This window comes from Mangifera indica, chromosome 3, assembly GCF_011075055.1.
Source record: "Mangifera indica cultivar Alphonso chromosome 3, CATAS_Mindica_2.1, whole genome shotgun sequence".
Lineage (NCBI taxonomy): Eukaryota > Viridiplantae > Streptophyta > Magnoliopsida > Sapindales > Anacardiaceae > Mangifera > Mangifera indica.
Genome location: NC_058139.1, coordinates 21,415,684 through 21,527,907, shown reverse-complemented (window position 1 = coordinate 21,527,907; position 112,224 = coordinate 21,415,684). Strand labels below are relative to the sequence as shown.

The 112,224-nt window shown below is 32.7% G+C and overlaps 11 protein-coding genes and 1 pseudogene across 26 annotated transcripts; 5 read left to right on the top strand and 7 right to left on the bottom strand.

The window, feature by feature from the left end:
- Positions 1–506: 506 nt before the first annotated feature.
- On the top strand, positions 507–8,259 carry LOC123209911 (DExH-box ATP-dependent RNA helicase DExH16, mitochondrial). 5 transcript variants are annotated; one of them, XM_044628002.1, is made up of 17 exons: positions 513–608; positions 687–770; positions 1,405–1,522; positions 1,999–2,120; positions 2,249–2,439; positions 2,795–2,935; positions 3,297–3,419; positions 3,822–3,899; positions 4,295–4,463; positions 5,371–5,483; positions 5,663–5,743; positions 6,354–6,419; positions 6,509–6,573; positions 6,812–6,857; positions 6,938–7,054; positions 7,443–7,534; positions 7,799–8,259. In XM_044628002.1, exons 2-17 carry the CDS (start codon positions 707–709, stop codon positions 7,914–7,916), a joined length of 1,704 nt encoding a protein of 567 aa, XP_044483937.1. In that variant the 5' UTR covers positions 513–608; positions 687–706; the 3' UTR covers positions 7,917–8,259. The 5 variants fall into 5 exon arrangements, with proteins under 5 accessions (XP_044483936.1, XP_044483937.1, XP_044483938.1 ...); XM_044628003.1 differs by having other exon boundaries at positions 549–591; XM_044628000.1 differs by having other exon boundaries at positions 573–591; positions 697–770.
- A 1,474-nt stretch (positions 8,260–9,733) lies between these two features.
- Positions 9,734–11,577, top strand: LOC123210726 (protein RDM1-like). The gene is made up of 3 exons (XM_044629201.1): positions 9,734–9,938; positions 10,567–10,719; positions 10,935–11,577. The coding sequence occupies exons 2-3, from the start codon at positions 10,581–10,583 to the stop codon at positions 11,300–11,302; spliced, it is 507 nt and encodes a 168-aa protein (XP_044485136.1). The 5' UTR covers positions 9,734–9,938; positions 10,567–10,580; the 3' UTR covers positions 11,303–11,577.
- A 1,111-nt stretch (positions 11,578–12,688) lies between these two features.
- Positions 12,689–18,965, bottom strand: LOC123211328 (serine/threonine-protein kinase STY13-like). Of its 2 annotated transcripts, none has more exons than XM_044629980.1 (6): positions 17,382–18,959; positions 15,442–15,563; positions 14,666–14,874; positions 14,402–14,576; positions 13,782–13,916; positions 12,689–13,115 (listed from the first exon to the last, which is right to left on the bottom strand). In XM_044629980.1, exons 1-6 carry the CDS (start codon positions 17,707–17,709, stop codon positions 12,909–12,911), a joined length of 1,176 nt encoding a protein of 391 aa, XP_044485915.1. In that variant the 5' UTR covers positions 17,710–18,959; the 3' UTR covers positions 12,689–12,908. The 2 variants fall into 2 exon arrangements, with proteins under 2 accessions (XP_044485915.1, XP_044485916.1); XM_044629981.1 differs by having other exon boundaries at positions 12,977–13,115; positions 13,706–13,916; positions 17,382–18,965.
- Positions 18,966–26,622: 7,657 nt separating this feature from the next.
- On the top strand, positions 26,623–31,487 carry LOC123211327 (protein tesmin/TSO1-like CXC 3). Of its 5 annotated transcripts, none has more exons than XM_044629977.1 (10): positions 26,623–27,139; positions 27,793–27,953; positions 28,048–28,795; positions 29,017–29,498; positions 29,613–29,687; positions 29,810–29,990; positions 30,072–30,170; positions 30,252–30,318; positions 30,521–30,680; positions 30,759–31,487. In XM_044629977.1, the coding sequence occupies exons 1-10, from the start codon at positions 27,086–27,088 to the stop codon at positions 31,084–31,086; spliced, it is 2,355 nt and encodes a 784-aa protein (XP_044485912.1). In that variant the 5' UTR covers positions 26,623–27,085; the 3' UTR covers positions 31,087–31,487. The 5 variants fall into 5 exon arrangements, with proteins under 5 accessions (XP_044485912.1, XP_044485914.1, XP_044485913.1 ...); XM_044629979.1 differs by having other exon boundaries at positions 28,048–28,825; positions 29,810–29,957; positions 30,075–30,170; XM_044629978.1 differs by having other exon boundaries at positions 28,048–28,825; positions 29,810–29,957.
- Positions 31,488–41,467: 9,980 nt separating this feature from the next.
- LOC123212387 (protein NETWORKED 1A-like) lies at positions 41,468–49,160 on the top strand. 6 transcript variants are annotated; one of them, XM_044631503.1, is made up of 7 exons: positions 41,468–41,756; positions 41,853–41,905; positions 42,007–42,052; positions 42,377–42,452; positions 42,550–42,851; positions 43,582–47,699; positions 47,835–49,160. In XM_044631503.1, the coding sequence occupies exons 5-7, from the start codon at positions 42,749–42,751 to the stop codon at positions 49,029–49,031; spliced, it is 5,418 nt and encodes a 1,805-aa protein (XP_044487438.1). In that variant the 5' UTR covers positions 41,468–41,756; positions 41,853–41,905; positions 42,007–42,052; positions 42,377–42,452; positions 42,550–42,748; the 3' UTR covers positions 49,032–49,160. The 6 variants fall into 6 exon arrangements, with proteins under 6 accessions (XP_044487438.1, XP_044487441.1, XP_044487439.1 ...); XM_044631506.1 differs by lacking the exon at positions 42,007–42,052 and having other exon boundaries at positions 41,858–41,905; XM_044631504.1 differs by lacking the exon at positions 42,007–42,052.
- Positions 49,161–49,694: 534 nt separating this feature from the next.
- On the bottom strand, positions 49,695–52,174 carry LOC123212389 (40S ribosomal protein S3a-like). Its single transcript, XM_044631507.1, has 7 exons — positions 52,022–52,174; positions 51,872–51,919; positions 51,665–51,770; positions 50,968–51,105; positions 50,681–50,866; positions 50,311–50,511; positions 49,695–50,035 (listed from the first exon to the last, which is right to left on the bottom strand). Exons 1-7 carry the CDS (start codon positions 52,030–52,032, stop codon positions 49,940–49,942), a joined length of 786 nt encoding a protein of 261 aa, XP_044487442.1. The 5' UTR covers positions 52,033–52,174; the 3' UTR covers positions 49,695–49,939.
- Positions 52,175–56,926: 4,752 nt separating this feature from the next.
- Positions 56,927–58,528, bottom strand: LOC123210644 (leucine-rich repeat extensin-like protein 6). Its single transcript, XM_044629117.1, has one exon. The coding sequence runs from the start codon at positions 58,435–58,437 to the stop codon at positions 57,055–57,057; it is 1,383 nt and encodes a 460-aa protein (XP_044485052.1). The 5' UTR covers positions 58,438–58,528; the 3' UTR covers positions 56,927–57,054.
- A 6,934-nt stretch (positions 58,529–65,462) lies between these two features.
- Positions 65,463–67,131, bottom strand: LOC123210643 (annotated as a pseudogene).
- Positions 67,132–73,419: 6,288 nt separating this feature from the next.
- Positions 73,420–77,143, bottom strand: LOC123210542 (VAN3-binding protein-like). Of its 2 annotated transcripts, none has more exons than XM_044628962.1 (7): positions 76,766–77,143; positions 76,220–76,345; positions 75,245–75,698; positions 74,920–75,162; positions 74,619–74,668; positions 74,321–74,378; positions 73,420–74,129 (listed from the first exon to the last, which is right to left on the bottom strand). In XM_044628962.1, exons 1-7 carry the CDS (start codon positions 77,069–77,071, stop codon positions 73,921–73,923), a joined length of 1,446 nt encoding a protein of 481 aa, XP_044484897.1. In that variant the 5' UTR covers positions 77,072–77,143; the 3' UTR covers positions 73,420–73,920. The 2 variants fall into 2 exon arrangements, with proteins under 2 accessions (XP_044484897.1, XP_044484898.1); XM_044628963.1 differs by having other exon boundaries at positions 76,220–76,342.
- A 10,003-nt stretch (positions 77,144–87,146) lies between these two features.
- Positions 87,147–89,871, bottom strand: LOC123210977. The gene is made up of 6 exons (XM_044629475.1): positions 89,689–89,871; positions 89,441–89,596; positions 88,139–88,216; positions 87,924–88,049; positions 87,716–87,811; positions 87,147–87,458 (listed from the first exon to the last, which is right to left on the bottom strand). The coding sequence occupies exons 1-6, from the start codon at positions 89,840–89,842 to the stop codon at positions 87,391–87,393; spliced, it is 678 nt and encodes a 225-aa protein (XP_044485410.1). The 5' UTR covers positions 89,843–89,871; the 3' UTR covers positions 87,147–87,390.
- A 9,485-nt stretch (positions 89,872–99,356) lies between these two features.
- LOC123210596 (E3 ubiquitin-protein ligase RNF181-like) lies at positions 99,357–100,619 on the bottom strand. Its single transcript, XM_044629055.1, has 2 exons — positions 100,238–100,619; positions 99,357–99,804 (listed from the first exon to the last, which is right to left on the bottom strand). The coding sequence occupies exons 1-2, from the start codon at positions 100,444–100,446 to the stop codon at positions 99,522–99,524; spliced, it is 492 nt and encodes a 163-aa protein (XP_044484990.1). The 5' UTR covers positions 100,447–100,619; the 3' UTR covers positions 99,357–99,521.
- Positions 100,620–105,709: 5,090 nt separating this feature from the next.
- On the top strand, positions 105,710–108,091 carry LOC123210892 (protein IQ-DOMAIN 19-like). The gene is made up of 3 exons (XM_044629383.1): positions 105,710–106,525; positions 106,601–106,837; positions 106,921–108,091. The coding sequence occupies exons 1-3, from the start codon at positions 106,112–106,114 to the stop codon at positions 107,611–107,613; spliced, it is 1,344 nt and encodes a 447-aa protein (XP_044485318.1). The 5' UTR covers positions 105,710–106,111; the 3' UTR covers positions 107,614–108,091.
- Positions 108,092–112,224: the final 4,133 nt, after the last annotated feature.

The window sequence follows — 112,224 nt, the reverse complement described above, 5'->3', positions numbered from 1 at the left end:
ATATATATATCTTAAAATTTTATTTGTTTATTTTAAATATATAAAATAATTGATAAATATATAAGTTATAAATTTAATTAATAATTTAAAATTTATGAGATAAAAAATTAATTATATATAAATTAATAAAAAAAATGTTTGTTTGATTTATTTTGTTTCAGTACATATAATGAGTAATAATTTAGATATTAATAATGATATTATCATATAATTAAATATTATTTTATTAATATTTAAACTCAATCAATTATATCGTGATATTTTATTACGTAAATTAAATATTCATTAGTATACATAATTTTATTGAGTATATAAATTAAACCGTTAACAAGCAGAGTGACACATTGGGCCACGGCCCATAGACACACTTGGGCCACGGCCCATAGACACACTTGGGCCAATCCAGTTTGCCCTGTTTAGAGCCTACTGAATTATAAACTTGGGCTCGAAGCAGCCCACGTTTCGCAAGTCACGTGGTTGAAGCAAAGTCTTATGTTGTTCAGACCCGAAGGAAGCGTTGGCACCAACTTCCCGAACGAGTTTCGCCCAAGAAACTCGCGATTCTTTGACTCACCGCATGTTCTCCTTCGAGTTCGTGGTCCTATAATGTCAATCTTCTTTTCTCTTCCTTTTTGATTCTTTTTATTTTCACACATAATATTCTGTTTTTCTATCAATTTATTCAGCACTTACAAGGTTAAAAATTATGGCTGTTTCACTACTTCGACACCGAAAGGCTTCAGCTTCGGGAATGTCTTCCATACTTCGAGGTGGGAATTTATTTTCATTGAGTAGAAATTATTATTTTCTGCTTATGATTTTATTATTTAATTTGGAAAAGTGAGTTTGAATTGAAATATTTTATCATATGAGTAGCAGTTGAATTGTTTTAGAATGATTTTGTTGTTTTATTATTGTCTTTCCCTGTAAATTTTAGTATTTAGATTATTTTCTTAGCTGGAGGGAGGTGGTTTCTTCCTTTGTTTAGTTACTGAGATTTTTTTTATATGGTTAATGGAGCCTAGTATAGTTAGAAAGCATAGTTGACTACAAACAGACTGACTTTTCATCATGCAGTTGGGTTATCTAATTGTTTACTTTATCTTTAATTTAAAATCACAATCATCTAATAATATGTCAGTTCGATTGTAACAGTTAGTACCTAGCTAAACATTTTTAAATTGGCCTTGCAAAATAGATGTTTGCGAATTATATATGCTAGTTATAATCTTGATTATTAGAATTACTGTTTAACCAAAATTTCTGTCAATTAGGCCAAGGAGTTGAAGTAGAGAGTAATCTATGTTTTATGTTACAATAAACATGCTGTCATGTCTTTTTGAGAAGGTGGTTGTGCTTTCTGGTTTTTAATCATGCTTTTTTCTTTTGTGCAAACTTTGGCAGGTAATGTGGAGTCCTTTAGCCAGAATTCGGAAACAAAGTTTGGAGTTAATGTTGGTGTTATGATAAAGAAGTACAGCAGCTGCAGCAGTACCACTAAGTTTGATTTTACAGACCTGACGTAAGAAATGTGTTTCACACTTGAAATTATTTTTGCCAGTTAGAAATTTGTTTTGTGCTCCATAGAATTTTTAAAAAATTGACAATTTCGGTAAAATGATATCACTTCTCTGGTATTATGAGCATATAGTTGTGTCTTCCTAAATTTGACATATTCCGACATCCTGACCTATTCTTTCCAATAGATTTGTCTATTTTTAAGAATTTAAGTTGTGCTGCAATTTGAATCGTGTGAATTTTTTATACTTAGAACTATGCAATATCTTTTTTTTTTTTTTTCATAAAACTCGTATTTAGATATAATTTTACTATCTCTCTAGCTCTATATGATGAAATATCAGTCACCTCTGTTCTCTGCTCAATATGTTTACTCACAAAAATTACTCTTGAAGTCTTAATGCTATATAATTGTCTATTGATTCTTGTTCATAGTTCTTTGAGCATAATCCTCGTTATTGCATTTTCTTGTAATGCTAGTCGGCCTCATACATGGTACCCACGTGCTCGCAACAAGATTCGTAAAGTTTTTCTACATGTGGGACCTACAAACAGTGGTAAAACACACCGGGCTCTAAAGCGGCTTGAATTGAGTTCTACTGGTATAACTTGAAGGCTATTAAACCATACATCAGACAAGTTAGTTATATAATCTATTAGTTAATATTAGGTGGTAAAATAGCTATTGAAAGTCGGCCTACCAGTTGCATTAGTTTTGCTCTATATGCAGGCATTTATTGTGGACCATTGAGATTGTTGGCATGGGAGGTGGCAAAACGGTTGAACAGGGCAAATGTTCCTTGTGATCTGATTACTGGACAGGAGAGAGAGGAAGTTGATGGTGCAAAACACAAGGCTGTGACAGTTGAGATGGCTGATGTTACTACTGATTATGATTGTGCTGTAATTGACGAAATTCAGGCATGTTATCGGTTTAACTGAGAGTTTTTTTAATTTATTCCTTTTTTTTACTTCCCGTTGGAGTTATGTGCAATTATTAGAGCTGGGCCTTTCCTGAATAAGACCAACCAAGGCGAAGCCAATTCTTTTTCCTGTTGTCAGTTATAATATTGTTATTGTATGATCTGATTTGTTCAGCATAGGATTACACCAAGTATAATGATAAAAATGCTTGATCTGGACATGGTTATATGGTTTTTTAGCATTGTTACTTAGATAACAGAATACGTGGGCTTAGATTCTATTGAAAAATAATTTTAGTTAATCCCGAAGTCATTTTAGTATGTCTCATGTCTTTGTGTACTTCTCCTCCCAGATGTTGGGGTGTAGGACCAGGGGTTTTTCCTTTACCCGTGCTCTATTGGGGCTTTCTGCTGATGAACTTCACCTTTGTGGGGATGCAGCTGCTGTTCCTCTGATCCAGGAAATACTTAAAGTAGCTGGTGATGATGTGAAAGTATGTAATTGCTTGTGGTTACTATTGCTCGTGTTATTATCTTGTTTTTGTTCTGGAGGCAGTATTTATGCCACTGTTCTTCTCTGAAAAAAAAAAAAACATAAAAATCTTTTAATCCAATAGATACAGACTATTAAAATGGGTATGTTATGTTAGATATCAATGGTACTGCACATGTTCACAGTGCCAGAGGAAAGAAACGAGGAAAAATAAGAACCTTACAAAAAATCAAGAATTATTTTTTTGTTGATAATTGGTGGTTTCTTTAATCCTGTCAGTATGTGCTCTGTTTATTATGGTCATATTATATTGTTTCCTTTTTATTCCTAGCATAAACATTTTCTTCATTTGATGTTTCTAGGTTCAATCCCATGAAAGACTTTCACCACTAGTTCCATTGAACGTTCCTCTTGGAACTTTTTCTAACGTACGAACAGGTGACTGCATTGTAACTTTTTCACGTCGTGATATATACAGATTAAAGGTTTGTAATCCCTTGTTGCTCCTTTTTTGGTCTGTTTACTATACTGATTTTTAATATATCATGTTTTCTCAACCACGGCACTGAATTCTTTCTCCTTTCAAATTTATTGTCTTACGATGTGTTGGGTAAAATTGAGCTTAACTGAATTCACATGTCCTTATATCTTATGATACTTTGCCTAAAGTATAAAAGAAAATTTTCATTTAAACTTTAACTATTCATATTCTACAGTTCCAGTTAATAGATAGATAATAAAGCTTATACTGTTGGGCTTGTCATAGAGCATGAGGGATTGATCAGCTCCATTTTGAATACTGCTTATACCTGCATGTGATGCAATATAACTTCTATTTGGTAGACTGACTTGTCCAAATGGATCTGTGTATACTTTACCATTTTCAGAAAAAGATTGAAAGTTCGGGAAAGCATCTTTGTTCTGTTGTTTATGGTTCACTGCCACCAGAGACTCGATCAAGACAGGTACTATATCTCTGATGCTTTTGAGAAACTCTATTTATCCTCTTGAGAATATATCTGGCTTCCATAAATGTGTTTTTTTTTCCCCAATTTTCTGACTATGGATATGCTTTATATGTCCTTTCTTTCCTTAATCCACATAATGAAGTGCTTTCATATTAATTCCATGAAGTTTGTTTTTCCTGTTCACCACTTCTTATGATTGTTATCTTTTCTTATTGCTTCACAAGTTTTTATCTCTTACAAAATAAATAAATTTCTTCCATGAGATATATGAAGCCATGGTTCCTTCCAAACGGTATCATTAAGCTTCCACTTTGAGCATATTTTGCAGTTAAGCCTATTATTGCTATACATAAAAGGGGATTGGCCAAGTTGATAGGTTCCTACGATTGCAGGCAACCATGTTTAATGATGCAAGCAGTGAACTTGATGTTCTTGTGGCAAGTGATGCTATTGGAATGGGTCTTAATCTGAACATTTCTAGGATTATATTTTCAACAATGGAAAAATTTGATGGTGTGGAGATGCGAGAGCTCACTGTTCCTGAGGTCAAACAAATCGCAGGTACCTTGTTGTCTGTGTAGTTGAAGTTTGGCATTATGTTGCTTTAAAATTCCATTTAGACTCTTAGCTTAATCAGGGATATATAAATTAGGCAGTTACATATGGAAATAAGGTTAGTTGCTATTTATCTGTTGATGATTTTGCAACTCTTTGGCATCGGTTTAGAGTTTGTCTTTTTATCCTCCTGTGTGAACGTACCAATTGCAATAGCTATTCAACTAGAATTCTATCTTAAAGAAGTCCTCTTACTTCATGAGGGGGTTGAAATGGATGGACCTTTTAAATTATTGGTGGTCTTAGGACACACTAATTTTATTTTTTTTACTCTTAAGTGTGTGTAATTTTGATACGAACCTTAGGAGAACCACACTTCAAAAGCTAGCTATTGAGATGGGAGAGCCCAAGGTCATATAAACCCCACACTAGTTGTTCATACTTTCTAATGTGGGATCCAAGTCTCATACCTTGCATTTAAGATCCTAACATACCACCACGCTCTGCAGCCTCGGCGCCCACGCTGGCTGACTGCACGCTAGCTCCCTGCTAGCCCCGGGCGAACACTGCAATGCCAGGGACACCACCCGCGCCGCACGATTGTAACTGAGAGACATGGTGATAACTCTGATACCAAATGATACGAATCTTAAGAGAATCATACCTCAAAAGCTAGCTATTGAGATGGGAGAGCCTAAGACCATATAAACCCCACACTAGTTGCCTATACTTTCCAATGTGGGATCCAAGTCTCATACATTGCATTTAGGATCCTAACAAATTTTATGTTAGGTTGTAATTTAAATTTCAAAAGTAGTCTTGAAGTAATTTGGAAATGTTTGTTTATCATTTATTCCGTCCAATAAATTAGACTATTTATTGATGTTTTATATGGCTTATTGTTTTGCTGCAGGGAGAGCTGGCAGGTATGGGTCAAAGTTTCCAGTTGGTGAAGTGACCTGTTTAGATTCAGAGGATCTACCTTTGCTTCATTCATCTCTGGATTCTGCATCACCAACACTAGAGGTGAATGTGCTATTACTGAAGTTGCCATTACACAAAGTTTCTGCTCAAAATCTTTGAAGTCATAGTATCGTAATGGAGTTTGTCAACAAAATAATATGAACTTTTAGATTCTAAAATGTCTTTAACATCACAAACTAATGTTACTTCTTTATTAAATCATAATAACTTGTCCTTTGCAGTGTGCTGGACTATTTCCAACATTTGATCTCATTTACATGTATTCGCGTTTACATCCAAAAAGTGGCCTTCATGAAATATTGGTAGGTTATTTTGTTACTGTATATATTTGCTTTATGTTGTCTGTATCTTCTGTTTATTTATATAGATGTCTTGTTAATCCTTATTTTCTTTGATTATTTTTGTGTACTTGAGCATTTCTAAGAATGATAAACATTACAGTGTGGGTGTGTACCTGAGAGAATGAACCGGTGATCTAAACTAATCCTTTTGACAATTGATCTGTCATGTTTTTTTCCCTGTTAAAAAAAATTTTAATGGTTAACAGTAAATCATGCATGTAATGCAAAAAATGCAAAGTAAATAAAGTCATGTTGTGCAAAGTGTAATCTTGTAGGGTATTATGAAAACTAATCGTTTGCCCTTTTTGCACTCAGACTAATGATATATCTCATATAGTGATGTCTAGAGTAATATAAGTCAGTTACATTTATATTCTCCTTCTATGGTTTTTCCTTTTTTTAATTGAACCTCTTATCCTTTCTGAATATGAAATCTGTTTATTTCCAGAACTTCTGGCAGAATAGTGCTGAGCTTTTTAACTCATTTCTTGAAATGGTCTAAGAAGTGTATCTGGTTGAATCTTAAATATTTTTCTTACATTTAATTTGGTGTGTCTTTTTGTGTTTGCAGGAGCATTTCCTTGAGAATGCAAAATTATCTGAAAACTATTTTATTGCCAATTTTGAAGAAGTTTTGGTATATTATTGTGTTTTTTGCAACTATAGAACTCCTAGCTTAAGGTTCTTACTTGTATTATTGTTGCTAATTATAGTTTTTGATATCAGAAAGTTGCTGCAGTTATTGATGAATTGCCCCTTGGTTTGCATGATAAATACCTGTTTTGTATCAGGTAACAATATTTATTTTCAAAAAGAAAATTATTAAAATTAACGACTTCAAGCTTTGGTTTTTAGAAAATGGTATCTTCTTAGCTTGGTGCATGGTCTCCAATGCCGAGAACTTGGTTCTTATTATTTCATTACTATTATCACTACTGCCGTTTTTGTTGTTCCTGGTGTTAATTTTTTAATCATTATGAATTCACTGACTAGTTGGGTCTCAGATTGATTAATATTTGTGTTATGCAGTCCAGTTGACATGAATGATGACATTTCATCTCAGGGTCTCACACAGGTATCTGTAGTTCCTGATAAATTAAGATGTTACTTTCTGAATGAGATAATTAACCCAAATAAGACATTTTGATGGATCAGTTTGCGACGACCTATGCAAAGAAAGGCATTGTCCGACTTCGAGAAATATTTACACCTGGTACGCTTACAGTGCCAAAAACAGAAACTGCACTCAAGGAACTTGAATCCATTTACAAGGTTAGGCCTTTTATTAGCATCATCTATACTCTTGGAAACACTCTGCGCAAATTTTAAGATTTTGGCTTGTAACTGGTTTGAAAATTTTTAGCTGGCTAGAGAAACCCCTAAAAATGTGAAGTTGAAAATTTCTTGAATTGACAGCATAAATGAAATGATTCTGATTACTTGGAAATAGGAATTTACTAATTTTCAGATGCCAGTAATAATTTGGAAGAACTCTGAAATCTTTTTATACCAGGTAAAATTTGGAAAGTAGACTGAGACATAGTCCCCATTGGCTGGCTAAAAAGCTTTTCTTGATACTTATTATTTATTTGATTCCATTTTTAATCTGGAATATTAACAGCTAAAAAATGTTTATTTTTTCTTGTTGCTGCAATGGAAGGTCTTGGATCTCTATGTGTGGTTAAGTTTCCGATTGGAGGACTCATTTCCAGACCGCGAACTTGCGTCTTCACAGAAGGCTATCTGCAGCCAGTAAGTACATCTGTGGCTGCTTTCTTCTGTTGGCTTTTATTTAGAAGTTATATTATATATACAAACAACAGATACTAACTAACAAGTGCAAACAAATTAACATGTCATCATATAATTGAATGATCTAATTATTTATTTTATATTTAATTTAAAATTATTCAATTACGTAATACAACATAAGCTGTACCCGTTAGTATCCAATTATTTGTGCACAAAGCATTATTGTTTATTCAAGTTACAAAATTGTTGTTCTATTATGATTAGGTTAATTGAGGAGTTCCTCGAAAGACTAGGGTGGCAGAAGCCAAAGGCAAAACGAGTGATGCCACGCCTTGGGACTGCTTCAAGTTCTCTATTCTCTCGAAACAAACAGTATCTGTGAGATCTCCCTCACTATTTGATTGTTTTGTTCTTTATTTTTCTCCATTTCTGCTGCAAGTGTTTGCAGAGCTTGTAGAATAACACCATAGGAGATTTAGAATAACCAGTCTATTGTTAAAGGCAGTGCAAGTTTCAGGTTTTCGCCATTTGATTTTCTGTTTCAGCAATTTTCACAGAGCATGAAGCTCATTTCTAATGTAATTTTGTAACATTATTACACTTTACAGACCTGGATTAGACATTGCCCTGGTGATTGGTTGGATCAAGGTCAATTAATAGTTGGACCAGTGTACTATAAAAATGTATATTAAAAATATAATTTTAAAATATTTTTATTTATTTAATTATTGATCATTAAAAAATCTGGAATAAATTTAACTAAACTCAAATTCAATTAGGATCGATTGTCAACAACGGTAAAATTTCAAATGTATTGGTGTCCCAACTCTCTCAACATTCTCTAAATTTTTCATGTTAACATTTTAGATTTCGATATTCCTCTAATTTGTTGCGTTGACACAAGTGAATGAGTCAAACTAGATCAACCAACTGGTTCGGTTTTTAAACCATTGCTTGGAAGATCACTTAAAACATCATGTTAGTAATTTTTCAAAATTAATTTAGGAAAGCTCCTGGTTAGTAGGAATGGATTAAATTTAAGCTGTTTGAATACGAATTCGAATTTAGATCAAACATGTTGAGTTCAAACTAAAGATTTAATTCATTTTTAAATATCGATTGAGTTTTATCTGATCTAAATATTCAAATTTGAATTGACTTAGATTAAATTAAAAAAATGCCAAACGATTTATTTTCATCCAAGTTTTGATATGTTTCTAAAATCATACTCATGGGATTTAAAAAATTTAAAGTTTTACATATAAATCAACTACTGTTAAAATTTTCTGTTAGATGTAAAGGTAAAATCATTATTTTACTAATAATATTAAAAAATATAAAATTCATCATTTTTCCCTCTTAAGTTTTAAGAACTAACAATTTCATTTCTATTTAAAGTTTTCTAACTTTGAAAAGTCACATTTTTTCTCTCAAACCTATGGGCTTTTTTCTTCACCCCTCTGGCCCCAATGACCTCTTCTCTTCACCCTAAATTGTTGGTCAGCACACAGGAAGAGATATGGAGACACCTATGACTAGAGATGTCTTCTTTGACAAAGAGATCGATTCTAATGAAGAGATCTTCAAATCTCTTCCTCTTATGAGATCTTTAGTCATCAGTGTCTTCAGATCTCTTCTCGTGTGCTAGTCAAAGGTTTAGGCTGGAGAAAGGAGGTCGTCGACGTCGAAGATGATGGGTTGAGGGGTGAAAAAAAAACCCAAGGTTTGAGGAAGAAATGTTAGAAAACTTTAAGGGTGAAGTTGTTAGTAGTTTTTAAAAATTAGGAAAAAAATATAATAAATTATATATTTTTCTAATATTATTAATAAAATAACAATTTTACTTCTATTTCTAATGTAAAATTCTAACGATAGTTAACTTATGAGTGAGAATTTAGATTTTTCAGACCTCTTAAGTATAACTTTAAAAATGTATCGAAACTTAGGTGGGAAATAGTCTTTTGGCCTTAAAAAAACTATTTTTTTACTTATTCCAATCCACTCATATCAAACCAAAAGAAAATTTCTTTTGAGTCCAATTAAAACTTTAATTCTTTGATTTTGAGTTGACTTTTTTAAATTTGAATTAATTTTGTATTGAAAATTATTTAGAATTGGTCATAATCCAGTCCAACCTCATTGGTTTGTTGCTGCTTAAGGCTTAAACGATTTGGCTTCCATCCTTGTAGTTGTAGAGTAAGACCCAGCGGGTCAGAGTCCGGGTCCATTAAGTGGGTAATGGATCTACCCGCGAGTACTGGGAATCTGGTTGAAGACTGGAAGAAAAAACTCTGCACTTAACATGATACAAATTCAATCCCTAACTCTTTCTCTCTCTCTCTCTCTTTCTTTACAAGCAGACTCTTGCAAAATATCAAACCAACTCCAATAATTCTCCTTCCATGTAAGTCCCTTTCTTCTCTCTTTTTATCCCCTTCTCTGCATTTCATTTTAAACAAAGTTTTAACACCCATTCGGCTTTTTTTTTTTTTTTCCGATTTTAATGGTTAGTTACTGCTGTTACTGTTTGTCTTATAATTGTCTCAAATGGACTTCAAGGGTTAAGTTTTGTTGGCGTTTCGATTGTGGGTTTTTCTTCTGTACTCTTAAATGGATAATCTTTTCATCCAACCTGGTTTAGTGTCTAAGTTTTGGCTTGGAATTGTGTAGAATATTGCCATGATCAATTCCTGCTTCATTTCTTTTAAATTATAAATAAACAAAAATACCCCTTTGGCTAGTTTGATAGTGTGGCTACTCATTTGCAGGACTTGCATTTCTTTTTGTTTACTTTAGAAATGAAACTATGCTAAAAATCGGTACTAATTTGTGTAGATAAAGAGAACTTATTGGTGTAAATGGGTATTATTTTTGTATACTAAGGTACATGATGGGGGTGATTTTGAGTCATAAATAAAATAATATCTAGTCATGTAATCCGTAGTATACAAATTATTACTATTCTTAGTACATATATTTCAGGCCTTAATATGTTGGCTTACTTGGCAAGGATATTTGCTTTTGCTTTCCAGTCATTAACTTGGCCATGAAGCGGGCAATCCCATGGACTGAGCATGTTGATGTTATATCATCCGATGAATCATCTTCATCAGATACAGATGATGGATATGGTTGTCAGCAGTCAAGCATCGATACTACTGTTATAGAGAATTTGACATCTGAAGGTATTTATATTGGGATGTTGGATCTAATTTTTCCTATACTTCGGATGAGCTTTGTCCATTAATAGGAAAACTGTCTATATGTTCCCATTGTTTGAGCTTATTCTTTGTGCTTTTGGTCCCAATAGTAAGTTCTTTGCTTTAGGGGAGATGTTTTCTTTATTTGTTGAAACTATGCATGCTTACAGAAGCCATTATCATGATATGTTTTCTTATAGCTGCACTGTTCAAAAAGGCGGAATTGTATCAGGAATACATGAAACAGATTCCGATCCCTACACACCGTGGTTCTATTATACCATTTACCTCATGGGTGGGACTAGGCAATTCGATTAAGCACTTATATCAGCAACCCTTGCATTACCTCACTAATATACTCTTAAAGCAGTGGGACAAATCAAGGTATGACTCTGAAGATGAATTTAAGCCCCTGGATACAGTCATTCATCCTTCTAAAGCTGAAGCCACCATTTGGCTCATCGAAGAAGTCCATCGCTGCACCTCTTCTCATCATCATCTAGCTAAACTCTGGCTTTCTGATCCAATGCACAACACCTTCCTTGATTCCATATTCCCAAATTCATGAACCCCATATGGAAGACCTGTCTGTTTTCACAATTTTGTGTTGACTGTGTAATAGATGTTCTTTCACAAATTTTTGTTGACTGTGTAATAGATGTCCTCTAATTTCTTCATGTGGTGTGGATCTGTACAATATGAACTTGAAACTAGATGCATTCATCGGTTCTTTGTTTCATTCTCATAAATTGATGTGGCATCAGCTCTTTAATAGATCAATTTCCTGGGCAAGAGCATCAGCTAGTTGGTTGATACTTGTGCTCAGGATGTTTATTGATTTTATATCTTTTGTTCTCATGGATTGAAGGCCAATTTTTGTAGGATTTTTTTTATATATATAAAAATTACCAATTGTAATAGATTGGTCTCAAAAAGTTTTAAATCTTACACTTGCATTATTAAAATTTTATTATTTTAATTTTAAATATATGAATAATTGATTAATATACAAGTTATAGGGTTAAAGAATTTTTTTTTTCAAAATTAAAGAATTAAAATAATTTTAACTAACTATTTCCGTTTCAAGCTAGAGCTTGAGCTGAGATTTTATCAACTCAATGAGGATGAGCTTGAACTGAGATTTTACTGGTTTGGCAAACTCGAACTTCCAATCCATTTTGTCCAATTAAGGAGCCACTCATTGTCAAGATTAGCCAGGAGATTTCACGCTGACCAAAATTAGACTAAAGAGAATGCAAGGCCATCAGAATAAGTGAAGAAGACCAGTGGAGAAGACTGATGTAGCATAGATGAAGAAAGGGACAAATATTACGTGATTCTAAGTTGAAACTTGCTTGGAGTTCTATTGTGAATTGCTTCCATTTGGCCACAATTTCAACATCCCATTCAAAGAATTTCCCCATCTATAAATTATTTGCAGGTTTGCAATATGCTGATGCATAAGTGCTTGCCTGTGGATGGGTTACCTGGTGGGAAAATGTTTGGTTTAGCCTTCAGGGAAAGAAATAGGACCACCAAAAAAATTATATACACAAACAATAATATATTACCATATGATTAGATAATTTTAAATTAAAAATATAATAACATCCAATCACATGATGATATATCATCATTTATGCATAAATTTACGTTTATTGTTTGTATACATAATGCTACTACTCATAGGACCACCCAAATCCACACTGTTGAGTTCAGGAATGAACTGGACTTTTCACCTAACTGCTCTTGTTCTGTATGTGAGCTTAGAACCAGGAAAAGAAGGGGAATGGAGATACTTGGTTACTTGCTCTCATTTCAACGATACAAAGGACAGAAAGGAAAATTTAAGAGACCCATCAGACCTCTTCTCATCGTTTCTAAGACTGATGAGCTCCGAATAACTGTCAGTAATCATAACTGGTTTTGCAAGATGTGTGTGCATCAACACATATGTATAAATTGGTGCAGTAACTTCAAAGATAAATTTAGGTTGTAAAAGTTTTCATTTGGAACAAAGAGTATAAGTTAAAATCATAAACTGTTTCCCCTAATCATGTACACTGCTGTGCTGAAATATGTTTGAAAGTTCTCGGCTGGACAACCAGAAAGCAATAAACCAGCAGTTCCTGCATCTTTGGCTTCTCCTACACGTATAAGCTGGGAGAAAAGCATTAGGGACCACGAACAGGGGCAAAACAGAAACAACCCCGAGACTGGTCTTCAGGTATCATCCCACCTCCCTTGCTTGTATCAATTGCTTCCAACATTCTCACCACCTCATCCATTTCTGGACGTCTTTCCGGATTTCCATCCCAGCATTTTCGCATGACATTGGCCAAAGAATTTGGACAACATCTAGGAATATCTGGCCGCAAATTCTGCAAGGAACCCACATAAGAAACTCCCAACATCAATCATGCAACGATTACAATACTTCATTATAAGGATAAAAAAACCTTCAATTTTTAGTTCCAAAGAACTTTCCTTTTTTTTTTTTTTAAATTTTTCCTCTTAGTCTAAGCTGTTTAAGAAATTTCATACCCGCTTCTGGAGGATTGTCACATCTTAAGCATAACCACTACGTTCTGATGTAAAAGATGTAAAAAGATTTTTGCTTTCCTATATAAGAACTGCATACACATTCATAGATGCATAAACAAATTTCTAGATGCTAGATAAAACCAGTCTGCTAGTTATATAATTAGAAAGGAAAAAAACTGAAAGATTTTTACTTTTTATTCATATAATTATATTGCAAAAATTATTTCAAATGGCCAGACAACAACCAATTTAAGCTTTCCACTCGTGAAGAAACTAATAACTTCTGTATTCACATGATGGCTAAGCCGGACTGATGATGAAAAAAGTGATCATTTCTAGTAGCAAAAAAATGCATGAATCAAACCATCAGAATGGTGACAAAAAAAGAAAAATATCGTTAAAAAGAAAGTGACAATCAGTTTATTACACTTGACTTCCTTCAATGATCTGGAACATGCAAGAGCACGGCAAATTAAGTACATTGCTGAAGCATAAGAGCTAACCTGTCGAACAACAGCAGCTGACACATCAGCAAAACTAAGATCTGGATAGGGCATATCACAGCAATAAATTTCCCACAAGCATATTCCAAAACTGTAGACATCACATCTTCTATTATAAGGCTTGCCCTGGAGAACCTACATTAAGCATCTTGTAAATTAGTCAACACTGTCACAAAAGCAAACAGGATCTTACAAGAGAGAGAGATTGTCGATTTATGCTGCTTGTGATACATCCTAAAAAATAACAAGGTGTTTCAGTTCTGCATCAATTTGTCACTCATTTGCTGAACACTCATGGAAATACAAATGTTTTCTTGCTTGTGTATAATTGTATGCGTTCATAAATTTACCAGTAAATATGATAGATCACCTCTTCTGAGAAGGTTACAATTTTGAAGGTCCAAATCCAACCACCCAACCCTCAAGAAAAAATATTTTTAACTACATGGATGAAATAAAATTCAAAGCATATCATTCAAATTTAAAAAAAAAAAAAATCCCTTTTAGATCCTCTGTAAAGTCTTTCAACTCACTTATGTGAACAAGGTCATAACATAAAAGTTCAGTTTCCAAATTATTCTGCCCAACAAAACAATCAAAGTTTAAGAAGAGATGAATACCTCGGGGGCCATGTACCCAAGGGTACCAGTTTCACCAGTCATGTCTTGTGGATTTTGAGCTTCAACACGAGCAACACCAAAATCAGCGATTTTGAGATTTCTGTGTGCATCCAGTAACATGTTCTCTGTTTTGACATCACGATGCACAATTTTCTTTGAATGCAAATAGCTAAGACTGCATATAAGAATTTCAAAAAATGATAATCGATAAGAGAAACTATTTATACTGTATTTTTGCCAAGAATACCAAAGAACTAGACTTACCCTCTAGCGAGGTCCAAGGCAAGTTGAATCACAACCTTGAAAGCAAGTTTCTTTCGCCTATTCCTTATCAAATATTGTTTTAGTGTCCCACCAGGAAGATATTCCACAACCACACAACAAGCTTGAGGAGGAAGGGTATTGTCAGCATTACTTGATGGGTTTTTTGCAGGAATCTTAAGATTTGAGGTTCCCATTGAAGCTCCGACAAACTGTATCAAAATTTGGGAAAAGATCATTACCAAAGAGACATAAAAAAATATACAATTACAACTTTAATAACAATTTACCATGTTCAGAAGTTTAAGGCCCATTTCATATAGAAGTTTAATGCAAACCTTTAACTTCAAAAACAAGGGATATATAAAGACTTTTGCAAATTATAAAAGAAAAATATGTATAGTGAAATGTTTCCAAAAAAATAGGTCTCATTCTCAGAAACTATTATAAAATCTGAAAATTAAAAAAAAAAATTTTTAATGTTTACATTTCAACAGTTCTTTAACTCTAACAACAGCTTCAAGATAATAAAAATATTTTTTTTATAACACAACAAAGATTTTTGTATCACATCCTAGTCTTAGAAAATTGTTTCGAACAACCCCTTATAAAAAACATATGGTATGCAAGAGGTAGACACTAGAAAACTAGGCAAGCCAAGTGAAGATTTTGTTGTTAATCTCTCACGAGTTACACAAAAGAATTCCAAATTTTAGATTATAATATTGCCACTTGTCAAGTGTATATTCAGAAAATGAATAACAAGTAAGAATTTGTACTTTTGTAACATTAGGATGGTTCAATTTCTGCCATACAGCGACCTCCTGACGAAATGACGAACGCAGGGCAGTAATCTCGGCAGTGGTGGCAATACTATCATCCCCCCAGTCAAGCAGCTTCACTATAACTCAACACAAAATTACGGTGAAATTTTGATATCAACAAGGTGCTCAAGGCATATTAAGATCTCTAAAGGATAAGTATTTGAACCAACATATCTAAGCTTAAGTTTCATAAATGTGTTGTAAGCTAAGGATAATTCAGTAAGACCTCAAGCCAAGCAATGCAAAGGATTATTGACAAAATCTTCTGAATGTTCAAATGTTCTTCAATTACACAACATATTCATGAAGAATGCAGAAATCCTAACATCATTAAACAAAATTCAAACTATTAAATATGACTGTCAGTGCAAAATTAAAGGACAAATACCTTAATTATCATGACAGTAAAACTTTAGACATGGATAAAACAGGGGTTTCCTTTGTTGACCAGCAACCTTCCCACATAGCCTAAAGAAGAGCAAAATCTTATCATCCCTTCATTACCAGACTGAAAACCTAACTAGTTTGTCTAATATATTTCTGAACCCAAAATACTCCTATTTGAACTACAACTTTAACTTCAAAGTTAGGCTAAGGTTATTCTGGTAACCAGTAACTAATCTGTCATATATATGAAATAATAACATCCTCAAATAACTATGAAAACAGCTAAGCACTCTAAGTAACTCAAATAAGAGTACAGTTGAAATATAATTAGAGTTGATTCACCTACAATTTAACCCATCTATCCTGGTCGATATACCGTTTCTATCCATTCATTTGATACAACTAGAACTGGAGAATTCTGAAACATATGTGATCAAAGTTAGGATCCGTTTGCCAGCCATGTATACATATCCACAAATAAGAGATGATCAGAAATAAGATTGTCCCTACCCAAATAATTATGAGTCAACATCCGATAAAAGATTTCAAAGATTCATAACAGAACAACTGTGGTATGGGTGTAAAATCAGATAGAACAAAATCAATACAAAAAAACATATATATGGGGAATGTCTTTGCTAAGAGCCAATCGGTTGCATTGGTTTTCATAAGAATAGCTTTTAGTTTTCATCACTTCCCTATTAAAGGTAAAAAGAAAATTTAATGCATTCTTTAAAAAGGAAATGTAATGCATTCTTTAAACCAATCAACTAATCTCAACAACAACACTAAATGAATGCTATAACTATTGATAATGAGTTACTCCAGTAATTTAAATCAGAAAAGCAAATGGAGATTTTGATGAATCCACAACCTTTCAAAGAGCCCACAAGATAACATCTATCAATCAAATAAATAACAAGCAACATATCGATCAAAGCAATAACAAACAACAAATATTTCATACTTTCCAGTTTTTTATAAATAAATAAATAAATATATATATATATATATATATATATATATATATATATGAATAGAATCCCACAACTAAAACCAATTAAGTTTAGTTCATATGATCAATATCAAATCTGACCATGAAAAACTATGTTTAGTTCATATGATCAATATCAAATTTGACCATGAAAAACTAGTGTAGCCATGTACTGCAAAATGACTTGGAGTTTTCATTCAGATAAAATCCTTCTGTCTGAACTAGACAATTCAAACATTCAAAATTTTCTTCCTAATTTTATTGTTGTCTATCCTCATTGAATACCCAAAAGTACCAGGAAGGATTCAGTAACATAGATTTTACAGATAGCAATTTGACAACTATTTTCTCTTCATAGTTCCACACACCATTTCACATATTTGTATATACTCATGGGAAAACTAAATGACAGATAAGCATCGATTTCAGAAAAAACACTCAAAGCACGAGTTTTAAGCACAATCAAACATTTATATCTACTTGAAAAGATAAACAAATAAAAGAAGGTTAATACCTGCAACATCTTGATTGTCATAAACACCACGGAAAACAGTCCCATAGGTCCCTTGAGCTATGGCATTCCTTATTTCCAGTTTAGACAAATCAATCTCCCACTCTTCTTTAGTCCTTTGGGTTTCAGAATTTCTAGACCATAGCCAGCTCAAGCCCTTCTCCAGCTTCATGTCCAAGCTTTTTAGATCAACTTTATCGGCTCTCACAAGCATGTCCTTGCTACTACTAGTGCCTGTACCCTTCATTTTTGAATTCACACTTCCCTCCTGGTTATCAAATTTCTTTGGAGATATGGCAATTCTGGGTCCATCTTTTGTATTCAAATCCATATTCAGACACCAAACAAACTCAACAACACAACTGAACAAACTCTTGAACAACAAAGAATACTTTGAATTCAAGAATGGAAAAAAAGATATAAGCCAGATGCAATTTATCTATTTCTTGTCTTGATAAAAATAATAATCACAGACATATGGTCAACGACCTTGAATCAAACACTAAAAAAAAATTACTACCTCTTTAACTATGAATATTCAACAACAGAACAGTATGCTCAAATTAAAAAATGATGAATACAATAGAGAAAATTATACCAAACAGAGAACTTGTTTCACCAACCACAGTTCCTATTCAAGTTCCCTCCAAGACTGACTTTATAACCCAGGAAAAAAATAATACCCAAAAAAAAAAAGTTCTGACTGTAAAAAGCGAACAAAAAGTATATCAAATAGTGACTCGCCTTCTTATACTCTCTTGAAAGATTGGCCCCTGGTAGTTCAATTTAAAACCACAATTTCCCCATCACCAACCATTTTTTTTTTTAAAATCTTCTAAATGTAAAGAATAAATCAAACACAAGAGAACAAAAGTAAACCCTAAGAAAGCGACCCAATTCCCACCAATATCAGACCAATAACAATGACTCAGAAACTTAAAAAGAAAAATTTTAAATCAAATAAATAAAAGAAATAAACTTTTTGAATAAAAACGAAAGTTAAAAAAAAAAAAAAAACTACAGCAAAAACCCAGCAATCCAAAAGATAGCAAACAAATAACGAGCGAGAGACGAGAAAGTTGACTTTGAAAACTATTAAAACTCGAAAATTGAACAGAGTCAGTGATAGTGGTTCAGCCCTTTATTATAAAAGAGTCAAAGCTTTCTCATGACATCCCCATCATCATGATCACAATCACCACCACCGCCTCTGCATAAAACACATACACTAATTAACAGGAAGAAGAGGATTCTGATGCTGATTCCGGGTTGATCTCAAAAATGAAAATTTTCGGCTCTTTTGAGAGTGTGTGTGTGCTGGGGTTGTCGAAATGGGAATCGGAGGAAGGTGAAGAATGAAACAAAAAAATGGTAGTTTGAGAGAGAGAAAAGCGCGGGGATGCTACATAAGGCTTCCTGTGCAGACGCGTTCAAAATTTAAAGGATGGATCAGAAACAGAAGAGCGTATCTGGTTGAAAAGTACAGTATATCCACTCAACGTAGTTACTGTTTGATGCAAATATTCGCATCAATGAAAAGTACAACAGATCGTAACATGGTTTCACCTGTTCATCAGAAATATCCGTCCATAGAATATTTTGATATTGTAATTTAATGATGGCCAAAATAGTGGTCCCCACCCAAGGTGTGGAGAAAACACAAACTCATATCCATAAGGTTCTAAGAACTCAAACACTAACTCCTGTTCCAAAATTTCTGTAAGATTTTTTTTTGTTAAATGTAAAAATACACCCGTTATTTTAATAATATTATTAAAAAATATAATTTTATCTTATTTATTCTCTTAATTTTTTAAAATTAATAATTTTATTATTATCTAAAGTTTTCAATTTTTGAAAAATCACATTTTCTTTTCAAATCTAAATTTTTTTTCATCTCTTCGACCATCAGTGGCCTCCTATTTCCACACCAAACTCCACCACTATCTCTGTTATTATCTCTTTTTTCTCCTATCATCACCATCGAATGTAAATAAAAGGACAACGAAAGACGTCCAGATCTGGATGATGCAAATCACCATCCTTTCGTAGGATTTTTAGCAATGCTCCTTTCATTGAATCAAAAGACGTAATCCGTTTGCCAGATTAGTTGGCCAAACCCTATAAGGTAAATGATAAATTTTCAAAACTTAATTTAAAGAGAAAATTATTAGTTTTTCAAACTAAAGGGGGAAAATGATATAAACTTTTAAGGTTTTAGAATTTAGTGATAAAATAACGGTTTTACTCTTATTTTAACTGAAAAATCTAATATAACTTTAAGGATGGATGGGTGTTTGGGTTTTTAAAACCTCGCATGTTTGAGTTTGTCTTTGCACTAAACCTTAAGTGAGAATAAGTCTTTTGGGCTTTAACAAAACTATATGTATTCATTTTAAGTATATAAATAAATACATATTTGATGTATATTATCATGTAATTTGATGATTTTAAATTAAAAATAAAATAATATTCAATTATAGGATGACGCATATAAGTGTATATTTATTTGTATATTTAAAATAGATATCTATAATAGTTTTCATTGTAATTTGGCAATGTAACAATATAATGTTAAAAGTGGCATCCTTTGATTTTATACAATCTTTTGGTATTAAAAGTATAAGAATAATGAAATAATTAGTAATTAAACTATGCTAAGATACTTTTGATACATAATTTGGGTGTATAAATAATGTATCATTATGTGACTAGATGATTTTAAATTATCCGTAAAATAACACTCAATCACATGATGACACATAATCTGTATACTCAAATTATGTGTTAAATATATGTACATATACCATTACTCAATAATTAGATTTAATAATCATGTTGTTATAAAAAGTGAATGATCGTATGTCTTAATTTAATTGCATTCCAATCGTAGTTAGAGATATTATGAATAGTGATTACACGATAATAGGAAATTATAATTGCATGTTAATGAGATCACGAGAAATTATTGTAACTATCACAAGTTATATTTCTAGTTTCCCGATAGAAGGTTTTTTTGTTTGTATTGTGTCATGAACTACTTGGTAAATGATGAGGCTATTCACTACATGTAATTTGTAAAGTTATCGATATGTGCTTATTAGTCACCTCCTCATCGTTGTTTTTGTAAATTTGACCTATAAAGAGTATGAGTATATGACAAATGCAAATACATGTATAAACACAAAAGTGTCCTCGTATGAGTAGATGTAATTTTACGTATAATTTAAAATTAATCAATCATATAACAATACATCAATGTTTATATTCGTATTTACAATATTATTAGTTCATGAAGTATTATTGCTATTGGAATTAAACACTCGTAACCAAACATTCCCCTAAAGTGATCTAGCATATCACTTGTAATTCAACTAGATTTTGTCTGAAAGAGTCATTGTTGACGAAGATGTAAACAATGTGCAAAATATAGTCACACAAACACAAAGCAAAAGCAATAGCAAAAAACTGTTCACACAAAAGTTACTGTCTATGGTGAATTTTTCATAAACAGTGAATCCGAGTGACTTTTGTTTCGGTTTTTAACATTAGGGGAAAAAATTGATGAAAACTATCTCGTTTGCTTAGAAAAGTAATACTAAACTTATTCATTACAATTATTTATATAGAATTGCACCTTACAATTTAGTATACTTCCGTATCGTTTCGACGAAATTTTTAGGGTCAATAAATAGTTGTTAAGAATAGTTTACGGTACAAGTCACTAGTGTCATAGTCTTCTTGAATTGGTCATGCAAGTAAAATCTATTAATTCTTCGATACTTTTGATTCTGCATTGAGCCAGCGATTAAAACAAAGCAGGCGTCAAGTATTACAAGCCAAAATAACATGAAAAAGTTTTGATCAAGAATCGTCAAATACAACAATTTTAAGTGTCTTTCTTAAGAAGAGCGTTCACCAAGAAAGATACCCCCGTTTGTTCTCAGGACTACACAGAAATCGGCAGTCAAAGTGAGCATTGTAAACGATGTAGAAGTACTTAAGTAATAGAGAATAAAACCAGGTGAAATCGAGGCAAAATAAATTTTATTAGGAAATAGTTATTAGTATCTTATGATACATAATATATATTATATGATATGATATAATATATGAGAAAAATAATATGTATCATAAGAAGTATCAAATTAATATGATACAATAGACATATTGTATAATACGATAATTTAATTGATATATATATTAATATATCATTTTAGAGAAAATGATGATGTAGTAGGAATATATATGATAAATTTTAAATATTTGTAGGTGTTTATGATATTTTTTAAAATGATGATGTATTAATTTATAATTTTTTATTATTTTATCAATACTTTATTATTTAAAATTTATATCATATGATACTCAATATACAATACAGAAAATTAAGTTTTTAATACATTACACTGATATGTGATTTAACGGCCATGTTAGGGATGTATTCTATCCAAGTAAAGTATAAACAAGATCTAATTTGATATTAGTTTAAAGGGCCAAAGGACTATTTGCCACCCAAATTTTGGTGAAATTACAATATACACCTGCAGCAAATCAAAAACTCAAATACCCACTCAAGTTTTAATCTGTTAAGACACACCTACACATTTTTTGTTAGAATTAAAGGTAAAATAATTATTTTACCAATAATATTAAAATAATTAAAATTATATCTCATTCCCCCTTTGGTTTGGAAAACAAACATTTCCTCTCTAGATTAAATTTTGAAAAATTCACTCTTTCCCCCTAGGATACCAAACATGAAATCCGACCACTTTCTTTGCCAAACGGCAAACTAACAGTGGAGGAACAAAACAAAGTTGTCTAGAAGATGACGATAGTCATCTAGATTTAAACAACGTTTTGTCATCTAGATCTTTAAACGATAGAGCGTCATCCATCCATCATCCATTTTGGATGACGAGCATCATTTAGAGAATGGATGACGCTCCATTGTCCAATGAAGGATGATGAACATCATTTAGATTTGGATAATGTTTGTCATCCAATAATATGTTGTATCGGTCACTGGTGAGAGGATGAGGGGTGAAGAAAAAATTTAGGAATTTGGGAGAAAAAAGTCACTTGTCAAAGTTCAAGCATGCGGTGAAATTTTAATTTTCAAAACTTGAGGGAGAAAATGAGAAAAAATTATATATTTTTTAATATTATTGTTAAATCATAATTTTACCCTTAATTTAACGTCAATTTAGGGATGGGTGAGTTTTTGAGTTTTTTATTTGTCTGGGTATATTTTTGATAGTAAGTTAAAACTTAGGTAGAAAATAGTCATTTGCCCTAGTTTAAATCTTAAAAAAAGTCATTCAGGATTCATGAATTGAGACTTAAACTTACTCAAAAATAATTTAACTATGATTCAATCCCAATCGACTAGCATATTATGAGATGTTTCATATACCATTTAGTTTTTAAAACAATATTATGTGCATCTAATTACTTAAATAATATATCATGATATGATTAAATATTATTTTATATTTAATTTAAAATTAATTAATTATATGATAATATATTATTGAACTAGTCACTTAATTACTAAAAACCGTATACATATAATTTTATTATAGTTTATATTATGTTTGTCGTAGAGCGTCTTAATGGGTAAATATTAATTGACCCATTTATAAATTTTAATAGTGAATCAATTTGCAACGGCTTAACACATTATCATTCTTAGTAGTCAAATTGTACATCATATTGTATATAAAAAAAAAAAAAACTTAATTTTTTTATTATATATCTTATAAAAAATAATACCAAAATAATAAAAAAAATCTAATTATCACATCGTTGTCTTAGAAAACATCACCAACACATGAAATTTAAAATTTTCTCACATATACCTCTATTATGTCATTAGTTTTCTAAAAATTTGTATCAGTATTAATAATATATATCATATTGTATATTCATTGTATTATACTAATTTTTGATATATTTTAGAATATGTATACTTTTCTATTCATATCATATGAAAAATACATCAATAAAATTATGTGAACTCACTTTAAGTATATAAATATATACACATTTATATGTGTCATCATATAATTGAATGATTTTAAATTAAAGATAAAATAATATCTAATCATATGATGACACATATAAATATATATACAATTATATACAAAAAATAAATATATATAGTATTACTCAATATACATTGAAAAACAATCTACAATCAATAATTGATCACTCAACGATTGAATTTTTGCCTCGTCGGTTAAGATTCATTAACATTATAGCACGGCCCAATTGAACATGGTAAAGCCCATTAACACAATATTTTCGCATAATTGGGCCCCAATATATCCTTGTGGCCCATATTATAATTAATTTTTGGTGGTTGTTATTCATATACCTCATTAAAGGTAAATTCAAATTGAATTAAATTTAAATAAAAGTCAAATAATTCAAATCGAATTTATCTTTGTGTGTAATCCTTCGGTTTCAATTAGGAAATCGGTGAATCAACTTTTAAAATTTGTAATGTAAATAATTCAATGCATTGGATTTTTATTTTGTAACAAAAAATCTCACCTGAATTGGATTGCATTTTCAATGTCAAATCGAGTCTGTCAAATATGAGAAATCTCAAGTGTAATGATCAAATTCATAATCATTGAATCAGATAATTTAAAATTTTAATTTTAATATATTATTAGATAAGACTTAAATTTATAATTTTTTATACATAAAATCTCGTATTTTATAACTTAAAGTACCCATAGGGGATAAGGCATCGGACTTACATGAATGAAAGTGAACTAGGAAGGTCCTAGGAACATGGAATATTTATAAAATGTGCAACAAAGTACAAACAAAAGCTGTTTGTTTTGAATAAAGAATGAACGAATCACCAGGTAGAAGTCAACTGAAGCCTGTCAATCGGATTCAATCACGTGACATGATGAAGAAAGCAGGCGTCTAGTCGGTACTATGATTTTGGCATCAGAGAACGTGTGCAGAACCAACGGCCATGATTCGAGTCTGCTATTAAATTTAACCTGCGTTTTCACGTGAAAACTGCTCTTTTTTATTTATTAATTTGGGAAAATGTTTGAGTTGAAAAATATTTTAATTGAAGATAAGATTATTTTTATATAAAAAATTAAATTATAATTATTTTGATAATATTTTAAAATTTTAAATGGAGATTATAATTATATTATTTTTTATATTATTATTGATAATAAAAGATTATTAAAATTTTTTATTATTTATAAATCAAATAAAATAACATAAATAATTAAAAATAAATTATCACAATAATTTTTAAACTCTCCAATTAAATGACTAAAGCAAAATGATAAAATTGCATGTGGTTAATAAAACTTAATATTATTAAAAAATTTATTATTATAAAGATAAAATTATTAAATTGTATAATAATATATTATTTAAATAATTAATAAACGAATCATGCTTAATTGTTATTATAAAAATAAAAAAAAGTCAAAATACTTCTTTCCACCCAAGGTTAAATATAATCTAAATTTTTGTCCTTCAACTTTAAAAAATTTAAAGTCTCACTCATAAGTAAAATTCTACTAAAATTATTAGTTAAAATTAAAGATAAAATAGTTATTTAACAAAATAATTTTAAACGCTAAAGTTTTATCATATTTTTCTTCTCTCAATTTGAAAATCTAATATTTTCCTCATTTAAAGTTTAAAAAGTATCAATTTTAGCCCTTGGGCTTTGAAATTATTGTCGAAGACAACAAACTATTGACTTGTTCTCACCAATCGATTAAAGTAATTAACTTTGACAAAAATGATTTCATCTTTGTTAGAGGATATTATCATCATCAATGAGTGGGAACTAATCGACAAGAGGAGATAAGTCAAGGAGGAGAGTTAATGTGGTTGGAGACAATAAACTTTATCATCTCTGACAATAATTTTAAAACTCTAGTAGTAAAATTGTTATTTTTCAAACTTTGAATGAAAGGAAATTATTAAACTTTTAAATTAAAAAGAAAAAATTTAATAAAATTTTAGTTTTTTAATTTTTTATTAAATAATGATTTTATCTTATATTAACTGAATTTTTTAATAAGTATTATTTATAAATAAAATTTTGAATTTTTAAAAATTATAAGGGATAAATTTGAGATTTTACTTAACCTTGAGTTTTTGGTTATTTTGTGACGTGGACCCCTCACGTGAAAGGCCGACAACATACGGACGTAGAGTCCCTTTATTCATGTCCACTTCGGTCCAAGAAAATTATTTATATTTTAATTAACATTCATTGTGAATGGAAACACAAGGCATAGATTTGAGCTCCAATCTTCGAAATTTCCATGTGTCCCCACGTTGATTTGGTGATCTTTGCGGAAGTCACGGGAGGGTCCATGGTCAGTGAGGGTCATGCTACATACCATATAAGCAGCCTTTTTGAAAATTTTGTGCGCCAATTTTCTTTTGCGCCGGACCGCACAAGACATTCTCCTAATTGGTCCAATATTATTATAAATTAAAATATAATTACTCTATAGCAAATATTATTAAAGGTTATAAAAGTAAATTTAACTTTGTTCACGGGTCTTCGGTGATTGTCAAGACATTGAAACTTTAAAAATTAATAAATGAATGATGGTCCAAAGTAACTAACTACTCACCCCATGCCTAATAATTGACCCTAACGGGTGTGTGGATGGATTCAACTCCGGCGGAGAAAACTATTACGGGTAGTTTGAATGGTAAAATTTTTTTTATTAAAAATAAATTTAATTTTATGATATAATTATATATATATAATTTTATATATAAATAATAATATAATACTTTATAATTATATATTAATTTATTTTTAATTATTTAACTTTATAATAATATATTATTATTTTTTTATAAAATTGTGAATATAATTTTTTTTTTTAAATGTAAAACCGAAACTATTTGGTCAAAAAGGGAAAAAAAAATATTGGCATTAGAGAAATTCTATTGGTAAAGCTACGTGCATTGAACTAAAATAAATGATCAATAATGGTTAAATGATTCTTTAATTGACACGTGTAAATAGTATTAGACAATAATTCTCCCTGTAATCTTGTTTGTTTATATGTTAACTAGGGTTATAATTGTAAATTCGGCTCTTCACTGTCTCTGTCTGTCTGCACATACAGAAAATCTACAGTATCAGTAACTAATACTTCCATGAAAAGACAAAACAGAACCAACTTATTGCACCAATAAATACTAGTAATAATCAGTCTTGCTTTGAGCGAAAATCCAAGCTGAGTGAGTAAAGAGGAAGAGGAAGATGAAGATCCAGCGTTACTTTTTGAAAAGGTAAAGAATGACGTTAGTTTTTATAGAAAAAATATAAGAAAGAGGAAAGAAAATAGAGCCAGCTGTTGCAGATTCAGATTCAGATAGAGAGAAGAGAGGTGGGGTTTGGTTTGGTTTGGTGTTAGTAGGGCTATTCTTATGTGGGTTGTATGAGAAATTCCACACTTAACTGACTCACTCACTGACTTATTGAGACAGAAAGTAAGCCAACCCAACAGAACGTACGCCAACCCAACAGAACGTACTGGATAATATTTCTTACAACATTGTGTCAACATTGTGTCAACAGAGAGAAAAGATAATGTCTTTACAAGGAATGGACTATAACTGAGTTTGAGGGTTTTGTAAGAGATTATGTGGGGGTGTTGGTGGTGATAAAGAGTAAAATGGACACTCCTGAGAAGACTAACCAGATCGTCACTCCACTCTCTAAGTTTGAGGTGATTTCTTGTCTTTTATTTTTATGGTGTTTAAATCTTGTTCTGTTTTGTGGGTTTTTGTTTTGGGGGAGAATTATTGTGCTTTGTGTGTTTTTGTTATTGTGTTTTGTGGTTGCAAATTCCAGAAAGTTGGCTTTTTTTGTGTGTGAATTGTTGAATTTCAGTGAATTGTGAAGTAGATCTTCGGGTTTAAGTTCTGGTTTTAGCTTTTTATGCAGTCATTTTTTCTGCTTCATGGCTTGTGGTTCTGTGGGTGGTGTAGTTTGTCGTCTTTGACTTTGCTTCTTAATTTCTACAAAAATACCTTACTATACTTCACGTAAGGTTCATCAACAAGATTCTTCCATAGAAGTCAAGAACTTATGCATACATCCTGGGTCAAAGCATTGTTAGTGTTTGTTTTAACTGTACTGAGAATAATACATGTAATTCATGAATCTGCTTTCTTTTTCCTTTTTACTCTCTCTTTTCTTGTTTTTTTTTTTTTCGTTTTATTTTCACTTGCATTGATCTATGTATATGATTCAGATTCAGAGTCAAGTGTCAGATTTTCAAGTGTGTAGACATGTTTATTTACAGTGTGTCTATAGAGCTCTTTATGATTTCTTCTTTCTTCAAGAAACTAAGAAGGAATATTTTCTCCCTGGATGCAGGATTCTCCTGTCTTTAACTATATAAATAGTCTTTCTCCAATCAAGCCAGTTAAGTCTAAACCCGTAACTCAGACATTCAACTCACTGAATTTTGCTTCTATCCCATCAATTTTCACTTCACCTCATGTCAGCTCTCACAAGGAAACTAGATTCCTCAGAAGGTAATTGATGACATTTATTGACCTTTTTGCAGATTCCAAGTATTGTTATCAAGCTTTACACTTCACTTGTATCTTATGTTTTCTTTCTTTGCAGGAATAACTGTTCGGATCCATCAAAACCAGGGCTTTCTTCTGAAAATGGTAATAAGGTGTGTACTAATGTTGGGGTTGCAACAGATGGATCTCAGGTGTATGATAACTCAGCTCAACGTGGGGAAAGTTTTGATCCTGGGGTTTCATTTGAAGAAGTATCTGTTGAGGCTTCCAGTGATTCAAAGTTTGCTATTGAACTTCCACGAGCCTTAAAGTATGATTGTGGGAGCCCTGGTTGTGACCCAACACCTTGTGGTATTGAGACAAATTCTGTTTCAGAAATGACTCATGCATCTGTGCCTATTGTTCAATTTGCTGAAAAGGCCTCTGAAAATGTTTCATCTGAAGTTGAAGTACATTTGAGTGGGACATCCCACGGCGAGCACAAAAAGGAAGCTGCGGGATGTGATTGGGAGAGTTTGATGTCTGATGCTGCAGACCTATTAATTTTTAACTTCCATGATCAGCCAGAGGCTTATAAGGGCCTAATGCATAAATCAATGGACCCTGGAGCAAGATTTGGTACTTCTGTGATGCCACAATTCCCCCAAAACAACATTAGTGGAGAGCCGTATATGCGAATCGTTGATCTGGTTGGTTCTTGTCAGCAATATGAAACAGAAGATCAATCTACTCAACCTGGAGAAATCAATGAGCTGCAACAAATAAACCAGATGCACAATGGCGATGCTAGTGATGATATGGATAGGTGCTTAACAGATGATCCGAGTGAGAAAGAAGGTGATAAGGTGGGAATGAATATTCCAGTTGCTTTTGAGGTAGAAGTTGCAACTCTTGTATGATCAATTTCTTCTTCACAAACTGGTTACTTAACACATTGCATATATTAATTCTTTTGGTTGTTTGTTAAATATTGGTTTCTCTCAACATTTGTTCCTTTAACAATTACATATTATGAACAAATTGGATGCTCTGCAAGCACTTAAACCAGTTTTTCTTTTGTCTACAGGCCATCCCTAGTTTGCACAGTGGTATGCTAAGGCGTTGTTTAGATTTTGAAATGGTAGCTCGCAGGAAGAACTTAAATTATGGTTCTAATTGTAGCTCTTCTGCGCTGTTGCAATCTGATGAGAGGTTTGCTTCTAAAGATACACAGGTGGTGCCATTTAAGCCTTCCAATGATTCTCCTCAGCGCATTTTGCCTGGGATTGGTTTGCATTTAAATGCTTTAGCAATAAGTTTAAAGGATAACAAGTACACCAAGCATGAAAATTTTTCTTCTGGAAGACAATTAAGTTTGCCTGGCTCTACTTCCTCCATTCACTCCCCTAAAAGTAGTCAAGATCCTCAGCATGAATTTTTGACTTCAGCCTCTACTGACAAAGACATGATTGCTGTTGGCAATGGAGTTCCACTGGCAGAAAATTCTTCTCAGACATCTGGATATTTAGTGTCTGAAGAGTTTAATCAGAATAGCCCCAAAAAGAAGAGGTATGTGCACCTGACAAGATGATATGTATATAACATTGTTGCATTTAATACTATAATTTTACCATCTAATTTTTGTATCTTTATTCTTACATGATGGTTTTAAATTGGTTTTAGGCGTATGTTGGAAAATGTAGGAGAAACTGAGCCTTGCAAGCGTTGTAATTGCAAGAAATCAAAGTGTTTGAAACTGTAAGTTCTGACTTCTTAATCATTCAATAGAGGAATTAGTGTTTTAGGTCCTAATTCTCGATGACAGGTTTCAATTTTTTATGTTTTACACTTATCATTCTTACTCTCTCTAAACCATGTAGTTACTGTGAATGCTTTGCTGCTGGTGTCTACTGCATAGAACCATGCTCATGCCAAGATTGCTTCAACAAGCCTATTCATGAAGATACAGTTCTTGCGACTCGCAAACAAATTGAGTCGCGGAACCCACTTGCATTTGCTCCTAAAGTGGTTAGGAGCTCTGATTCTTTACCTGAACCCGGGGTTAGATTATAAGCCTGGCCTTAACCTCTGCTTAACACAAATTCAAGTTGGTAGATAACCTGATTGTTTTTGCATTTGCAGCAGGATGAACCTAGCAAAACACCATCTTCAGCAAGACATAAAAGAGGCTGCAACTGCAAGAAATCTAGTTGCCTAAAGAAATACTGCGAATGCTATCAGGTATGATTTCTTGGTACATTTGGTATTGTTTTGATGCTTCATATAAAATGGTTAAAATAGAACGGGTTTTTTTCTTCTTAGGGTGGTGTTGGATGCTCAGTCAACTGCAGATGTGAAGGGTGCAAGAATGTATTTGGCAGAAAGGATGGTGAGTGTGCCCTTATGCTTACATGCCCTTTTTTGATATTGGCTTTAAGAAGCCTCATGAAAAAAAAAAAAAAAAAATCTTAAAACTGCTCTTTTAGTATATTATTCCTATCAGCTTTTTCTATCTAGACATACAAATTGACATGTTGATATTATGTTTGAGCCGATGTTTCTTATGCCAGTTGTTTACTTTTGAAACTCAGGTTCTATATTGATGGAAACCGAAGGTGAACCAGAAGAAGATGAAATGGAGACATGCGAAAAGAGTGCAGTTGACAAAAAATTGCAGAAAACTGAAATCCCCAAAAATGAAGAGCAGAATCCAGGCTCTGCTCTGCCCACAACACCATTGCAGTTTTCCAGGTTTGATATTTGACCCATCTGTTTTCCACTGAAGTTACATTTATTGTCTTTAGATTTTAAATGTTATTTGTAATCCAGATCGTTGGTTCAGCTGCCATTTTTGACCAAGTGCAAACCATCGAGGTCTTTACTTACTATCGGATCCTCCTCCGGGTTTTACGCTGGCAACAAGTATGGAAAGCCCAATATTCTCCGTTCTCAGAAGATGAAGTGCCCTGAAGACGACATGCCCGAGATTCTTCAAAGCAACTGCTCTCCCAAGGGTGGTATTAAGACTGCTTCTCCCAACAGTAAGAGGGTCTCTCCACCAAACACTGGCTTAGGGTCATCTCCTAGTCGGAGAAGCGGGCGGAAGCTGATATTACAATCAATACCTTTGTTTCCATCGCTCACTCCACAGCACTGAAAATGAAGTTGGGACAAGATGAAATTCTTTGAATCCTTGTTCAGAGAGGCATGTTTTCTAAGCAGCACGAGCCAGGCTTCTGCATTTGTACAATAATATGGTATCTGCCAATCTAGGTTCCATAACTTTAGCTACTTTCATTGTATAATAGGGTGTTTCTTTAATCCAGGCAAAAAAGTTACACATTTTATTAGTGGAGATGTGCTCTTCCTAGGAGCACTGTTAGAAAAATTATATATTCTTATTCATAAGAATAGAACCTAAGTTTGATTAAATTGTATACCAACTGTGAATATCATTCAATTCTGAGCTTCTGTGGGAATGATAATTAGAGTTGAGAAATCTTGAGATGTGGTGTAAATCCTGGTACTGAGCATGAGATACTAAAAAGCATTTTCATATGGGACTTGTTAATTTGTTTGTGGTAGGAACTTGTAATAAGAGCCCAACTTTAGTAAGAACCACCCACAATACTTATAACTTAACCTATGGGTGGGTCTGAGTTGAATCAGTTCGGATTCAACCCAAACAAGTTGAAATTGAGCCATGATAGCCTTCGCTTGACTCGAGCAAGTTGCTAGAAACTCGTCAACTAATTTATCTTCTTTGATAACTTTTCATTTTTTTTAACTATTTTTCTTCTTTAACAAATCTTTTTTCCTATGATGTTTTTTGAAAGCTTCTCCAATTGCCAAGCTTGAATATGGACTGATTTAAGTTCAGCTTAAAATTTAAATCTTAAATTTTCAATTCAAACTCAAACTTGTTTGAACTGATCGAAAATATCATCAAAGATCATTATCGAAATAAAGTATTTATTGATAAAATAAATAGTATTGCTAATAGAACCAAACCCACATACAGACTAACTTAAATTTGATTTCAATCCTAAATGACCAACTTGAACTCAAACTTGGTTGAATTGGTTGGAGATTTGATCAAAGGTCAATGATAAAATAGATAGTGTTATCAATAAGATCGATAATATTACTAACAAAATAAACAATATTAGTAAAGAAAGATTCTAGTAAAAATAGTTTCAACGCGTGAAACACCAAATTGGGTCTTGCTGACTGTGGTACAAATCCAGCCCAATCTAAGCTATCAATTCTATTCATCAAGAATTGAATGGTCAAGTGTATGGCAGTAACCGGATAGATTTTTCACAATATTAGGTGTGTTACGAAAAGTTTTAGGGGGTTTTTGGAAATTCAAAAAAGTTTGAGAGGTTTCCAAAACTTTTAAAATTCTTAATATGCTTTTTTTAAAAAATAATAGTTGCACCCCCAAATAACTAATCAGAATGAAATAATTTAACGGTATAAATATTATATTATAAGTATCATATCCATAATAATATTTTCGAAATATATAAAGGTTTAAAAAAATTTCAGGGATTGATTCATGAGTATTTAAAATTTTCAACAACTAAATTGTCATTTTTAAATGTTATTGGTAATTGTTTTATTCTTTTTTTTTTAAATTACATTATGATAAATTACTATTTTACCCTTTTTAACTGAATTTGATTTTAGGTGAGCAAATGTTATTTCTACATGAAAAAATGTTTTCAAGTTAAATATTGGATTAAAAAAAATACTATTTATCCTTAGAAATATAATTGATTTTATTATCCTTAACAATATTTTTGTGAAATTATTATATAATCTCTTGCCGCAATCATTATGCGATTTATTAATTTGTAAACATAATTAGGGAAAATTAGAAATACTACAAATTTTATTTGATATAAATTAATTTTCTTAATGAATTCTCAAAAATAATATAAAAATAATCATTTATTTATAATATAAAATACAATAAAATTATATGTATCTATTTTAGGTATGTGTGTGTATATATATATATATATATATATATATATATATCCAAAATAGATACACATAATATTGCTCTGGAAAATAATGCATGAGCTGAAGTAGAGCAACATTCATGTGACCAAAACAATAGTCATTTAATACATATGTTGGGTGACTAAATGTTGGTTTCTTTCTATTTAACTTGCCCCTATTACTAACTTTGATTTCATCTCCTCAATTGCCCAAAGGTTCTCCAAAGTCATAAAACCTAAACTTATATAGTTTTGGAATAAATTGCATTCATTCCAAAATGCAATTTACCCATAAAATAATCAATTTTGATTATAATTTAGATGATGGGTATTTAAGATATGGGAGGAAAATTAAAAAATTTTGAAGTATTATGATGATTAAACTCGCCCAAAAAATAATTTTAAAATATATATAGTTTTTATATATGCTCTCCTTTCAAATATTATCTCAAATTTGTTTGATTTGAAATGGAGTCTCAAATTTGTTCGATTTGAAATGGAGTTTTATTTGGAGAGGAAATCAAATTAGTCTATGTATAGAAGGAATGTGGCAGGGTGAAACAAGGATTATAAAAAATTAGATCTTTTTCATGCCTATGCATCTTTAATTGTGCCATTTTATTTTTGTGACATGTTAATGTTTACTTAATAATATTAATTATCAGTTTAAGGGAATAAAAAAGTACTTTTTATTTTATTATTGTCTATTTAAAATTTTTGAATATTTAAAAAATTAAATTGTATATATTAAAAATTAAATGTTAAATGTATAAAAAATCTGAAAAATTAAATTGATAATATTAATTATCAATTTACCATCTTTGACATTAATGTTCATCTCTCGATGTTATAATTTAACAACATGAACGAGCTCAAGCTAGATATTTTGGATTCAATTCAAGCTTTAACTGGTTTTTATTCGGGTTCGGTTTGGCTTAAATTTACCCTTAACTTTATTTGTACTTCATTTTCTTTTTGAGCTGTAAAACCTTCCAAATATAATTCCAATTGCCAATACCCATCCAGTGCAAAATAAGAGAATCCATGACAAATAAATAACAAAGGCAAGCTCATTTAATACAAGAAGCAAATACAAATAACTTACCATGGATTAGGGTTGGACTCGAATCGAGTCAGTTTGAGCTCGACTCAAATGAGCAAACCCTAGTCGAGTTCGAACTATTTATCAAATTTTCTAATTAAAAATTTTAACACAAAACAACGTCGTTTTAATAACGAAAAACTAGTCAAACTAAATTAGAGCTAAATTCAAGTCAAGTTTGAACTTGGTTTGAACAAGCTCAACAAACTCGAGCTCAATTATATGTGAAAGCTCGGCTCGGCTTGAATTTGTTAACTTTATGGAGTTTAACAGTTACACCATCCATTTAAGACATACTATAAAATGAAAATGTCCTTGAATCTTCTTTGAATCATGGAATAATGCAGAAACTTGCATTCACAATTTACAACCTTAACCCTCATCATCTAAAACCAGAAGAAAATAACTCAAAAATTGAAAAAGAAAAGTTTCAAAGAACTCACCAAAGATTCAAGAATGCTAATTGAATACACAGTTGTGCATTTTACATGCACAGGTAATCATTGTGTTATGTGTATTCCTTGTGAAAAGTCTAGAACATGTGATGTGATGAGATTTTATCTATGTACGGGTATGCATTGGTCTTAAACGATCATGAGTCAAATGTTGACTTTTCACCTTATTGACTTGAACAATCAATGGATAGATCAACCATGAACAACACTCCTTACTCTTTAATGTCTTATGAATTGTGAAAGGTCGTGCATGAATCATTCATAGAATGTAAACCATTTCTTGCATTGACTCTTTGAAAAGCTAACAACTTGATCTCGAATGACACCTTGCTTGTGCATGATCTCATGTAAGTTATGCACGGTTTTTTATTGTGTTATGCAAGGTGTAATCGATAAAGTAAATTATTATTTTTCACCCAAATTTTGAAAAAATTATATATTTTCACTCTTTGAATTTTTAAATTATAAATTTTCACTTAACATTTTTATAGAAAAGAGTCATAACATGGTGTCAAAATTAGAAATATAAATGATAATATGATTCTTAACAAGATTTTTGTGAAATTACTATATTGTCCCTAACGATAATTATTATAGAATTTGTTAGTCTGGAAACATTATTAGGGCAAGAATGCTAATTTTTTTCAAAAATGTTGATGACTTTTGATTTTTAAAAATTGGAAAAACTATAAATTTTATGAACATATGTTTGATATAAATGAATTTAAATAATTGTAATTATTTTGGATGAAAAAAAAAAAAAATAATAATGCATGAGCTTAAGTAAAGCAACATTTATGTGACCAAGGCAATAGTCATGTAATATATATGTTAAGTTACTAAATGTTGGTTTCTTCCTATTTATTTGCCCTGTAAACAACTTTGGTTTCATCTCCTTGTCTGCCCAAAGGGTTCTCCAAATTCATAAACCCAAACTTATGTAGCCATGTATTCCAAAATGCAATTTACCCTTAAAACAATTACTTGTGATTATTATTTAGATGATGAATATTTAAGATATGGGAGGAAAATTAAAAATGTTTCAAGTATTGTGATAATTGAACTCACACAAAAAAATACTTTCAAAAAAATATAGTTTTTATATAGACATTCCTCTCAAATGTTATCCATGTTTATCGAGATTTATTTTTTAATATGTATCTAGTTTTGATACTCAGATAATATGTTATTATATGATTGACTTTTATATATACCCAATTGGATAATCAAAATTAAATATACATAGTTTTATCATTAAACTAATTGAGTAATGTTAGATATACATCTTTTCGTCACACCATTTATCGTTGCACCAAGAGAATGAGGAGGTCGAAGAAGACGTCGAAAGGGATGTCGGAAGTTGAAATTGAAGAGTGGGGTGAAACTGTTATTTTTGAAAGTTATGAGTGAGAGTTTAAGTTTTTCAACTATCACAGATGCGTGTGACTTTAACTTTCAGCTAAAACTTGGGTGGAAAATAGTCATTTTCCCTAAACTAATTGAGCAATGTTATGTGCATCTAATTTTGGGTATCAATTGCTGTAAGTAAATTATGTGTTATCATGTGATTAACTATTATTTTATTTTTAACTTAAAATTATTTAATCACATGATAACATATTATTTGAATATTTAATTAAATACTCAAACTGAATACATATAATTTTATCAAAAAACTAAATCTATGAATAACATAACATATTCCTGTTATAACATTTCGTTTTGAAAATGTGTAAGATAAAACAATAATAAAACTATACATATAAATAAATTAAACAAACTTATCTGTACAAATTGAGATAATAACTTATAATTAAGTAATATAATTAATTATTTTTTAACTTATAATTGAGCCATAGAAATAGCCCAATTAGCTCTCTTTTATGGTTTGATTAGGTTAGCTGATGAAGACTATCACTGTCTAAAGATGAATTTGAATCGAGACAAACTCAAATAAAGGTCTGTTTAAACTGACAAGATGTTTATCAAAGAATACATCACAAACCTACCAGAGAAGAAAGAGAAAGACCATCAAAAGTGGTAAGAGAAAATTAATTTGTAGGTGACTAGATTGAGTTGAGGTTACCTTTACTTGATCTTTGCTTGTTCAAACCGAATACCGAACTGAGTCCGAGCAGGCTTAGCTTTGATCCACACTTACCACTGACCTTAAAAAATTGGATTAAATTTAAAATTGATTTTCAAGAATTTCATAATCACTTTATATGACCTTCTTTCATGAAATTCAGTTGGTTATAGGGATGGGTTACACAAAAAAATTCTAACTCTCTTACACCTGAAATTGAATTGGGCCAGTGGGCTTTCCACTCAGAGAAATCAGTATGGCCGAGTGAGGTCTGAGACATATTCAAGTTCAGAAAGCTTAGTGTTCATTTAAGCTTGACTTCGCTCGGACAAGTGTATAGTTTTACTAGAAGGATCATCAAAGGGGTGAATAATATTGTAGTGAATAATATTATCAAATAATTACGAGTCAATTTTAAACAAAATTGTTGAGTTGGAGTTTTAATTTGAAATTGATTTTTTCAAATTGAAATACAGATTCGATCCAAACTAGTTTGAATCAGATACATCTTTTCTCACTCTAAATGACATTTGGTCCATCTCTTGTGGTGAAGAAAAAGCATATGAAGTTAAGAGAGTAGGACCCCAAAGGCTTAAAAAGACAACAACATTCTCGGCAACACACAGTCACCTCCATTAATGGGACAATAAGAGGTGAATTGGACGCACATGGAAGAGGTGTAGATTGTTTTATATATTTATGATAAGGAATTCATTTCCCTCTATAAAGTACTTATCGGAGGGTAATAATTAAATACATATTTATATATGTTATTATATAATTATATATTATTTTATTTTTAATTTAAAATTATTTAATTATATAATAATATATTTCAAATATATATATATTTAAATAAATTTACGTAATTTAAATGTTCGTAAGAAATAGAGCTAAATTCAAAGCAAACTCATTTAAGCTCTATTCAAATGAGTCTGAAATGGGTTAAGCTTAAACCTGAAATTTCAATATTTTTAAACTCGAGTTTTGAAGTGTTTAGATCGTTAAGCTCGTGAGCTAAAAATTTTGATATAAAATGATGTCATTTTACTCGATATATATTAAAACAATGTTTATTTTAATAACGAACTAGTTAAAAACTCAAATTTGAATCAAGTTTAAGCTAAACTTGAGCTTAACTCTTTTGAAATGAGTTAAACTCGAGTTTAATTTTATATAAATCAAACTGGGCTTAAATTCAAACAAATTTAAATTCGATTTAGTTTGAACCCAACCTCCTGGAAAGGACAAAAATGGTTACTTTTGATAAACTTTCCAGAATCTCTAGAAGGGGAGTATGGGTTGGCATGGCTAAGCTGGCTCCGCCACTAAAAAACACCAACAAAATCTGGAATTTTCTTCTCACTGGGGGCCCATCTAAACAATTTTCTCTCCCCACGTTTCTTTGTTTTTTTCCGCAGGTTTTACAAGAAATTTCTAATTCAGGGTTGGTGGGGGTGTTGAAAAAAAAAAAGTTGAGGTGATGTGCACTAAGAGGGACAAAACATTATTACAATAAACAATCCCTTCATATATTGGTCTCCTACTTTTGGAAAAGAAGATGAGCCATGAAATTGATTTGGGGCCCAAGTGTTATTAATAAGGGTAATATTATGTCTATTCAATTTTACGTATTTAATTAAATATTTAGATAAAATATCATCATATAAATGAATATTACTTTATGTTAAATTTAAATTCATTTGCGACCCAAGTGTGAATGGACATAGATAGATTTATTATATCATTACTGAAGATTAATTAACATATTCCCACCAAGGGTTTGTTTGAAAATACTTGTTTCATCCACTAAATACAGAAATTGCACGTTTTCTACCCAATCGCTCATGTTGTTAACAAAATATAAAACTCTCAAGATTGTGCAAGGACTGCAATGACCATATTTAGGTTGAATGGTAAAAGGCAATGATATTCAAGTATAAGCATGAATCGATACCAAGCAAGCTTCGACTCAAATCTAATCCACCCTGAGTTAAACCCAAAAACAAATTAGGGTTGCAGTTCGCTAAGACTCGAGAGAAAGATTCATTCACATAAGAGAAATGGTTTATATTGAGTTTGTGGCACCAATAATTGAGAGAAAAAGTAGAGAAGGGTAGGGTTTCAACTTCACACTGTCGGTGATATATAATTATGTTACAGTGTGTTTAAAGCATGGTTCATGTATTTGGTAAGTAGTTTAAATCAATAGAAATTGGTCGCCACGCCATTTAAATTAGGGGCTTCCTCTTTTGTTTGATGTGACCACTTTGGGAGATAGCTTGTAACCTGTCACTACAGCAACGTCCCAGCTTTATATATTCGATAAAATTATGTATACTTATTTTTTTATATAAATAAATATATATTTATGTGTATCATCATATAATTAAGTGATTTTGAATTAAAAAAGTAATACCCAACCATATAATTATATACATAACTGTGTATAAATTTATATATAAAAAATGAATACATATAATATTGTTGCTCTTACAGATTTTAGCATTAGGGTTACAGATTAAATTTAAGTAATACCCAACCATATAATATATATAAAAAATGAATACATACAATAAATATCATGATTATTATGATAAATTTAAGTTTAGTGATAAATTTGATTTAAATTGTGTACCACAGGATCCAATCATGCTGTTGACAAATCTAATTGGCTTTACTTTCTTGTTATAATTATGAATTTTGACTTAGAGTAATATAATATCAACACAGACATATAATTATGTATACAAATAATATATTATTATGTGATTAAATATTATTTTATTTTTAATTAAAATCACTTAGTCAAATAATGACATATCCTTTGTATATTCAATTATGTACTCATAAGTATGTGCATATAATTTTATTGTTTTAATCGTATTGATGGTTAGAATAAAACTATGTAGTTATATTTTTTATACATAAATATGTATACAAATATATGTTTCATAACGTAATTGACTGATTTTGAATTAATGATGAAGTAACAATTAATCATATGATGACATATCTATATGTGTACCGAAATATATATATACGTAGTATTGTTTTAACGATTATTCTTTTTGAAAATGTCACTTGTAGGGATGAATTCTATTTGAACTATTTGAGATTAAACTTGAATTCAGATTTAATTCAAGTTAAAGATTGAGTTTGTTTTTATTAAATATTTGAATTTGAGTCAATTTATATTAAATTTAAAATTAAATTATTTTTTTACCGAATTCAAACTTTAACTCATTAATTTCAAATTTAAGTTAGAATTTTTCATATTAAAATAAATTTTCAAATTTGTCCTTGTTCGAACTTAACTTATATCAAATCTAACCCTATTGACCTACCTAGCCTAGGCTTGCGTGGTTAGTCTTCCTCTTGTCCGCAAAAAAATAAAAGCTAGAAGAGGGAGGAGCTAGGATTTGAAAAAGCCTTCTAGATTTTAAGGTAAGGGTAATATTACTTGTATTTATAATAAGTATTAATAATAATATAATAAAATTAAATATTATTTTAATTTAATTTTAAATTCATCTAATTATACGATATATTATTGTTGGTATTAAAATTGATAATCATTATGATTTTTATATCTCGAGATCTATTTTTTTGAAAATCAAATTAGCTAATTTGATCAGTTTGATTGGAAACCAACTGTAAGCCCAATTCTAGCTTGCCTCCAAATCGAATTTAACTTTCCAATCAAGCTGAATTGTGGTAAAACTATTGAAACTATTCTAATTCATAGTTTAATCGATAATTAACCTCAATTAAACACATATATTGGTTATTGTTCACAATTCATTCTAACGTAAGGATTATTGTAATATTTTGAATCTCAATATTTGACAAATTCAACCTAATTTATATTATAATATTAAGATAAAATGATATATATATATACACAATTTGTCAAACGTTGGATGGGAAATAGTCATCACAAAAAGTGTTTTGTTCTGTAATTTTTCTTCAACCCAAAAAGGCCCACACTTGAAAAGGAAAATCAACCACTGACCTTTAAGACAAGGACTGATTTTACAACAATCCAAAATCTAAATCCCAATTCACATTTCAATAATATTGCCCTAATCTGTAATATTATTATTATTATAAATAATGATATAATGTTCCCATTTAGACCTTCCTCTTGACTTATGGGTCCTTTGAGCTGAAATTTATATTTGATTCGAATAAAAAAAAAAATTTAATTAAAGTTTTAATTTTACAATTTAACCCAAATTTAATGGCTTATTAACGATTTTTCATTAAAGTGTTCTTTTTATGGTGACTTTTTTATTTTTTATTTTTACGACTAATCATTTTGTTATATATTATTATTAAAATTAACTCGAATTTAATATAGTTTTGTTACTGATATCCTCACTAGGGTGTTAAATATAATCATCTTTAGTTCATGATTTTGCATGAAAAGTTCAATAGATGGCCCGTGTGTATTCAAATCAATTTTAAATAATGAAATATGATTAGTTGTTGAGTTGCTAATTATCAAGACAATTTTTATATTATTGTCAAGAGCGAAATTCTAGCTCCAAGAAAGAACATTTTTCAGATCTTAAGCAAGGGTAGATTAGTCATCTCATAAAATTCAAGTCCTGTAAACCATCCGCAGTCCGCATTGAAAGAAACGACAGAAGACAGCAAGAGCTACAACTGTCCTGTTTTTTTTGTTCTTTTTCATTAGGGAAGAATAACGTTATATTCAAATCGAGTCTGTTCAAACTCAAATTTAAACTCGAGTTATTTGTCAAATTTGCCATGCCACTCAGATAATATATGTGCACCGATTTTGAGTATTAACTTATTGAATATTACTTATCTTTTGAATCAAAATAATCTAATATAATTTTATCAGAATATTTATTCGAATTTTTAAAGCTTGATGTAACATGTTTTGTTTTTGTTGCCAATGGAGCCACCCCGGTCTTCACTATATGTATTTCGTGCGTTCCATCTGTGTGGTTTCTACAGTTTAATTTTACAGTTGAGTGCACTGAGTCTGAGAGTATATTGCACGGAAGAATTCATGGGACAGAGAGAGTGTGTGTTTGTGTGGATGAGTTAGAGAGAGAAAATGGGGTGACTAAGACGACATGCAGCTGGAGCAGAAGTATCACAGCTGCTGAGAATATCCCATCAACGTTTTTCACTCTTATGGTGTGTACTTGATCCAGGCACTTGTACATGATTCAGTTTTCGCAGTTCATTTCAGGCCATTTTGGCTGAATTTCGTGTTTCTCTGTTATTATGAAGTATAGTTGTTGCTGCTATCCGATCTGAACCCATTTCCAAGTTTTTGTCATTTTGTAAGTTTTTTGCTCTTGCTGGTTTAAAAAAAGGGCCTAGTTGCTGTCTTTTGAAGATTTTATGCTTAAAATTCAATCCTTTTGTGCTTCTGTTAATGTAGATTTGGTTGCTGATCAGGGGGTATCACCATTTCTTTTACATTTTTTGTATGTTCTTTAATATTTTTTTTTTTCATTCTATTTTTATAGTTCTCTGTTGAGACCATTTTCATGAAGATCATAATTAGCTCTTCTATGAGTGGATCAGTCATGAGTAACTTTTCTTTTGTTAACTTTGTTGAACAAGTGTCTAAAATGTTGCAAATTACTGGCTTTCTACATCCTGCATTTCTAGAAATGAGACAATGCACACATTACATTATTTTGATTCAAAGTATGAATGCTTGATGGTGTTGACCTTAGTTTTCAAGTGCCTTTTTTACCTTTGGAATTTAAGACCTGTCTCAACTTCTTTATTCGTTTTTGGATCAGCTTGCATCTGATTTTCTGTTCTGAAGGATACCCAAATAAGGAATTGCATTTGTGAGAGCGGTGCTGAATTGGGCAGGTAATTTCCCTTATGGTTGAAGAGCTGACAATCTTTTCAGTCTATAATATAAAGAAGCTCACACGAGCTGTCGCTCAACATCTCTTAATGTTTACAGTGTAGCTTTATTAACTTGGCCAGTGGTCAAGGACTGAGGCATGCTGAACTTGAAGGCTGTTTTAGGATAATCGGATGGTGAAACTATGTTGAATTGTTCTTCTGGCCAGGGCAAATTCCCTTAGATTTTATTGCCGGGGTATAACAACCAGGCTTTTGCAACATCCAAACCAGTAGTGTTGTAGTTCTTTTCTGAGGTCATGGCAACCTTGTTACACCAGGAGTCCAGGCGCATGTATTCTTGGTGGTGGGACAGTCACATTAGCCCAAAGAATTCGAAATGGCTTCAGGAAAATCTTACAGGTATGCACTTTGTCCTTAAGTTTCGATGGGAAACTGTGTAAAAATAATAAACACTCACTAATCATGAATATTAACATATTATGTACATATGTAAATTTTGCGTACAAGAAGTCATCTAATGCTTTGAAAATTTAACAATCAGGTGCATTTTTTCTAGTTCTCTAGAACAAAAGCAAAAATCCATCCGTTTTCTTCCTTGTTAAAAGAATTTCTTGGCTAACATCCCAACAAAAATGGAAAACCTCACATGAATTAATATGGGAATGCATATGGACGTGCATTATAGCATTTGCTTTCATTCTCATAATGCTCGTAATTTTCCAGAATTCTTATAGTTTCTTGTTTCAGCTGGTGTTGCTATATCTACTCTTAATTAATGCTTCTTTCAACGGGCAGCGATGATTTTTCATTACCAATTTACCATATCATAGATTGAAACCAATTTATACAAACATGTTTAATCTATGTCCTCTTTTGCTTATATATATATGTACAAACTCTAGATACTTTAACAACCATTCCTCTTTAGTCTTTACCCTTTAGCTGACATTACAATATTAAAACACATGTGGAGACCCAATAATGTTATTGTTATCTAATGCATGATAATAATCATAGATGATAGATTCATAGCCCTGGATCTAAATGTCAAGGTTTTTTAAGTCATAGCTGAGTACAAGTTCCCAGATTTTGGGCCATGAGTTACCTGAGTTTGATTCCGTTGTAACAGATATGGATGCCAAAGTCAAAGCAATGATCAAGCTCATTGAAGAAGATGCAGATTCTTTTGCGAGGAGAGCAGAAATGTACTATAAGAAACGTCCAGAGCTCATGAAATTGGTTGAGGAATTTTACCGAGCTTATCGTGCTTTAGCAGAGAGATATGATTATGCAACTGTTGAGCTCCGTCAGGCCCATCGAACCATGGTGGAAGCATTTCCCAACCAAGTACCCTATGCTCTACCTGATGGTTCACCATCTGGGCCAACGGGCCCCGGGGCTGAGCCTCATACACCAGAAATGACACATCCCATACGTGCATTGCTTGATCCTGACGACTTGCAGAAAGATGCCTTGGGACTCTCTTCAGCCAACTTACATGATTTGAAAGGGAATGGAGGGTATTCAGAAGAATCATATTCTGGAATAACCAAAAGAGGTTTATTTCATTTTTCAGCCGACAACCATAATCTTGCAGATAAAACTGACAGTGAAGTTGAAACCTTAAAGAAAACACTTGCTGAGATTCAAGATGAGAAGGAATCCATTCTTCTTCAGTACCAACAGAGTTTGCAGAAGTTTTCTAGCCTGGAGAAAGAACTTAATCATGCACAAGAAGATGCTGGAGGGCTTGATGAAAGAGCTAGCAAAGCAGACATTGAAATTAAAGTGTTGAAGGAATCACTCATCAGATTAGAAGCTGAAAGGGATGCCAGACTTCTTCAGTGCAATGATTGTTTGGGAAAAATATCTAATCTAGAGACTCTGATCTCCAAAACCCAAGAGGACTCGAAAGGACTTAATGAGCGTGCTTCTAAGGTGGAAATAGAAGCTCAAAATCTCAAGCAAGAACTCTCTAGATTAGAGGCTGAAAAGGACGCTTGCCTTCTTCAGTACAAGCAATGTCTTCAGATGATAAATGCACTGGAGAAAAAGATTTCACTTGCCGAGGAAAATGTCAGAATGCTTAATGAACAAACTGAAAGATCAGAAGCTGAAATTGAAGCACTGAAGCAAGCCCTTTCCAGACTGAATGAAGAAAAAGAAGCCACAGCTTTCCAGTACGAGCGGTGTTTGGAGAAGATGGCTAAGATGGAGAATGAAATTTTTCATGCCCAAGAAGATGTGAAACGAATGAACTATGAAATTCTATTGGGAGTTTCAAAACTAAATATCATGGAGCAACAGTATGACTTGTTGCAGAGATCAAATCAGTCTCTACGGGTAGAGGCAGAAAGTCTGGCCCAGAAAATAGCAGTGAAGGATCAAGAACTTTCTGAGAAGCAAATAGAGCTGGAGAAACTTCAGGCTTTAATGCAGGATGAACACTCACGTTTTGTCCAAGTTGAAGCCACTCTTAAGGCTCTGCAGAGGGTGCAGTCTGAATCTCAAGAGAAGCAGAAAGCTCTTAAATTGGAGCTTCAAAATAAACTTCAAATGCTCATGGAATTGGAGATATGCAATCGTGATTTGGAGGAAGACATCCAGAAGGTTAAAACAGAAAATCAGAACCTGATTGAATTGAACAATTCTTCTAATAATTCAATAAACAATCTACAGAATGAAATTCTTAGCTTGAAGGAGATGAAAAAGAAACTTGAAGAAGAGACTGTACTCCAAGTGGACAAAAGTAATGCCCTCCAGCTGGAGATTCACCATTTGAAGGAGGAAATCATCGCCTTAAATGGGAGATACCAGGCTTTAGTGGAGCAAGTCCTCTCAGTAGGTTTGGATCCTGAATTCCTTGCATTATCGGTGAAGGAGTTGCAAGTTGAGAACTCAAAGCTGAAAGAATTCTGCCAACAGCACAGAGATGAGAAAGAGGCTCTATATGAGAAGTTGAAGAACATGGATAATCTTTTGGAGAAGAATGCTGCTCTCCAGATTTCACTCTCAGAATTAAGTGTCAAGTTTGAATGGTCAAGAGAGAAGGTCAAGGAATTAAGGGAGTCCTGCCAGTTTCTCCGGGAGGATAAATCCTCTCTTGTTGCTGAGAAAACTACCTTGCTTTCTCAGTTTCAAATTTTGAGTGAGAATATGCAGAAGCTCTTGGAAAAAGATGTGTTGCTGGAAAAATCACTTGCTGGTGCAAATGTTGAGCTTGAAGGTTTGAGGGCAAAGTCAAAGAGCTTAGAAGAATTCTGCCAGTTGCTCAAAAATGAGAAATCAAATCTCCAAAAGGAAAGAAGCACCTTAGTCTCTCAGCTTGAAAATGTTGAAAAGAGACTTGGTAAGCTGGAAAACAGGTTTACAAGATTAGAGGAAAAATATGCTGATCTTGAGAAGGAGAAAGAATCCACACTTTGTCAAGTAGAAGAACTACGAGGCTCTCTAACTGTGGAGCAACAAGAGCGTGAATGTTATGTAAATACATATGAGTCCAGAATGGCAGACCTGGAAAACCATGTGCGTCTACTGCAAGAAGAAACTAGACTGACAAAGAAAGAATTTGAAGAAGAACTGGATAAAGCTGTAAATGCTCAGGTCGAGATCTTCATTTTGCAGAAGTTTATAGAAGACCTGGAACAAAAGAATCTATCTCTGTTAATAGAATGTCAGAGACATATTGAGGCCTCCAAATTATCAGATAAACTGATTTCCGAGTTGGAGTGTGAAAATCTTGAGCAGCAGGTGGAAACAGAATTCTTGTTGGATGAGATTGAAAAGCTGAGATTCGGAATTTATCAATTGTTTAGGGCTCTCCAATCTGATCCCGTTAACTATCATGAATATAAGATTGAAAAGGGGCAAATCCCTATCCTGCATATTTTGGATGATATTGAGGATTTGAAAAGTTCACTTTTGAGTAGTGAGGATGTGAAGCAGCAACTAGTAGTTGAGAACTCAGTGCTTTTAACTTTGCTCGGACAACTGAGATTAGAGGGAGCTGAACTTGAGTCAGAGAAGACAATCTTTGAGCAGGAGGTTGTAACAATGTCTCAGCAACATGATATGCTGCAAAAAGATAAGGATGAGCTCCTTGAGATGAACAGGCAGTTAATTTTGGAAGTGAGCAAGGGAGAGCTACGACAGGACACATTAAAAGCTGAATTGGAAAATCAGGGTATAAAGCTGATGACTCTGCAAGAGGCTTACCTGGCATTGCAACAAGAAAATTCCAAGCTGAGTGAGGAAAATCGACTCTTGCTTGAGAAATTTTTGGTCCTGAAAGATGAGATGTGTGTGCTTAAAGAGGAAAATAGTGTGATGCTGCAGGAAGCATTGGATCTCAGCAACCTCTCTTTGGTTTTCAAGAGTTTCGGAATTGAGAAAGCTGAGGAAGTTAAAGCACTTTCTGAAGATCTCAACTGTCTCAATATGATTAACGGTGACTTCAAGGAGAAGATTGAATTGCTGGGGGACAAACTGGAAATGAAAGAAGCAGAAGGTCTACTACTAAATGAAACAGTTGACAAGTTGAACATGGAGCTGGATGAAGTCAAAGACCTCAATGAGCAGTTGAAGAATCAAACATTTGCTGGACAGGATTCTCTGAGAAAGAAGGCTACAGAGCTTTTAGAAGCAGAACAGAAACTTAAGGCTGCACATAACTTGAATATGGAATTGTGCAAAACTGTTGAAGAACTGAAGGAGGAGTGTGAAGACTTAAAACTTATTAGAAAAGACGTACAGAAACACGTTCTTGAGATATCTGAATATTGCACAAGACAAAAATTGGAAATTGAATCCCTTTCTGAAGTAAATAGATTTTTGGAGTCTGAAGTGGATATGTTACGTGAGGAGGTTGAAGAACAAAGGATTAGAGAGGTGTACTTGAGCACTGAATTGCAGGAGAGAAGCAATGAGTTTGGACTTTGTGAGGCTGAGGCTGCGTCTTTTTATTTTGATCTGCAAATTTCTTCCACCCGCGAAGTTCTACTTGAAAATAAAGTGCATGAGCTTACCAAAGTTTGTGAGAGTCTGGAAGATGAAAGTGCTACAAAAAGTACAGAGATGCAGCAGATGAAAGAAAGAGTTAGATTCCTGGAAAGTGAAATCGGAGAATTGAAGTCCCAGCTGTCTTCATATGTTCCTCTAATAGCTTCCCTGAAAGAAAATATGGCGTCTTTGGAACACAATGTTTTTCGTCAGAAAAAGAATTGTCTGGCAAGCAATGAAGAACAAATGGTAATGTGCTTTTTCTCCTCTAGAAAACATTACTTTTTTATGCAAATGAACATCTAGAATAAAAGTAGGAAGATTTTTTTTTAAATTCCAGAGTTTTTTTGTTGGCCTAACAAGTATCTAAATTGCTATTATTAGAGTTCAGAATTGGCTGGTCAGCTTCATCAAATGAACAGTCAAGAACTCAAAGATATTCAATGCATTATGATTCCTGATGGAATTTCAGAATTGAAGGAGATCCAGACTAGAATAAAAGCAGTTGAGAAGGCGATATTTGAAGAAATGGAAAAGTCTGAAATACAGGAAAGTGTAAAAATTGGGTTCAATGTTGAAGATGAAATAACAGAGACTGAAGATTTTACTTTAAGAAGCACCTTCACATATCAGGAAAAAGAATTTGAGAAAACAATGGAAATTGAGGACGAGTTCATTGATGATCCAAAGTTGCAGAAGGGTAAACTTGAAACTTCTGAGATTCCGAGTAAAACATCAATGAAAGATATTCCACTTGATCAAGTCTCAGACTTTTCTTTCTATGGAAGAAACAGGAGACAGAATGGCGGGGCCAATGATGGGACGCTCGAGTTATGGGAATGTGCTGAGCAAGATAGTAGTATTGAGTCAATGTTCAATAGCAAACAAAAAAGAGTTGCCGCACCAGTGGCAAATATCCCCAAACATCATCAGTCCAAGAATCTGGATCAGCATAATCCCTCTTCAGAATCACAATTTGAGAAGGAATTGGCTGTTGACAAGCTAGAGGCATCTGAATGCGATCAAGAGCCTAATAAAGGACAGAGCCAGAAAAAGATTTTGGAGAGACTTTCTTCCGATGCTCAGAAATTGACAAATCTTCAAACAACTGTGCAAGATTTGAAAAAGAAAATGGAGATAAACAAGAAGAGCAAGAAGGGCAATGATCCTGAGTATGACATAGTGAAAGAACAACTCCTAGAAGTTGAGGAAGCTATTCTTCAGCTGGTGGAGATGAACGTTCAGTTGTCAAATGATACTGAAGAGAGCCCCAAAACTTCAGGGGGCATGTCCTCAGCAGAATCAGAAGAAACTAGAGATGTCTGCAGAAACAAAGTGACAGAAGAGGCCTGCAAAGGGTCTGAAAAGATTGGCCGATTGCAGCTAGAAGTTCAAACCATCCAGTATATATTGCTGAAACTGGAGGATGTCAATAAAACAAAAGGAAAATACAAGTTTTCAGAAAGTAAAACAGGTGCACTCCTGAAGGACTTCATTTCCCATGGTGGGAGAAGTAGTGGACAGAGGAAGAAGGTGTGTTGTTTATGTGGGTGTGTGAGACCTTCAACAACTAAAGAATGAAAGGTTCAGAGGAAAAATATTTCAACTTTAACTTGGAAAGAAATGTAAGAAGTAGACCTGATGTAATCATAATAAGCTGCTTGAGCAATTTTTATAAGTAGTCTCCTACGAAATTGTATCAATGCACAACCACCGTGTGTGTATATTTATATTTTTATATATATATATATATATATATATATATATGTTCAGAAGTTACTGCATAGTATGCCATCGATTAATGATGGGTCTATTGTGAATCGAAGTTCTGATTTTCCAAGTGTTCTTCCGATGGGATGAATATTGTTATTTTTCAAGCTGAACATATACCAAGTTATTGCACTAAAATTTCAGTTTGAATTCAATTCGAACCGAGTTGAATTTCAATTCGAACAGAACTCTAAAGCAACTGGTACCATCTCTTTCAATACTGATCTCTTTTTTACGCCCTCACTAATTCTTTATGTTTCTCCCTTTTTAGGGTTCCATTTAAAGTAGTATATTCTGATTTCTGAACCCTTGCCCACCGTTTCTCGATATTTTAGATTGATTACTAATTCTAAAAAATCATTGATCTCACCCTTAGGATCACTAATTCTGAACCCTGGCAGCTCAGTCATTTACAACCTTAGGATCACCAATGCATAGAAGGGATTGAGATGTGGGCACTTCAAATCATCAGAATACTTGGCAAAGGATCTTATGATATTCAATAGAAAAATAAGGCTAAAACTTCTTGTTCATTGAATCGAGGTTTGGACCAAAAATTATCTCCTACACTAATACATAAATGCATGTAATAACATAAACATTGTAAAAATCTCTGCTAGAACAAATGCGCAACTTAAACATACTCAGGTTCTAAAACAAAAATGCTCAAAAAATCTTTAAACTGGAACATAGATAAAAGACAAGAAAAAACTCTTCACTTAAGCTCCAATTACTTCAGTAGCACCTTCAGCCATTGTCTCATCAGCAGGCCTCTCCATCTTCACGCCAACATCCTCTGAATAATCACCGTGAACCTATAATGAACAGACATTGGCTTACATCATAATCAAGATTATAACTGATCCCAAGAAAAAAACAAGGGTCCTTTCTGTAAAGAAATTGTCAGCAATTGATATAAATGGTGACAATGCAATAGGATTATTTAGAATAATTTCATTACTTTGGATCCAATAAGTCTAAGTAACAATCTTTAAAACTAATTAACTTCAATCTAGTTGACCTTGAAGCATAAAAAGAATGGTCCCAAGTGTAGGACATGCAGCAAGACAGAACCAGCAAGATACATTACCTCCATCAACTTTCCAAGATCAAACTTGGGAGCTTTTAGGATCTTCACTTTGCGGATGTAAACATTTTGCAAGGGGTAAATGCTTGAAGTTGCCTTCTCAATCTCTCTCCCAATCATTTCAGGAATGAACTTTTGGACAAGATCCTTAAGATCACAAGATGTTGCTTGCGCTATCATGATCTCCCTCATCTTGCGGCGAATCTGAAAAGACAGGATTAGCAGTCAACATTGATCACATAAATTCAACACATTCATACAAAATCAGCAGCTAAACAATACTTTGACTCTTTGAGCCCCTCCATAATCGTAACATTTACTATCAATAGACACAACACTTTTGTACAGATGATAGTAAGACTTTGACAATTACCTGTCTAATTTGGCTGGATTGTGCATAGCATGTCCTCTTAACCTGGTTTGGACGTCTTTTGGTGAATCCAATACAGAACATCCTCAAAGTGTAGTTGTCAGTTGTTTTGACATCCACATAAGCTTCAATCAAAGTTTGCCACTTCCTCACCAAGGACCTTAACTTGTCAGTAGTGAAGTCCATCCCCTGAATATATATATATAGAGAAAAAAGAAAAAAAGATAACTTCATCAGAAACAATTGTATTAATTAAGCCATTGCAACATTTAAAAAAAAAAAAACCATACCCAGAAATTGGTGAGGACATTTTTTCCTTGAATATCTTCAGCTCTCAATCTGATCTTTCTGTAAGCATGCTCCTCATCACCCTGAAGATCACCAAGTGATATCTCAAACACTCTATGCTTGAGTCCTTCTGATGCAATCTGTCAAAGTGTTGAGATGTTACATTCGAGAACTAGGTAGTTAATTTATGGCAATACACAAACATCAGCGCGTGTTAAAAACATTGCACAGCATGCATTTCCAAAATCAGATGAAAGATGGGTATATTCTTTAGCATGTTACAGCATTATAACTAAAATCTTCATAGAAGACCATGTGTAAAAACTAAAAACTATACAAAGTTATAAAGACTTATAAAAAACTTAAGACCGCCTATTAACAAAAAAGCATATAATGTATTGTATTTAGATGATAGGACTCTATACAAAAACATAATTTTATTTCACTCAAAATCAATTTTAGATAAAACTTCTAAAAAGAGATAAATAACACATAAAACAAAGACAACAGAATCGACATTAACTCTACTAAATTAAAGAAGGATCTCAAAACCCTAAGTGCAATAAGCAATCAACATTAAAACCCGTTAGTCATTAAACCCTAAAAACGAATACTATCACACAAAACACTTTGTGCTAAGCCCAAAACCCGTAATGAAAAACTGCTAATAAAATCTATATCAATAAGGAACAAAATTACCTTGGTACCCTGAGTACGGGTAACAAGAGTCTTGCCAACGTTTCTGTTGTTGAAGACAGATGGAGCTTTGATGTCATACCAGTCCTTCTTGGCAAATGGATCCGCCCTGGTACAATAACAAAGAATAAAAAACCAGCATCACAAAAACGACGACAGATCTGAAGGAGGAGAAAGTAAATTAATCTAAATGTACTAAGCAACACTCACGCCTTCTTCTTTCCTCCCTTCTTTCCCTTGGAAATCCTCTTGTTCTTTCTGCAAAAAACCAAAACAACGAAGAAAAAATCAGCAATTCAAAAATTGCTTCCAAGTATTCGTGTCGAGAAACAGATGAAAGGCGAGCTTCAGCTAGTTTACCCGACGGCCATGGTTGGGTGGATGCAGCAGAAAGGCGCGCTTAGGGTTTTCTGCAGCAGCTGCTGGGAGGCGACAACTCTGGCTCTCTGAGTGTGTTTTAAAGCTCCAAAACCCTATTCTGCGCTAAGGATTTATATCAGTCTCAGATAACGCTTTTTGGGTTGTACCTTGGGAAGCCTATTTCTGCTTTACATTGTTGTACGTGCTAAATATTTAAGTATTGCTTGTATTTGATCATATTTATGAAAATTTACGAAAATCATATTATATGTGCAAATGAATTTCATTATATTTTTATTATTTATATAAATTGATATAATAATATATTATTAAATAATTTTAAAATAATATAAAAAAATAAATAATCTCGTCGTTTAATTATGTGTTACCATATAAATTTATATATATAAAGTTATAATTTTGTTCGTTGATTTTGTTTTATTTATCTTATAAGCAAGTAACTTCGTTACAATTTATGACAACTAGGCTTGTCAATATAGTTTATTAAATCAAGTTTAACTTATTCAAATTCGGGTTGGTAAAAAAATTTCGCACTTTAGGCTTTAGGCATATCCATTTGGGTCGTAGATTGTTTGTTCAAACCCGATTTTTTAAAATTCTTCAATTTTAAGTTGTTTCTAGTTTATCCCTATTAATTTAAAAACTTTAAAAACACCCCTTCAATCTCATGCAGGAATTTGACATACACACTCCTGCCACAATAAATTTTTGGGCCCTATTAGGTTTCGAACTTAAAATGTATATTTCTTCTTACTTAATATAACGCTTGCTCGAAGACTCGCTACCAAGACTCCCCTTTCCTTAAACAAGAGCTTTGGCTTAAGCAGTTGTTCATGTCGAAGCTAAAATTGTAGGATTTATTGTAGACGAAGGAGCTTGTCTCGTTCACTACTATCTCTTTGATGATCTATGTTGGTTACAATTTGCCTTTTTACATTCCATTAATATAGGCTTGCTCCAGTTCGCTATTCTTGTGATTTCGAATGCTAGCTAGTGGGCTTTCAAAGGTATGGGATGATCAAGATGGCATGGTAGACAATTTTTTTTGTCTTGACTTGGTCAAAGCCCTATCGTGTTCAATCAAAAACTAAATTTTTAGACTTAATAATCAGACATAAGAATTACCCGATCCAATTGACATGTGTAGTGACAACTTTGAGGTTGATGCATTTATATGTACATATTTACTAATCAAAATTGACAAATTAAAAAAATTGGTATTTGGATATTAATATCACAACACGAGTCAATTGAATAATAGAGGTTATGGTCTATCATGTTTGATGAATATGATATTGCATCTTATAGATTGGTTAGTAGTAAGGTTGAATTCGTCCAATCAAAGATAAATTTGAGCCGAAAAGATTCGACCAAAGATTGGTTTAAAATTGATAAACTAAGATTCGAATTCAATTGAAAATAAAATTACTCTGAAATAAATTCAAGTTAACTCAAATTCATATGTTCAGGTCAATTCGAATTTAATTTATTTTATAAAAATGGCTTTTATCTTTGTCTGGAACTTAGGTAAACTCCATCCCTAATTAGCAATGTGGTTACAAAGATAACATTCTAGGTTTCTTCACACATTAAAATTTGGCTAAAGGACTGCTTTCCACCTAAGGTTTGTTGAAATGACAATATTTACACTTTAAGTTTCAAAAAGCTAAATTTCCACCTATCATCCACTTTTATTAGTGAATTTTTTAAAGTAAAAAGGTATAAATGTTATTTCACATATATCTTTATATTTTTTCTTATTATTTCTATTTTCCTTTTTCCTATTATTTTTATTTTTTCTTTTATTTTTAAAATATTAAAAGTGTTAATAAAATTTTTATAAAGATTTTTTTTAATTTGAAAAAACTTTAGAGGCATTTTTTAAATTTTAAAAATTTTAATATACCTTTTAATAATTTCAAAATTAACATTTATACTTCTAAATAACTGACCAAAACGTAACATTTTTAAGTTGGTTAGAGTTTTAATATTTTTAAATAATTTAAGTGATAAATTTTTAAAAATATATTGATAATATGATATTTATATTAATTGTTAATGATAATTCTGTAACTTTAATAAAATAATCATTCATAAAAAAATCAAACAAATTCACTATAAAAAATTAATGGTAGAGACTTCTTACAACTTAAGGGGTGGGCGTTTGTCATTTAACAAACCTTGGGTGGGAAATGCACTTGGTTAAAAAATTTCATAATCGCAAAAATGAAATCTAAACGAGCAAAGATAGGTTAGCCTAAAACTAATGTTTTTAGAACCAAATTAGATATTATTCTGATAGAGAGCATAGTCGGGTTTAATCAGTGGTTATAATAGTTAATCGATTGTTAAACTGGTTAATTGTTTAAAAATAATATTTAAAAATTTTTTATATAAGTTATCATTAATTATATAATTTGACTTATTTAATATTAAAATAAGATTTATTGATCAAATATGATAAATAAGGTCTTAGATAATGACTTTTTGAAAAAAATAATTTTTATATATTAACTTAATCAAACCCGATTTTATATCATGTCCAATCAAATAGTTTGAACGGTATTTAGTTTAATTTAATTTAATTAGCAGTTGATGATTTAATTATCAAATCGTTGAGGTTGATTTAGTTTTTAAAACTATGCCCCGAACCCATCTAAAGGAGGACGGGTTTCTCCACCCCTATCAAAGTCTAGAATGGGCCACTACATCATTGCTCCACCATGTCAATACCCCTAATCCCGGTCAGTGTCACCGTTAATCCAAATTAATTAATTATTATTATCAATAATCATACGGTGCAGTTGAAACACAATCACCGTCATAATTTTTCAACAAAAATTTTCAATCGAAAAATTAAAGTCAGATTATGATGGAAACATGAAAGTGAAAGCGATTCAACATCTCCGCGCCCTTGGAAATGCGAGGGAAGGAATAAACATCCATTTCATTAAGGTACACCTTCCTTCTCTTCTTTACACAACCAACCAACACACCAACTATCCCACCATACCATTATTTGGAGCCATTATGCACAGGTGGATTGGATCCGTGTTGATCGAGCTCAGGTTGAAGTCAAAATTAGTATTGAATCTGAACTGAACTAGTTCAATTTTAAAAATTAGTTCGATTTAACTTGCAAGTTAGATAAATAAGTTAACTTGGTTCGTAATTGATTTATAGCTCGATTCATATCAAATAATTGTCAAAACAATATCGTTTTATCTATTATTGATAAAACAATATCGTTTTTTCAATGAGTTGCAAACTTGAACTACTAATACAAACCATAAACTCGAGCTGAGCTTTAAATATATATTTAACTTAGAGATCGAGTTGAACTTGAGTTACCATTAACTTTAGCTTAACAAACTTGAACTAAGAGATGTTTAGAGTTGGTTCGATTTGTATTACCTCTAGCTAAAATACTTAGCTCGAACATGAATTCAAGCTGATGTACAATATCACTAAAGAATCGTACGTCAATGGGATGGATGATATTGTTAAAGAGGTGAATTGCTTCATCGACGGGATGAACAAAGTTACTCTATGAAAAAATAAGTTGATCTTGAACTGATCAACAACTAAGATGAAGCTTCAGTCTAAAATCGACTTGTTTGAACCGATTCGTATAGTTATCAGTATCCTATGATATATAATATATATCTTACGATATAATACGATACAAATATAAAAAATATGTATTATAAGATGTATCAAATTAATACGATATAGTAAATATATCGTACAATATAATATATATCAGATGATACGATACATATATCAATACAAATTGATACATTTTTTAAAGAAAATGATAATATAGTAGATGTGTATATAAAAAATTTTAAATTTTAAATGTGTTTTTGATATTTTTCAAAATAATGACGTATCAACTAGATTTTTTAATCTTTTAAAAGGTATATCATATGATATTTGATATATGATAAAAACAAAATTTTGATATAGATATGATACACAATTCGACTATCATGATGATTCGTGTATTTCAAACAATAGCATCCACCCTTATCATTATCCAACAATCACTTTTGGCATAAGCCACTTCAACAATACAAAAACGGACGTCACTTCAACAATTATTGTTAGCTCGAGTTTGAATGCTAACTTGGTTCGAACAATAAAAAAAGGAACTTAATTTAGATGAGTTCAAGCTGAAAATTGAGAGTTTTATATTATTGAACTTTTAAACTTAAGTTCGAGTTTCCAGGGTATTTGATTTATCAAGTTTACGAGCCTAAAAAAGTTAAATTTGAAATAATTAAAACATTGTGTTTTTTTATTAATACACATCAAAATGACATCGTTTTAATCAATTTTAACTCAATTATAGTATCGATTTTATAGTTGAATTCAAATTTGACTTTCTTTTAACTGAGATAAGTTTAAATTATAGTTTGAGAGAGATTTATTAAACTCAAATTTAACTCTTTTAAATTGAATCAAACTTGAACTAACTCAAACTTAAGTTCAATTTAATTTAAATCTCCTTTAAATAAAAATAAGTTGAATTACTTTATCTTAAAATTAAGTTAACTGAGCTAAATCATGAAGTCGATCAGATGGCATCCACCCCTACCATTACACAACAATTATTTTCGTCGTAAGCCACTCAACAGTATAAAGGGGGACGTCACTTCGAAAGGGATATATTCAGTGTCTTTATAAATAATGCATCAGAAGACGACATACTTTCATGTTTAACCAATGGTTAGCAGCAGCAGCAAAAGTTCATTGGTAAATAACGCAGCATCCAGGAGAGTTGTATTTAAGACTAATTTTATATAATTGATATTCAATCCGTGACTGAATATGATATACGTGAGTAGGTATAACTGACATGACCATAATCTAAAAACAATATTCAACAACTAGTCATCATTTCTTCTACAAACCCAGAATTATACAGAAATTACAGACTGGTTATTCAATCTCATTTCGGAGCAATAAATTGACTGAAAACAGAACTATATATGTATTTGTGTGTTTGATCATGGATAATGTTTCACTGGAGGGGGTGGAGGTGAACACTTCTCTGGCGGAGGAGGTGGAGGTGGAGGGGGTGGTGGTGGTGGTGGTGAACACTTCTCTGGCGGAGGAGGTGGTGGTGGTGAACACTTCTCTGGCGGAGGAGGTGGTGGCGGAGGTGGAGGTGGGGGTGGAGGAGGAGGTGGTGGCGGAGGTGGAGGTGGGGGTGGAGGAGGAGGTGGTGGCGGAGGAGGAGGTGGGGGTGGAGGAGGAGGTGGTGGCGGAGGAGGAGGCGGAGGTGGAGGTGGGCTTCTGTATGAGCAACCAAAGGCGCTACAACTGACAGGATAGGCATAGAACAACTTGCATTCGTGGGGTGATCTTTGATGCGGTCTGTCAGGAATGCAATTCTTCCTGTCATCTTTAGCTGACAAGTTGAGGCACGTTGATTCACCGCAGAAATAGTTGTAGGAGTAAGTGAAATTCTCCAAGCTCGGCAGTGAGCAAATACTCTCAGGAATTTGACCGGAAAATTTGTTATGAGCCACATTTAGCTGCTGCAAATTCTTCATATCTCCAATGGACACTGGCAGCGAACCAACTAGCCTGTTGAAGCTTACATCAAAGACTGTCACTTCCTTCAACAATCCGATATCTTCCGGCAAACAGCCAGTCAATCCCATGTTAATCAACAGGATCTGTTGAAGGGTCTCCCCCATTTTTGTCAAACCGGAAGGTATGCAGCCGCTGAAGTTATTATTTGCCAGGACAATAACGGAAACGGGGGAATTTCCAATGTTTTTCGGGATGGTTCCTCGGAAGTTGTTGTTGTTGATAAACAAGGCATCAAGTTTTAAATCAAAGAGTTTTGAAGGGACATCGCCCTGGAATTGGTTGAATCGGATGTCGAGAAACCTGAGAGAAGGTAAACAAAGAAGAACCGGAGGAAACTGACCGGAGAATTGGTTGTTGCTGATATCAAGCTCATACAGAAGCTTCATATTTCGGAAGGAATCAGGAACTGAGCCACAAAAGCGATTGGAGTTTAAATGGAAGAGAGCGAGGTCCGTAAGGAGGCCAAGCTCATCAGGCAAATAGCCTGAAATATTGGCATGGTTCAGGTCAATTCCGGCCACCGTAATGGTGGCCGGATCATCCGGGGCAGGTGCACAATACACACCAGTGTAGTTGCAAACCTCAGGGCCGCACCAGTTTGCAGTGAAGTTTAAAGGGTCGGAGAAAATGGCATGTTTCCAAGCCTGGAGGGCTCTGTAAGCGTTGGAGAGTCGAGAATTTTGTGTGGATGGAGGAGAATTTGAAGCTTGGGAAGAAGATACAGAGAGCAGGAAGAAGATGGTGATGATATTGATGCTCCAAAGAGCAGAAGTCGGTCGAGGAAAAGCCATCTAAGAAATTCAAATGGGCGTAATTGGTTGACAATGGAGATATGAATCAAGGATTTATACATGGGTTGTCGGCTACATATCTCTTGAATTAAAGACCAATTCTACTTGGAGCAATACTATTCACCCACATTGTGTACCCATAGAGTAGATATATACCTATTTATATATTCAAAATAGATACATATAATTTTATAAGTAATATCATATATATTTATTTTCGATACACAATTAATATATACAGATGATTTCTTATTATGTGATCGGATATTATTTTATCTTTAATTTAAAATTATTCAATCACACGATAATATATCATCTGTATATACAAATTATATACCAAAAATAGATATACATAATTTTATCGTAGTTTTATTGTTCTATGTGCACCCCTTTTTTCAAAGAGTAATATTACGTGTATAAATAGATTGTACAAACTTATGTAATAGTATTTGATTAAGTGATTTTGAAGTGAGAGAAAAAATAAACAATCATATCACTCAATCGCAAGCTATCACCTTAGTTTGTATAGAAAAGTTTGTATTAATAGTTCTTTTTTTTAAATACCCAATTGAATATTTAGATGACGTATTATTATATAATTAGATATTACTTTAATATTAATTAATAATTACTCAATTATATATAACACATAATCTAAATCTTTAATTAAGTAGTTAAAATTATGTGTATATAATTTTATAATAAAACTATATACACCTACCTTAAATAATTATTTGAATTAATGTTAATGGGATTATTCAAAACTTTACTGTAAATTAAATAAGGTTAAATGTTGCAATCGGTGACTTCATGGCATACTAATTCAAGGGTTAGGGACTTGACAATATAATAATAATTTTATCATATAATTTTCAAGAAATGGAGGCAATAGTGGCGGATTATGGAGGGATATTACTTGGTCTTTGAATTTGACTTCCTTGATCAAGAACGTTACAGGAATGTTACTTCCTCTTTCTTGTTTGTGTACACACCAATAGGTTTTTATTTTTTAGGTCTAGAGTTTTAAATTCGGGGTTGAACCAGTGTAAGGTCCGAACCAAATTTTTATCGGTCTAATTGATTCAACTAATTAGTCGAATCCATGTTTGATGAAATAGTATATGCCAATCAACCAATCGCAAAAATTATAAAATTTTGATAGTGATGTCATTGAAATGGTTTAACCAAATACGATTTGTCCAATTCATCTTATTCGCTTACAAGTCAATCAAGTCTAATAACTTCAATCAATTTAAACTTGACCCATTTGTGTAGTCTAGTAGTATGGTGCATGTATTCTCAGTTGTTCTCAATAATTGCAAAATTTTATATCGACATTATCAAAATGATTTGACTTGGCAAGATTTTGTCCAATTCAATTGTGGGCAAATTTGATTTAATAGCTTATATCAATTTAAAACTTGACCCGATCGGATTGATCACCACATCTTGATCACAGTAGGTGAATTGAGCAATTTTTTCGGAGTTTCAAAACCACAATAAACATTATATACATATAAGGGTGAATATGAATTGAATCGAGCTCAAATACTCTTAAATGAGTTTGACTCAAATGAAAAATGATTTAACTTGATTTGACAAGATTCGATAACTCAAATTTATAGTTCAGATTTGTTATTCAAATTTGCGGCTCAAGTTCACAGTTCATTAACAAAACGACGTCGTTTTACCTAGTAATGAGTGAAAAAATATTGTTTGATATAATTCAAATTGAGTCACAAGTTAAATTTGAATTAAATCAAATCATCTTATTTATTGTGAGTTAGACCAAATTAAACTTCTTTTATTTTAATTTTAGTTCGATTTAGTGAATGAACTAACCCTTTTGACTTGAACCAGACTGAAATACGAGCTATAAAAATTCAATCTGAATCGAATCAAATCAAATCGGTTTTTGCAACTGAATCTGTTCAGTTTGGGTGCAACCCTACATACATATACAATTTTTAAGTGGTTAAATTGCATGAGAGAGAAGGGTGATGTTGGGTTAAATTCGGATACATGGCAATCTCTGTTTGGTGTAGAGTTGGAAGGAAACCGATGCGCCGCTCAACAAAAACGCGGAGTTTTATTGGCCGTACGCTTCACATACAAAAATAATTGTGAGCCAAAGTAGAAAAAATAATATGAGAAACTATGTCATTAAATTTGTTTTATTTCTCTTTTTGTTATTAAAAAATTAGCAAGTGTGACATTTTATTTATTTATTAATGGACATACAGGCAATATAATATATGAGAATTTCATATAGACACGTCAATTGGACCGAGCCAAATAGAGGTTTGGCCCGAAGTACGAAAAAAAACTCGAGCACGATAAAACCTGGCTCGATACTGTAGAGTATTGGGCCGAACCCATAGGCCTACCGGGTTGGGATTACGACTTTAATATTAGGCCCATGGACTGACCCGATCCGACCCAATACTATTTATAAAATAATATTTTTTTTGGGTGACATAAGCAAAACAAAAGGCAGCAGAAGCAGATTTATGTTTCTGTCAGGCAAAAGCCTCTGCATAATTTAAAAAAAAAATTTAAATAAATCTATTTTATTTTCCTTTATTTTCACTTTTATTTATAAATCTTTCGATTACTCAATTTCAATTATTTAATTATATTTTCAATCTCATTAACTCTCTTTCAAAAAATATCTAAATTTGTGAATAATAATTCTTTATATTTACAATTTCATTTTTATTTTAATTTTATAATTACAAAATATTATAAAATATCTAAATTCACAAATAATAATTATTTATTTTTGAAGAATTCAAAGATTTAAATATAGAATATGAGTAGATAAATATTATATAGTAGATATATTTTATTTATGTTTTGTAATTTATACCGTATGTAAATTAATTTATTTATACTATGTTATCAATTTATAATATTTTTCATCATATAACTACGGTATTCCTCCGCCACAAGTGAGAGATTATAAATAAAATATTCGGGATACTGTTATCGGTTTTAATAATTGAAAAAAATTTATGTTAAAAAGTTTTAATTAAAAATTTTTTAAAAAAATTAATTAAATGGGTCGGGCCGGCCCGATTAAAGCCCAACCCGGCCCCATTAAGACCCGTTATTATATGGGTCGGGCCTTGGGCCTTTATATTTCAATGGGCCAGACCTTGAGCCTTTATATTTCAATGGGTCGACCCGGCCCAAAGGCTTGTTACTGTTTGGCCCTTAGGCTTGGCCTGACCCATTAGCCCAATGCGCCAGCCAGAACTGGCCCAGTCCGACGCATTGACATCTCTAATTTCAGATAACAAAGCCCTTCGGGGTTCTCGGATTTCAAACAACAAATTCAATTTTAATTAGGAGTAGATCCCATCCAAGTTTATTTGATTCGAATTCATTACTCGATTCATTTGTTTATCTAAAGATATTGATCATCTTATCAATGATAATATTTATCTATTTGATGATATTATTTATCTTATCGATAACTTTTTAGTGAAACTATACACCCGTTAGAGCTAACTTTAGTTAGGTATAATGTTTTCAAAATCATGTTAAACTGATCGGTTTAATAGGGAAACAATCCTAAATCTAGTCTGGTTTTTATTTAATTATTGATTAACTAAAAGGTTGGTCAAATCCAATGAAAACTAGTTAACGTAAAAATTTGTTTAACTTAATAGTTTACACACTATTTTATTCAATATTAAAATTAAAAATTAAAACTTAAAACTTAATATTCTGAATGTAGAAAGGTTAATACTAGTAAAATTTAGAGTTAAGATTTCATGATGAATCAAATACAGTTTATATAAATTATTTGTACTCTAATATTGTATATCGTATTATCAATATAAATAAACAAATTTAAAGCCGTACTAATCTTTTATAATGATAAACTTGGGAATGTTTGATAAATAACATTCATATTAACTATTCGAATAATTGTATAATAATATAAAGTGTTAATTTAACTCTTTATGATCATTCATTCATTTATAGTGGTTTATATCGAAACTGACCGATTAAATCGATTAAATAATAAACTAGTAAGTAACTTGTTCAATTTTAAAAACATTGGTTAGGTATTATTGATTTGATTTGAATTCGAGCTAATATTTAAACTTGACTCTATTTGGATAGAATCCACCATTAATTACAACTTTAGGCTTTAGTTTTTATACCAAAGACTCAACCATTTTGCCCTCGTCATGGATAAAAGTCGAGCTGAGTCCAAAAACACCTTGGAGTGAGTTTGATTTGAATAAAAAGATGTCACCTCAAGTTCAGTGGTAGCTTTAGTTCAACTTAGTCTCAAGGGTTGAAGTTCAAAGCTATAATCGAATTCTCAGCTTGGATTTGCGATTTGGAATAACAGTTCATTAACAAAACAACATCGTTTACCCAATAATAAGCAAAAGAAAGTTGTTTTAATAATTGTTTAAGAGGAATTGAATCAAGCTATTAGCTAAACTCAAACTGATTTAAGTCATTCATTTAACTCATGAGTAAGATTAAATCAAACTTCCTTTAATTTGAGTTTATCTTAATTTTATAAATAAGTTGATTGTCCTAATTCGAATTTAATTTAAATAATTCGATTCAAACTGAATCAAATCAACTTTTGGGCTCAAACTAGCTATATTGAAGTCTAGCCCTGTTTCGCCTCAAGTTTCAATTGGAATTATTGATAACAGTCATAATTTTTTTAAGATTTTATTTGTTATAATATAATAACTAATTATTACAAAAAGTAATACATATTATAAAGCCTAGACGAAAGACGGGTTTTTGGGTTTTTTAAAGGTCCAACTCCGATTTGGGGGTATGGGCATAGTCAATTCTCGGTTGGGCCTTTTTGCCATCTCCTTAACCAATAATAAATTTATGTATTATATAGTCGAAAACACACTTAACCCCTTAAATTTGAATTAATAACAAAAATACCATTGATGTGGTTGAGACAAGGAAATTTCTTTCTGGTAACCAAGGAATTCCATCCGAATTAGTTAGACCGATAAACTTTGGATACAATTATTGAACCTATAATTATTATATCAGATAAATTAGAATTTTACAAACATAGTAGAGCTACAAACCCAAGTATTCTCTTTGAAAGTTTTAGTGTTTCACTAGTTTTGCTAACCTCTGGGATAAATTAATTAAATTTCTTTTAGAGTATTTAATTAAAATAATCTATTTTTAAGGGGTGGATATAAATTAATTAATAATTTAGGGGCTATAGCTAACACATTAAGGTTTGACAAAAGTATTCTCGTATAAACAATGTTATGTGTATCAAATTTAAGTATTCAATTAGATATCTAAATAATGTATTATCGTATGGTTGAACGTTATTTGATTTTTAATTTAAAATTGGACCACCTCACTCTTCATTCGAAAATTGATTCATTCTCTTCGTCGTCGTCTTTTTTGCAGTCATTGTTCACGGCGGGTGCGGCCGTGATGACCAAATGGGTCTTGAAGATTTGAAGTGATTTCAATGCTCCAAATGAGATAAAAAAGTTGGTACAAATAGCTTCTTCCATATACAGTACATATATGAGTCCACTAGATAAATAACTTGACTCTATAATTTTTTTCTTTTAACGACATATCAAAATCAAAATTTTGATTTATTAGGATTGATCACTAGACCTAAAGTTCATCTTATTTTTAGTTTCAACTTAATGTAATGATCTAATTTAAATAAAATTTTTTATTACAAAAAAAAAAAACTTTATAAACTCAATTGACATGATTCGATCTATTTATAACTTAAAAACATGTTTAAAGAGTTAAATTTATATGTAAAAGCATGGTTTATATAAAAAAAATATATGTTTAAAAACCTAATTAGGTCAGTCAATTTGATCGGTTCAACCATCACTATTAAGAAAAACTATTATAGTTTGTTTGAAAACTATTTTTATAGTTAAACTTGATTGAATTAAATGGTTCGAATGGCTAGATTGAAAAAAAAATTCAAATATAAGTTGATCAAAGAAAAAAATATCTTCTTCTAAAAAATTCATTAGGAGGACTTAAACACAAAAACTTTATTATCAAACTAAATTTATTTTTATATTATATGTAATTATTTTAAATATTATTTTTTAAAAATTAATCGATGTGATTAATAATCGAACGATATAATTATCGGTTAAACTGGATCACTTTTTCATCAGATCTTCATGGGCTTGATTTCAAAAACATTCATGAAAAGTAATCATAAATGACATTATTGACTACATAAACCAATAAAATTATGTATTTCAGAATTTGGAAACTATGAATTCACACAAATCATATTAAAGTTCATAAAATAAAAAATAATATAAACATGCATTGACGTTAATGATGGATCATTTTTTTTTTCTCTATAGACTTCACAAGTCGTTTGTAAAACTTCATCTCTTTCATGGTTTCACACACAGCCAGCAGAAGAATTTTCAAATAAATATTTGAAATGCTAAAAATGATACTTTTGAGATTTGCAACGTGATGCTTTTGAGCTTTTTTCACAGAGGTCGTGGGTCCAATCGATGATCTCCCTCACTTCCTTATAAGGTAAAACCCTAAACTCTTCCATACTAGCATATTCTATTCGACGGAATTCATATCCGTGGAAATTTTATGATCAAAACTGTTTGGGATTGCATTTTGAATCTTGTTATACATTACTTATTTGAGAGAAGTTATAAAGCGTTTTTAGAAGAGCCGTAAAAGGGTTTTTTCCCCTTATAAATAAGTTGTTTTATTTTAGATGGGATAATCTCGAATGACATGAGACTATGATAGATTACTGAGAGATTGTTAACAGGTGTAATGAAACTTTTTTTTGATAGTTTAAAAGATTTTTTGTGAGTTTTTTTTGAAAGTCTTTACAGTTGTAATGATCGATCGATTAATCAATTGAATTTGGAGTAATTCACTTTGTCATTTGTGACCCCTAAACCCCTAACATGAGACTAAATGTTGACTACCAAATTGGTCCGATCGAGTTTTTAAAACCATGTTAACATCTATAATCACTCTTGGAAACGGGAGAGGTAATGCATAGACAGTGCTTAAAACATTTGTAGCATGTACTATATTTTTTGTTTCAAATTAGTAAATTAATACATCAGCATACAAAAGCAAGAATATTGTTCCCCAGCAGCTGCCCTCTTACCCTTATGTTCATCGTGCAAGATGTGAATGATGCTTTGGTGGCTTTGCTGGCGGTGCATGATGTGAATGATGCTTAATTTGGTGGCTCTGGTGTAAGTAGAGGAGGAAGAGGAGGAGGTAGAGGACAAGAAGGAGGTGGAGGTGGAGGAGGAGGAGGTGGAGGAGGAGGAGGAGGAGGAGGAGGAGGTAGAGGACGGAGGAGGAGGTGGAGGTGGAGGAGGAGGAGGAGGTAGAGGACTAGGAGGAGGTGGAGGAGGAGGAGGAGGACGAGGAGGAGGTGGAGGTGGAGGTGGAGGAGGTGGAGGTGGAGGTGGAGGAGGATGAGGTGGAGTTGGAGGAGGAGAAGGTGGAGGAGGAGGAGGAGGAGGAGTTGCTGAGCAACCAGTTGAAGCACAATCAATAGACAAGGAATAGAAATATTTACATTCATCAATTGTTCTCTGATTTGGTCTATCAATAATGCAGTTCTTCTTGTCTTCTTCATCCTGTAATCTCAAGCATGATGGTGGGGCGCCATAGAAGTAATTGTAAGAGTATGTGAAATTTTTCAACTCCGGCAACAAGCAAATGCTCTCTGGAATGTAACCAGAAAGCTTATTGTGAGCCACATTTAGCTGCTCCAATTCATTCATTTCTCCAATGGATTCCGGCAGCGACCCAACCAAATTATTAAAGCTAACATCAAAGACTGTCACTTCTGTCAACAAACCCAAATCTTGTGGCAGACAACCCGTCAGACTCATATTCATGAGGATGATTTCCTCAAGGGTTCCTGCCATTTTTGTCAAACTCGAAGGTATGCAACCGGTGAAGTTATTATTTGCCAAGACCAACACTGATACAGTAGAGTTCCCGAGGTTCTCCGGTAGAGATGACTGAAAGTTGTTGTTGTTGATGAACAATGCATCAAGTGTTAAATCGAAAACGGCTGAGGGGACGTCACCGGTGAATTGATTAAATCTGATATCGAGAAATCTCAGTGAAGGTAAAGAAAGAACAACAGAAGGAAACTCACCACTGAAATTATTGTTGCTAATATCAAGCTCGTAAAGATGCTCCATGTTTATGAAGGTTTCAGGTACACTACCGCTGAAAAGATTTGAGTTTATGTGGAAGAGAGCAAGGTCTCCGAGAAGGCCGAGCTCTTCTGGCAAGTAACCGGAGATGTTGCCGTGGTTTAAGTCTATTCCGGCGACTGTTAAGGTGCTGTTGTCATAGGGTGTTGGTGCACAGTAAACGCCGGTGTAGCTGCAGACGGCAGGGCCAAGCCAGTCTGCGGTGAAGTTGTTGGGGTCAGAGGTGATGGCCTGTTTCCAAGCTTGGAGGGCTAAGAAAGCTGCAAAGAGTCTAGGGTTTGGTGCGGGAAGAGGAAGAGGACGAGGTCGTGTGGGAAGAGGAGGACAAAGGGGTTCATGGTGCTGAGAGGATTTGGAGAAGAGGAAAATGGCCGTGAGAAAGCCCCAAAGGGCTAGACTGAGACATGGGTTCTTCATTCTGAGGAACGTTACGCCACCACCGATGTTTAATCAAAGTGTGATTTATATGGTTGATCAAGGAGATAATCATCAAGATGTATATACGGAATAAACACAACCCTTGAAGGAGACTGGACGGTGGAAATATACAGTGGCAGTCATCGAGGGATCAAGACGGTCAGTTGACTTATTATTTTGAAAAGGCCAAAAGACTAGTTCGCACCAAGGTATGTTTTTTTTTCAAATTCCTCCCCTCATATATTTAAAATTTTATTTACTTACCTATACACTATTAAAAAAAATAATTTCAAAGATAAAATCATTATTTTATTAGTAATATTAAAAATAAATTTATATTTTATTTTATTTTTTTTCCCTAAACCCTAAAAACTTACAATTTTTTCCTAACCCAAATTTTCAAAATTAATATTCTCCCCCCTAGGGTTTCCAAACTTTCAAATTAAATTTTTCGATAATAATCGACGATCTCCAAGTGACGTCTCTTCTTCCCCGATGTCTCCTCTTTCTGACCGTGCGATGTCTTCCCCTTTTAGGCATCGTCTTCATTTAGAGATGAAGATGACGTCTTTGTCAACGATGAAGAGTCTTCGTCATCGAGGAAGACGTCTTCTTCATCTCTGAACGAAATGATTTGTATTTATCTCGATAAAAATGTGTCGTCTTCGTCAATAACGATGTCATTCGGCATCAAAAAGATGTACGACCAAAAGGAGGGTTTGTCGGAGAGAGAGAGTAGGTGTTTGAGATTATTGGTTGTTGCTAAAAAAATTAGATCAGAAGGTTTGAAAACTTTAGGAGGAAAATATAGTTTTTGAAAACTTGGATTGGAGGAAAATTATTAGTTTCTAGGGTTTACGGGGGGAAAATAATATGACTAACAAACTCAGTTAATTTTAACGGCTTATGGGTTGGTAAATAAAATTTTCAAAGTTAATGGGGAAAATTTAGAAAAAAAAATCATACCTTGGGTGGGAAATAGTCCTTTGGCCTTTTGAAAAATTTTTAATTTAATATACCAAATTTTAATATAACCATAATTTTATATTGAACTATTTTATATTTCATTATTTTATTTATAGACTCTTTTATATTTATTTTTATTCAATTATGGCCCTCAAAAGCTTCAGTGTTAAGCAGTAATTTAAAAAATATAACGTCATCGAAACTATAGTTATAAATATTATATAATATATTATATGTATTTTATGATATAATACGATGCAAAAGAAAAATAATACGTATTATGAGGTATATCAAATTAATATAATAAAATAGATATATTGTACAATATGATAAGTATCCTACGATAGATATATTTTATCGATACACCTTTTTAAAGAAAATAATAATGTAGTAGGAATGTATATGAGAAAATTTTAATTTTCATGAGTATTTATGATATTTTTTAAAATGATAATGTGTTAATTATAATTTTTTATTATTTTATTAATATTTTAATATTTTATTTTTTAACAGTTGAATCATACGATATGATATAATACTCGATATATAATACGAAATATGATTCGAATACCATACATGAAACATTTACTTTTAACACATTCACTATTTGTTTGTTAATATTGGTAGATAAGGGTGAAGTTTTAATCGTTATTTTGACTTCTTTGATAAGAACTTGCACTCTTAGGTAAAATGATAACAAGTTGTAATCAGCCAAATAATCAAGTTTTCAAATATGATTGTTGAATTATGTATTGTACCGTAAATTAAATATCTAATTTTTGTATATTATGTATTATATATAATAAAATATTTTAATTATCACGGGATCATCTTGTATTATATTATACGATAGTTATCGTGTAAATATAATACGTCGATATAATAAAACTTTGTATACCTATTTTGAATATATAAATATATACACATTTATATATATTATCACAATATTAAATAATTATAAATTAAAGATAAAGTAACACTAAATTATATGATGACACAGATAAATATATATTATATATTTATATATTTAAAATAAATACGTATAATATTGTTCAATACGGATAACTATGTTTAAGTTCTTGGAATAGGGTGGTCGACAAAAACGCAGGGTTATATACATGCCCTTTATCCTTGCTTATTAAATTATAAGATGAGACTGTAGAATGGAGCTATTTTACATTGCAGGGCTAAGTGTTGTGGATGAAGTCCTAATAGCAAGAGCAAAACGATGAAAAAGGTCATCGTTTTTTAAGTCCAAAGACACCTCGGGAGAATGGTTTGGTTGAACGTAAATATTATGTATATCCAATTTAAGTATATAAAATATATATATTTATATGTATTATTATATAATTAGGTATTATTTTATTTCTAATTCAAAATTACTCAATCATAAGATGATACATATCAAATATGTATCTATTTACGTATTCAAAATAGATATACATAGTTTTAGTAATTATCTCTCTTGTAGCTTAGTCATGTTCATTTTATAGTTTTCTTTTGCACGTTTTGCTTGATTAATTAGATTGTGAGATATGATTTTAGACTCTTTAAGGGATTTTAAGACGAGTGGTTGAAGGGGTGTCAACTTTGAAGCTTTAAGAGAACTCAAAGCATTTCGAGTGAGACGTTTTGGTGCATTTCAAATTTGGTAACAAGCTACTATCTCCTTCTCTTTCTTTTTTCTTTCACGACATGCCCTTTGTTAGCCAAATAAAGGTTTCATTTGGATTCAATAAAATTTTTGTCGTTTGTTGGAAAAGAGTGTTGAAGGGAGAGAAAATGTTAAAAAGGGGAAAGCAGTTGTCGTTTACCAAAAAAATTTGAAACCCTATAAGGAAAAGTGTAACGTTTCAAAACTTAATATTAAAAGAAATTGTTAATTTTTCAAAGTAAATAAGAAAAATAATATAAAATTTTATAATTTTTAATATCACTAATTAAATGATAATTTCATCGCTAAAATAAATAGGTTTTTCAATGTTAGAAGAGTTTGCCGACGTGGACTGCTCTTATGGCTTGATGTGTTAGTGGCAACACCATATTTTGGATCTAGTTGTCTCGTTATTTAGCCTCAAACATTGTCTTAATCTACTTGTTTTTAATATTTTTCAAAGAAGAATGTAATAGTCGAACCATGTAGAATTAGGTTTACTAGATATGAATGATTTGATCTCAAAAATGATTATTCAACATAGATAGGTTCTTCGTTGCCAAAAATGAGAAATTTTATTTGAGCTAAACCACTTCATTAGAACAAAATCAATTATATCAAACAAAATAAATTTTAGATCTAGTGATCAATCTCATAATTATTAAATTAAATAAATTTTAATTTTAATTTTGATATATTATTAAAAGAGACTTAAACGTATAATCTCTTATACATAAAATTTTTTCATTTTTCGTTTAAACTATTTTTGGGGTTGATTTATATATTTAGTAGGCTTAAATTGTGCTCCCCAAAACATTCTCTACTTAAGCCTGAAGACCCAGGCCATGTGGCCAGAAAAAAGCCCATGATCCATATATTTTATGGTCATGAATGGGAAAGTCACATCCCACTATCTCGCAATTAAAAACTTCGGTATTTGGATGGTTTCAACTTTACCGAAATAATAAATTTATGTGTATATATTTTAAATATATAAATAAATATATATTTAATATATATTATTAAGTAATTGAGTGATTTTAAATTAAAAATAAAATAATACTCAATCATATAATAACAAATCATGTGTATTTATTAGTGCTATCAAATGAGTATATATAATATCGCCTTTAACAGAAATGGAAAAATTATGATTACAAGTTCGCTTTATACTTAGCCTAATCTCAAATTTACGTATCATTATGATAAGGACATTATAGTGGATTCAAAGACAAAATATTCAAACTCAAGCAATGTTATATAAGCTCATAATTTAGTATAATCTATTATCATGTGAGTTTTCAATACAATATTCAAATAATGTGTTATCATTAGATCAATCACTTAATAAAATATCGTATAAATATTCAATTAAATATTTAAAACTAAGTGTATGTAATTTTATTATTCAAACCAAGGTTTTTAAAACCGGATTGGGATAAAAACTATTTTAAGTACTAGTTTCGGTCGGACCGGTTAAACCGAAATTATAGTTTAGTCATAAAATCTGCATGTGTACATTATTGCTTTGCTTACTGCTTCCCATACAAATACTCTTTAATTCTTATACGTATTAATAATAAATCTATTAATATTTTCAAATTGAGTTCACTTCACTGTTCACTTTACTACTGTGCAACATAAACTCATAACATGCAACTTTAAATTTGAAACTTTCAAAAGTTTTCACAGCCTTAAGTAATTGATCCAAAGAGTTTTCAAAGCTTTACAAAACACCAGCTTCCCGTCGTTGCTTGAGAAGTCGTCAGTCACAACAGCAACGAAAACTCGTCGTCGTCAGCCACCGTCTGAGCCAAGAAGTCGCCGTGAAACTGCTGCCTTGTGAGCCTGCAAACCAACACCCCTCGGCGGCAGCGTTGTCATCGGCAAGAAACAGGAAATTCATCCGTTGCAGCAACTCAGGATTGCGTTTGCGTGCACTGCAAGGAATAGGGAAAAAAAAGAAAACAGTGTTTTATATGCAGCCTTGAACCGGGATCTGATTGGACCGGATTGGACCGCGGTGCAGGCGAGAACTGGGGGTTCAACCGTGGTCCAATTCGATTTCAACCCCAAAATGGGTTTCCCTTCATCTGCACTCGGTTACAGTGTTGGTTCATGGACCAACCGGTTCAATCAGTCGCTCCAGTTCGGTTTTGAAAACCTTGATTCAAACTTTTCCTCCTGTAGATGACTTGACCCACTCTGTTTGTGTTTGCATTCATGCTCTCGTTCTATTGTTTGTTTTACCTTTCTTATCTTCTATTATTTGTTTTACCTTATCTAAATTAGATTGAGAGGGTGTTTGGTTTGGATAATATTTTATTACCAAAGTAGAGAAATTATCTTGAAGATAGACTATTGAGAAAATTATTGGGTATAAATGATTACTACGTTTGATAAAAATTAATGGTATAAATAATTAATATATTTGGTTAACGGTAATAAAAGAATACTAGTAAATTATTTTACCTAAATGCTCTTGAATATGATTATTTTTAAATATTTTTTATATTATTTATTATATTAATTAAAAATAAATTTATATTTATCTTAAAAAATTAATAAATAATAATATAATTATAATAAAATCAAGATTACTTTAGTAATTTTTTAATACTTAGGAGGCGTTTGGTTTGGGTAATGTTTGATTACTAAAATAGATAGATTACTTAAAAGATTACTGAGTATAAATGATTACTATGTTTGATAAAATTTGATAAGTATAAATAATTATTGTGTTTGGTTAAAGGTAATAAAAGATTACTAGTAAAATATTTTACTTAAATGCCCTTGGATATAATTATTTTTAAATATTTTTTATATTATTTGTCATATTAATTAAAAATAAATTTATTTTTATCTCAAAAAATTAATAAATAATATTTTTTCTATAATAAACTTAAGATTACCCCAGTAATCTTTAAATACCTAAGGTGAAGATGGTAATCAGATTACCACCTATATTACTTGTCACGTCAGCATTGGTAATAGAAGATTACTGTAATCTTTTATTACTGACAAACCAAACAAAGGAGTAAAAGATAGATTACCAAAGTAATCTTAAAAACCTTTAACCAAACGCACCCTTAAGATAAATGTGATAATCAGATTATCACCTATATTATCTATCACGTCAGCATAAGTAATAGAAGATTACTGTAATATTTTATTATTAACAAACCAAACAAAGTAATGTAAATAATAAAATATAGACTACCAAAATAATCTTTAAAACATTCCAATCAAATAGCCCTCGAATATCATCAGTTACAATGCATGATCCAACGTTTTTAAAACAGTTTGAACGTTTCAATCAGAAACTATGAACTAATCATGCTTGATTAAGTTATAAACTCAATTTGGGTTTCTAATCAGAATAAATGATTTTCGATTTATCCCATAGTTTACCTCAATCAATCAAATCCATACCCACCAATTCACGGTTCAACTACCGATTTATCCCAATCATACATTTATAAAATTTATACGTACTAAAACTCTAACTCGACTTAAGAGTGTAAGGCCTGGACTATTCGGATAAATGTAATCTTTTATTTAAATATTTGTGCAGAAAGAGTTTTTTGGACCAAATCCAATTTTTGATCAAATTTGATTTAAATCATTCAAAATTTTAAAATATTATTTTTAATATTTATTTAATAAAATATTAATAGATAAATCAAGAGAATCCAAACAATCTTGAAGTCACCAGACCAGCTCTTCATCACTTAAATTCAAACAAAACTAATATAAAAAGTGGAAGATTACCCAAAAAATATAAAGACAATCATTGGTTCCACCAAATTTTAAAGCCTAAAACTAGGAGACAAAATAATAAATAGAGGACAAAAATCCAGATAAATTAAAAATAAAAAATAAAAGGACTAAGAATCTGGGCCTGCCTTTGTCTTCAATATTATTTATATTCCTTTCCTCAAAATCAGATTCCTTTCTTCTCTTTTTGACCATCTCAGTCCAAGATACTCCATTTCATTCCACAACACAGGAACACCAATGGCCAGTTTCACATGGTTTACCCTCTTTCCTCTCCATTCAAAATCACTTTAATCTTTCCACTTCAAAATACCCACAAAAGCTCAAGAAATTATCCCCCCAGAATTTAAAGCACAGGGACCCCATTTGGACAACTCTTTAATATTTCAACTTTTTACAATAGAAAACCAAAACAACCCATTAAGCTCAATGTCTATTGCCTCTTTCTGAAGCAATAGTGAGGAGCCTTGACACACCCTGAGTCCATATATCATACTCTCTCTGGTTCTTGCATTCGAATTCGACAACCCCACGCATAACTGTCTTCAACCCGAAGTATCGCCGGTTGTTGCCTCCCTCAAGCAAGTGGCGGCCTGGCCACGAGGGAATATCTGTGATCACCTCCAACACAACATCTGTGAAATTCAAAAGATTAGAGATTAACCCTTTTGATCCTGAAATTCAATAGAGATCAATTAAAGCTAAACCCTTTTGATCTTTTCTACTTTGGTGCCATTCAGCTTTCTCAAATCCCCAAATGGAAGAAGAAGAGCCCACCTCCAATTCTGTTTCACATTATTAGAGAAAGACAAAAGTAATCACTTACTCTTTTTCTTTTTTGTGATGGTCCCAGCAACATGCCTACTCTTCATCTTCAACATAACCTACACATAAAGAAGATACAACAGATCAGAGATAAATAAAGGAGAAAAAGAAAACCACAGAACCATTTATTCCATCATGGTCAGATTTTTAAACTTTTGCTGAGATACTTTACACCACAAGGTTCACAGTTCACACTACTAACACTAAAGTTCTATTAATGACCAAATAATTGCCTGATGATATCTTTCGGATAAAAAATCAATGAACATGGTTTTTGTAATTAACAAGCACCTCCATACCTGCTTCGATTTGTTAATATAAACAGAAACAATTTTCCAGTGAAGATCACCTGCAATGAACAAAGAGATCGACATGATCAAATCCCATAGACGATCATATCTATAATAGCCTCAATCATTTCTAGCAATACAGCTGCTCCATTCAGTGATAAAATTCAGTCATTTAGTTGAAAAACTGAATTTGCAAATGACGAAACATTAAAATGAAAAATGCTCAAACATAGGATCAAATTCAATGAACAACTTATCCCTAAAGAACTTTATAATCACGAAATTAAGAGAAAGGGTTAATATTAATTACCTTTCCGGGTACGCTTTAGTAGCTCACAACCCCTAGCAAGCAATTCTCTACTGCAAATACCTAAGAAATTCTCTTCAGGAACAATCTCACCGCTGAAACTACCGTTGGAACTACCATTGTTACTACCACCCCCATTGTTGTTACTTCCACCCCCACCCATTCCTTTCTCCACTGGAATCACTGCCGCTACATTCCACACTTCCTTCAATGCCCGTGCCTTCAACGTGGCTGCCCCTCTCAACGCTACACAATGCCACAAATGCAAAATTTTCAGCAAATTCACATAATTAAAATTAAATATAATTTTTCAAAAAAATAATCATACCCGTGGCTGCTCCAGCGGTTAAGGTCATTATATCACCGGCTGATCTGACGTTGACAGCAGAGCTCACAACAGAAGCCAAATGTTCACGTTCAGCACCCATGGCTTCAGCAGCCTCTACGCATTGAGCAGCAACAAGCGTGGCAGCAGAAGCCACAGCCATATCTGTCTTAGCCATTTGCTCATCTTTTCCGGAGCCAGATGAAGCAGCGGTGGCTGCAGCAATGGCAGCCACAGCAGCAGCAACACCAGCAACCGAAACCGCAGCATGCAGTTGCGCATTGTATACACGGGTTTCCTCCTTTTTCTTCTCCTTCCTATCTTTCAGCCACCGTCCCACAGTCTTCCCACCGCCTGATGTCGCAACCGGAGCTGCAGAAGCACGGAACACAGAGCTGGTATTAAACTGAAGATGGTGGAGGTTGTTGCCGGAGGCATTGTTATTGGGTCGACAAAGCTGCACAGAGTGAGCATATAACCTGAGGTTAATTGAATTCACTTAATTTTGGACATTCACATTTATTTTCTAATTATTTTGCATGCACCATAAAAAATAAGAAATTCAAAATTCTTTTTTCAGGAAACAAAATCAAATAATCATCAAAATCAATAAATTACTAAAAAAATAAATTCAGAATTTGCAAACGCACCGTATTAGTGTCAAGGTTAAACTAATTTCATGGTAATATTGTAAATTAAACTAAAATTGAGGCTAATTAGGAATGGAAAAAACATATATAGTTAGTAGTCTGTTTCCTTCGGAAAAGGGCATTCTCTTAATGCGACCTTTATCATCATTGAAGAATGGGAAACAGAGAAAAACAAGCTGCCATTTTGTTGTTGTAATTAAAGGAGGCTTTGGGTGTAGTGAAAGCCTGAGACATGTTTATTCTGACTCAGTAACTCAGTGGTTTTGTACCCAAAAAGAGAATTCATTAATAAGCTACCCTCAGTGAAGCAAAAAGCTTCAGAACAAACCTTGATATCGTCGATTTCGGAGGGAGAAACGGGAGGACTATCGGTCAGGGAGCCGCAGCTCTGAGTTCCGTTAAGAGGGCCGCTGCTGTGTGAGAGCCTTCCTGATGTGCGTGGAGACACCTCCTGCTGTAAAAACACAAAATCATTAAGTGTTATTTGACTGAGTCCTCATCATCAAGAATGACGACTCTGTGTTTTGTGTCTTTCAAGATACACAAAAAGTTAAAAAAATAATTAAAATTATCTAAGTTCAGTAAAAGATGTTGCTAGATGACAGCGTCTCAAACATTCTTCAACTCCCGAAGGAGTAGCTTTGAGTGGAGAAAAAAAGCTCCCTATACAAGAGCGCATGGTTCAAGTCTGCTCTGCCGATATTTAAAGATCAAGCTCTTAGTGGTTATGGACCCGTTCCTAATGTGTATTATATATAATAAAACCCAGAAGAGTTGAAGGAAACAAAAGAGATGATGAAAACAGCCAGAAAAACCCATAATTTAATCTGTCTACACATGGTCATGGTTGTGCTTTTCAACTTGTAACGCTTACCGACTGTGACATGATACGCTCCATGATCATCTGGGAAGTTTCAGAGGAAGCAAAAGAGAACGGGTTTCCTGAAACGGCGCCATTTTGGTCCTCCAGCTCGCCAGCTAAATCTTCCAGTATCACACTGCTTGATGTCTTTGTGAGAATCATTTGCGGGTGCTGTGGGACTAGAGCTTTAGACACTTCTGAAGCTGCTAGGCTCCATGAGCGTGAGAGGAACTCCATCGGCTCACGTGGCGTCTCCGGTGGCCGGAATAGTACTGGGTCGGGTCGCCAAGGTTCTGTTATTGGCAGAGGCTTGTCCATTTTTAAGTGAGGAATTAAAAGGTGTTTGGAAGTGTGACGGGGTGCGTAGGATAAGAGCAGGGGAATTACAGAGTGAGATGTTGGCGCTTTATAGAGAAGCCGAAAATGTATGTCTTGTTAAGATTCGGATATAAAATAATAAAAAAATAAAAATCGGCGTGGGGTAAAATTGGAAAAACAAATTACGTTCAGTTACATATTTGGGGCTGAATCACTCTTTCCCACCCAAATTTTGATGAAATGACAACATTCTATTTTAAGTTTAAAAAGTTCATTTGTCTACCTATTATTTGTTTTCCTAAATGAAAATAGTTACGTAGAAGAACGTGATGGTTATTTCACACATACCTTAAAAAATGGCATCCAAATACTTCCTTCTCACAATATCTTCCTCTTTTCAATCGTCACGCTGACCCAAACACTTCTTTTTTCTCACCGTTTTACTCACCTTTATTGGATTCTTTAAGCAAGTTGGTGATGGTTAGGATTAGCTCTACTCATCAATCATGATGACTTGAGCTTTGTAGCCCCATGGTACCATTTTCATAAATTTCCTTTATAATTCTGGACTTCCAACTCGACAATTTTTTATGAATTTCCTTCATAGGCCCAATCCAGTCTTTGAAGATCCATCAACAATTGCTTCCATGTGTCATAGCCAAGTTTCTCGTCAATCTGAAGCTTAGTGACAACAATGGTGCCCCAAAACAAATAGGTCGTGCCAACATTTTTTTTTTGGTTATGCGTTTGATTGCAATTTTGAAAGGGGGGAGATAATGGGTTTGGTTGCGAAGTTGAGAATGAGTTTAATTGTTGTTGTGACAAATATGAGATTTAAGTGTGTTATATTTTGAGATGGTGAATCAGTTTTAACTGATTGTTTGATTTTACACTGACTTTAAAGATGATAGTAGTGAAAATTTATAGGAAATGTGAGTTAATAGCTATTGATGGATGATTACTAGTAAGGAAGGAGAGGTGCGATAACTTAACGACTTATCATAGTAGGTGATGGAGGAGCAAAAGGGAGATGGAGCAAAACTATACATCTCATATTGATAAGATCAAAAAGATCCAATCAAGCCACAATCGATCACAAACTAGTAAATCATAGCAAAAACATTACCTATATAACTCAACTTATTTTTTATCTATATCTATTTTACTCATACTTAATCAATCTGGCCCAATGATGGGTGAGTTAAAAATTTTGCAAAACTAATGGGTGGGATTTATTTCAACAAAGTTTGGAGGGAACATAGTGATTCGGCCTATTTATGGTACGATCCGTGATCGTACGGTGGGATTTGATTATAATTGAGCACCGAGGGTACAGATTCAACAAAACGCATGCGGTTAAGGAGTAAGGAGGAAAATTTGAAAAAAATTTGTAGGGAAGACCAGTGGTTACTTTTGGTCGTTGGGTTGTTTTAATTAATTAATGAAAGATGCTGTCTGTCCGCTGTCAATGAAATTACTTCAAAGTCCTTTTTTCTTTAAGAGGATAATGACATTGGATACCTCACTGTCTAGCCCTTTTCTAATTGAAGTCTAAAGAAATTCACAAATTTAGATTTTATTTTTAGTACATAAATAATATATTATTATATATTTAAATAATTTTAAATTAAAAATAAAATAATATTTGATCATATAATAATATATTATTTATATATTTAAATTATATAAAAAATATATATATATAATTTTTTTTTATAATTATATTTGTCAGATGACTTTATAAATGAAAGTCGACGTTTTTTAGCACATTAATAATTCTTGTTTAATTCTTACGAGTTTGTCATTGATTGAAAGTTTAAACAGAGATATTTAAACCAAATCAAATCTAAATAAGGATAAATTCAAATTTAAAACAACTTGTTTGAGTTTAAATTTGAATCTAACTTGAGTTTAAATAGTAAAATTGAGGAGAAAAAAAAGAAAAATCGTTGGACAATAAGAAAAATTACGAGGGAAAAACAGTTCTAGTGTAGTGATGTCAATGAATACTAGATCATCGCTTGACAAAGTCCAACCACCCTGTTAAGAGCTTAACCACTAAACTGATAAACTTAAAAGAAACTAACTCGATAGCTTACTGTTAAAAATAATTTAATAGAATAGAGCAAGATTAAAAATAATGTGAGGGTTAAAATTAAAAACAAAAGGAAAAAGAAGTTGGCAAGAATGAATAATGGAAAAATGAATTTTAAAAAAAAATTAAAATAATATCATTTTAATACCTAAATCTAAAGTACGAAAATATCCCCTTTGATTTTTAATTAATTATCATAATACTGACAAAAAAACCCATTTTGTTTTAAATCTCTAACCTCTTCATTCAGGTTCATAATCCTAACAACCAAAAAAAAAAAATTTCATATAATTTTTTTACATCATATTAATGTGTTTTTTTTTGTCAAGTTCAACTCTTCATCTTCGTTATTCTTGGAAAAAGTTTTTTCCTTTACTTGTTTATAACTTTATCGTATTTGTAATTTCTTTAATGTTTAATATATGAATTGATTTGAGATATCGATCATTCATTAATCTTGTTATATATTTACTTGGTGGTATAATTATTGAATATGATGTATTATGTTATATTAGTTTTAATAGTCAATTAAATACTTTATATTTAAATTATTATATTTATTTTAACCAGGGATTATATAAAATATGCTAAAATTATTATTTATATAGTCATACTTTTATAAATATATTATTGACAATGTATCATATTAAATTCGTATATAAATATTTCAAATTTTTCTCGTATCCAACTTTTACGACTATTTTTTTACAAATTTATTTTTCACCTTTCCCCATATCATACTCATATAATTCTTGCACTTTTTTTTCCCTATATCGGCATTTACTAACTAAGATTTGATCACAAATACCTTGTGAATGAGATAAAGCTAATAAGCAATCAAATGGATGACAATCCTCAACTCAATCATTGACACACACAACTTCCACAATCAATACCAATATTTTCGTAAACGGTTCGACCTAGGTTTTATCCAATCAAACCACAAACCAAGATGGTTTGAATGGTTGGACTGTAGTCCAATTCAATCTAACTTTTAAAATGATTTTTCGGATTCAATTTTTCTTTCGAATGATTATTCATAATTCTAAAGATTATAGATGCCCTTCTAATAAAATTATATACTAACTTAAATAAAATAGTGTTCAAAATCAGTATCATAGCATAGTTACGGGGCTTAGATCAAATTCCACTGCTTTTGGTTCAGGCTCAGTGTACTTCTGTTTTTAGGTGTGTAATTTGGGCGGTGGGACTCGGAGGCGTGACTGGCTACGTCGTCATCTTCCTCTCTTCTCTCTGTGTCAGAATTCAGAAACATAACTACAAAAGGCTAAACGTTGCAGGCTTTTGGCTCTTCTTTTTCTTCCCTTGTTTTTAAACTCTTGTGTTTCTTCTTCATGAATCTTAGCAGTCGTACTACAAAGTGTTCCCCGAATTCACTACCGAAAATGGTCAAATAAATAGGGCTACGACCGTGAACGAATGAGAATGCCATCACAAAACCCAATATCAAAATGAGATTTTTCTCGATGGCCAAGAGACTTATTCCACTTAAATGACAAAATTTCACGCCTTAAATCTGAAAAAATTTAAAAACTCGTCTGTCAATTAAAATTTTCTAATAAGATTAATAGTGAAAATATTATAAAAATAAAACTTTTATTATATTTTATCTCTTAATTTACAAATTTAATAATTTTTTTATTTAATATTTAAAAAATAATCAGTCCACCTTATTATTTTTTTCTCTTGCATTATGATAATTATCTCCTTTCTGATTGTCAGAGTTTTCTCTCCCTCTTAGTCTTTCTCATTGCCCTCTCCTAGTATCTTTGTCAGAAAAACGAAGATAATTTGTCATCTTTGTCTTTAAATAAAATGACTAGGAAAGAAACCAAGAGGGAGAGACTAGTCGAGAGTGAGAGAGAATGTGGTCGAAGATGACAAACTTCATTGTCTTTAATGACTTTAAAAAATCTTAAAGAGAAAATAATCACTTTTTAAAATTTGAATAGGAGAAAATTATTATATTTTTAAATTAAGAAGAAAAATGTGATAAATTTTTAGTTTTTTTTAATATTTTCAACTAAATAATATTTTTACCCTTAATCTAAATAGTAAATTTTAACCAAATAGTAGGATTTTAGGTTTTTTAAAGTTAACGGATGAAACTTGTTTCTTCAGCAAACATTGGGTGGGAATAAGAATTTTGGCCTTTCTTAATACTAAAACAAGTCCATAGAAGGTTGTGTCAAGTTAATCATAGATTCATAACCCACCGCAGTCTTGGCAGATTAATTTGAAATTTACATCTTGAAATGATGAACACAAGTTGCCCTACTCGAGCTCAAGAACCTCAACTCCACAGCACACGTTATTAATTATGATGTGAAACAGTGGACTAATTTCAAGCTTATATCAGAAAACCCTGCAATGGGTAAGGCCAGGTGCTTCATTTATTATTTTGTCAATTCAATGGACAGTCCCTTACCTGGCCATGCCGAAATACTCAATGAGGTCGGTCCCAAACTTTTTATGCTTCAACTGGGTTCACTTGTTCTCATAACGAATGATTTCATTTAGGCCACAGGATTTATGCCCACCCAAGGTTTGATGTAATTATTCTTTTACCCTTCAATTTTCAAAAACTTAAAATTCTATCTATATACTATTAAAATTAACTAAATCTATTAGTTATAGAGGTATTTAACAAGTAATTTTTAAAAAATAAAAAAAATTTATATAATTTTTACCCCTAAACCCTTAAAGGGTCTTTATCGATTTTAGATATGCATTGAGGGTTTGTTAGAGTAGAGAGGAGGTACATTACCAACTGGGATTGAGACGTTGGAGCTAACCGATCGCTAGAAAAGTGTATTTGAAAATTAAAAACTCTAAGGGAAAAAATTTAACTTTTTAAAGTTTAATCTTTTGATAAAATTGTTATTTTTTAGGATTTAAAAGTGAAAAATTATATAAATTTTTATAATTAATGGATTTTATTAACTTTAAGAATTGGTTGGTGAGATTTTAGATTTTTTAAAATTAATAGATAAAAATTTGAAATTACATCAAAGCTTGGGTGGAAGTACTCTCTTTTGGCCTTTCATTTATAATATTAGTGGGGAAGCAGGATTTTAGGATTCAGGTAGTGTCTTTTATATGGTGATTGTTTATATGAATAAGAGCACTTGAACAGCCCAAGACATTTTTGAGGAATCTGGGAATCTCCCGAAACTTTTTAGCCAAAGCAAAGCATGAATGGATTTCATCATTCGCCATGGCCAAATAATTCAAAGGTAACGGCAATATAAAGAGAGAATTAGAGAAAGAGTTTTTAATCAATGTTATATGATTGGGAGCCATTTTCTGAGAAAGATTGTAAGTTTTTTGTTCTTGTGGTTTTTAAATATTGGAAAGACAGAAGAGTAAAGTGGGTTGGTAGGACAGAAGGATCTCATTTTCATAATTAAACTCAATACTACTGTGTCATGACTGAGTACTGAAAGAGATGGAGGATAAATTGAAGATTCAAACCCACCACCACCAACTTGGAGGAGGGTCAACGGGGGTATAAATATGAGTCAAACTAACTCTACATAACCCTTTAGGTTTGAGTTTAAGAGATATTCAATTCACTAAACTTATGAATTTAAGAGAATTTAATCTGAATTAGTTTGAATCCACCGTTGGGTTGGAGAGAGGGTTGATATTGATATATGAGTCAACGAATTTGCTACACACAATACCATGATTGGTTGCAACTTTTTTGTGTGTGGATGACTAGTGTCAGGTGACTTCTATTATATTTAGTTGTCGAATAATATTATATATACTTAGTTTTGAAGATTCATTTGGATATTTAGATAATATATTATTATGTGATCAAATATTATTTAATTTTTAATTTAAAATTATCTAATTTTATGATGATAAAAAGAAACGAAACAAGCAAGTAATAAAAGATCTTATTCTAACGTCCACTTGAGCAAAAATTATATTCGATTCAATCATCATAGTTTCAAAGCTAGCATCAGTGGAATCTTTGATTATCACCATATCTGAATAATGGTGGGCAAGCATCACATCTGCCCTTTGATTTGCATTTCTAAATGACTATTGAGATGACAAGTCAATGAATTCCCCAAGTTTTAATCCTACATTGAATTTGAGCCTATTTTAAGCATGATTAGCCTCGTCGAGTTTAGATTCAATTTGAATTTAGATTAAATTTATAATAAAAATTAAACGTTTGAAATAAAACTCTAGTTTAAATTCAACCATTTGAGTTTAGGGAAGTCGAACAAAGCCTACCCTAGCATTATGTTATTTCTCCAATATCGCTGGCGTAGACCCATATAGAAATTAATCCATTGAATTATGTCTAATATCTTATATTCGAATTACATCACATCAATTACCATTTAAATGGACATGCTATTGAGGATGATAACTTACCTTAAAAATAAGGTCTCCATCTTACTCTATCTTATATAAAAAGAAAATTTTATCCTGACATAGATGAAGATGGGGATAAGGATAGAGATAATGATAAAAATAGATTCCCACAAACGGAGACAGAGAGAGAACAGGATAAATATATCTTCATCTTGTCTCGTCTTTGCCCCCATCTCCACCCCATCTCATACCTATTTTTAAAGTATAATATACGAAAATATCTATTGTAGTTTTAATTATTTATCATAATATCATTATTATAATAGTATTTAAATGGAAAGGATAAGAATATATGGGAAAGAAAGAGAAAAATATTTTATGTAGAGAGAAAACAAGAATTTCTCATAATCTCCGTAATTGAAAGGTAACAAGAGTGAAAATGTGTCCCATGCAACAAGAATGGGGACGAAGAGGAGGATAGTCATACTCACCCCTTTTTAATCTTTATGTGCAATTAATCAAGTATTTTTATAAGCCAATAATTTATATCTTCAAAGTTTTCTCTCTATACTGTTGTGTCAAATCAATGATTGTAAAAGAAAAAGCTATACATTCATGTGTCAATATTGCCCTATGAATAATCAGCTGATAATCAAATCAATTATCTTATTGGTTCCTGGTTTGATCAGTTCAACAAATTCTTAAATTATAATGTGTTCTTAAATATTATTAAATATTTATCACGTTTTATAAATATAAATAATATGTAATTAAAATATTTGTTTATTTTTAATAATTCCCATCCTCACTTATGTCGGGATAAATACAAAGAGAAAATTTTATCCCGATATAGCTTTCTCCTATTAAAAACACTTGTGTAAATAATTAATTTATTTCAACCCACTAAAATAAATTTAATTGGATTATTCTCTCTAATTAATATTTGTTTATTTTTAATAATTTTTTTCTCTTTAATTAATATTTGTCTTCATATTTGATAAAGATTTCATCTTCGTCTTTGAACAAAGGCGTGATGAAGACGAGTTATCTTTATTCTTTGACGACAATGACGTTGCATAACATCAGAAAGAGGACGTGCTGAACAAGAAGAGATGTTGCCTAAAGATTATCGGAGAAGTTTTTTTGTTATCAAAAAAATTGAATCTGAAAAATTAAAAACTTTAAGGGGAAAATATTATTTTTAAAAACTTTGATTGAGAAAAAATTATTAGTTTTTAAGGTTTAGAAAAGGAAATAATATAATTAATAGGTTCAATAAATTTTAATTATTTATGAATAAATAAATATAATTTTTAAAATTAAAGATAAAAAACTTGAGAAAATAATATATTTTAGGAGGAAAAAAAAGCCCTTTGGCCACGAAAATATGAAAACAAGAATGGCTGCTTAAACGGAAATTGGACATAGTCTAGACAAACGCACCATTGCAGAGGCTTGAGGCATGAAAGGAACGAGAACCGATAAACGGAAAAGGTGAGGCAAGTAGAGGTAAACTGGACCGCAATAATCAGGTTCAGTAATTAGCAACAGCAAATTATTTTTATTTATCAAGTAAACGTGATGAGTGGGAGAGAGCTGTATTGTCAAAAATAGTAGGGCTTACGCCGCCGGGCAAGCTTAAGAGGATCTGGAGTAAGATTTTATATTGAATGGATTAGATGGATTGGACAGTTTTGTTAAGTTCAGGGTTTGGATTAGCTGTGCTTTCGGGTGGGAGATGGTGAGACTGATGGGTGAAAGGGAAGGTGCAGTTGGGCGGTGAGACAGGAATTGAACAGTTAATACAGCCCGTTTCAGAAGGCACTAATTGCCAATCAATCCATCAATCAACGAAGGGCTCTTCTTTCTTCATTTCATTATTAGGTCTACGCATATGACCCTAATTTTCTATCTGGATCAATTGAGTCAATACCAGCTTCTTCATGGAGAGGGACAAGTCCTTCTTCTCACTTCTCAGCCCTTTCCGCGTTTGTATGCTTAATTATCAAAGAGAATATACTTAGAATTTTGTATCGTTACCATTTTTATAAATATTTTATAATATATAATATATATTATATAATATAATATAAATAAAAAATAATATATATCATAAAATATATTAAATTAATTTGATATAATATTTATTATATAATATAATATAATATGATTTATATTATTTATAAAAAATAATATAATAAAAGTATACCTAAAAATTGTTAAATTTTAAGAGTTTATAATATTTTTTAAAATAATAACTTATCAATTATATTATTTTATTTATTGAAAAATATATAATATAATATATAATTTGATTACTGTGATATTTCTTTAGGGTTTAAAAAATAATAATGGTTAAAAATAAACAAGGTTTTAAATATTTAATTGAATGTTAAATATGTATTATTATATAATTATATATTATTTTATTTTAAATTTTAAATTATATAATTAAATAATAATATATTATTTAAATATTTAAAATTATATATAATAACATAAAAAAGGCAAACAATAATATGGAACAAAATGAAAGTAGTCCCCCACAAAAAGAAGGAAAATGGAATTTTTGGAGGAGTTTTCCGTAATTTTTTGTATTTTACAAAATTTCAAAAACTGTATAAATGGGATTTTTTATATAAATCTGATATATGATCTATCATAAATTTAGCCGCTAATTTTATAATAATTTTAAAAAAAAAATATTTTTCTGAAAGCTTTAACAATAGTATATTTTTCCACATATATGGGGGCCAAAAAAGTCCAACACATGATCTATGGGCGGAGAAGCATCACTGAGCCCATGGAAAATTTGGGTGGGTTGTCAATTCAATTCTCATAACCATTAGAAATGAGATCAAACCAAACCAACTTTATTCGAATTCTTAATGTCCATCTCCATTTTGAATTCGATCCTATTTGTGTTGGTGTGCCGTTTTGTTAAAAGATTGTCAACAAAGTAAATAGTATTAATAACTAAAGGTAAAAGAGGATGAGTGCTTCAGATGACAAGGAACTCTTCAAGAATCAAAATCATTAATTAACAAGAATCAAACATAAAAGTGTAATTGAGCCTAATATGCCCAGGAATTGGCTTAAATAGTGAAAGATCAAGTATCATTTGCAAACATCTAAGGTTCGATTGATCCTAGTGTGATGTATCACAATAAAGTTTACTTTTGATTTTTCAGGCCATGGTTATGAGTCTAGGAGACTTTAGGCCCCCGAGCCTTACTGTAAGAGTTTCCCAGGTTAACAAAAAAAATATTGAGCCAAATAGTGCTTGATTTGATTCCCTAGAGAGGAGCTCAAACTCGAGCTTAAAACTTACACCCCTAGTCAAGCACCACATGAACTTGTGCAAAAAAATGAAGGCTTATCTTTAGTTCGGCTGCAAGTAGCCTGTGCTTTACTAGTCCATGAAATATCAATTCAAACATGGCAACTGCAAATATTCCCACAAAATGTTGGCACTTCCATTAGAAGACCTCAAACAATATTTCAGAGACAGCGTCCTTCACACAATCAGCCACAATCAAAGATGCGATAAAAAGCCGATTGAAAGTCCGATAAAGGTTGATACTTAATAGCAAATACTGGGAAACTTAAGACTGATAAAGGGTATCCATAGGAAGAGCAATGTATAAAACAAAGACTTTATTTGTACAAAACCAAATGCTAGCTACAAAAATAATTACTTTAATGTGCACATGTAGAGTTTATTCATATATAACCCAGAAATTCGCGTATAAGAAGCTGCACATCGACCTACCGTATGCATACAGGACATCTACATAATGATAAGGTTTCATATAATCCACTGACCATGGTACCGGAAACGTCAAGCATCCACTTGTACTAGTTTCCTCTACGGCATAACCAGGAACAACATAGAAAGTGCCAACAGATAAAAAGTCCCAGGGACATTTGAGCTGGCTGCAAAAGAACCAGGCATAACAGGAAACATTTGAGCATCAGATTTTTGCATTGATTCGAAGAAACTTGGAGTGTTATATTTTAATTGAACTGGAGAAAAAACACACTTCGCGCAAGAAAAATTTTCTTCTTCCATGAGTTTTTGTGTCAAAGACAGTTATGTTAGTCGAATTTACGCAAGTTTTCGAAAAACAGATCACAAGTTTCTCATTGGAATGGAAGGGGAAGGCCATGCAATTATGAATTTTCAGTTTTACCTTGATTCTTACTGTCTTCAGCTGTTATAGCAACAGGTGATGGAGATTGATTTGGCGTTGAAATCCCAAGAATTGTGCAATCCACTCCTATAGCACCTTAAATCAAGAACCAGATTCACTAATAAGTCATTTTTCAGAGATAGAACTCGATCAGTACATAACAAAACAATTTGACTTGAAGTGTGTCTAAATTTATGTGTTGTCTTACATTCTTGGTAGCATGGAAACGCAGACACATTAAGAAGATTGTGACCACCAGTGTTGCATTCACAAGTGTAATTGAACATTGATGTGGCATTGCAGAAGCCGGCTCCACAAGTAGTCCACTGGCAGACTAGATGATCAAAACTCAATGAATTAGCACCGTGACAGTCACCAACCGGTGATGTAAAAGACTAATAGCGAAAAGGTAATGGTCCTTACTGTCAAAGGTTGCCAGGTTAGTGGATGATTTCTGTTGAGAAGGAGAAGGTGCCGCTATGCAACTGTAATTCAGGGTACCTAGAAAGCCAAATTATCAGCATTGACAAATTCAAAACCATAATTGGTAAACAGAAATCAGAATGGCAATTGATGTTATGATAAGTCGAATTATGCAGCACGAAAAAATATAAAAAATATAAATATAATCTTTAACTTGGATGCAAGTATCCTTATTCGAAATGAAAGCCTGGTCGGTCGGATTCACCTTTCCTTGTCAGATCAATCAACAAAATGAGAAATGGGGAGGGGATAAGAAAGTGAGAAAGAGGGAGGAGAACCATAAGACGTTCCCTCCTTAAGGTAAAGTGCAACAGTAAGCTCATTACGGATATGGAATCCGATGTAGCTGAATGGCTTATTCAGCTGTATGGGGGAACTGGAATGAAAAGGAGATGATCGGCTGATTAAAAAAGGAATAACAATATTATCATATACTTTTCTTATAGGAGAGAATGATAAATTGCAAACAGGGGTGACAATTCAGCCCTCAAACCCAGGTCCTGGCTTGCTCCTCCCCAAAAGGGGATGAGATTCCCTGATAGGAATTAGGATAGAGATGGGGACAAATGAGGATTGTTAAAATCTCTACCGTCGAAGATGAGATGAGACGGGATGGAGGTAGATATATACCCAGCCTGTCCCCTCTCAAGTTCATCCCTTCCTCCACGTATCCTCTAACCCCTCAAATGATGAATTAACTTTAAAGGTTTTAAATTATTACAAATATACTCAGGCACCTAATACATATTCCGTTGTTTTTTCCCATGGGGATAAGAAGGGAAGAGAAAATTTTCCCATTGTTTGAGGATGGGGATTCCAGGTCATCTCTGTGTATCAAGAATGGGGCGGGGATGAAAAGGTCTCCCATGCAAAGATGGGGATAAAGGTTTTTGGTCCTGCCCCGCCCAGATGGCATCCCTAATTGCAAGTATGTGCTTTTCCCGCCCAAGATATTGGCATTGCCAACTTCAAACTTGTGTCTTCTATCAGCAAAGAATCTAGTCCACCAATTGATAGCGATATATTAATCTGTAATCTCTCGACATTAATTGAAATCTTTATACAGTCATAAACCAGATTGAACAGTATCAAACTTCAGATGTTTCAGAATCTTTACAAACAAACATTGCCAACACATAACAAATTTATATTTTCCTGGAGTAGAGATTAATAAATGAAAACACAGGAATAGCTTAATGTTGAACATGTCTATCTAGAGAGAGATGTTCTGAGAGTGCTCACAGTTAGGAATTACGCAAGGAAGAAACTTGTACTGATTACTGTCACCCGAAATGGTCTGCGTCCACCCAGGATCACACACACATTCATAAAACAAAGTGCTATTCAAAGAAGGCTGGCACTCTCCGTGCCCACATTCCACTTCTTGGCACAAAATATCTGCACACGAAAAATCAAAACAAGCTTCAAAATAAAGACTGACCCAGGTGCTAAAAAGTCTCAAAAATCAACAAAGATGGCAAGAAACATACCCAAGGCAGGCGCAAGAGCAGGAGCCAAGTAATCAGATGTAGTTGCCGGAGGTTGCAGAGCAACAAGGAGAGCAAGAAGAGCAATGACATTAACAGAAGCCATCAATATTTTTTCTTGTGTATAACGAAGCAGAGGCCAAAGAGAGGGAGACATTTATGGAGCTTGGAACCCACTTGACTTTTTGGATGGAGTTTGAAAATCTAAGATCTTCCATAACTATGATTTCGTGTATGGACTAAACGGTGTAAAAATTCAATACGTGTCTGGCCTGAACAATGGGAGCTTACTTAAAGTGGGGAAAGTTAGGAGTTGGGATTCGGCTAGGGTCTATTGAGCAATCATTCTTTAACACGTTGTTACTTGGTTCACATGAACACATATTAATCTTGAGTAACACACTAATTTAATGTGTTAGTACATGATAAATCTATATTTGAAACCAAAGAAAAAATAAATAATGGCATTGACAAATTTTGAGAATACTAATCTCACAATCCATATGAGTTTACTAGAAAACGTTTATATATATATATATATATATATATATATATATATATATATATATATATATATATATATATATATATATTTAAGTACAAATGGAGAGTGTAAGGTTAGTCTCTGGGAGAGAGAGAGAGAACCAGTTAGTTAAAACTTACATAATCTATAAAATAGTAAGGAACTTATGTAAAGTCCAACGACCTCACTTTCTTGCAAAATAATCTTCTGCACCCGAGCCAATTCAATGCATTATTCAGCACAGTACAAATCTAATTATAAACTGTTTAAAGTTTGGTTCTTGGGGAAGTTTTTGGATTCAACTGGGTGGTTTTCTATAGAGTTGGGTCGAGTTTTCTTCTGCCATCCTGCTTTAATGAGTTTTCATTCTAAACTTTCGGCTACCAAATACAGATAAAAGATGTGGTCACTGTTGCTCATTATCAGCCAACAAAAGTAAAGATGCTAACCGTATCATAACTACGAATTTGACTTTCATCAAGACTGCAAGAAGTTTCTTTATTTTTTTGGTTATTTTACTTTCATCTATCTAGTAAGCACAGAAACAAACCCGTTTCTGCCTTTCCGTCTCAAAAACTCTTTGAAAGTTTTACAAAATGTTTCAGGATGTTTTAGAATTTTTTTAAAATTTCCGAATGGGTTTCAAGAGACAAATGTTTCTTTTCAAAGAAATGGATTTCACAATTTTTTTACGTTTTCTAACTATAACTGTTCTTAAATCTCACACTGGATTCATCTTTTTTTCCTACTCTCTAGCATATTACTTGTCTCTTTACGGGCATGTTATATAGATTGGTGTGTGTTGTTGCGTCCTTCTTTACTATCTACATGTGCTTAATGCAAAAATAATTTATAATGTGTCCTATGATTTTATTTTATTGTATTTTTCTCATTCATTCTTTTTTCATTATTTATTTTCATACTATCATGATTGTTGTCATTACTACTATTACTATTATTGGTTTTGCCTTTTGCCTAATAGAAAGCGTTTGTTGTTTGCAATTCTTCAAGATTTTGAAGAAAAACAAAATACAGGTTTATGTACATTTTGTTATAAAATTTGGTATTTATAAAATAAATTTTATATTTTTTTATATTTATAAGTTTTTTCGCGTTTCTGTTTTCTGTATTTTTTAGAATCTGATCCCTTATATAAGGAGAGAACAAGAATTCGGCAATAGGGGCAATGACGATGGTCTGTGAGCCAAGGAAGAAGGCAATCTGAATGGTACTTGTGGGAACATGAGAGGTCCATTACTGCATGTTCTGCTTGAAATTCTTCTAAACAAACTGAACAAATATTCCTTTCTGATTTACTTCTTCTGAGTCTGAAGTTCCAGTGCTTCCCCAGGAGTTTTTTCGCCAATGGAGAATCCTTTGTGTGCACTTTAAGGTCGCGGCCATGGCCAATATCTGATTGCATTTCCCTTAACCTGTGAATTATAAAGTCTGTCAGTAGCTAGCCATAGCCATGAATTGTAAAATTTGCACACGTAAAAGAAGATGAGCAATGCTATACGCACTGGGTTTGAATGTTTATATGATAATACATTATTTATAATTTTATCAAAAGAAAATAACCGAAGAAAAAGGAAAATAAAGCTTGCTTTTAAACAAGAACATAATTTTTCTTGAAACCTCCATATTGACATTAGCATACAAATTGGCACTTGACTACATAAAAGTTTGGTTTTGTATAGGCCAAAAGACTATTCTCCACCCGAAGTTTGATAGAATGATAAATTTTTATTCTTTAAATTTTGAAAAATTATATTCTTATATTATCTGTTATACGTTTTTATTAATGAATTTCGTGAAATAAAAGGACAAAAATATCATTTTACATATGTTTTTCTATTTTTTTTTTAACATTTATTCTTTTCATTTTCTCTTTCTCTTTCTTTTTCTATTTTTAATTTTTCTTCTTTATTTTTTTTTAATAATCTCCTTTCAAAAGTTTGATATGAATTGTAATTTAAAAGAAAATTAAAGACGGTTATAACATTTTAAAGGTATTTATAATTTTAAAAAAGTTTTGAATGTTTTCAAAATATTCTAAGAGTTTAAATGATAAAATTTTAAATTGTATATAATATATACTGATAATTTGATATTTATATTAAATGTTAATGATAGTTTTGTAATTTATATAAAAAGGGAGGGTAATCAATTTAAAAAATCGGAACAAAAATTTATTAACAAAAATAAATGAACCAAAATTTTGCTTTTAAAAACTTAGAAGTTCAAAAATTTCTCATTTTATCAAAAACCTTACTTTGAAAATATTTACATGGAAGGTTGGTTTGTAACAAACTTAAACCTAAGGTTGGATTCGAACCGAATTGAGCTTGAGTTCGGCTAAGTTTACATATACCTGAACTCGTGAAAACCAAACTCGAATTCAGTTCGATTTGCTTTTTGTTATTAAAACGACATCGTTTTAATACATATTGGTCAAAATGATATCATTTTATATAAAAAATTTTAATTGAAAAGTTTAAAGAGTAACTTAAACTCGAGCTCGAGCTCGTATAGGGCTGACTCATTTCAGACTCGTTCAAATCGAACTCGAGCTCTAACGGACTCGATTCGAGTCTAACCCTACTTAAACCCATACCTCATTAATTAAGATAATGTATGTGCCACCAAGTTAAGTGTATTTTTATGATCAATAAAATATACATATGTATTTTTAATATATAATTTAAATATATATAAAATATAGTATCATTTGTGTACATAAATTTTGTATAAAAAATAATTCCAACTATTTATATAGCGATTAATAATGTAAAATTGGATCGGGTCATCACCAAGTCAAAGGCCGATAAGGCCTTCAAGGGATTCAACCTTAAATAACAATACGATAATCTAAGGAACATGTTAAATGTGATATTGTTAAATATTAGATGATTGAGTATCAATTTCTTTTGATTCATTAATTTATGATGCATACAAAATTCCTGGAGGATAAAGAATAGAAAGAACAAACCTGGGAGCAGGATACAAGTAGCCCAGCCTTTTCTCCAAGCGCTGGCGAGCTCTAAGCGTTGTTTCTGTTGACGTGAGCTGTCAAACTGGAGAAATTACAGGATAAATCTTTTATGTAAATCTCTTGATTGATAATCCCTTGATTCAAGGGTCAAGCCTTATCATAGCCATAGTTTATGTATAGCCAAAAATAGACTAGAACCTGTATATATATGTGTACTAATTCTCTGTAAAAAGAGGGGTGAAGATATATATTAAAAAGTAAGGTATTTCTTCTACAAAATTTGTCATGGTATCAGAGCATACTGGTCCTTGACATACTTACCTACCTTTCTTTCAATAACCATGTCAGATTCAGAAACCTCAGATCCTTCTAGGGAACAACAACCCAACTCTACCCTTACCGAATTGACTACCAAAATGGCTGAAATCTTGAACAAACAGATCCCAACCACAGAAACTTTCGCTGCTCATATTGGCATTAAGTTAGATGGCACCAACTATGCTCTTTGGTCCCAAGTTGTTGAGATGTACATCTCAGACAAAGACAAATTGGGATATATTAATGGCGATCTTCCTCCGCCTCCTCAGACTGATCCATCCTTTCGAAAATGGCGCACAGACAATGCCATTGTTAAAGGCTGGTTAATTAACTCTATGGACGTATCTTTGATCAGTAACTTTATCCGATTTCTTACAGCAAAGATGGTGTGGGATTTTATTGCGACTACTTACTTTGATGGTAGCGATACCACTCAAGTATATGATCTTCGACGTCGTGTGACCCGCTTGCAACAATTTAGAGGTTCTCTTGAGAAATATTATAATGACCTTCAAGGTTTGTGGCGTGAGATCGATTTTCAGCGTCCAAATCCAATGAAATGTGCTATAGATATTCAACGTTATAATGACCTTCTTCAAGAAGAGAGAGTGTATATTTTTTTTGATGGCCTTGATGACCGACTTGACAAAATCTGAGCTGATGTACTACAAACACGACCTTTTCCTACAGTAGAACAGGCGTATGCATAGGTTCGCCGAGAATTTATTAGACAAATGGTCATGATCATTGGTAACAATAATGAAACTCCAGGGGCTGTTCTGGTCTCTAAGAGTAGTAAGTCTGGACAATCTACTTCATCCTCTACAGGCTCTCTTTCTTTGAGTAATAGAAAATCTAGTATGACCTCCAAGTCACGGATCACTTCTGATGGAACCAAGTGTTCTCATTGCGGTAATTCAAAGCATACCCGTGAGAATTGCTTTAAACTACATGACTATCCAGATTGGTGGCATGAACTCCAGACTCGAAAACGTTATGATAAGGCTGAAACTGAGGGTAAGGCTGTCGTGGTGACAACAGAGCCCCAACTCTCTTTCACACCACTTGTTGAATCATCACAAGGAGATGTACTTATTTCAGATTCAGGTAACAATCTTTCAGATAAAGCTATTGATAGCAATGATTGGATACTTGACTCGAAAGCCACCGACCATATGACCTATGATGCCACTGATTTTTCAACAACTTCACCACCAAGACGTACTACAATTGCTAATGCCAATGGGGTTATATCTTCTGTCACAGGAGCAGGCACTGTGATTTTGTCACCTGCAATATCATTACATAACACTTTACTCGTTCCTTCTCTCACTCATAAATTATTATCTGTTAGCCAAATGTCTACTAATCTAAATTGTGTTGCACTCATCTATCCTATCTTTTTCCTTCTTCAGGATATTCTCACCAAGGAGATAATTGGGCGTGGTACTAGGAGGGGGGGCTTTACTACATGGATGATATTAGTATGGGTCGAACACATCATGTACATCATCAAAAGAACACCAAAGAACAGCAGATTTGGTTATGGCATCGTCGGTTGGGACACCCATCTTTTGGTTACATGAAACATCTATTTCTTGATTTATTTACAAATATTCAGCCTTGTAATTTTCAATGTGACACCTGCATTTTAGCCAAGAGTCATAGAACTATCTATCCTTTAAGTATGAATAAAAGTAAAGTTCCATTTGCTTTAATTCATTCTGATGTGTGGGGACCTTCTCTGGTGACTACAGTATCTGGTTTTCGTTGGTTTGTAATTTTTGTTGATGATTGTACACGCATGACATGGTTGTATCTACTGAAACATAAAGATGAAGTGTTGACTGTATTTCAAGCTTTCCATGTAATGATCCAGACTCAATTCTTAGCTAAAATTCAGATTCTCAGATCTGATAATGGTGGGGAATATATGAATCAATGGTTCCGGGAGTATTTTCATCTTCATGGATTACTTCATGAGACCTCATGTTCGTAGACCTCTCAGCAGAATGGCATTGCTGAGAGAAAGAATCGACACATACTCGAAACAGCTCGTGCTCTGTTACTTGGAGCACATGTACCTAACAGACATTGGGTCGATACCGTTGCTACTACTGTACACCTCCTCAACCGAATGCCATCTCAAGTCTTAAATTTTAAGACACCATTACAAGCTCTCTCCTCACATGTATCTCTGTCATCCGTGTTGACGATTCCAACTCGCACCTTTGGATGTATAACATTTGTACATCTGCATAAAAATCAATGCACAAAACTTGATCCATGTGCCATTCGATGCTTATTCTTAGGATATGTTGTACATCAAAAAAGATACCGATGTTATGATCCTGCCACCAAACGCACCTATGTTACAATGGATGTTACTTTTTTAGAATCTGAAACTTTTTATTCTTCTTCTGCATCTAATTCTTCCCTTCAATGGAAAATTCAAGGTGAAGAACAAAATTGGTCTCTATTCGAATGGTTGGATAATACGTCTACAGAATTGGTAGACAATACAGAGCATTCTTTAACAGAACCAGTGGTAAATGAGGTACCCTCTCCAACTGATATAGCTCCAACATAGACATCTACAACACCACTTCCAACTGAAATAGAGACCTCAACCCCCTCAGTACCTGAAGACCCTTCTCCTGAGAATATTCGTAAGGTACACTCTTCTACTCAACCTTCAAACTCTAATGACATGAATGCTTCTGCTGGTTACACTTTACCTTTCAGGCATAATCGTGGAAAACCACTAAATAGATATTCTCCAGATATTAAGGATCAAAGGTCACAATATCCAATTGCCAATTATGTCTCAACAAAAAGGCTCTCTAAGCCCCTCAGAACTTTTGTACAGGAGTTGTCCTCGAATCATGTTCCTACTAGTGTTCAAGAAGCTTTGACATATCCAAAATGGACTCAAGCCATAAATGAAGAAATGAAGGCACTGGTAAAGAACAAAACATGGACTCTTGTTAGCTTGCCTGAAGGGAAAAGAACAGTAGGGTGTAAATGGGTATTTTCCATTAAATACAAGGTGGATGGGTCGATCGAGAGATACAAAGCGAGGTTAGTCGCGAAAGGTTACACACAGACATATGGTGTAGATTATTGAGAGACCTTCTCATCAGTAGCCAAATTAAATACGATAAGAGTTTTATTATCTCTTACAGCGAACCTTGATTGGCCATTACACCAGCTCGATGTAAAGAATACCTTCCTCCATGGTGATCTTGAAGAAGAAGTGTACATGGACATCCCACAGGGTTATACATCGAATTCCAAAAACAAAGTTGTGTGTAAACTTCAGCGAGCACTGTATGGACTGAAACAATCACCACGGGCATGGTTTGGGCGATTTAGTTTGGCAATGAAAAAATATGGCTTTCAACAGAGCAATTCAGACCACACACTATTTTTGAAGCACCAACGAGGAAAGGTAATAGCCTTGATAATCTATGTAGATGACATGATTATCACAGGAAATGACCCATACGAGATAGCAACACTTCAAAAGCAATTGGCAACTGAGTTTGAAATGAAGAATTTAGGGGGGCTCAAATATTTTCTAGGAATTGAAGTTGCTAGATCAGGACAAGGTATATTTCTATTTCAACGAAAATATACCTTAGATTCATTATCTGAAGTGGGATTATTGGAGTGTAAGCCGACAGACACATCAATTATTCAAAACCATAAACTTGAAGAATATCCAGACCAAGTACCTACTGATAAAGAGAAATACCAAAGGCTGGTTGGTAAACTTATTTATCTCTCACATACTCGTCCAGATATCGCTTATGCTGTAAGCGTAGTGAGTCAATTCATGCATGGCCCGAGCGAAGATCATATGAATGTTGTAATTCGAATTCTTCGATACTTGAAGTCCTCACCTGGAAAAGGACTTATGTTTTCAAAAAATAATCACCTAAAGATTGAAGGCTACACAGACGCAGATTGGGCAGGGAATATCACAGATAGAAAATCCACCTCAAGGTACTTTACATTTGTTGGTGGAAATCTTGTGACATGGAGAAGTAAAAAACAAAAAGTGGTGGCATTATCAAGTGCTGAAGCTGAGTTTCGGGGAATGGCTAAAGGTCTTTGTGAGCTCCTCTGGCTCAAAAGATTAATGACTGAAATTGGTTTTTCCCCAACCTCTGAGATGGATCTGATCTGTGACAACAAGGCTGCCATAGATATTTCTCATAATCCTGTCCAACATGATCGGACAAAACATGTGGAGGTAGATCGACATTTCATCAAACAAAATCTCGAAGATAAGATCATTCGATTTCCTTTTGTTAAATCTGAAGATCAGTTGGCAAATATACTTACAAAAGCTGTGTCTAGCAAAAATTTCTACAGCTCACTAGACAAGTTGGACATCCAAGATTTGTACGCACCAACGTGAGAGGGAGTGTTGACGTGAGCTGTCAAACTAGAGAAATTACAAGATAAATCTTTTATGTAAATCTCTTGATTGATAATCCCTTGATTCAAGGGTCAAGCCTTATCATAGCCATAGTTTATGTATAGCCAAAAATAGACTAGAACCTGTATATATATGTGTACTAATTCTCTGTAAAAAGAGGGGTGAAGATATATATTAAAAAGTAAGGTATTTCTTCTACAAAATTTGTCAGTTTCATCCAGGGGGCAAACAACAGGGACCCACGACTGATGCCACTCCCGTGGAGGGCTTATGGAGCGGCCGCAACCACCAGAGTCTTGACGGTGGTGGCTATGTGTTCTCCTCCTTGAAGGCACGCCTACCTGAGGTAACATTCTAGCCATCTATCAAAACACTCTCAGAAAATTCAACAAAACCCAATTTACTCTTTCACTTGAGCAGCTTAATGGGTACTGGGCAAGTCCGACTGATCTGGTGAAAGCTCTTGAAGAAGTTGCTGAGAAAGGGGCGAAGGATAAGACAGTTATTCTGTGACGACTCTGATTGCTTTAAACCAAGCGTGAAAATGCCCAAAGGTCAAGAGGAAGATTCTGGGAAGTTTAGGTGTCTTAGATTTCCAACTAACTAATTCTATTTGGATTTGCCTTGGGGTTAGATTTGAACTGAGTTGGCTCAAGTTTGACTATCAACATATTTTCAAATAAATCTGAAATGAGTTTGACATAGATGAATTCAAGTTCGAGCTCAATATTAAAAATATTTAACCTATCAAATTTGTGATTTTGAAAAAAATTAATTAAAATAAATTAAAATAACATCGTTTTATCTAATACACATTAAAACAACATTGTTTTAATGTATTTTGATTTAATTACAGCACCCAGCCAAGCTTAGTTTAAGTTTTACTCCCTTCAAGCTAAGTTGAGTTTGAATTGATTAAGGAGAGCTCATCAAATTCGAACTCACCTCTTTCAAACTAGAGTTAGCTTAAGTTCAAATTTGACTTAATTTAAATCCATCTCTAAAGAGAATTAAGTTGAAAAAAAGATCAACTTAGCTCGAATATATAATGATCATCTTGAGAATTAATTTAATTCACTGGATTGACGATGAGTTTGTTAGACAAACCCTTGAAAACGAGAAAGGATCATTAGAGATTAAAAAAAATGTAGAATCACTAGAAGAAAGAGAAAAAAGGTCATCCTAGATGGAAGATTTAGTTTTTTGACTCTACCGGGCGGTTTTGTATAGAGTTGGGTTGAGCATTCTTCTTCCATCTTGTATTAATGAGTTTTATTCTACAATTTCGGCTACTAAGCACAGATAAAAGATGTGGTCACTGTTGCTCACTCTCAGGCAACAAAAGTCAAGAAACAAGCTATATCATAGCTACGAATTCGACTTTCATCTAGACTGCAAGAAGTTTCTAACTTCATTATTTTTATTGATAAAACTATCTAGATCCACTTTAAATATACATCAAACGTATATTTATTTGTGCATTGAAAGTGAAAAAAGTGGATATGTATAACGTTAAGCTATTTTTATTTTAATCTATATTCAGATCCCTTGTATCAGGAGTGAATAGGGATTCGGCAATAGGGGCAATGAGGGTGGTCTGCAAGCCAAGGAAGAAGGCAATCTGAATGGTACTTGTGGGAACATGAGAGGTCCATTACTGCTTGCTCTGCTTGAAATTCCTCTAAACAAACTGAACAAATATTCCTTTCTGATTTACTTCTGCTGAGTCTGAAGTTCCAGTGCTTCGCCAGGAGTTTCTTCGCCGACCGGGGGGATTCCTTTGTGTGTTCTTTAAGGTCGAGGCTACGATCAATATTTGATTGCACCTCCATTGACCTGCATGTTGAATTATAAATAAAGTCTGTCAGTATCAGGTAAAGGCGATGAATTGTAAATTCTGAGCATACAAAAGAAGATGAACAATGTTATGCACGCTCAGTTTTAATTACTTAATTAGATAAGAAATACCAAAAAAGTCATTTGATTTTTTCCAATAAAGATGATCTCTGATTCTTAAGCTTTCATGAAGGTAGAAAGAACTACCACATGGCAGTTTGGTTTTGTACTGAGACTCAAACCTAATATCTCACCCAATTACATATATATCATTATCACCCAATCATATATATATATATATATCATTATTTACACATAAAATTATACATAAAAATTATGTATTACAGACATTATAATTTGGTATAATATCTGTGATTCATTAATATGTAATGCATAAAAAATATATAAAGGATAGAGAACAGAAGAAGCAAACCTGGAAGAAGGATTCAAGTAGCCCAGCCTTTTCTCCAGGCGCTGGCGAGCTCTAAGCGTTGTTTCATCCAGGGTGCAAACAACCGGGGCCGACGGCGCACGCCACTCCCATGGAGGGCTTCCAGAGCGGCTGAAACCAGACTCTTGACGGTGGTGGCTATGTATTCTCCTCCTTGGAGGCACGCCCACCCCAGGTAACATTCCGGCCATCTTCTCTGTATCAAGACACTCTCAGAAGATTCAAAACAACCCAATTTACAGTTTCTCTTGAACAGATTAATGGGTAATGGGCATGCCCAACTGATATGGTAAAATAGTCTCCAATATCTGCATTTGCCGTTCAAGTTTCTTATTTCGGGAATTTCTGTAATTTCCTGGCTCCTTCCTGTGAATGTATTAAAGCTATTGAAGAAGCTGCTGAGAAAGGGACCAAGGGAAAGACACTTATGACGTGGCGACTCTGATTGCCTTAAACCAAGCGTGAAAATGCCAAAAGGTCAAGAGGAAGCTTCTTCGAAGCTTAGGTGTCCTCTAATTTCATGGGCCGGACAGGGCCTGTTTCAACTACATTATTCCATGTGCAATTATGCTGTTTGCGAAGGCCTGAATTTGAGTCGAACTAGTTTGAATTTAATTGTCAACGTATTTCAAATGAGTCTACAATAAATTCGATTTAGATGAGTCCGAACTTAATCTTAAGATTGTTCAGGTTATCATATTCATGAGCATGAAAAAATTCAATTTATATTGATTAAAATAATACTATTTTGATTAATATATATTAAAATAATATTATTTCAGTTAATTTTAGTTTGGGTATAGTACACAATTGATCTCAACTTGAGCTTTTTCAACTCTTTTAAGCTAAGCTAAACTCGAGTTGACCCAAACTTGAGTTTAGTTTATTTAAATCCAATAAAAGAAATAACTTAACTTAAATTTAGAATGATCAATTCAAAATTAAGTTTGACTTAAATGTTTGACAATAAGTTTGTCAAAGAAAAAACCATAAAAATAGAAGTAAAAAGATTATTAGAGATGAAAAAATGAAGAAGAAAATTTACAAAGGAAGACGAAATTCGCTAAAGAAAATAAAACTATTAACAATTTTCTATTACCTTGATTAAAGTCGAACACCGATCTTAGCTAGGGCTGGAGTAAAGTCGAGCTGAGCTCGCCTCGCAGCCAACTCGGACTCTGCTCGGTTTTTTAATGGCCGGCTCGAGTTCGGTTCGAGCTCGACTCGGTTCGAGTTCGACTCATTTTCGACTCGTTTTTCATATCAAAACGATATCGTTTTGTATATATATGAATCAAAACGATGTCATTTTGTATAAAAAATTAAAAAAAAAACCGAGCCAGCTCGAGCTCGGCTCGTTTTGGGCTCGAACCGAGCCAAGCCGAGCTCGAGCTCGAGCTGGCTTGGCTCGAGTCCAGCCCTAATCTTAGCCTCAAATTGCATCCAACCCTAGCATGTAGAAAGATGTTTTATGATATTTTTAGAATAATTACTCTGTATAAAAAATTATGTGTTTCATGTGGCATTTGTGGCATCAATATTAAATTATTAATAGTTGTTTGCTAAGTTTTATATATATATATATATATAAAATTTATTTTCATATTATGCATTCATATATATTAAAAAAATACAATTATTTATGTTTTTAAATATTTATTCATCAGCCAAAGGAGTATTTTACCCCCAAGTTTAGTTGTATTCCCAAAGTCACATTCGTAAAGTTTAAAAAATCTAAAATCCTATTCATTGATCAAATGAGGTTAAAATTTTCTATTAGAAATAAGAATAAAATCGTCATTTTATTAGTAATATTAAAATATATATAATATATTACATTTTACCCTTCTAAGTTTTAAAAACTAACATTTAACCCATTCTAAAGTTTTTAAACTTCGAAAAGTCACATTTTTCCCCCCAAAACCTTAGAATTTTTTTCTTCCCCTCTGACCACTTTCTCTGATGATCTGGAAAGGACAACAACAAAGTCTTTTCATCGGCAAAGAGATCCAGATCTCTTCATCTCCGATGAAAAGATTTCAGATCTCTTCGTCTCCGATAAAAAGATTCAAGATCTCTTCGTTAACGAAGAGATCAGTTTCAAATTTCTTTATATGTGTGGATCAACAGTTTAGCGTGGAGAGGGAAGGTTGTCGGTGTTAGAAATAGTGACTGGAGAGATAAAGAAAAAATTTGGGAGGAAAATGTGACTTTTCAAAGTTAGAAAACTTTAGGTAAGACTGAAGTCGTTAATTTTAAAACTTTGGAAAGAAAATTTAATGAATTTTATATTTTTTAATATTATTAGTAAAATGATAATTTTACCTTGTCTCTAACAAAAAATTTTAACAGTAATTACGTTATAGGTGAGATTTCAGGTTTTTTAAACTTTATAAATATAATTTTGAAAACGCCCTAAACTTGAATAGGATATAGTCCTTTGGCCTTATTCATCTCTTCAATTTTTGCCGCATCAATTGGTAAGATTAGTAATTTTTTCAGTCTTAGATAGACACTTTTTACCCATCCGATGACACTATTTGGATCTAATCCACGCCTGCGTCTGCGCATCATCTTGACAAAATGTAGTTCATGAATGACATCTACGTACCGACAAGAAAAACACACAAGATCTTCAATTCTTACAATAATTCGCGCCTACAAATCTTGAGATGCATGCACAAAACTATTCCATTCAATAAGACATTCTCTCCCATACGTTGACGGTACTTTTTCGCTAATTTCAATAACCACCCTCGAGATTTTAAAAATTGAAGTTTGGGTATACCCATTAAAACCATCCTTTAATTTATTAAAAAAAAAAAAAAGTATAAAACCACCCGGGACTTGAGACCATCCAAAACAAATTAACAGTGCAAGTTTTAAAATGAAATTTTGCATTATTTATTTTCATTGTTAAAATTAGAATTTTGCACTACGAACGAGATGACCTCAACTTATAAACTCATCGACAATTTTTTATTGGAGTTATTTTCTCTTTTCTTTATCAACTTTTCATTTTATTTAATGTTACTTTTTATCATTTGAGTTAACTCAAACACATCATTTTATATATATTTGAACTCAAATAAAATTTTATTTAAACTCAACTTGGTGTAAATATGTTCTTAAATTAATTTTGAAGGTGTGATACCCTTAGACGAATCCCACATCGACAAAGCATATAAGAGATGTTAGATCTGTTTATATATCTTACATTGGTTAGTGGTGGGAGAATTTGACTAGTTAAATAGTCTGTGAGCTCCTTAACTGTTAAGATACGTTTTAGGTTATAAAACCCAGAAGCAAACCCATGATGGACTGTGTGTCCAAAGTGGACAATATCTTGACAGTGGGATGGGTTATTAGACCAAAGATGTTACAGAAGGGTGTCATCATCTTCTACTTAACAAAATTACGACATGGGTAAGTTGTCATGTATTTTTATGGTTTACCAATAAAGGCTGGAAAACAACCAAATTAGTGCCACAAGCAAAGGCCAATTGTGACCTAGCTCGCAACTATGTCCTGATCACCACTATATTGTCATAGGGGTAGGGATAGATTCGAATCGGTCTGATTCAAACTTAAATCTATATTTTTGAATTGAAACTCTAATTCAGTAGTTTGGCTCAAATTCGATGGTTTGTTGATGATTTTTTACCATAATTCTAATTTTTCTCCAATAATTATTCTTTTTCCCCTTCTTCATCAACTCTTCAATGTTATTGTTTACCATTCAAGTTGATACAAACTCATTGTTCCGAATTCAAGTCAAGCTCAAGCTCGTCCTTATTCGGGCATGACTTTGCTCAAATCCGCCATTGAACAGACATTTTTTAATTGATTTATAAAATGTTGGGGGCTGTTTTAGAATAATACATATTAACATAGCATTCCGTTGAAAATTTTCAAACCTTGAGGGTGGTATAAACTTAAACATTTTCTGAATAATAATATCATAAACATGTGAGCTGAATTATTGAGATGCCATTAATAGTACTGCTCTTAACGGAATGTTTTTTCTCTAAATTAAGATTGATTTGCAGGGGAAAACATAGATATGATCTTGGCTGACCCCTGTCTATTAGATCTATCTCTCAATTACTTATAATTAGGCGAATGATTTTACTGAGTGATTATCACACCCTTTGATGAGCCTATTTCTAGGGTTATAATATTAATGGCTCTACAAGAATACTTCTATAGAGTGTGTATAAAAATTAAGAGAAAGTGTTATAGAAAAGACAAGATAGGAATTGTTAGATTTTGTAAAAACTTTCCTAAACTAGCTTAGGATGAAATTTCTCTGATCATATGGAGAGTATAATTATTCTCTTTCCCCCCATTCTCTCAATAATTTTTTTGATTTAAAAGATACGGTCGTTACAATCATTGTAGTAGAAGTATATAACAATTGAGAGCTAATAAGATAAGAACTTATTGAATTTTATTGTGGGTAGATGACACGGACGGAATGTTAATTGAGAGGTTACATTTTGTAGACGAGTTATGTCTATCCACTAGTCAAAGGCACAAATTGTCACTTTGCATATGGTCACTTCTCGAATAGATGTTTTATCGCTGGAAAACTACTAATAGTTATATTTAAGACCAGACCACGTTTAACTGAAAATCAACACTGCTAGTAACTTTAACACACTTTACTCTCTTAATTGATCCATTCCTTAATAAATAAATTTGATTTGTGGTTTTTCTTTAGCCTCTCAATAATTGAACAAGGGGTTGATTTTGAACATGTGGATTTGAGGATAACAATATGATTTCTGTGAGAGTTTCCTTGTCTATCTTAGGATAGTGCTAATCTATAGTCCAATCCTAAATGTCAGATATTAGCTATACAAAGTTGTACATCCAATTTGCTCACTGATTGAAATCTGAATAAGGCTTCAACTGCTTTCTCAACTTGAAAGAGGAGATGGTTTTAGATGAATGTCATTTGAAACCAATTTTTGCCTTTTAGTTGATGATCAGTGTTCCTTTCTTACCATTGCCAATTTTTAAGCAAAAACAGCAAGCAATTTGCATTAATTAACCTGTCTCCCCAATAAATGGTTCCAATTCCACATGCCACTTCAAACTGGACCCAAGTTTTGTTACATTTTTGGAGATTGTAAGACACCAAGAGGTGAAAGCCCCTAGGACCTGAATCAATCACATTAAAATCTTGAGTTCAATTATTGACCCTACAACCAGTGCATCAAATAATCTTAATAATTCCTCTTGTTTGGATACTCATACTTTTGTCATTCAAACCATCTTTTAAGATAACTCCGAAATCTTTTACTAGTTCTAAATTCTTACCCCAAAGTGAGACCTCAAAGTGGACAGCATTTGTATCCTGGACAATTTTGTATTTCACAAGGATTCTACACGTTCAAGACCCATTTTCACATGGTTTCTGAACCCTTCCATTCCAAGTTAACCAAAAACAAAATCCCGTCTTGCAAAACAACTATATCAGAAATTAGGCTGACCTGTAAAGACAAAAATGGACAATTGAAGAAGTTACATCAAAAGCAAAGAATCTTTGCCCATCTATCATCCAGGATTTGGCAGGTCGCTTAAATATTCGAGTTTCCTTCTTGTTTATGTTCTCTCATCTCATGCTGGCCTTAATTTCCTGTTTTTACTACCTGGAATAATGGAACGGTAAAGATCAGGCTGCCAAAGAAGAGCACTTAATTCCTGATCTAATAAGACCTGACAATAGTAATGGTGATAGCTGCATATGGAACATAGACTGGGGAGATCTGCTATCAGTTGTATCTATCTTTCTCTCTGTTTTCTCCTGTGATAGAATAATTACAATAAGCTTTCCAGGATTTGATAGCGATGGGGAAGACAGGAAAATGGCTTAAAAGTTTCTTTGCAGGGAAGAAAGACAGAGAGAAGGGGAAATTTAGTCCTGCTGCCATTGAAAATCCAGCATCTCCAACTCCAATTTTACCTACAACTCCTAAAGAAAAAAGGAGATGGAGCTTCCGAAGATCTTCAGCCACAGCAGCAACTCCCAAGGACTTGAATTCAGAAGAACAAAGTGCCCCCGGTACGCCACCGGCTATGCAGGCTAGAATAGACAAAGAAGATGAGCAGAAGAAGCATGCTCTGGCTGTGGCCGCAGCAGCTGTGGCAGCTGCACAGGCAGCGGCTGCTGTGATCAGGCTAACAACTGCTGCTATTGGGCGATCCAGCGCAATTGAAGAGGCTGCTGCCATAAAGATTCAATCCATTTTCCGGGCTTATTTGGTTTGTAACTCTAGAATCCCGCATCTCCAAAACCCAAATGCTGCAAAAATTAAAATGTAATTGGTGTTGTTTCAGGCAAGAAAGGCACTGTCTGCATTAAAAGGATTAGTGAAGTTGCAGGCCTTGGTAAGAGGTCACCTGGTGAGAAAACAAGCCACAGCTACACTTAGGAGCATGCAGGCACTGCTGACAGTTCAGGCTCGAGCTCACGTGCAGAGAATCCGGATGGCCAAAGAAACAGATCAGATTAATCAGGGGCACTCAGTCCACAGAAAATCAACTAATGACAATTGTATGAGGCATACATATCCTGTAAGTTCTATTTCTCCTGCCCTTAAAATTATGCACCGAGATGGCAAATATTGTATCTGGGATCTGGTTTTTTGTACATGTAGGAGATTGATAGAGACATGGAAGAGAACATTAAGATAGTAGAGATTGATCATGGTGAATCAAGAGGAAGCTCAAAGAGCAGAAATGGCTACTCAAACCATCCACAAATTGAACAAACAGAACCCAGATATTTCACGCAAGATAATTGCCAGGTTTCTCCATTTCCATCAGCTCTGACTGACATGAGCCCCAGAGGCTGCAGTGGTCATTTTGAGGACTATTCTTTTAGAAAAATGCAAAGTAGTCCACAATACTATTCTGATACATCCAAAGCTGATCTATCAAGAGTTCCTTTTGCCTTCTCCAGGCCAGATTATACTGATTCTTTGGCCTATGAATGCCCATTGTTTCCCAATTACATGGCTAATACAGAATCTTCAAGAGCAAAAGCTCGCTCACAGAGTGCACCGAAGTCAAGGCCAGATTCATATGAGAGGCAACCAAGCCGGCGAAGGCCTTCCAAGGAAGGGAGAAATGTTCCAAGGGCTATTATGCGGATGCAAAGGTCATCTTCACATGTGGGCATGGCTGCTCAAAATTACCAATTTCCATGGTCAATTAAGCTTGACAGGTCCTCAGTCTCGCTTAAAGACAGTGAGTGTGGATCCACCAGCACAGTACTTACAAACACCAACTACTGCAGATCATTTGTTGCATATGATGTGAGTCCAAATATTATGAAATCAAAATTCTAAAATATGGACTAAAACAAAAAGAAAGTGAATATATGAATTCACTTAATATGTATTGGGTAGTCAAATGATATGTTATTATATGATTGAGTATCATCCAGTCACATAATAACATATTATCTAGATATCCAATTAGATACTCAAATATTAGTTTTTGTGGGTGCAGCCTGAATGAAACAAGTACTAACATGCTCACCAACTATGCAGACTTAATACAAATCATGGAAGCACCAAAAGGAAATGATCAAGAAAAATGAAGTTTTGATGCAGAAAACACTTTCAGTGTCAGTAAATGGAGCTTTGTATTGAAGAAAGTAGAAATGATCAGGAAAAGCGAAGTTGGTTTTTTTGTTAAATTATTATTATTTTTTTTTAAGTTTCTGCTTGATCAGGGTGTGATTGTTTCCATCATCAAATTGTATTCAGAGGTAAACTTCTTTGCTATATATGTCCAAACATAAACCACTTTGTTTTAAATCTACAAAAGTGATATCTTGTTTTGCAATTCAAGAATCAGACCCACCAGTTCCTTTATCAGATCTCTTTCTTCTCCCGTTTCCTTTGTTAAATGGTTATCCAGAGTAAATATAACTAAACAATTCCAAAGTAACATCTGTGATATCCTAGTCAAATCTTATATCAATAAAATATGAGAAAGATATTATCAAAACGCACTTTAGGTCAGGTTATTTGGACCAGTGTGTTACAACATTGATGCAAACTACTTTCCCATAAATTCAACTAGACCATAGTTTGGAAACGAAGTAAATGGACTTAAATTACAACCATGAGCCTACAAGGTCTACCTTACTTCGGTTACTTTATATAATAGACGAAACCAACAATTCAGGATTTCAAGGTCCAACTCGCACCATAATACATATTGCTTACACATATTGTTGACGTCTTCACACAAGAGTTCACTTCTTTGACAATTCTTTTTTCTTTGGTGATATTGTTTCTCAGCAAGCCAAACTTGATCTTAAACAAAATATTTTGGACTTAAACTGATCTTGAGTTGTAACATTGTAGTCCAAATAACTCGGTTCACGATATTATCTATTTCGGATAGTTTTGTTTTTGAATTTTACAAGATAAAACATATTTTTATAACTTAGAATGCTTATATATATCCAATATTTTTCTCATATTTGTACATACATGAAATTTGATTGGGGGCAAGTGAAACCCTACTGTAATGGTACGTCAATCAAAGATACGAACAAGTATAATATAAGAAAGTCGTGTAGGAAGAAGACATTCAAATTGTATATCTTATACAAAAATTGTACTGCTATTTATACTACAACAATCTACCTAATAAAGAAGATTTTTCTGCATAATTTTAGCAACAAATTGTTCAACATAATTACATAATATTTGCACATAATTAACTTTCTTGATTCTTGCATGATCAATCTCTTTGAGTCTTGCTATTCTGATTAACTTCGTTGATTCTTGCATTGCCAATCTCCTAAGTGAAACTGACGCGATTCATGGTCTTTGCTATAAATTGGGCTTAACATGTACTGTAGAAACAAATGGTTTGCTTGCTTTCTTCTTGGTGTTGGGTTTGGCTAGGCCTGCTTCACTAATGAAATTTTCAGAAAAATTGACATTCGACTGACATGCCTTCTTCTGAGCATGGAATCGGAGTCCTGTAATTTGTCTGGCTGGGCTTTCATTTACAGTTCACAATGCTATACACCCAAACCCAAATACTCTCATTCAACCCATCCCATTCAAATGAATCTCAATTTAACCACCCAACCCAAATTTACATTTCGAAACCCAACTATCCTCTAAACCCAACCCAACCCAACCCATCATCAACAACTCAAATTCTCATTTCTACCACCTATTTCCTCCTTCACCAAACCAATTCATTTTTGTCACACCACCTAGGTAGCCACTCAAAATTTCTTGTGTGTATGTTGTGGGCGAATGGGACATTGAGCTTTATGCTAAGGTCAATGATGATGCCCTGGGAGCCATGCTTTCTCTACATTAGGGTAGTGCAAGATTTCCAATTATTAGAAAGGGCTTGGTTAAAATTAAAGATTGTGTGCTTGACTTGGGTTTGTACTGGTTATACCGGATGGCTGTTGAAGTGTTGTTGTTCTTCCATTTTCACCTTGAGGACAAGGTGAGACCGAGTGAGGTAGGTAATGATAGAAACCTTTATGTTGGCAAGACCAAACGGGGCAAATACAAAGAGAAGTACGATCCAGAATCTTCAATTTCAACAATTCAAATGAGTGACATGTGGTAGCCTGTGAGTTGAGACAATGAAGAGTTAGTTATAAAATTTTTTATAAAAAAGTATGTGTAGAGAGGCATGAGGTAGACAGAATTATCTAAAAAAATTCATACTTGATTTGAAATAACTGAAATTATATTGTTTTAATCAATTCGTATTAAAACAATATCGTATTAATCTTTTACAATACCAAGTTAAACCAAACTCGAAATCAACTTGAGTGCTACAGTTAAACTTGAGTTCAATTACCCTCAAATCGAAGCAAACTTAAATTCAAACAAAAATCAAACTAAGCCAACTTAAGCCTCAACTCCCTCAAGCTAAATTGAACTCGAATTGGTTTAAGCTTGAAATCGACTTTACTCGAGTTCAACTTAATTTTATTGAGATTAGACTTGACAAACAAACAAATTAAGTTGGGTGTAGGTTCAATCGATACAGATATGAATTGACTTATAGGAATAATGATTTCTAAAACTCGTACTCGATTTTACAGGTACAAATCGACCCGCGGGTTACCAACTAATATTAATATCTTACAAATTCTCTTTTGTTTTTATTATTTTAATTTATTTATTTTATAAATTTTAATATTTTTCTCTTCAAAAACATTTGTAAAGAAGAGAAAATTTACTTCAAATTATAAAAACATTTTCTATAAATTTAGCATTTAATAAGGAATGAATATTTATTACAAAGTGTTTAGTACTCATTGTTTAAATTTATTTTTAACACAACGAATTCTTCTATTTTAAGATAGATTTGAATTCATTTTATATTAAAAAAAAGAAAAAAAGTATAAAAATTATATTGAGTATATTGTAAGTTTGATGTTAAAAAGATAAAAAAATAACGGGTGACATGCAAGCATACCCAGCATATCCACAAAAATTCATTACTTGCGAATGCAGGTTTAAAATGGGTATAAATCCAAAAATCTAAAACTCATACCTATTTTTAGACAGATGAACTATAGATCAGACAAGTAATCTGTCAGGACTAATTGAGATGATGAATATAACTCACAAGATAGCAATATTGTCTAATTTCTGACACATCAAGTAGAGATCATGTGAAACTCAGAGAAGCACCATTCCTTATCTGATTCATCACAAGAGAAAGAATGAGATTATTTTCAAGGTGGCTGTAAGTCTGAAACTTATGTAAGAGCACACAAGCAACAATAAGAAATCAGTTATTACTGGAACAGAGAAGAAGATTTATTTCCAAATCTTGGTTGGATTGAATAAACAGACATCTCAACTGTGAAATTTTCAAAGTGGTTGATTCTTGTCAATCAACATAAGACAAATATAACACAACTAAAAGGTTGAAGTTGCTTATCCAATCTAACTTCTGTCTAACAAAAGATGATTTCTCAACAAATTTAGTGTTCCTACTCCCACTAATTTGAAAATTTGTCAACTCAGGAAAAACAAGTTTCATACTCATTGTTTAGGTACCTCATATTCGACTTTCACCAACCAAACAAAAAAATCAAAAAGAGACAACAATAATTAGAGATACCAAACTATCATTTTTCGTTTATTAAAAAGACAAAACTTTTATTTATTTATTTTTACATTAAAAAAAAGGTCAGTTAAAGCCTTAAAGATAGCAACTCATGAATGGCTTTCATCGAGAGTGTAAAAAGTTACCAGACAGAAGTTCAAATCTGTTGACTTGTTCCAGTTTTGCTGAGAAAAAATACAAATAACTAGATAAGGAAAACCATGTTCCTGCAGGTCTGACTTCAACCAGAGGAGTCAAATATCATCATACAGGATCAAGAAGGGGCCTACTCTTGCTTCAATTATTGGTGATACCCAAGCATGGCTGTCCCCGCTGCTGTAGGGGTAAGACCTGCCGTGTAGGGCAGGTGGAGGCCGAGGCTACGGATACAGTCCCCTCCTTGCCACACTTGAAAATTACATCCAACCATTAGAAATTTACCATGGCTTGGGTCATACCCACGTGGTCCCTAAAGCCCCATCTAATTGAACATTCATTACTTTTTCGTATACAACCTACAACTTTAAATTATGTGTTTAGATAATGTAGTTATTTTTTTTTTCTCACTTCAAAATCACTCAATCACATATCACATTAATTTGTACGCAATGTTACTGTAATGACAATCACTGGTAAGCTCGATTCCAAGATGAAGATCAGATCAATACTAGACTGGAAATCTCAGAATACAGTCATTGATCATATGCAAATAAAAGATAAAATCAGATCAATACTAGACTCTGAATGCCACTTTAGGACAGTATTGAAGAGTATTAATATAATACACCAACAAGTGACCAAATACTGCACACAAATATGAGCAATAAAGACCAAGAGTAACA

Excerpts from the sequence above, each read along its gene's own strand:
- LOC123211328 (XM_044629980.1), bottom strand. The coding sequence starts at position 17,709 with ATGGATTTGAATACAAAAGATGGACCCAGAATTGCCATATCTCCAAAG. Across the intron at positions 14,577-14,665 it reads GCCTTGGACCTCGCTAGAGG|TCTTAGCTATTTGCATTCAA; the intron begins GTAAGTCTAGTT and ends TCTTATATGCAG. Across the intron at positions 13,917-14,401 it reads TTGGGTACATGGCCCCCGAG|GTTCTCCAGGGCAAGCCTTA; the intron begins GTATTCATCTCT and ends TGCTTAATGTAG.
- LOC123210596 (XM_044629055.1), bottom strand. The coding sequence starts at position 100,446 with ATGGCCGGAATGTTACCTGGGGTGGGCGTGCCTCCAAGGAGGAGAATA. Across the intron at positions 99,805-100,237 it reads TACTTGAATCCTTCTTCCAG|GTCAATGGAGGTGCAATCAA; the intron begins GTTTGCTTCTTC and ends TTCAACATGCAG.
- LOC123210726 (XM_044629201.1), top strand. The coding sequence starts at position 10,581 with ATGAAGCGGGCAATCCCATGGACTGAGCATGTTGATGTTATATCATCC. Across the intron at positions 10,720-10,934 it reads AGAGAATTTGACATCTGAAG|CTGCACTGTTCAAAAAGGCG; the intron begins GTATTTATATTG and ends GTTTTCTTATAG.
- LOC123211327 (XM_044629975.1), top strand. The coding sequence starts at position 27,086 with ATGGACACTCCTGAGAAGACTAACCAGATCGTCACTCCACTCTCTAAG. Across the intron at positions 29,499-29,612 it reads AATAGCCCCAAAAAGAAGAG|GCGTATGTTGGAAAATGTAG; the intron begins GTATGTGCACCT and ends AATTGGTTTTAG. Across the intron at positions 29,991-30,071 it reads ATTCTTTACCTGAACCCGGG|CAGGATGAACCTAGCAAAAC; the intron begins GTTAGATTATAA and ends TTGCATTTGCAG.
- LOC123212389 (XM_044631507.1), bottom strand. Across the intron at positions 51,771-51,871 it reads AAGGGAGGAAAGAAGAAGGC|GGCGGATCCATTTGCCAAGA; the intron begins GTGAGTGTTGCT and ends TTATTGTACCAG. Across the intron at positions 50,512-50,680 it reads AATCCAGCCAAATTAGACAG|ATTCGCCGCAAGATGAGGGA; the intron begins GTAATTGTCAAA and ends CTGTCTTTTCAG.
- LOC123209911 (XM_044628000.1), top strand. Across the intron at positions 2,440-2,794 it reads CTGTAATTGACGAAATTCAG|ATGTTGGGGTGTAGGACCAG; the intron begins GCATGTTATCGG and ends TTCTCCTCCCAG. Across the intron at positions 6,420-6,508 it reads CCAATTTTGAAGAAGTTTTG|AAAGTTGCTGCAGTTATTGA; the intron begins GTATATTATTGT and ends TTTTGATATCAG.
- LOC123210644 (XM_044629117.1), bottom strand. The coding sequence starts at position 58,437 with ATGGCTTTTCCTCGACCGACTTCTGCTCTTTGGAGCATCAATATCATC.
- LOC123212387 (XM_044631501.1), top strand. The coding sequence starts at position 42,749 with ATGGCAACCTTGTTACACCAGGAGTCCAGGCGCATGTATTCTTGGTGG. Across the intron at positions 42,852-43,581 it reads GCTTCAGGAAAATCTTACAG|ATATGGATGCCAAAGTCAAA; the intron begins GTATGCACTTTG and ends CCGTTGTAACAG. Across the intron at positions 47,700-47,834 it reads CAAGCAATGAAGAACAAATG|AGTTCAGAATTGGCTGGTCA; the intron begins GTAATGTGCTTT and ends TGCTATTATTAG.
- LOC123210542 (XM_044628962.1), bottom strand. The coding sequence starts at position 77,071 with ATGGACAAGCCTCTGCCAATAACAGAACCTTGGCGACCCGACCCAGTA. Across the intron at positions 74,669-74,919 it reads ACTAAAGCGTACCCGGAAAG|GTGATCTTCACTGGAAAATT; the intron begins GTAATTAATATT and ends TGTTCATTGCAG. Across the intron at positions 74,130-74,320 it reads CATCACAAAAAAGAAAAAGA|ATGTTGTGTTGGAGGTGATC; the intron begins GTAAGTGATTAC and ends TGAATTTCACAG.
- LOC123210892 (XM_044629383.1), top strand. The coding sequence starts at position 106,112 with ATGGGGAAGACAGGAAAATGGCTTAAAAGTTTCTTTGCAGGGAAGAAA. Across the intron at positions 106,526-106,600 it reads CCATTTTCCGGGCTTATTTG|GCAAGAAAGGCACTGTCTGC; the intron begins GTTTGTAACTCT and ends GTGTTGTTTCAG. Across the intron at positions 106,838-106,920 it reads GTATGAGGCATACATATCCT|GAGATTGATAGAGACATGGA; the intron begins GTAAGTTCTATT and ends TTGTACATGTAG.
- LOC123210977 (XM_044629475.1), bottom strand. The coding sequence starts at position 89,842 with ATGTCTCCCTCTCTTTGGCCTCTGCTTCGTTATACACAAGAAAAAATA. Across the intron at positions 89,597-89,688 it reads TGCTCTTGCGCCTGCCTTGG|ATATTTTGTGCCAAGAAGTG; the intron begins GTATGTTTCTTG and ends TTTCGTGTGCAG. Across the intron at positions 87,459-87,715 it reads TGAAGACAGTAAGAATCAAG|CCAGCTCAAATGTCCCTGGG; the intron begins GTAAAACTGAAA and ends GTTCTTTTGCAG.